This window comes from Emys orbicularis, chromosome 6, assembly GCF_028017835.1.
Source record: "Emys orbicularis isolate rEmyOrb1 chromosome 6, rEmyOrb1.hap1, whole genome shotgun sequence".
Lineage (NCBI taxonomy): Eukaryota > Metazoa > Chordata > Testudines > Emydidae > Emys > Emys orbicularis.
Window position 1 is genome coordinate 133533756 of NC_088688.1, and position 144179 is coordinate 133677934.

At 45.2% G+C, this 144179-nt stretch overlaps 1 protein-coding gene across 1 annotated transcript; it reads left to right on the plus strand.

Annotated features, from left to right (window-relative positions):
* The first annotated feature begins 25661 nt into the window (after positions 1 to 25661).
* Positions 25662 to 77652, plus strand: RAD23B (RAD23 homolog B, nucleotide excision repair protein). The gene is made up of 10 exons (XM_065405980.1): positions 25662 to 25740; positions 45986 to 46067; positions 48888 to 48967; positions 51038 to 51315; positions 53231 to 53286; positions 58368 to 58495; positions 62871 to 63000; positions 65708 to 65835; positions 67188 to 67382; positions 76329 to 77652. Exons 1-10 carry the CDS (start codon positions 25675 to 25677, stop codon positions 76440 to 76442), a joined length of 1257 nt encoding a protein of 418 aa, XP_065262052.1. The 5' UTR covers positions 25662 to 25674; the 3' UTR covers positions 76443 to 77652.
* Positions 77653 to 144179: the final 66527 nt, after the last annotated feature.

Sequence of the window (144179 nt, forward strand, 5' to 3'; positions counted from 1 at the left end):
AAAAGCTCAACTGAGATCCATGCCCCATCATACTAGGCACTATATAAACACATAGCAAGAGATAGTCCCGGCCCCAAGGAGTTTACAATCTAAACAGACAAGTCAGACAAAGGCTGTGTTGTTTAGTTTCCAAAGTGTGTCAAGAATTTGCCTTGTTAAGTACAGTGCCTCCCAAAAATGATTTATTTTCCCTACCCACTGTATGGCTTGAACTTATTTTTTGCTTGATAGCTAATGCATGACTCTGACCCAATAATATTGTTTCCTCTCAAAATTTAACTTGTTCAGAAATTGACACCTTTGGTGATTTCAAACTGCGTTTAGTCTCAGTCAAGGGATCAAAGTTGCTATACTTAAGAAAGTTAACATTCATATGTAACACTAACTACCATTTTTCCCCCCTCTGTTTTCTGTAATTGTATTTGATACACTTCAGGTGTGATCCTAACTGGAGGAAAGCCAAAAGCATTAGTAGCAAAATCAACTTGAAATGTTAAAGCTTTAAGAAGTGTATTTTATTTATTTATTTAAGACGTGTATTAAGAAGTCCTCTTCTCATCAGTGAGGAAGACAGAAGACAACTCTGTGATGTGGCAAGGCACCTCCTCCTCCACGGCAGGCTCAGCGCTTCCCCCTCTGGCGGTGGGGGCCCGCAGTAAATCAGCCCCATTCTGGATGGTGTTTATTCTCTCACTCAGGGTTTATTTCCCAATATTTTCCAGGTAGGTCTCGGGGCAGACCCAAGGAGTGCTCCTCCACCAAACAAAAAAAGAAACTAGTTCTCAACACAAAACAAAGGGGAATGCCTCTTCCTAACACCCACTCTGAGGGGTTGTGGCTTTGTTATTGGCTCCAAGATGCCAGTCCTTCCCCTGAACAGACAGTCAGTTAGGTAGGTAGGTAGGTAGGTAGGTAGCTTCCCCAGTAGGGAAGAGATCAGCCCTCCATCCTGGAGCAATCTTTCTTCCTGCTGCCACCAGCCCTGCAGCAGCTTGTCTCACCTCCTCCTCTCTCACCAGAGGAAGGGTTTTTAAAGTGTCATGCAGCACTTAATTGGACTCAGAAGTCCCTAGTTCACCTGAGGTAATCCCCTTTCATCTTCTAGGGAAAAGGGCTAATATCATTCTAGAACTAATCCACCTGCCTTTCACAACCCTCTTGTACCTGCCCAGCCTGTCACAGAGAATATAACTAACTCACATTGAGAGAAAGGAATTTTATTCATATTTGACACGGTATTTGGTGGCTAGCAGAGCGCTAATTTACACTGTAAGACACTGCTTGCATTTTAGCACTAGAATGGAAGGTCTAAGTGAATTGAAATTAAATATTCTGGGCATAACTCATAAAATTTTAGAGAATGTAATCCCACAATTAAATAATTGGATTAAAGAATGTAGTACACACCCTCTGGCCAAAATCCAAGGATTGTAGGGAAATCTCACAATAACTATAAAGGGTTATTGTCACCCTTCCCAGTTACTTGTGAGTAACAAACACTTATAAGCTTCACAGCGTGGTGAGAACCCAGCGTGCTCTCGGTATAGCCTTCTGACCCTGACTTGTGTGATCAGTTATAGTTTTCTAAACCTGACTTTTATAATCAAATTTAAGTTAGATTGAATATTATAACTGTTTTGTTTGTTTGGCTCCCCTATGGTTATTACCTGGCAATAAATAACTTTCATGGTTAAGCTGGTTGCTTCTCTCTCCCTCATGGGTGTTTTTTGGCTCCCTCATTCACTCTGCAGCAACTCTCCTCGTACCTAAGCTAAAGCTTCACTCTGCAGCGCCCAAAAATCCTGTGGAGTTTGCTCATCAGGTGGGTTACTAGCAGAACAATTGTAACGTGAAAGTGGGGATAGGGACATGCTGAACCTGGGGCATATGAGGGTGGCAGATTGAAATTGCTGCTTGACCCAGCCTGCTCAGGCGTACTCTATTCCGGTGTGGTGCCCATGGCATATGAGGGTGACAGCTTGGAGGTGCTGTTTGACCCAGCCTGCTGAGTCCAAGGGCCTATGAGGGTGACAGCTTGGAAGTGCTGCTTCATCCAGCCTACTAAATCCAGGGACATGTAAGGGGTCAGCTTGGCAGTGCTGATTAACCCGGTCCTTTCAGACGCGCTCTGTTAATGTGTGTGTGTGTTCGTCTAATTCTGGGGCTGGAAGAAACCAGCCCTGAGGAACCTGGGTCCTGCAGAATAGCTCCATTGGGAGGGAACTTGCAGAAGTAGAGCTCTGTATGAGAACACAAGTGACACAAGAAGTATATTGATAGAATTACAGAACCCCCACCCCCCACAGAAGAGTAACCCTAATAAATGAGCATACCCTAAAGTAACGGGCAAATCTGGTAACAGGGGCATGACGACAAAGCCCACAAATCGAGGGCTCCATCGGAATCAGACCACAATTCAGCAACAACCTTGCCTCTCGTACCATTCAGGCATAAAATCTGGACTCTGATGGTACCAATAAAGGATAACCATCGAGAGCATCACTACCAATGGTTTCAACTCTGTCTTGTTTGACTGTGGCACAGACTGTCACTGCTCTGGCCCCATTGGTTCAAGCAGACAGGATACCTCGCACTCTGGTAAGGGTTACTTGTAAGTTACCCTTCCCAATTACTTACTTTCGTAACTGGAGGTTCTTTGAAATGTGTGGTCCCTATCTGTTTTCCACTACCCACCCTCTTTCTCCTCTGCTTCAGATCATCTTTTGATTGGTGGTAGAGAAGGAAATGGAGACACGGTTCCACCCCACCCTTTATTTCTTCAGTTGGAGGCACAAGGAGAGTGAGGGTGCATGCATGAACCAATGGACTTTGCTTTCAAAGTTCTCCATCTCCGGTGCATGGAGCACATGCATATCCACAGTAAAATACAGATAGGGACCACACATTTTGAAGAACCTCCAGTTACAAAGAAAAGTAACTTCCTCTTCTCAGCCAAAGAATTTGTCTATTTCTGGATCCCAGAGAAGTTGTTAAAAAGAAAAGATTTTAAAAATTTTATTAAGATAATGTTTTTTTAAAAAGTGAACAGTACAGAGTTCAAGCATAGAAGTTTCTGGTTATCAGGGAATAACATACAGATTATCAAGGGGTGTGAAGTTCGGTTTAAAATCGGATGGCATAAGGAATACATAATCTGCAATATCCCCAATTGGGGGTAAAAGGTTGACTGGCTAAGATGAGATCCAGACTACCTTAAATGGAATGCAAACTATGTTAAGTTTAAGAGACATCCAGTATCCTGGCCCAGCTCGATAAAATTCTGTGTTACCAAGGACAAGTAAATTTGTCATTGCTAGAAGAGATTCCTTGCCACCTTAAAGTGGTGACAGCTTTTACTTTATTTTCCACTACATCCTATATTGCTCTGTGACAAGATGGTCGATATAGTATGGTGGGTCCTGCGCTTTTCTTGGGGGGGGGGCTAAAATACCACCCCTTACCCCTGCTCTTGGGGCACCGAGGGCCCCACTAGTGGCCCAGGAAGGTGGTAAGGGAGGGAAGCGAGGGAGGGGTCTGGGTTTGCTCCTCACTCTGAGTCCCAGCGCCTCTCAACCCCTGCAGGTTCTTACCCTCTTCTCCCTTGGGTGGGGTACCTTCAGTCCTTAAACGCTGCCCCTGCTGGGGCAGAGTCTCCCTTACTCCGGTTTTCTGTTCCTCCAAGTCTAACAGCACACCTCCAAGCTCCAGTCCTCTCTCCTTCCTCCTTCCCCCTGACTGCCTGAAGCAGGGGGTTTTATTAGGTTTCTAACAGGGCCTTAATTGATTACAGGTGCTCCAATTAACCTGTAGCAACCCTCCCTAGTCTACAGGGAACCATGCCTTAATTAACCTAGGGTTTATATACTTCCCTTGTACCACTTCCCACTGCTCCCTGGCCCTCCTGTATCACATATCCCCCTCCCCTGCTCAACGCCATGGGCTTGGGCTACTTGGGACGAAAGACAGTGTTGTCGTGATAGGCCGTCCGCGTTGCTGTGTTGGCTGCCGGCTCTATGCTGGATCCAGAAGTGAAAAGGTTGTAGGGACAGGAACCATCTAGTCACTCGTGCATTCCTCTCCTTATTTGTGTGCATCCATTGGAGCAGGGCATGGTCCGTCACAAGGGTGAACTGCCGCCCAAGTAGGTAGTACCGTAGATTCTCCATGGCCCATTTAATTGCTAGGCATTCCTTTTCTACTACGGCGTACCGTTGCTCCCTGGGCAGGAGCTTTCGGCTGAGGTAAAGGATCGGGTGCTCCTCATCTCCCACCATCTGTGAAAGGACGGTCCCAAGTCCTACCTCCGAGGCGTCTGTTTGTAGGATGAATTCCTTTGTGAAATCTGGGGCTATGAGCACTGGATGGCTGCAAAGGGCTGTCCTTAGGTCTGTGAAAGCTTCCTCTGCTTCCTCGGTCCACTTAACTATCTCCGGGCCCCGAGCTCTTATCAGGTTCGTCAGAGGCGCTGCCCTTGTGGCGAAGTGAGGGATGAACCGGCGATAGTATCCTACTATCCCTAAGAATGCTCTGACTTGTTTTTTTCGGATTGGGTGGGGCCATTTCTGTATTGCCTCCACTTTGTTCCACTGGGGCTTCACAGGCCCCTTCCGACTACATACCCGAGATATCTGGCCTCGGCTAGCCCTATTGCACATTTGGATGGGTTAGCGGTGAGGCCAGCCTGTCTAAGAGTATCTAGTACCGCTTCCACTTTCCCCTGGTGTGTCTTCCAGTCAGGACTATGGATTACCACGTCATCTAAATAGGCAGAAGCATACTTGGCATGGGGTCGAAGTAATCTGTCCATCAATCGTTGGAAAGTTGCGGGGGCCCCATGGAGCCCAAAAGGGAGGACGGTATATTGGAAGAGGCCGTCAGGTGTAGAGAAAGCAGTTTTTTCCTTGGCGTCCTCAGCCAGGATCTGCCAGTAGCCTTTTGCCAAGTCCAAGGTGGTCAAGTATCGGGCCTTGCCTAACTGATCCACCAGCTCATCAACACGTGGTATCAGGTAGGCATCGAATTGGGATACCTCATTTAACTTCCGAAAGTCATTACAAAACCTCAGGGTGCCATCAGGCTTGGGGACCAAGACAATAGGGCTGGACCACTGGCTGTGGGATTCCTCAATCACCCCAAGTTCCAGCATCTTCCTTACTTCTGCCCTAATTTCTTCTCTTTTTGCTTCCGGTATGCGATATGGTTTTATGGTCACCCTTGCTCTGGGACAGGTGACAATGTGGTGTTGGATCAGCGTTGTACGGCCTGGTTGTGTGGAGAACACATCTTGGTTCCGCTGGATCATTTCGATGACCTCTGTTCGTTGTTCTGAGGCTAATTCGGGGGATATCCTTACCTGCCCTTGTGGGCCATCTGCCTGGGGTGTGGCCGGCAGGATGGCCAGGCATGTCTCCCTATCGTGCCAGGGTTTCAGTAAGTTGACATGATAGATCTGCTCTGGCCTTCGGCGGTCTGGCTGCTTTACCTTATAATTCACCTCCAACAGCTTCCACGATCTCATAGGGTCCATGCCAACTGGCCAGGAGCTTACTTTCTGCTGTTGGTACCAGCACCAGCACCCGTTCTCCTGGTTAAAATTTCCGTGTTTTTGCCCGACAATTGTAGTAGGTTCATTGGGCCTCTTGTGCTTTCTCCAAATGCTCTCGTACTATGGGGGTCACTTGGGCTATTCGTTCTCTCATCTGGGCTACGTGTGCAATGACATTCTTCCCTGGGTTGGGTTGTTCCTCCCATTCCTCCTTCGCGATGTCTAATATGCCACGTGGGTGGCGTCCATACAGTAGCTCGAAGGGGGAGAAACCAGTAGAGGCTTGGGGAACTTCTCGTATTGCAAACATCAGATATAGTAGGAGGGTATCCCTATCTTTTCCGTCTTGGGCCACCACCTTTCGGATCATACACTTGAGAGTGTGGTTAAATCGCTCAACCAGACCATCTGTTTGGGGATGATAGACCGAGGTCCGCAAGGCTTGGATGCGGAGCAGGGTACATAAGTCTTTCATTACTCTCGACATGAAGAGAGTCCCTTGATCTGTCAGGATCTCCTTAGGGATGCCTACCCTAGCAAAAACCTGCACCAGTTCTTTTGCGATTGCCTTGGACGTGGGGTTCCTTAGAGGAATGGCTTCGGGGTACCGTGTAGCGTAGTCCAGGATGACAAGTATGCTTCGGTGGCCCCGGGCTGTTCTTTCTAGTGGGCCCACTAGATCCATTGCTATTCTTTCAAAAGGAACTTCAATTATGGGCAAGGGTACCAACGGGGCCCTTAACTGAGGTCGGGGACTATGTAGCTGGCACTCTGGGCAGGAGGTGCAATAGTGTTGGACTTCTGCCCGTACCCCCGGCCAGTAGAACCTTCTTAGGACTCTATCCAGGGTCTTGTCTGCTCCTAAATGTCCCCCAAACAGATGACTGTGAGCTAATTCTAATACAGCCCTTGTGTGCTTCCGTGGCACCAAGAGCTGTTCTACTACTTCCCCCCGTATTGGCACTACCCGGTACAACAGATCCTGCTTGATTATATAGTATGGCCCTGTGCCTTTGGTTTTCCCTTCTACTGGCACGCCATTTACCTCTACTACCTCCTCCCTCACGTTTGCATATAGTGGGTCATCGGCTTGGTCCTGCCCAAAACATTCGCGTGCGGGACCAATCTGGCCTGATTCTATTGACTTGGGTTCCCCTCCTTCTTTTGGGGTGCTTCTGCTCGTGCTGGGGGCCGTCTCTGGGTCTCCACGAGCCTTCCTCCCAACCAGGGCAGCTTTCTGGTTTGCTGCCAAGATCCTGGTTCCTAATCTTTTGTCTGCTCTCCTTTCCCGTCTGGATTTCCGGGACTTCCCAGGGGGTGAAAATAACTCTGGGGAAAACCCAGCAAAAATTGTGGTAGGATCATCCATGGGTACCTCACATTCTGCTCGGGGTTTACTTCCCTTCCCTAACTCAAGGGGGGGAGTAGGCTCTCGAACCCAGGAAAGTCCCTGCCAATTAAGACTGGGTAGGAGAGCTTGGGGACCACCCCTGCAGTCATCTTGGTAGTACTTCCCTAGATCTCAATCCATATTGGAATTGTGGGGTAGAAATTTACTGTGCCGTGGACACATGTCACTCCAGTGCTCTTGGCCCGGCTCAGTTGGTCTTGCCGCACTAATTTCCCTGAGACCAATATGACAGCACTCCCAGAGTCCACCAAAGCTATGGTCTGGATGCCATTCATCTTTACTGGCCTGGTATACACATGTTGGGCCGTCGCAACCCCCACCAGGATGATTAGGCCACATTGGTCCCCGGGATCCCCCAGATTACATTGCATGGGCTCTTCCCTGTTGGGGCACTGGGCTGCTATATGCCCCAACTCCCCACACTCATAACAGCGATATCTCATTCCGGAGGTTGCCCTCTGTCTTGGGCCCTCTGACTCGCTTCCCCAACCCTCTCCCCCCGGACCTCCAAGTCCCTTTGGGGCCTCAGGCCGCTCCTTGGTGCCTGTTCTCCCAGCTATGGCTTTCCTGGAGTTCTCGATGATCCGGGGCCTCAGGGTTGGGACTGGTTTCCTAAAACGCCGTGTTTCACCTCCCGGGGTTTCAAACAGTTCACAGGCTGCCAGTTGTCTCTCTACAAGGGTGACTAGTTCGTCATAGGTGGAGGGGTCATTCTGGCCTACCCAGGCTCGGAGGCCCGAGGGTAGTCCCCTCGTATAGTGGTCCAGTACCAGGAGCTCCAGCATTTTATCTGAGCTGAGAGCCTCCGGGCGTAACCACTTCTGGGCTAGGTGGATTAGGTCAAATAGTTGTGATTGCGGTGTCTTGTCTTCACAGTACTGCCATTCATGGAACCTCCGGGCTCTCAAGGCCGTTGTTACCCCTGCCCTGGTTAGGATCTCCGCCTTCAGTCGGGGGTAATCTGCTGCCTCCTCTGTGGTCATATCATAGTAGGCCTTCTGGGCCTCCCCGCACAAAAATGGGGCAAGGATCCCTGACCACTGGTCTCGGGGCCAGGCCTCCCTCAGAGCTGTCCTCTCAAAAGCCAGGAGGTACGCCTCCACATCATCCTCCCGGGTCATTTTCTGCAGACAGTAGCTGGCCCGTATGGTCCGTGTCCCATCATACCCGCGGCTCAGCTCCGTAAGGACCTTCACTTGGTTCACTAGTTCCTGCAGCATGGCCCGATCTTGGGTGGCCTGGGTCATCAGCAGGTGATTGGTCTCTTGCTGTAGCTGCATGGCCTCCTGTTGGGCAGCTGCCTGAACCCGGGTAGCCTCCTGCTGGGCGGCAGTGGCTTGCACCAGTGTTTTGACCAGATCCTCCATCTTGAGGCAGGGTGGTTGTGACCCACTCTGGATTATGTTCACGGCGCAGAGATCCCACTCCTGACACCACGTGTGACAAGATGGTCGATATAGTATGGTGGGTCCTGCGCTTTTCTTGGGAGGGGCTAAAATACCACCCCTTACCCCTGCTCTTGGGGCACCGAGGGCCCCACTAGTGGCCCAGGAAGGTGGTAAAGGAGGGAAGCGAGGGAGGGGTCTGGGTTTGCTCCTCACTCTGAGTCCCAGCCCCTCTCAACCCCTGCAGGTCCTTACCCTCTTCTCCCTTGGGTGGGGTACCTTCAGTCCTTAAATGCTGGGGGAGGGAATGTCCCTCCCCTGCTGGGGCATGGTCTCCCTTACTCCGGTTTTCTGTTCCTCCAAGTCTAACAGCACACCTCCAAGCTCCAGTCCTCTCTCCTTCCTCCATCCCCCTGACTGCCTGAAGCAGGGGGTTTTATTAGGTTTCTAACAGGGCCTTAATTGATTACAGGTGCTCCAATTAACCTGTAGCAACCCTCCCTAGTCTACAGGGAACCACGCCTTAATTAACCTAGGGTTTATATACTTCCCTTGTACCACTTCCCACTGCTCCCTGGCCCTCCTGTATCACAGCTCCTTCTTTTACTACAAATAAGAGACAACAGAATATTCAAGCATTACAACAAGATCTTGACACTGCCAGAATCCAAGCTGAAAAACAACAAGCAAACCTGATAAAAGTTGGTAGAACTGTAGAACAGTGGTTCTCAAAGTCGATCCGCCGCTTGTTCAGGGAAAGCCCCTGGTGGGCCAGGTCGGTTTGTTTGCCTGCTGAGTCCACAGGTTCGGCCGATCACGGCTCCCACTGGCCACGGTTCACTGCTCCAGGCCAATGGGCGCTGCAGGAAGCGGCGCAGGCCGAGGGATGTGCTGGCCGCCCTTCCTGCAGCCCCCATTGGCCTGGAGCAGCCAGTGGGAGCCGCGATCGGCTGAACCTGCGGATGCAGCAGGTAGGGTGACCAGACAGCAAGTGTGAAAAATTGGGATGGGGGTGGGGGGTAATAGCAGCCTATATATATAAAACCCCCCAAAATCAGGACTGTCCCTATAAAACCGGGACATCTGGTCACCCTAGCAGCAGGTAAAGAAACCAGCCTGGCCCGCCAGGGGCTTTCCCTGAACAAGTGGCAGACTGGTTTTGAGAACCACTGCTGTAGAAGACAATGTTGTTGTGTTGAACACTCAGTCTGAAATGACTGAAAGTGCTGGGCATGAATTTGCAGAACTTCTCAAGTGAACAAAACTAGAGAATAAATAAAAGCAGCTAACAACAATATACAGGAACTACAGAGAAAAAATAGATACCAAAAAATAGCTCCTCTTGCCTGAGGCCTGGTCTTTATTAGGAAATTAGGTTGTTATAACTGCATTGCTCAGGGGTGTGAAAAATCCACGCCCCTGAGCGACACAGTTAAACCAACCTAACCCCTGGTGTAGACCGCCTCTCGGGGAGGTGGAGTACCTACGCCTATGGGAGAAGCTTTCCCGTCAGCATAGGTAATGTCTTTCATGGAAACTGTACAGCAGCACAGCTGCAGTGTTTTAAGTGTAGACCAGGCCTGAGTCTCTATGGCAGTCCCACTCTGGGCTATGAAGGATGTTAGTGTGACGCTGTATGGAAATTGGGGACAGTTTAGGATATTATGAAAACCAATATTGTAAAATTGCAATGAGTTATGCCAAACGTGCCATGTAAAGTATTTGCAAAAATGTTGTAATTCGCCAGGTATGATAATCTCATTTATGTGTTTGTATCACCTTTGTATTGTAAGTTATATGTATGATATGTCTGTAGTTCCAAGTGTCTGGATGACACCCCCAGACAGATTGGCATTAGCACTGCCTTGCCTGCTTGATGGCCCATCAAGGGCCATCAGCTATACAACTGACCCATTGAGAGAAGGCAAGGGATTCACCTTATGACTCAGCAAGGCAGGGACATGCCTATGGACAGAACGCTAAGGCTTCCAGGCCATGTACTAGGCAGCTTGTGTTTGGAACAAAGAAAATCAAGCTGCATGGCAAAAGACTATAAAAGGCGTCTGCATCGACTCCATTTTGTCTTCATTCCTGCTTCTTACCTCTGGAGTAACCTTTCTACAAACAAAGCTCTGAACAAAGGACTGAATGACCCATCCAAGCTGTGGATGTGTTCCAGAGAGACTTTCAAGACAGCAAACTCACCAATACTGCTAGGAACCTGGTGGACTTTGAAGTCTTTGTATGTATGTGACTGTTTTACCATTTAACATCTCTCTTCTTGTTCTTTCTTTTTTATTTATAATAAACCTTTAGTTTTAGACACTAAAGGATTGGCTGGCAGCGTGGTATACTAACCTGGTAATGTGGCTGACCCTTTGGGGTCAGAATACTTTGTATATGTGAGCAGAATTTTTTAAATAACTTCTCACTGTACTGGACCTACATGCTGATTGGGAGTCAGAGAATTGGAATGCAATAATGGGGGCTGTGTGATTTCTTTTTTGCTTCTTGATAACACTGCTCTACAGCCAAAATGCTTCTGAAATAAATGTAGTCAAACTTTACTAATTCTGGGTCACTGAGAACGAAAATGATGCTTAAAATTGTTCATTGGCTCTAGTTTTCAAGATATGCTATTGGGTCAGTATATACGACCCTTGACTTGGGAATGGCGGAGGATAAGTGAGTTATAAAGGGAAGGGATCTCAATTTAAACCAGAAATGACTAAAATACATCTTTGACTGCATCTATGAATAAATCTATGACTGGGTTTGGACAGTACTTGCTTTTTAGGCAAAACAATGAATGATGCAATCTGAAGCTGGTATTGCATCATACATGATATGAATTGCATCATGTTATTCCTAGAAGTCATGGATGATGCAATCATAACGAAGCTTACATCACTCTGCTGAACAAATTGCCCTACGTCAGCTCTAGAAATCATACAGTGTCGTGCTCTCTTATTTGTCAGTGTTTGATTTTGCAAAGGGACACATTTCTGTTTAGCCAAAGTGAGCAGAGATGCCTCGTACTTGTGTGAACAGTGCAGATAACTTCTGCTATGTTTGTGGTGAAGTGACTTTTGCATCACAAAAGCGCAGTATAACCACTATGGTTAAGAAAGCCTATCACCTTTCTTTTGGCTGCAAAATTGGAGATCAGGACAAGAGGTGGGCCCCACACATATGCTGCAACACTTGTGCAACAAATCTTCGCCAGTGGTTGAACAGGAAAAGGAAATCTATGCCTTTTGCAGTGCCAATGATTTGGAGAGAGCCAACAGATCATACCAGCAATTGTTACTTCTGCATGGTGCCTCCAGTTGGGAAAGGTGTGTCAAAGAAGAAAAAGTGGACTGTGCATTATCCAAACATTCCATCAGCTATACGCCCAGTACCCCACGGAGAAGGACTGCTGGTTCCTGATGCACCAGAATCATTCTCACTTGAGTCAGACGAGGAAGAGGATGAAACTTCTGGTCCTGAAGCATCAATGTCACAGGACCCACATTTTCTCCCATCCTCCTCCTCTGAACCACACCTCATAACACAAGGTGAACTGAATGACCTTGTCAGGGATTTGGAACTACCCAAGAGTAAGGCAGAGCTGTTGGGCTCCAGACTACAGCAGTGAAATCTCCTGGCAGGTGATGTTAGGGTTTCCATGTTCTGTGACCGTCAAAAGGATCTTGTCCCATTCTTCTTCTTCATGGAAGGTGATCTTGTAGCCTGCAACAACATCGATGGTGTGATGGCAGCCCTCAACATCGTTCACGATCCAAATGAGTGGAGACTGTTCATTGATTCATCGAAGACGAGTCTTAAAGCTGTTTTACTGCATAATGGCAATGTTTTGCCATCAATTCCAGTTGGTCATGCAGTCCATATGAAGGAAACCTATGACAACATGAAACAACTTTTGAGGTGCATAAACTATGACCAACATCAGTGGCAGCTTTGTGGCGATTTGAAGGTTGTTGCTCTCTTGCTTGGTCTGCAGACTGGATACACAAAGTACTGCTGTTTTCTCTGCGAATGGGATAGTCGTGCAAGAGATTCCCACTCCATCAAGAAAGATTGGCCACTCCGACAGTCATTGGAGCCTGGGAGGAAAAGTGTTCAGCATCCACCACTTGTTGAATCAAGGAAGATTTTGTTACCACCCTTACACATCAAGCTGGGTCTGATGAAGAACTTTGTCAAGGCCATTGACAAAACACAAGCAGCTTTCAAGTACCTCCGTGGAAAATTTCCAAGGTTAAGTGACGCTAAAATAAAGGAAGGTGTCTTTGTTGGTCCTCAGATTCGTGAACTTCTTCGAGATGATGCATTTGACCATGCACTGCGTGGCAAGGAAAAGACGGCATGGAAAGCCTTCCAGTTAGTGGCAATAAATTTTCTCGGAAACAACAAGGCAGACAACTACAGGTTGTTGGTGGAAAACCTCCTCAAGGCATACAAAAGCCTTGGTTGCAACATGTCACTAAAGATACATTTTTTGCACTCTCATCTAGATTTTTTTGCCACCGAACTGCGGAGCAGTGAGCGACGAGCACGGCGAGCGATTTCACCAGGACATTGCAACAATGGAGAAACGCTATCAGGGCAAATGGAGCCCATCAATGCTTGCAGACTATTGCTGGACAGTGACAAGAGATGCTCCATTTAATGAATACAAGAGACAAGCCAAGAAGCGCCGAGTAGACACTGAATAGGACTAAACTATGTACATAATAGTTTTTTGCCTTTTGTTTCATAATAAATTTTATTTATATAACCCTTTTGCTGATTTTTAAAGTGTTACATAAACAGGACAGGTGAAATATTATCATGTAAAGCAACCATAAACACATGAAAAGACCTAGGTTTACAATTTATGATTAAAACTCTACTATCTACACAATATACATAGACATAAAATGTAAAAACTTAAATATCTTAGAAACAGTAGCCAATCAGTTGTTTTAATTGTCATATTTGAATTCAGCACATCAAAATACATAATAAATAGCACATTTTATCTCTGAAGCAGACGACTTCTCAAAAATTGTAGACCAGTGTAACCAGCATGGGGGATCAGAAGCACAGTTTGTTGGGGAGTTTAACTTCAATGTTACCCACCAGTCTTGGGAGTATCTGCTCTCCCTTTTGGAGCCTGCCCTGACTTTGGCATTTCCAGTGAGGGCTACCCCAGGCACCCCGGGTCACAGTTAGTTTCAGCCTGCCAGGGTGTACGGGTTTCCCCTTACACTTGGCGGGGTCAGGTAGTCCTGGTGATGCTCAGGGGGTCTGGAAACCCTTTCAAGTTCTTAAGTCTCTGAGGAGTAGGTAGGGGAACCCAAGCCTGCCCACTCCACTGGGTTCCAGCTCAGGACCCTTAAACCAGGCAGGCAGAACCAGGCCTGAACAACTCATCCTACTGTGCCCTGAGCTCCTTAATGCCTCCCTTGTTTCTGCAGGCTTCTCCAGCCTGTAGATCTGGTTGTCCCTTCTCTGTGTGCTGTCTCTTGGTGGCTTTAGTGTGCTCGCAGGAGTTTCCTTCTCCAGCCTGCTTGATCCTCTGGCAGCTGCCCCCGCCCCTCTGCTTCTCAGCTCTTTTATTCTCCCAGCTACTGTGAAGCTGCCAGTCAGCATTGGACAGCAATTCCTGCATTAACCCCTTGATTGTCAGGCCAGCATGTGGTATATACAACCCATGAAACTCCAAGATAAATGAAACTTCAAGAAAATAATTTACAAAATAATATGAAAAAGACAGTTATCACTGTTGTTAAATGTTTCAAAAAGAATTAACAGAAAACAGAACTGAAAGACATGATTATGTTAGTATTATACATTTGAATTGACAATGCCAAATAAGAATGAAAGAATTCCAGGGAAAACTGAATCTGCATGGAAAGCTTCACTTTTCTGAAGCTTAGCTGCCGCCTACTGAATGGGTAAAAAGTGCAAGGACACCTCACCTCCCTAACTGATGGATTTATCACCTCTACCCTGAAGTCGGGTCATTCCCAAAGTTTGTGATGTCCAATGAGATGGTGCCAAAATCAAGAAATTGATCCTTCTGGGGGATGGAACTCATCAATGCCACTCAATGGAAGACTGATGCATAGACGAAAACGCATGACCACAGGTTGAGTAGTACCACCTCGTCTAAAGATCAACAGCTCCTGAGTGTAGAGTCATCCTGGTGTGATCCAGAGGGCTTACCCCTTCAAAGAAGAAGTGATCATTCATTTGATTCTTCTCTCCCAAGAGGTAGTGATTTTCTTTAACTAGGAGTCCTTCCTTGAACACTGGGTCCAAAATCCCAACCATAAGCTCATCTTGGGAAAGAGGAAGCTTTCCTGAAGATTAGAGACCTCAACAAAGAAGAAACCACCATCACATGAGAAGAATTCAGTGACCACTGAGGTTAAGGGTGAGACCAACCTAATCTGTTTAAAGAGCACAGGGACTGGAAAATCAATATTTATCACTCAAAGATTCCACCAGGAATTTCTGTACATTGAAGGAAGACAGAAGAGTGAAAATACTGCTTTCCTAGATAATTGAAAGAATTGGAACTTAGTCTGGACTTATGGAACAAAGATCTATTGTGCTGGTAAGAATCAACTTTGGGAGATATACAAAACTGATAAACTTGACAACTTACATACTTGTTACTGAGAAATCCTGATTTCAAATAGTAGAAGGAAAGATCAATTTTGGAACAAGAGAGAAAGATGTTGCACTGAAATAGCATTAAGAGTTTGAAATCTTTCTCCTACAAATAATAATTAGACTGGGTTATAGGATTCACTTCTGAAACACTGAAAACAAGTTGCTTTGGTGCCTGATTTACTTGCCTGTTTCCAAACAGAGAACACTATAACCTTAATGTTTGCATTTTCAGTATGTTAAGGCTGATTTAACTATCACCCATCTTACAAAAATTATCTTTGCCACTGCCTACAAAAAAATACTGAGCTTGTAATTGTTGTGCTGTCTATGTATGTGCCTCTTCAAATTGTACTGATTTGTGTCATCATATCTTTGTGAGAGCTCATTGCTGATGGTTACCTCTTGTTCCATTGACCTACTAAAACTAACCTCTAAAAGTACCCATAAGGACTGCTGAGACTTACTGGCATTTTGATTCTTTTAGCTTCAGAGATTTGTTATATTAAGTTTAAATATAGAATTGTTATGCAATATAGTTCAGTTTCATTTTAATTTACATTTGATTATATGATACTATTTCTTTTAAGTATGGTTACTGATGTAAATGATGCTTGAGACTTAGCCTCCCTCAACTGAATAATATCCTTTCAATGCTATTAGTGTTCTGAGTCACCATTATTGTTGATTCTCATTGCTTGTTGAAGTGTATACTCCCATTATTCAAGTCCTTTAGACAGAGTTAATCAAACTTTGTCATCTTTTTAATTTTATCTTGTATGCTAGAATTTCCTATTTGATTTTTTAAGCATGACTTATGCCTTGCATCACTCCATTTATTTACCTTTCTTCTCATACTGTGTAACTCATTTGCACACTCTTTATTAGTTGAAGCTTTGTTTTGTTAGGTTTTTTATTGTCTTTGAGTACTTTAATAAACAATTGCTTTTATTTCAAAGTCAAGTTTGTTTTATTAAGTTTGGGACATGAATTATTGATAATTGTTATTTGAGACTGGTCCAGGGAGTGGATCCCACATTCTATCTATTGATGTTTTTTCCTGAACTAGTCGTATGAGAAACAATTAGTTAATAGTTCCATCTAATGGATTGCTGTTTCTCCCAGTTTTTAATTTTCATAATTTGGTTTGTTTTTCTTTCTGGTAAGTTTAAAATTAACTGGTAGTCAACATTTTGAAAGACACCTTTTCATCCCCACAGGTGGGGGAGAGAGGAAAGCTGGGGCACAAAGTGGTGAAGTAATTTAAGTTACTTAGCTTTTTAATGACTGAGCCAGGTCTATACTCTCAGTCTGATGCCCTATCCGCTGGATCTGCCTCCCAGACTGGTGGCTAGCTGCAGAAAGGAGAACAATCCATCAGTAGGCCAATGGACTTGCTGGCTGCCTGCTGCCTATGCTCATCATAGCCAGCCAGCTAAATTTATACAAACCCCTACTCAGTAGCAGAGCTGGGAAGAGAAGAGTCATGCAAGTTGGAAACAGGGGCCTGAGGTCTACACTACAAGTTAGGCAGATACAAGTTGCTTTGCATAGAGCTATTGTATGCAAGTGTCTACACTCAAATTTGACTCCGGCTGATGTAAGCAGGGCCAGCTCCAGGCACCAGCTGAGCAAGCAGGTGCTTGGGGTGGCCAAGGGGAAGGGGCGGCACATCGGGCTCTTTGGCGGCAATTCAGCAGAGGGTCCCTGTCCCTCTCGGAGGGAAGGACCCGCCGCCGAAGAAGAAAGCGGCGTGGTGGAGCTGCCGCCGATTGCGGTCGCGATCGCGGCTTTTTTTTTTTTTTTTTTCCGCTTGGGGCGGCAAAAACCCTGGAGCCAGCCCTGGATGTAAGAGGCCAGTTACAGTGATGCAGTAAAACCACCTGTCTTGTTTCAGTCAGGAAAAGCGTTTACATGAGGAGGAAAGCAGCTGGTGAGGAAAGGAGGCAGGGTGGGCGGTGTCAGGAAATGGAAATAGCAGATGGAGCTTGGCAGTTCCCTTGACTATGCTTTGCGGAGATCAGTTTGATTGTGAGTCATAATATAAGTTTTTGCAATTGCTCTCCAGTTGCATTGGCTATAGAATGGGGTAGGAACTTTGATGACACTCTATCACTTAGAAAGCTTGATGGTCACCAAGACCTAAAAGTTAGGATTGTTTTACATAAAGTACTTGAGTAACTAGAGTAGCTACACATATGATCAATCCCCTGATAAGTCCAGAGGAACCCCACACTCCAGCTGCCAGACTCCCATATTGTAGGAGAGCAGTGTATTCTAGCAGCTGTATTGGTGCACAACAAATGGTCTGTACAGACTACTAATAGTGTGACCAACCCCCCGGGCCTGACCGTATTGTTCTTCTTTATTCTACCGGCATTAAAAGCAAAAGGCTGAAAAGTGTGTGCTCCTAAATAGGGACACCTGGGGCCTAACTTTAAACACCAAGGTTTGAAAAGTTTGGTCTATGGATGGAACAGTGCAATTTGGGCCGATAATTGTTTAAATTAATTTTAACTGCCTTTTGATTAAATTAAAATCCTTCCTGATAATGACAATGATAGCTGTAATATGTTATTAATAAATCATATGATAATAAACTGTTCTAACTTTTTCATACTAGGCCAAATAAAGGGAGTTTTTCCCAAGTTAGTCCTGCAGGATTTGTCTCACAATTTTAGGATACTTATTAATATGACAGGCATGCTTGGAATCAATGTTCCAGATTAATCACAGCCAGTAGCTGAGGTAAGTTCCCTCTCAGATTTCCTTGTAGTGTAGTCAGCAGTACATTCCACAATTGCCTAGTCGAGGCCAGGATTTGGGAAGGCCCCTGATGGTGACACTATCAAATCACACAACTATAAATTGATCACACACACTCTGTGCTTTTGATGACCATCATGGTACTCAGTATTGCCATGGAGATGTTCAGATGTGTGGCCTGCTCTATAGCAACTTTGCTCATCTCCAGCTCCCAGTTGCTCCTGCCATTATTTCACAGGGACAAAGGCAAGATAGAAGCCCAGACAAAGCATAAATATTACACAGATGGGCAAACAGAGTCAGAATCCTGATGCATTGAAAAAAAATTGTGCCATGGAGATTCAGCTGATGATCACTATCCAAACTCAAAAACTATTTTTACCTCCTCCCCTCATAAATCACTTACACTTAAAAAGAAAGCCTCTGATTAAACGACCAAACTACTACTACAGAAACCAAAGATTTTCTAGATTTTTGTTTGTTTCACTTGTAGAATTTCTTGTCATATTTAATTCAATACACTGGCCCTCTTAAAAATAACTAATCTTTATGCATACAAAAACTTACAAAGATTAATCCCTGTGACCAATCAATACTCTCTAGTGGGCATGCATAATGAGAGGCTAAGCTTCCAGAACAGTCAGTCATGATCGTTACAAGCTTGGAAAATGATCTTCACTTTTAAATATTTGGGGAATCATGTAGTGTGCAGTGTGGTGTTCAGTTACAAACTTCCAGATGCCCTTTCTTGGCAAGCCTCACCTCCAGAAGTGGAAGGGACACTGATATGACTTGAGGAGAGACTTATGGCCAAATTATAAAAACAAGTAGAAACTAGTCCTTTGTATATTATAACTTGAGGTGCAGCCCCAATGCAAGGAGAAGGGAGTAAGCTGCACCACCCCAGTAGTAGCGCCAGAAGGAAGTGTGTCTCAAACACCCCTCAAGTCACAATTGCTCCCTTTATTCCTCCTTGCATAAACTGGACTAGACAAATTCACTTAGGCCCGAATTCAGAAAAACTCTTAAGCACATGCAACTTTCAGCGTGTGCTTATGTCCCATTAAATCGTGGGTGAAGTAATAGGACTAAAGCTAATCAGGCGCTTAAGTGCTTTGCTGACTCAGGGCCACAATGTAGTGACCACTTTGGGAATTATATAAATATATAAACCTTTTACGGGCCCAATTCCACTGTCTTTATTCAGACAAAATTCCCACTGAGTAGGCTACACAAGGTTCCAATCATGCCCCACACTGCAATGCGCAGCAAAGCAGAGACACTTAGGATAAGCCAGAGATAGCCAGACTGATTCATGGACAACCCGTGGCCCAGGGAGAACCTTTTGGTTGTATGGTGCTGACTAACCCTAGGGCTAACCATGATAAGCTAATATGTTCTTAGACTTCAGTGTCTGCATCTACACTAGGTGCTAACTGGTGTTTAAAAACAGGTTAAAGAAAATGTTAGTTGATGTGTTTTAAAACATCATTTGTTTTCCAAGTGTAGATAAATCTGCTGTCTGCTTTTGCTTTTCATCTCATCTCCCCTTCCACCTCACCAGCCAGCTCTCCACAGGCCACCAATGGTCTCTGAATCACAAGTTTGGGAACTTCTCCCATAGAATCTGGCCATAGCTGGTCACCTGAGAAATTCCCTGTCTCCTCTCCAGTGTATGTGGAAATTCTTAACTACAGTAAAGACATGATAGTTGCCTCTTTCACCAGCTGCTCCTGCCACATATCCTGGTATAGGGAGCGTGTCAGGGGCAGCACTAGTTTAAGTTAGAGGAGCCCCTAGGCTGCTCAGATTCATGCTCAGTTCAGGACCAGGGTTGGTGCAGATTGGTCCTACAGAATCAGGGACCTGGAACCACCTTCCCAAACCCTCCTGCATCACAGGGCATGTTGGTGCAGGAAAATATCTGCCCCTATAAATTAAAAAGGTTTGGACTGAGAAATGTTTGTTACATCTTGAAGAATACTGGTGGGTTTGACATCACTACTCACATGAGAAGTCCTGTGGAGTAAAGTCTCAGATGAGTAAAGTTAGGCATGTATATGTGTTAGCAGAATTGAGCCCTCAGGCACTGTAGCACTCACTAAGAATGCAGCTGTGGAAGGAAGGCCGGGTCTGATTCTGATCTCCTACTAGTTGGATTAACTATTGCAAATTTATTGACTACAGTAGAATTACTCTTGATTTGCACTTGCATGAGGTAGATCAGAATCAGGTCTGACAGCCTGTTGTAATCTGGGGGTGGAGACTTGACTGTGAATTTCCTCGCTTTTGGGTGTGACCATGCAAATACTTACACCCAAGTAACTTTACTTGTGTAAGTAGCACCATTGCCTTCAGTGGGATTATTCAAAGCTGGTAGATTTTTCATGATCAGGAGGAAATTTTATTTTGAAATGGCAGTTTTAATGTACATTAAAGATCAGGCCTGTCAACCTTGACAGCATTCCTTCAATAAAAATGAAAGAATACTTTTGTTGTTGAAAGATGAATAAAGCTGTGAATATTTAAAATTAGGCTAAGTATTGACAAATATAAACCATTTATACAGAAGTGATTTGTCTTTCAAACTGGAAATAAGTTACGAATTCACCTGTTCTGGAGCTGTGTTCGCAGCGGGTTTCACTGATTTTGCTGTAACACATTCCAGAAAGGTCCATTGCAATATTGTACTAATGGATGTAACAGCAACATAGAAATCAGAGCTTATAAGCAAGCACAGCACAGGTCACTTAATATTGACTCAGTGGAAAATGTCACCCCAATGGGAGGCGGGCAACCCCTGGGCCAAAACACATGGTACTAATTTGGTACAACTGATGCCCATTTAATATCAATTGTCAATTGAAAATCACTGTTGTCCAAACGTATTTAGGATCTTGCAACTAGCTCCATGTGAGTGTATCCATGTGCCCAGGGAAAGCCTCCATGGTCACAGAGGTCCACACATACAGATCTAATTTCAGGATTGGGTCCTTACTACTAGTCACTATTCCCTGAGGCTCAAGAGATTTTTCATCTTTTCAATTAACAGCACTGTATGGTTTTTGTTTCAGCTTGTTTTCCTTCAGCTCTGTAATTAATAATTTCACTTTGTAATAGTAAGGAAATGAAAACAAACACCTCTGTTTGGGTGATTTGATTTTAAGCTGAGGCTACGTCTTCACTACAGGGGGGGGTCGATTTAAGATACGCAAATTCAGCTACGCGAATAGCGTAGCTGAATTCGATGTATTGCAGCCGACTTACCCCGCTGTAGGGACGGTGGCAAAATCGACCTCTGCGGCTTCCCGTCGACGGCGCTTACTCCCACCTTCGCTGGTGGAGTAAGAGCGTCGATTCGGGGATCGATTGTCGCGTCCCGACGGGACGCGATAAATCGATCCCCGAGAGGTCGATTTCTACCCGCCGATTCAGGCGGGTAGTGTAGACCTAGCCTGAGGAATGTCAGATCAGCTACTGAAGAGTCTTGGATAATGGGGAAAAGACATGGGCGAATTGATGGTGACATTAAGTTGGACTGACTGCATCACTGTGATCAAATATTTAGAAAAGAAAGCTCAGGTCCTTTGAACAATAGATAATAATCACTGTGGCCATTTAGGTTTGCAATCTAGACCTTAACTTAACTGAAAGTAGTGAAATCTTAGGTTCAACTTTACTGCCAGTGAAGCAAACAGGAATTTTGCCATTGACTTTGAATGGAAGCAGTGTTGTGCCCTTAGAGAGTCAACAAAAAAAAAAAATGGTTACCAAAATGTATAGTTGTGAGCCTTGTTATGCTCACAAAGCAATAATTGTTCCAAATGTTGTAGAATGAAAAGAGAAGAAAATAAACAAACAGATTCCATAGCAGAAAATACTCTCTGCTGTCAAAGGACCAAATACAGTGGAAGCACCACAATTCTACTACCTGTAAGAACCGGGCTGCAGAAAGAGCATGCAGGTGGTGGTGGTGGTGGTATGGTGTGGTGGGGATGCCACATCTCCCACAGCCAACATCTGCAGTGACCTGCTTTATGGAAATGAAGAGGTTATGTATGGGCTGTAGGATTGCCAAGTGTGTGACCACTGCATTTCTGTCCTGCTCAGATCCGCTGGTTCCAAATTCTGCAATGGAGAAGCAGATGGTAGAGTTGCCCCAGGGCCTTGCCCTATACACTAGGGGAGGATTATGCTCTTTTTCATCCCCTATTGATTCCTCACTTAAAGCCCAAGTAACAGGCTTTGATAATTTTATCCTAAGAAATGAAATGTCTTTGGATTTGATAGAGACAAGGTGGGTGAGGTGATATCTTTTATTGGACCAACTTCTGTTGGGGAGAGAGACAAACTTTGGGGCTTACACAAATTTTCTTCAGGTCTGGGAAATTAGCTTTGGACTTGATTCTCATTTACACTGATGCCATTTTACACCACTCTGCCAAGGTAAAAGGGCCTTAAAGTGGGCATTGGTTTTATTTAAGCCATCTTTAAAGACCCTGTACGCTGGCAGAGAGGTGCAAAACAGCCTCAGCATAAATGAGGATCAGATCCTATATTTGGGAGGAGAAGTTTGCAATGTATAAATTGCAACCATACACAAATGATAAAAGGGATTGTTTATGTTTAACTGGTTCTATTTGATTTCAGTGGTAAAGGGTAGTGCAATTGATGGAAATTGAACTATTCACTACAAGACATCTACATTTGTACTGACCTATTAACTACAAAACATCTATATTTACATGTAGGAAGCAGCATTTAAGGAGGTTTGATTGCTTTAAATTCAAACACTGCTAAATGAAATGCTAAAGTACAATGAAAGGTTATAGCTACAAAACAAAAAATTAGATACAGTAGCACGCCGTAGTAGTAAAAGAAGGTAAATTAGGTTTTAACTTGTAAACAAACAACCAGTACAAAAACAACAAGTGATATTAGATGTGCTTGAACATCACTCTCTTTTTGAAGGACCCTGAATACAATGCAACCAAGTTATTCTCTGCTGTCAAGAATGCTGGATTCCTATTAGCAACAGTCAGAAGTTTCTTTGGCTGTCTGGTAAAAGTGAGTGCCAGAGCCCAAGGTGCAGTGGATGCAGACAGCAATGCCACACACACATTCATTCTCACTAGGAGGCTCCTCACTAGGACTGCAGAGAAATCCACCAATTTCTGATCCTCAGTGCTGCTTGGGAAACCTTGCAAAATTATCAGAGACATTCATCAGTTTAAGCACAAAATCGAATCCTCCAATTTACCATGCTAATGATGATAATGATCCAAATATTTTACTTGTTCATTACAAAGTTCTACTCACCCTGCATAAAGAAGGTGAACAGAACTTTGCAAGGCATCCTGGGATAAGAAGGATGAGGGATTTTGTTATTATTTAGTAATTGGAGCATTCATATATGTTGACATCTAAATGACATTAACATTGATATTTAATGGGGATTTTACATGTGTCTGTGTGTGAGAGAGACAAGGTGGGTGAGGTAATATATTTTATTGGAACAACTTCTGTTGGTGAGAGAGACAAGCTTTCAAGCTACTCAGAGCTCTTCTTCAGGTCTGAGAAAGGTACTTTGGGCTTGTCTTCACCTACAGCGGGGTAGCTGCTCCAGTGCAGCTGTGCCCCTGTATTGCTAGTTAATCCACCTCCCCAAGAGGCAGTAGCTATGTTGACAGGAGAAGCTCTCCCATCAACATAGCACTGTTTACATGGGAAGCGGGGGGATTAGGCTGGTATAAGGAGGTCGCTTTGGTGTGTGGATTTGTCACACCTCTGAGCAACATAGGTCTGTAGTGTAAACCTGGCCTTAGGGCTTGTCTACACTACACAGCTTTTAGCGACACGGTCGTGCAGTGTAGCCACTGTTTGTCCGCTTGCCTGCTGACAAAAAACTTCCACCCCCAACAAGCAAGCAGCGTTTGCATTGTCGGCAGGAGACTTGTTGCGTCAAAACTTTTGTCTTTCGGGGGGAAAGGCTAACACCTCTGAAAGACAAGTTTTGTCGTTCAATTGCCAGTGTAGACATAGCCTTAGAGCGTCACAGCTAAATACGAGATCCAACAGATAGACTGTGCGCTGACTAAGGGACCATTGAAGGTGAATTGGCCCGTTAACAAACCTGTAGTCATAGGATGAGAAAAGGGTGGGGGTTAATGGGTACAGAGAGAGAGACAGACATATTTAAGCTCCACTGAAGTATACTGAGACAGAGGATTGTTTTATGGGGGCATCATAAAAAGAGTATGGTAACACTTTTGCTAAAATATGGGGGACAGGTGCCCTCCATGTGTAATGCTCATCACAAACCCCCATGTGCTCATGCTCCTGTGTATTATACTGTACAACACTCTACAGTAGTAGCAGCCGGGCAGAGGACCCTGGATCCCAGCTCCTCCTCCAGTCTCAACTGCTCTTCATTCACACCCAATCCCAGAGAGCCCCGGAACTGCCGCTTCCCTCCTCAATCCTACCTCCTTCCAACAGCCCCTTCCCCCAATCCCAGTCCCCACAGTCCCAACCCAACCCTAACCCAGCCCCTCAACAGTCCCAACCCTAACCCAGCCCCCCTTCCCAGCAGTCCCAACCCTAACCCAGCCCCCTTTCCCCCAATCCCAGCCCCCCAACAGCCCCTTCCCCCAATCCCAGTCCCCACAGTCCCAACCCAACTCTAACCCAGCCCCTCAACAGTCCCAACCCTAACCCAGCCCCCCTTCCCAGCAGTCCCAACCCTAACCCAGCCCCCTTTCCCCCAATCCCAGCCCCCCAACAGCCCCTTCCCCCAATCCCAGTCCCCACAGTCCCAACCCAACCCTAACCCAGCCCCTCAACAGTCCCAACCCTAACCCAGCCCCCCTTCCCAGCAGTCCCAACCCTAACCCAGCCCCCTTTCCCCCAATCCCAGCCCCCCAACAGCCCCTTCCCCCAATCCCAGTCCCCACAGTCCCAACCCAACTCTAACCCAGCCCCTCAACAGTCCCAACCCTAACCCAGCCCCCCTTCCCAGCAGTCCCAACCCTAACCCAGCCCCCTTTCCCCCAATCCCAGCCCCCCAACAGCCCCTTCCCCCAATCCCAGTCCCCACAGTCCCAACCCAACCCTAACCCAGCCCCTCAACAGTCCCAACCCTAACCCAGCCCCCCTTCCCAGCAGTCCCAACCCTAACCCAGCCCCCTTTCCCCCAATCCCAGCCCCCCAACAGCCCCCTCCCCCAATCCCAGCCCCCCACAGTCCCAACCCAACCCTAATCCAGCCCCTCAACAGTCCCAACCCTAACCCAGCCCCCCTTCCCAGCAGTCCCAACCCTAACCCAGCCCCCTTTCCCCCAATCCCAGCCCCCCAACAGCCCCCTCCCCCAATCCCAGCCCCCCACAGTCCCAACCCAACCCTAATCCAGCCCCCTTTCCCCCAATCCCAGCCCCCCAACCGCCCCTTCGCCCATTCCCAGCCCCCAACAGTCCCACCCCCTAACCCTGCCCCCGAGCAGCCCCTTCCCCCAGGTAGACCCTGCCCTCCCCAACGCAATTTAACCCCGCCCCCTTCCAACCCAGCAGCTTCTCCCCCGCCAGCCGAATCCCTCCCCGCACATGCGCGGAGGCCGTCACCCGCCTTTCCCCTCCCGCGCCTGCGCACGGAGCGTCCCTGCCCCTCTCCCCTCCCCCTATCTTGTGCAGGGGGCTGCGGACGCGAGTCATGATGGCGGCGGCCAGGCTGTGAGCCGCGAGAGCCTTTCCCCCGCACGCGCGCCCCCGCCCCTCTCCCGACTCCCCCTCCCCTCCCACGCGCGCCGAGCGGAGTGAGCGGCCCCGGGGGCCGAGGCGGCGGGAGCGGGTCCGGGAGGCGCAGGCCGCGAGCGCGGGGCGGCCGAGCTCCGGGGCGGCGCCCTCGCCATGCAGATCACCCTGAAAACCCTGCAGCAGCAGACCTTCAAGATCGACATCGACCCCGAGGAGACGGTGCGCGGCGGGCCGGGGCGGGGAGGCGGCGGCCGCGCTCCCGGCGGGCGGGCGGGCGGAGAGTAGGCCCCTCACCGCGGGGGGTGGGGGGGGGGCAGGAGAGTAGGCCCCTTTGGGGAAGAGGTGGGAGGCTGCGGGGAATGGGGGGTGCGGGGGTGGCTAGCAGCTGCCCCAGTTGGTGAATAGGGGTGACCCTTTTTGCAGGGCGTGCGTGTCTGTGGGTGGCGTTAGGGTGCCTGTGTGGGGTGACTGGTGCGTCTCTGCTGGGTGAGGCCTGTGTGTGTCTGGTGGGGTTGGTGCCTGTGGGGAGACTTCATTGCCTGCCCTGGGGGGCGGGTTGTAGTGGCTGCACGTCTCTTCTGGGAAGTTTGTGTATGTGGGGGGGTGTTTTGAGGGTGGGGGTGGCTGTGCTGGGTGTGAATTGAGAGACCCTGCTTCCCGTAGCAGAAGCTTGTGTGTGTGGGGTGTGTGTGTGTGTGGGTGGTGGTGGTGGTGTGGGGGGGAATGATTCTAGTAGTTCCTTTAGAGTTTCAGTTGCAGTGGCTGCTCTGTAGTGGGGGTGCATGTGTGGGGGGGCTCTATTGACAGTCCCAGTGAGTGCTGGGGGACGGGTGCTACTGCAAAGTCCAGTGGCCCTGATGTAGGCGCATTGATATTAAGGGTGGGGGAAGAGTGTGTGTGTAACTAAAATGAGGGTTAGGTACTTAAACTCTCTCCAACCTTGGAAGTGCGCTACAGTGCCCTTTAAACTCAGAGAAGAGTGTGGGTGCAACCTCTTACAGCTAGTTTCCCCATGTTACACCCATACCTACTGCCATCTTCTAACACCCCACTGGGATTTCAGTGGATCTTCCCCAGGCCTTGCCCATTAGGGCTGGGTTATGAAACCATGGAAAGACCTCTGTGCCTCACTATTTCCCTAGGTCTGATTGTTTAAACACCCCTCCCTCCCCACGAAATTGAGTGTTGTGAAGGGTAGCTGCAGCTTGCTCACAGGAGTGCTTGGGTCTAGACAAGTTGGCTGAGAGAGATTGTGAATGTCTAATTGAAATCTACCCAGCGGAGTCCTTCACAGGCTTAAAACACTAGCCTTTATAATTAATCCCTACCCAGGGAGCCGCTTTCTCTCTTCTTATTTCCCTTCTCCCCTGCTCATCGTATTGAGTGAATTGGAGCAGTTCTGAGGTCCTAGGAAACCTCTGCAAAAGGAGAGGATTAGAGGGGGAGGCTTGCCAGCCACACAAGCTGTGCATGTGAGACTGCAAAAAGTATTGGCTAGGTTGGGGTGGGGAACCTTTTTTTCTATCGGGGCACTGACCCACATAAAAAATCAGTCGTGGGTCACTCAGCCCCGCAGGGGGGCGCAGAGACTCGGGGCTTCCCCTAGGCTCCGGGTTAGGGCCAGATATGAGGGTTTTAGGGTGTGGGACAGGGCTCCAGTCTGGGATGGGGGGTTGGGTGTGGGGGGGATGAGGGCTTCGACTGGCGGGTGCAGGTTCTGGGGTGGGGCTGGGGATGAGGGGTTTGGGGTGTAGGAGGGGGCTCTGGGCTGGGGCCAAGGGGTTTGCAGTGCGGGAGCAGGCTCAGGGCTGGGGCAGGGAGTTGGGGTGTGGGTTCCGGGAGGGAGTTCGGTTGTGGGAGGGGGCTCAGGGCTGGGGCAGCGGGTTGGGGTGCAGAGTGCGGGCTCCGGGAAGGTGTTAGGGTGTGGGAGGGGGTTCCGACCTAGGGCAGGGAGTTCGGGGTGTGGGCTCCAGCCAGGTGGCACTTACCTCAGATGGCTCCCAGTTGGTGGCACAGCAGGGCTAAGGCAGGCTCCATGCTGCTCCCAGAAGCGGCCGCCATGTCCGACCCTTAGACAGAGGCGCAGCCAGGTGGCTGTGTGTGCTGCCCGCAGGTGTCGCCCCTGCAGCTCCCATTGGCCATCGTTCCCGGCCAGTGGGAGCTCCGGAGCTGGCACTGGGGGCGGGGACAGCGTGCGGAGCTTCCGTGATGGCCCCTAGGAGCAGGGGCAGCGGGGACATGCTGGTAGCTTCTGGGAGCTGTGCAGAGCCCACCAGACTTTTAACGGCCTGGCAACCCCAGCTTCCGCCCCACAGTGGGGTGAGCTGGCGCTCGCGGCTCCAGCCCCATGGGATGGGGGGAGGCGCCGAGGCTCAGGGCTTCTGGCCCGTTGCGCAGAAAGTTGCCACACGCCAGTTAAAATGAAGCAGTGGACCGGATCCTGCCCATGTGCTGTAGGTTCCCCACCCCTGGGCTAGGTGTTGGAGGAGGGGGAAGTAGAATGGTTTCTCCAATTAACAAACATTGGATCGCTGCATAAGTATAACTGAGCAAAGAAATTGCTCCAGTAGATATGGGGCTTTGTATACACACAATGATTCAGTAGAATTATGGCTAAAAATATGACAAGATTTTTTGGGTATCTTATGTCAAATTATTTATCATGAAACCATGATATTGGTAACTCTTCAGCAATAGGGTTGGAGTATTAAAACTAGCAAATTCAGTAGAAACTTGTTGGAAAAAGTATGCCAAACATTAGAACAGTTGATGGTACAGTTGTAATGCCAACTTTATAAAAAACATGCTCATGAGGCCTGTGTTAAAAAAGCAAAATCACCAAATCCTTTAAAACAGCCTTGTTAATAATTTTGGTTTCAAAGCTGTTTTATTGGTTGGATGTTCCTTTTCAGTCTAATTTTGAAAATGGCCCTTTATAGCACTAAGTGTACTAGTGCCCAAACCAAATGTTAGACTTAAATCAAAATGTGTTAACTCCTGGGAGCTTTTGAAACATTACATTTAGTCAATTCACTGTTTCCATGTGCTCAATGCTAAAGGTAGGTTTGATTACTTGGAGCACTGCCCTGTACTGTGACATGGCCAAAATTATCTAGTTAAGATAGGCTCAGGAAACTTGTTTTAAACCTCCTACTATTCTAGCAATTTATGGCCACTTCTTTAACTTTCTTTATATAAGTCAAGCTTAAAAGAACAAACAAACAAAAACTGATGTTGAGTGCAAAGTAAGAAACACTACAGATTGTCATTAGAAGTATTCAACTATCAGAAGTCTGGAAAATATTTAAGTATACTTTCCACTGAGAACATGAAACAACACACTTAATTTACATTTTATATTAAAATAACCCCAAATTCAGTAACAATTTCAGCATTTTGCATAAAATACTGACTATCTCCCTTATAAAAGAACAGGCTCACATAACCAAATGATTGAGTGTTGTTGCTATAGTCCTGAGTTAGATGTTGGTGTTACTTTTTTTTTTTTTTTTTTTTTAAAGTACTAGCATGGTCTGAATCAGATAATGTTACTAAACCAAATAATCTTTTGGGTGGTTGAAACTTTACAAGTGGATTTATATGCAAGTTTGAGACTGAAAGACACATTGGTCCCATCAGTTTCTAATCTCTTCAGTACTTCAAAAGTTTTGCTAAAGACTGTTTAAAAGCAGTTAATGAAGTGGGAAGGCCACGGTGCTTAAAAGCACAATTCTGCCCTAACTGAAGTCAGTGGCAGTTTTGCCATTGAAATCAACAGGAGTGGCATCAAGCCCTAAACACTTGATTTTTGTGGCAGATAGAACTTGGCATTTGTTCAGTATTCAAGAATAAAATGAGTGATAAATGTAATTTTTCCAAAAATAATCTGCTTGAATTGTCTAAATTTTAGACTTGCCCTTAGTTTTAACAGATCACCTTGTGAGTAGATCTACACTACAAGCACTACAGTGGCACAGATCACCACTGTGTAGACACTTAGGCCTGGTCTACACTAACCCCCCAATTCGAACTAAGGTACGCAATTTCAGCTACGTGAATAACGTAGCTGAAGTCGACGTACCTTAGTTCGAATTTACCGCGGTCCAGACGCGGCAGGCAGGCTCCCCCGTCGACGCCGCGTACTCCTCGCGCCGAGCAGGATTACCGGAGTCGACGGCGAGCACTTCTGGGTTCGATTTATCGCGTCCAGACAAGACGCGATAAATCGAACCCAGAAGTTCGATTGCCTGCCGCCGAACCAGCGCGTAACTATAGACAAGCCCTTAGTGACAGAAGGTGTTAACTAGGTTGATCTAAATGTTAGGTTTAGGCCAAGCCTAAGGTTTGGGAGTATCCCTATTCATCCATTCATCTATCTTAACTTGTCATTAGCTCTTTCCTAAACATTGTCACCAGCTGCCAGTGCTATAGTATGTTTTACGCATGCTAGCGTGGAAGGGCATGCTTCTTGACTCAACAGCCAAGTTGTGGTGTTATGACATAAAAATAAATACTGCAGTTCTGCTACTTTCATTTCTTATGGTGTGCTAGAAAAGTCAAGCATTTTCTTTCCATTCCAATAAATCTTCAAAGGGAAAAGTTGGCAATTTTAAACCAAAAGGGACTATAATGTGGCATGCTGAAACTGAAGCTGTGCTGCTGAATAGAGCCTCTTATGCGACCGATCTAATGTAATGTCATTTTTTAAAGAAGACTTCAGAGGCTATCTTAGCAACTACAGGCTAAGAAGCCTAACTTCATTACTAGGTAAATTGGTTGAAACTGAGTAGAGAACAAAATTATCAGACACATAGATGAACATGATGCATTGGGGAAAAGTCAACATGGCTTTTGCAAAGGAAAATCATGCCTCACCAATCTATTAGAATTCTTTGAGGGTATCAACAAGCTTGTGGACAAAGGGTTATCTAGTGGATATAGTGTACCTGGACTTTCAGAAAGCCTTTGACAGGGTCCCACACCAAAAACTCTTAAGCAAAGTAAGCAGTCATGGGATAAGAGGGAAGGTCCAGTCATGGATCAGTAACAGATTAAAAAGATGGTAATCAAAAGGTAGGAATAAATGGTCAGTTTAAACAATGGAGAGAGTTAAATAGCGGAGTCCTCCAAAGAGCTGGACAGGGACCTGTGCTATTCAACAATAATCTTGAAAAGTGGGTAAACAGGTGGCAAATTTTGCAGCTGATACAAAATTACTCAAGATAGAGCCAAAGCTGACTGCAGAGAGTTAAAGGGATCTCACTAAACTGGGTGACTGGACGACAAAATGGCAGATGAAATTCAATGTAAAGTAGTGCATATTGGAAATCATCCCAACTATACATACAAAATGATAATATCTAAATTAGCTATTACCACTCAAGAAAGAGATCTTGAAGTCATCGTGGATAGTTCTCTGAAAACATCTGCTCAATGTGTAACGCCAGTCAAAAAAGATAAGGTTAGAAACCATTAGAAAAGGGATAGATAATAAGACAGAAAATATCTGCATGCTGTGTACAGTTCTGGTCGTCCCATCTCAGAAAATATATTAGAATTGGAAAAGGTACAGAGAAGGGCAATGAAGATTATTAAGAGCAGGCCTGCACAACTCGTAAAGCAGTGTGGGCCATATTACTCCAAAGAAAACAGCTGAGGGCCGAAAACCCCCCCCACCCCAGTGCTGCCCAGCCCCACGGAAACAGCCCCGAGGAAACAACCCCTCCTTCCCCAGCGCCGCCCCGCCGAAACAGCGGTATTGAACCTTGGTAATATGTTATAGCGGGCCCCTAAGGTAGTATAATTAAAGTAAAAGAAAAATGTCTTTTTGCTAGCAGTAGAATAAGATCTTCCCCCGACTTTGTAATCAATTGCCCTGTTGAATTAATGAGGTGTGAATGAGGAAGGCAGGCACCTCCAGACATCTGCAACCCTTGTAGAGGGGCTGGGAGCCAGACCAAGAACAATCAAACTTGTCAAGTGGTCTGACTAGAGAAGAGCAGACATACTGACGGCCTAGGGGGTTAGAAGCAAGCACCTTCCTTTGGGAACACCCTCTTTGCAGCATTGGGACAACCCCCAGCCCAGAGAAAAGCAGCAAAAAGAACCAATTTTTATGAGAGACAAGATCAGTAGAACAGGTCAGCCACTGGCTTGCTGCTCACCTCCTCATCCCCTCCCCCCAAGTATAAAGCCCCCCTGACACTGCCCGCCCACTCGCCTCCTCAGCTCCCCCTCCCCCGCTGCCGGCTCACCTGCTCCCCTCCCCCACTGCCCACCCGCTTGGCTCGCATCCCCCCGTTCCCTGCCGCCGGCTCACCTGCCCCCCCGCCACTGCCTGCCCGCTCAGCTCATCATTCTCCCCCCCCCATCCCCCCGGCTCGCCTACTCACCCCCGCTCGCCTTCTCAGCGCCCCCCCCCCCCCCGCCAGCTCACCTCCTGCCCTCTGCTGACCTCTTACCTTCTGCCGCTGCCCCCTGCCGCTGGCTCACCCTCACTGCCCACCTGCCAGCCAGCCGTTGGCTGGCCCCACCCCACCGCTTGCCTACTCACCCGCTGCGGGCCGTATGCTGTGCAGGCCTGATTAAGAGTATGGAACAGCTTCCATAAGAGGAAAGATTAAAAAGATTGGGACTCTTCATCTTAGAAAAGAGAGGACTAAGGAGGGAGATAAGAGGTCTATAAAATCACTAACTGTAGAAAAAGTGAATAAGAAAGTGTTATTGATCCCTTCATATAGCACAAGAACCAGGGGTCACCAATGAAATTAATATGCAACAGATTTAAAACAAATATAAGGAAGTACTACTTCACACAACACATAGACTGTGAAACTTGTGAAGGTCAAAATTATAGCTGGGTTAAAAAAAACTAGATGGGTTCATGGAGGATAGGTCTATCAATGGCTATTAGCCATAGGGATGCAAACCCCCTGTCCTGAGTGTTCCATAACCTGTGACTGCCAGAAGCTGGAGGACAGGGTATGGATCACTCCATAATTTCCCTCTTTTATTGATTTCCTCTGAAGCATCTGGCTCTGTCCACCGTCAGTGGAAGACGGGATACTGGGCTAGATGGACCATTGGTCTGACCCAGTGTGTCCGTTCTTATGTAAGTGGATCGTTACAACTAAGTCTGCAACATACCTTCTAGTTTCAATGACTTAATTTCATTTTCTAGTACCAGCAGGAACCACTAGGCCCAAAGTCACCTAACTTCTTTATTTTTAGGTAATATAAATTCATATGGGTTGGCAGACTAGTCATTAGTTTTAAGCCCTATGTTGTTTTGACTTTACTGCTTTGGGATTTAACTTCTCTTGAGAAACTAGCAGTAAGCTGGTGAGGGGAGGGAGGGAAGGGAAGGGGTTGAGTAAGGGCAGGTCTTCACTACAGGGGGAGGTCGATTTAAGATACGCAAATTCAGCTACACGAATAGCGTAGCTGAATTAGACGTATCGGAGCCGACTTACCCCGCTGTGAGGACGGTGGCAAAATCGACCTCCGCGGCTCCCAGTCGACGGCGCTTACTCCCACCTCCGCTGGTGGAGTAAGAGCGTCGATTCGGGGTTCGATTGTCGCGTCCCGACGAGACGCGATAATTCGATCCCCGGGAGATTGATTTCTACCCGCCGATTCAGGCGGGTAGTGTAGACCTAGCCAAAGATATTGGAGCTGAAGTTCCAATAAACAATTGAGGCCTTGGCTATCAAGGTAGGCTTTTTTTCATTACCTGCTTGGTTTTGTCAGTGTCCTGTTTGAGATCCTTCTTTCCTTTTTCTCTGTTGCTGCAATTTCCCCTCTGGCTGAGGAAGATTAGTGGTGGATACTCTGTCTACACTGAAGTCATGAGTGTGATTTGCAGCTAGTGTAGATATACTTGCACCAGCTTTAATCTTGGCAGCTCACTAAACGTATGGCAGTGAGGACCTGATGGCGCAGGCTTCACAAGCCTGCCTGACCCCTGGGTGCGTATTTGCACTGGTAGCCTGCGTTGCTGCACATCCTTCTGTAGTACCTGAAATGAGTATTTGGTCCTCAACTTTGAAGTGTTCCTATTAGACTACTGGACCAGCACCTCATCCTCTTAATTGTTGTTTCTTCCCCTTCAACAAGTGTGTGAGTGTGCTGTTGCAGAAGTGTGGTAGTTGGGCCAAGTAATCCACCATCTATGCAGCCTCTCTTACAACTAATGAAATTGTTGCATCCAAATTAGCTGTGGAGTAAAGGTAGTGATTGGTTGAGTTACCTACCTCTGATACCACAATGGTCTAGGACTCTTGGCATGGCATTATTCTAAACAAAAAACGTTTCCATCCTGCTTGTAGCTGTTTCCATCATTTAATACAGTATCAACAGACTTTCTAGGCTTCAGAGTGATAATCTTGGGATCTCATTATATAGAGACCATGGTGCAAAATTCTTGTGATATAGTCTCTAATTAATTGCTTGAAACTGTCTCTAAAAACTGTCATGAAGGTCTTGTTAACTCTCAACAATAAGGGTATGTCTACACTACAAGCACTACAGCAGCACAGCTGCAGCTACGCTGTTGTAATGCACATACTACAGGAACAGAAGGGATTTTTCTGTTGCTGTCCCCATCTTCCTCCCCCCCCAGGTAGCTACATTGATGGAAGAAAGTGCATATTTCTTGAGGACTCATTTAAATCTTGCTAGGTGAGGTAGGGGGTTGTGCCAGGAAAACGCCTACTGCACTAGTAGCTCATTTAACTGAAGTGTGAGGGTTAATGGATTTCAAGTGTGGGTTAGAAGGAGAAGTAGATGTTATGTACAGACAGGAGGAAAAAGTGCAAGATCAGCTTCCTTCAAACATCTCAAACTGTCAGGCCTAAAAATGGGCACAAGAATGAAAGTGCTGAACACTCTATAATGTGGAGTTGCTGTGTTTGCTCTCTTAGATTTCTGTCACCACTATTTCACATGTCAAACCTTCTCTCACAGCTTTACAGTAGCGAAAGAGAAGATCCCTTTGTTTAGAAGTAGATATGAATCTAAAATTAAACTTCCATAATTGTGAAGAACAGTTGAAAGGCATCCTTCCCTCTATACACCTATTTTTGTCCTTTGTGGCTTTCTCCACCCCAAATATGTGGTTCATTCACAAGTTACTTTTCCAGACATGCTAGCAGAAACACAAGAATGATCTGCCTATGAGGGGACTAATGTTCACATTGGTTGGAGGAAAAATGTTCTTATGAAGCTGTGCAGAATTCAAACCTGTCTATTTTCCTTTTCTAGGCAAGAAGATGTACTTACATGTCCTTCATCCCTGATGTTTTTTATCACTTGTCAGTTGCTATGTGGCATCTTGTTTCCCCTTTAAAGGCTAGTTACATTGCTCCTTTAACTGCTACTGCACAAATAGTTGGGGAAGCTGTGAAGTGTAAGGGCCTTACTTACAACATTCAAAAACCAGTCAGAGAACACTTCAACCTCCCTGGTCACTCGATTACAGACCTCAGTCACACTACTCCAACAAAAAAACCTCAAAAACAGACTCCAATGAGAAACTGCAGAATTGAAATTAATTTGCAAACTGGACACCATTAAATTAGGCTTGAATAAAGACTGGGAGTGGATGAGTAATTACACAAAGTAAAACCTATTTCCCCATGCTGTTTCCCCTCCCCCCCCCACTGTTACTCACACCTTGTCAACTGTTGGAAATGGGCCATCCTGATTATCACTAAAAAATGTTTTTTTCCCCTCCTGCTGATAATATCCCACCTTAACTGATTACTCTTGGTGTAGTTAGTATGGCAACACCCATTTTTTCATGTCCCCTGTGTGTATATATATCTTCCTACTGTATTTTCCACTACATGCATTGGATGAAGTGGGTTTTAGCTCACGAAAGTTTATGCTCAAATACATTTGTTAGTCTCTAAGGTGCCACAGGTACGCCTCATTCTTTTTACTTTGCTTCTTGATACTCAGTGGATGACTCTGCAAAAATAGTAACTTCAAAATTCTACACTGTCAGAATAAACATTTAGTAGTGTAATTTTTTGCTTCATAATTTGTCATGCTTTCCTCCAAATTAAGATCTGTGGGCAAGGTGAGACATCCTTTTGAGAAGTCAAACTTGTATTTTTCTGTAAAGCACATTTTGCTTTTATTTGGAAATTCTGTTTGCTTCCAGTCTTATAGCCACAGTTTGAGTTCTCAGGCTAGGGAAGGGTAAAATCCAGTTCTTTGGTTTTCTAATCCTCCTCAGTATTCTCTGGCATTTCTTAATATAAATATATTGTATTCCATAAGTCTTCATTAAGGGAATGTTAAGACTGCATGAAATGCCAGAATATGCTCACCACTAATTTTGTTCAGATACATTACAGTGTGGCCTTATAGGATTATTTATTATCTCTGAAGTACTGGGGACTCTCAGCTATTTTATAACCATACATGTTTACATCCTCTCTCGTAATTTTGTATGCCTACCCTAACTTCTTAAACTATGTGGATTTTTTTTTTAATTTTTGTATTATACTCCTTTCTATGATCACACCTTTCCTGGGATGAAGTTCAGAGCATGGGCAATTAACTATCAAGCTAACTTTACTACAGACTTTTGGGGGCTATGTGCTAACAAATAAAACAGAAATGTTCAATGAATATTTCTGTTCGTTATTTGGGAAAAAGTCCAGGTGATGTAGTTGTATCATATAATGACGCTTTCTATTCCAGTAGTAATTCATGAGGATGTTAAACAGCTGCTACTAAAGTTAGATATTTATAAATCAGCAGGTCCAGATAATTTGCATCCAAGAGTTTAGAAGAGCTGGCTGAGGAGCTTGCTGACCCATTACTGTTGATTTTGCTAAGGTGAAAATTTTGGGAATGTAGACCAGTGCTTTGAAAAATTTACCAGACCTACCTGTGAGAGGTCTAAACTGTCTACCCAGATACGCTCAAGGTCTAGCAGTGAGAAATCCAGTTGCATTTCTCTTTTCTTCTGTCCTGCTGTGCCAATCCCCCACAAACTTTCAGGTATTGGGAAGGCAAATAGAAACGTGACTCTATCTCGTGTATCAGCTTTTGGCTAGCAGGTGTCTGAAATCTCAAATCTACCCCTGCTTCTGCTGAAAGAAGAAATCTTACACTCACCTTAGTCTTGACTACTGGGCAAATAGACCTCTGTTCTACCCCCTTTCCTGGGTTCTGGGTTTGGTGTGTTTTTTTTTTTTTTTTTTTAGCCTTTTCTCTCTCAAATAACTTCAGTGCTTGCCTGTAATGCTCAGAGCTTTTTCCTGTCATCAGCAGAGTGAAGTTCCTGCCCATAGGGTTTTTGAAAATGAGAATTGAAACTTGTGTTAATTTCCCCTTGATATTGCTTGAGAAATCTATGGACAGCTGCCTCTCTGCATCTGAAGAAGTGGTTTTTTTATACACGAAAGCTTATGCCCAAATAAATCTGTTAGTCTTTAAGGTGCCACCAGACTCCTTGTTGTTTTTGTGGATACAGACTAACATGGCTACCCCTCTGATTCTCTGCAAACTGTGAGGGAAGAACTGCATTAGTTTAAATTTGGTACACCTGCAAAAGCATAGCTTCACAAACAGAAGTCTAGAAGCGTTTTAAAGAAAACGATTTGGGTTAGTCTTCCCTCCCCCACCCCCCATATGCTTATCAGGGACAGAATCCTATTTCCTACTGGCAAATGGACTTTAAAGTCCTGGTATTGTCTCAGTATTACTGGTATGAGAGCATGGCAGAAACATCAAAACTAGTGAACCAGGTTGGGTTAATAGAACTTTTGTTCTCTTTCTCACTAAATTGCCATGTCTCTAAATGCAACTGTTAAGGCAGTTTGCTATTCTGCTCCTGGTCCAGAGGTATTATATAAATTGAGGATAAATAAAACCTGGCGTCCCATGTAAAAGGCCTTACTGTAAAGTAGGCTAATGTCAACCAAGACGGTTTTTGATACTTCTACTAAAAGCTGGAGCTAGGTGTCCCCTTACCAGTGAAGTTGTCTTAGGTTGTCTTCACTAGAAATGCTGCAGCTGCTCCTCTGTAGTGCTTGTTACAGTGACGAGAGGGGTTCTTCCATTTTTGTACTTAACTCCCCTCCCCAAGAGGCAGTAGCATCAACCTAACACTGTCTACACTAGGGGAAAGGTTGGCTTAACTGTCTCTCTCAGGAGCATAGATTTTTCACACCTTTGAGCAATGTAGCTGGGTTGACTTAACTTTTTAGTGTAGACCTGGCCTTGCACTAATATACTGATTATTTTAGTGATCAGTGAGATGTTGGTCCATTGTCTTTTAGTATTCTTGGTGGAGGGGAATAAAACCTGTTATATTGGTCAGTTTACCACTTCAGGCTATCAGTCAGTTTGTTTCTTAATCTAGCAGCAATGGCATGGGCTGACTTTGAACACACACTATATAGCAATCATCACAGTGCAAATATCCCTTTCAAAGGCTAGACGGCAATGCTTGAGAACCAGAACGTGGACACTAGTCCACTAGTTTGTGTTCAAAGTGAAATACAAAAAAAAGTATAAAATGCTTTGGTTTAAATGTTTTGTGAGCAACCTATAGAACTTATAAGATGGGTAAGAACTTTGTATATGCTTTGAATCCACTGATACTGTACTTAACAATCCATTTGAACTGGAAGCTGCTGCTTCAGGCGTCGTCGTCTTAGCGTGTGCGCAACGTGCCTCAGGTAGTACGTGACCAGGATTCACCACCAAATTTGGTCTGCTGGTTGATCATTAGCTGGGCCGGGTACCGATGAGGAGTGTGCCATAAACGCTGATCCGTCCCTCCCCCCGCTGCAGTAACTGTGGATCAAATGGTGGTAGAAAAAACAAATGAAGTGAATATTCCCAGCATATGGAATTAAATAAAACCAGACATCCCTTTTAAATATTTAACATTTGTAATAACAAAAGTGATGATTACTTTAAAACCGTCTACCAGCCCCACTTAAGAGCTAGAGTCAGACAGGCCATTAACGTAATTTTTGTCCACACTGAGTATCTTGCACTGATTTAGTTGCAAAGTAAAAACTCAGTGTAATCAAAATCTTAGTTTGAATATAGATGGTTGCCTGGGACTCTCGCTGAACTTTGTAGCAGCACTGTAAAATGCAATTTTTAAATCAGTAGTTGACTTATTATTTACCAAGGATTCATCCTGGGAAGCTCTTGGATGTGTGCTAGGTATTTTTATTTGTGACAAGGAACATGACAGTTCCCACCAGACTAAAACTTTTTGCTTTTAAAAAGTCACAAGTGAGATTACAAAAAACAAGTAACCACTACTTCTGTGAGACCTGTGAACAATTTGAGGTCACTTTACTGCTGCATAGTCATCACCAAACCTCTGGGAATGGTGACAGTTCAGTTTAGTGGTAGTGCAGAAACAAACAGTGGGTTGGCTAGTAGGAAACTTATTTTAAGTTTCTAAAATGGTGTTCTAAATAGGGGAGAGCAAAAAATCTATTAAAGCATAGCTTGCAAACTTACATCTGCAAAGCAGTTTGTTACTCTGTACTGTCCCTCACTTATGACCTAAGTTCCCTGTAAGCTTTGCAGCTGTGCCGCAGACTATTTAGTGACACGCAGGTGCTCAGGGAACCCACCCGGGAAATGGCCGGGGGAGGGGTGCTTCTCCACCAGCCCCTGGGGCGGCCCTTCAGCCTCAACTATGCTGCAGCCCAGACCTGCTGTGGATGGGGCGCCCCTACCCCGATCTGGCCGGGATGCCGCGGCCCGGACCCAGCCGCTGCTGGGGCCTTATTGGAAATCCTGGGAGGTGGGTGGCCCAGCCCAGACGCGGCGACCCAGCCTGAACGCGGGCGGCCCTGCCCGGCCCTGTCGTGGGGTGCCCCTCCCCAAACCCAGCCCCGGCCCAGACCTGTCATGGCCGGGGTACCTCTCCCTGAACCAAGCCCTGGCTGGATCTGCAGGGGCCGGGGGAAGGCACCTATCCTTTGGCCCCAGCCCTGGAGCTGCCGCAGTGGGAGAGGCGCCTCTCCCTCCCAGCCCAGGTGCTGCTGCGGGGAGAGAGGGCCGGGGGAAGTCCTCTCTCTCTGCTGTAGCCTCGGAGCACCCTCCTACACCCCAAACCCCTCATCCTTGTCCCCACCCCAGAGCCCACACCCCCAAGCGGAGCCCTCTCACCTCTGCACCCCAATCCTCTGCCCCAGCCCTGAGCCCCCTCCCACACCCCAAACCCCTTGGCCCCAACCCCACCACATGAATTTTGTTTTGTGCACCGATATGAAGGTGATGTGTCACACATCACCTCCATATTGATGCACATAAATTAGAGGGAAAAATTAGAGGGAACACTGCTTATGACTTGCAAAAAGAAATCCCTGTAGGTTGAAAGGCTTCAGCTGAAAGCCGATGTTAAAAACAACAACAACAAAAAGTTTGAGGGGGGAAATCTGTTCATGCACTCCAGCTTTCTGCCTTTCACAACTCCAATTACTGCTGCACTTTCCTACAACTTGAATAGCAAACTGAACTTTGAAATTTGGTTTGTAAATAGTGCTCATTTGACATGTGCACACTCAGTTTACAATTTTTTTTAAATAAATAAGCATGCTTTGTATATAGGCATCTAAGATTTTTATTGGATCCTAATGATACAGTGCTCCCCCTCAAAAATCACAATGCCCATTTTCTCTGCCTAGACTGACAGTTAAGGCATTGCTGTTCTTAGGCATCCGCTGGGTGTAGTGTTTGTATGCTGATGCCTGTAAGTGTCTATTGAAACACAGCTGCCTGTAAACTGTCTCATCCCCAACATGAGGGAATTGTGAATCATGTGGATTTTTAGGGTCTTCAAAATCTTTGATTGGTCTGTGCAGTATAGGTTTTCATTTGAAAAGATACGAGTTCCTAGCCATCAAGTGTCAAGAGAGACATCACAAGCAAAAGATACCTGCCCCACTAGCTTTGTAGAAACTGTGTCCAGCCAAACAATACATAGAAAGGTATGAACTTGGCTCTACCACCTTCATTAATCTTACTGTCATCAGTACAGCCTATTGGGACTACTTAAATGCCAACTGCATTAAGCATGGGCAATTTCTCTTAAAAATAAACCAAACTTCATAATGCCATTTTTAAGGTTGCAGGGTGAAAGCCAGAATGCAAAAGGTAAAGCGGTAATGTGACCATTTTGCACAACCTGTGTATTATACGTTTAATTCTTAAGAAGAAAACAGGAATAAAAAGGACATGTTTACTGTGAGTTACTGTAGTGTTGCTTTAGGAACCTTAACTCTTGCATTTCCTGACTTTCTACTTAGCATTAACAGCATTTTTACCTTGTGTAAAACATTCAACTTCTATATCTTCAGAGCAACTAGGTGCAGATGATAAATGAGGATCCCTGAGGGTGTTGGAGGCTGTGGAGCTAATGGGGAGAATCCTTTGCTTACTCTATAGTGAAGTCACTAGACCATTAGAGCTGAGTTAAAATCAGCAATGCATTAAATATAAGAACTAGATTTGTTGCAAACTATTACAGTGGTAAGTGGGTGAGGCACTTCTTTCAAAAGCGTCAAAATCCAGGTTTTCAGGATGTTTAAATTTGCTGATTGGAAGAATTCCCATACTATTACTTCATCTCCAGTTGGGGACTTGAAGGATTCAAGGGCTATTACGTGCTATAGGTTCTACCTTAATCAGTGGTATGTGTGAGGGGCATCCCCTCAGTCTGCATGACTCTTCTGTCTAATCATAAGAGCTGTCAGCTGTGGAAGAGGCCAGTAGCTACCTTGCTACAGTCCCTCTAAACTTCCCTAGCTGAATGAAATCAGTTTGCTATGAAATAATTTGTGTAAGGCCTGCCCTTCACTTATAAGCTAGGTTGACATAGCTATTGCGTTCATGGATGTGAAAAAGTCACACCCCCAAAGCTGTAGCTATAGTAAGCTAACCCTCAGTATAGATGTGGCTAGGTTGACAGAAGAATTCTTCAGTTGACCTAGCTATCATTGCTCAGTGAGGTAAATTACCTATAGCGATGGAAAAGCCCCTTCCTTCGTTGTAGGAAGTGCCTACGCTGCGGTATTACAGTGGTATAGTTGTGCTGCTGTAGCAGCTGTAATGTAGACATGGCCTAAGTATTAAAAGGATGGAACTCTGAGCAGTGGAGAAACACTTCTTGGTCCTCAAGAGTTGATAGCTGTATTTGGCTGCTAGATTGGGTGGAGTCAAGCTTTGCTCTTTGAAAAGGGGTTATATAGAATGCTTACTCAGCAGGCTGGATATCTGCCTGGTTGGTGTGTGCTTTGAGAACAGTGGTCATAAGGTTATGGATGTTTCCTTAGTTGTCCTGCTGCCTCTTTAACATTGCTTGCTTTTCAAATGTACAAGTCAGTTTAAGTTTTCACTTCGTCCCCTAATCTGGTGGTACTGCTGAGCAACTGGTCTGTTTGTCTCATCTCTACTCAAAGATTTAACTTTGTAGCTCTTAGTGAAACTTGAGTTGCTTAATATTTCTGTGATCAAATGGCTTAATATAAAATTGAGTCATAAATAATTAAACCTGATTATAGAATCAATGGCAACCATGACACAGGTCTAGCATTACTCATAAGCCCTCTGCAGGTGAGGAGAGTCTTGGCTTGATAGTCCAAAAGACCAGGGGAGTTTACAGTTGCAGAAACTAATTATAGCTGGAATGTCTTAAGGAATTTACTTCTGTTTCCAGTAGAAGTCTGTTGGTTTCTGTACTGAATACATTTTGTGACAGATTACACCTGTACTGACTTGGTAACAGCAGAAAAACTTCTAATTCTGGTTATTTTTCTGAGAGAAACAACCACTTTAAACTTAAGTAAATGTGTTTCTTTAGGGTGTGATTGAGGTCCTTTAGGTTTATCGAAATAAGTGTGTATATTTTTAGAAATTGCTGTTTTAGAAACAACTTGAGTATTGCATAAAATGGTAATAAATTCAGCTGGTCAATAAAAATTCTCTTAATTTATGACTTAATTTGACCTTCAGTTACACCGATGCATCCACATTGACGTCAGTGGAGTTGCACAAGCATGATTGAGGATAAACTGGCCCACAGTGTCAGAAATTAATATATGCCTTGTTTTTAAACTGATGGACACCTATAGGCTTATCTACACAGGGATGTTCAGGAAGATTAATCTGAATTCGAAGGTGTGAATTTAAAGTGGATTTGTTAAAATGCATTAAATAGTTCAGAATTAGTGGCCTTAATTTGTCTTCAGAAGTAAATTCAGCAAAACCAAATTAAGGCCACTCTGATTCTGAATGAGGGTGTTCACATGGATTTAATGCAGTTTAACTAATCCACTTCAAATTCACACTTTTAGTTAATTTGGATGAACTTTTTCCTAGATGTCCCTGTGTAGACAAGTCCTAAGTTTGCTCTTTCAAACTATCTCACTGGGAGAGCTTGCTCCCAGTGACAGAGCAGCTATACTATGCACCTTACCAAACCATTGTAGACTTAGCCTTAGTCTCCCAAAGGAAGGGGACAAAATCTACAACATCCTTACAAAATGGGTGTTAAACATGTACGTGGAAGATGAAATAGCATGGTCAAAGGGCAGGGCAACTGAATGTGATGGCTGAGGGTACGTCTACACTTACTTCCTGGTTCGGCGGCAGGCAATCGATCTTCTGGAATCGATCCCGGAAGTGCTCACCGTCGATGCCGGTACTCCAGCTCGGCGAGAGGAGTACGCGGCATCGACGGGGGAGCCTGCCTGCCGCGTCTGGACCCACGGTAAGTTCGGACTAAGGTACTTCAAATTCAGCTACGTTATTAACGTAGCTGAATTTGCGTACCTTAGTCCGAAGTGGGGGGTTAGTGTGGACCAGGCCTGAGTTTGAGTGTGACCGCGATCAGCCAAGTTCTAATTAGTTCAGCTGCTAATGACAGCTTTTAGTCTAGAGTCCCTAAAACTTTTATCAAACTTGCTTACAGATCACATTTACAGGTTTGTTTATTGTGGTAACAAATGATACAGACTTAGGGTCTGACTAAACTGCCCATGTTACAGCACGGCTGCGGCAGCTCTGTGACGTGGCCAGTGTAGTCACGCTTTATGGCCGGGGGAGAGCTCTCCTGGCGATAAAAAAATAACCACCCTGAACAAGGAGTGGTAGCTTTATCTCCTGGCGATAAAGCGCTGTCTATACTGGCGCTTTTCAGCACTAAAACTTTTGTCGCACGGGGGGGGTGTTTTTTCACACCCCTGAATGACTAAAGTTTTAGCTCTGAAAGTGGCAGTGTAGAGACAGCCTAAGTTAACGTTTCAAAAACAAGGTTAATGTCTTTCAATCTCAAGAAGTAGTCTAGGAAGAATTTACATCTGAACAGTCATGGTTTTGTGGACTTCATGTAAAGCCTTTTTGGAGTAAACAGTAAATAATAAAATGTCAGTTTTATCCTAAGTAAATATAATGCAGCTTGCCAGCAAGTCAATAGTATTGCAGGAAAAATTCAGAGGGGAATAGAGTGCCCTTTATAAACAAAGAAAATCCTGTCCATGGTAAAGCCATGTAGAGGTCATGGAGTTGTAACAGATCCAAAGTCAAGAGCCTGGCTAGTTTTCCAATAGAAATACAACTGATTAGCTGGGAGGCTGATATGAGAGAGCTTCTGATAGGTCCCAGGGCAGCATGTCTAATGGGAATATCAGCACAGTCTTCTCCCCAGCAGCTGGAAAAAGAGGAAGGCGTGACTCCTCACGTGAGTTTCCCTTGGACAGTGGGCTCTCATTTCTAAGCCCTGTGGGGAGGGGCTGCTGGGAGAAAGTTAAAATACTGTAAGTGTGTAAAATGTATAATGTAGCAGAAAAAAGATGGAAGAAGCAAAGTTGGGGGGTAGGGGCTAGGGAACTGGAGAGGAGAGGCAGAAAGAACTACAAAACAAAGTGATGCCAGGAAAGATACAAGAAACATGTAAGGGCAAATGTTTGACAGATTTCACTAGTGTTAAGTGACATAACTTGACAGCTTTTTGTAATACCTAAGTTAAGAAATCTATCAGATATTGAATCGCAAGCATTTGAGTATATTTCGGCTTTGGGCTAGCCTTAGTAGTAAGCTGCATTTGAAAATTAAACAATATTGATCATGTAGCAGCTACATAGGGCACAAGTAGTATTGACTTAAATTGTGATATTAGGACACAAGGATCTTTTGCCTTGGTTAGTAAGCATAGTCCTCTGGGTTAGGCATGTTGTGCACTTTTCAACCCCAGTGTCTTTTTTTTTACTGACCCTGCACCAGCTTGTGTTGTATACTTTTGAAAGACAAGTATGGAAATCCTCTAGAAGCTAGCTAGGTTAGTTTGTGGATGCATGGGGGTGTGACTTTCAGATTGCCTGTTTGAAAGATGTCACGGTTCTTGTGAACTGTCAAGGGATAAATGCAACAAATGTAAAATGCTTCCGGGTACACTACATTTGAGTGTTTATATTTAACATTCTAAGTGCATTAGTATAAAAGCATTTATTTAATTATGTATTCTGAACAGTCATTAGTGATCCTTTTGCACATTACTACCAGAATATAGTCCCTCTGGATAGGAGTCATCTAACTTCAGCAGCAAAACTGGACAACTTGCCCCTCACAGTGGTCTACAGCGGTTCTCAAACTGTGGGTCAGGACCCCAAAGTGGGTTGCAATCCCGTTTTAATGGGATCGCCAGAGCTGGCATTAGACTTGCTGGGGCCCAGGGCCAAAGCCCAAGCCCGAACTCTACCACGCTGCGCCAAAGCCCAAGCCCCACTGCCCAGGGCAGTGGTGATCAGCTTACAGGTCCCCCAATTGGGGCTTAAGCCCACCATCCTGGGGCAGCAGGGCTTGGGTGGCTTTAGGCTTTGGTCCCTCCTCTTGGGGTCACGTAGTAATTTTTGTTGTCAGAATGGGGTCGCGGTGCAGTGAAGTTTGAGAACCTCTGCTCTAGCAGATCACTTAGTGACTGCAGTGATTAAAGACAGTGCAACTGAATTTATAGATAGTGAGATCATCATTCTATTGGGGGGGGGGGAATATTTATTTTTTTTAAATCTCTTGTCTACTCTGTGCTTGTCCCATGTATTCTGAGCAAGTGCTTTAGGGAAGGGCCACTAGGCGTGATACCTCATTTCTTTAATGAGCACTTTCTGCGTCAAATCTCATCTTCACTTTTCACTGAATTCTAGATCTATATTTCATAATTGTCAGGGGAGTGATTGTAATGTGACACTGGATTGTAACTCTAATTTGATTTAGTAGAAAATCCCTCAAACAATATTGCTCCAAGAGGAGGCTGGAAGGAAAGCTCTTTGGCAGTTTGACTTTTGTGACATAATGTTCCAAACCTGGGATTGAAATACACTTTGTCTATTTGTATCTGCTGTTCTGTTGAAACAAACACAGTGTTAGCGGGATTTGAAGTGTGAATCTACTTTCCTCTAACAAGAATTATGTGCTTTAGGTGAAGGCGCTGAAAGAGAAGATCGAATCAGAAAAGGGGAAAGATGCTTTTCCAGTAGCTGGCCAAAAACTAATTTATGCAGGTAACATCTTCTAAAGTAAAGATTACATCTGAAACTGACAAACTTTCTGCTTTTCATTGACCTCTTACTCCATATCCCCCTGTTCCAAGGATTAGGATTTTGTTTAGCCTTTAGAAGTACTAAAAAACAAAACAAGCTGTCTCATCAGCAGAAGGAGTTCTTGGTATTTTGGGGTCAGCTCTCAGTAGTAGTTTTCCAGGTGCATCACAAAAATCACCTAGAAACATACAGTATATACCAATGAGAAACTGGCCATGGAAGATAGACATTAGGGTTTAAAATCATATTCTTAATACTTGATGCCTGAATTGCTTGGTGAAATCCAGTGGCTATGTAACAAGCATCTAGTCTGACCTCTTGCATAATGGTCCCTTTTGGCTTTAAAATGTCTGAATCCACTCTCCTTCCTTCTCGTAGCTTCATTTCTGAGTTCAGAGGACACTTATCTCAAGGACCAAAATACTCTCTCAGATTCCTTCTTCTCCCAAAAAAGCCTTGTTGATATCCTTAACATATTGGAAGCAGCTGCCTTGACCTCTCCCCAACACAGCAAGGTGGGATTTCTGGAACTCAGAAAAATCTGTTTGTTCTCCTTCAGAGGCAAAAAAGTCCTTAAATTGGAGTTAAGGCTGAGTGCACATGTCAATAACTTAAGAGAAAAAACACATAGGGACACTTAGCATAAATAAAAAAGGAAATAGAAAATTAAGATTAAACTTGGAAACCCCACATTTGAGATAAGGGGAGAGACAGTAAAGGCAGCTGTTCTGGATTCTCTTCACATCTCTGGTCCTGGAGGGCTTAAGTCAGGCAGAACAATAACAAACAGTCAGGAAAGTCCCCAGGATAGTGAAATGGACTTGTCTTGCCTGATTTGTTCTTATTGACTTCAGTTCATAAAGATGGATTTCTAAATATATTAACTAGAAAACTTTTGTCATAAAATGTCTCATGCATGTATTTAAAATTGCATGCAATTCTGAAACTTCTGTTGGTTATGGGGCTGAAAAATCCTGACACAGCAGGGCACAGGATTTAACACAAGTAGCTGCACTTTTGAGATTCTCAAATGCTTATGTCTCTTTGGCAGCACTGTGCAAATTGTCTAATCCAAATAAAATTGTATAGGGATGATAGGGAATAAGATACAGAATTAAAGTCTGAACTAAGGAGTCAAGACTCATGTTTCCATAATCCACCATTATTGCTCAAAGATTTTTTTTTTTTAATTTAGAAGTAAGGTACTGGTGGTGTCATTGCATATGGCATAAAACCCTTTCTTAGGAAGGTGAGTGGGGAGGACCCGTTTTGGCATTCCGTGTGGGGTTTTTTTTTTTTTTTTAAAAGCACTGTGCTAGGCTTTGGTTCAACCTGGTGGAATTGTTGTGGTTTGCTTTAAAAAACAGTAAACTGCTCAAAGGTGAGGATAACTTCGTTGTAGTCTCGTATTTATATTACAGTAGTCCCTAGAGGCTTTAACAGAGTATTTTTGGGGATGTGGTGCAGAGTCCTGTGCATACAGATGGTGGTAGTTCCTTTCCCACACAGCTTACAAGATAATAAAGGATCCTCAGTGGGCAAATAGACCAATGCAAATGTTGGCCGTTCAGACACTGCATCCACGTTTCACCTTTGGTGTTCAAATGACCAAACCATTTAGGACTCAAGTCTACTTTCAACTCCCAGCTGGAGCCACGTGAGTGAGAGACTGTTCTATTCATATCCTCAGTGCCCAGACTGCGTACACCACAGGCCAAGGAAATCTCCTGTTAACTACAGCTGGGGCAGCATATTGTTTTTAAACCCCACTAATGTGGGGATGGGATCCGTTGTAAAGGTGCATATGTATGTTAGTCCCAACCCTTCCTCAAGACTTGCTGCCTCTGCAGGAAACCTGACGGTTAGAACGGAGACTATTGCTCGGTTTTATAGTAGGATAGTATTCTCTAACCTTATCTCACTTAATTTCTCAAAGACTAGAGTTCTATAGTGACGCTATAACTGAAACTACTTTTACAGGATATTTATGTAGTGTAATGAAGTTTTAAACCAAACTGGTATAAGTGAACTTCAGCAGAAGATGGTCATATATACTTAATAACAAAAGATGCTAATCAACAATGGTGGTGCAAATTAGAAAGGCACCACTGTTTTTTTTTTTTTTTTTGTCTTGTCTCTACTTTAATCTTTTTGCAAGACAGGATGAAAGAAAGGTTAAGCCTGTTTCACATAAAGCCAGTATTTGAGTCTCCTAAGTTTAAATTGGTAAAATTGCAGAGTCACAAGCTTGCCTCATGCAGATGCATTTATGCTGATCAGTTGCTGGCTCTGAAAGGCTAACAAAGTCACAATAAGGCAGTAGGGCTATAAAGCATGGAGGATATTGACATTTTTTTCTTTATCTTAAGCACTAGGCAAATTTAAATTATTTGATTGATATATTGAAGTATTTTTTCTAGTGTTTGAAAAGATCAACTTTGAGAAACGCTGAACAAAACCTTTTCCTTGAGATGACAATCCTATTTTCAAAATTATGGAACATATTTGACACTGTTGGTGTAGTGTTGAAAATGTTGTCAGAATAGTCAGAACTGGCTTCAAATAACTTGTGCTATAGAAGGGCACAGCAGGAAAATTTTATTTGGGAGCTCTGCAGAGAGAAGTTTAGGGGTAAAACATTCTTCTTTGGCTTATGCATATTCAAGTGCCTGCATATAGCTATTTTTTAGGTACTTGATACTGTTTGCACTAATGGAATATTAAGATGAGCTAACAAACTGTTAAATGACTTCTCAATAACTTTTATATTGAATTTGCTAGGTAAAATCCTTAATGATGATACTGCTCTTAAAGAATACAAAATCGATGAGAAGAACTTTGTGGTGGTTATGGTGACAAAAGTAAGTTGCAATTTTCTCATCAAAGTCGCATCCATTTTGTAAAGAGTTCTTACTGTGGTTCTCAGCATTACACATGTAAGTGCATACCTACAGAACCACTAAAGTCTATTTAAGTTATCTGAGAGTTATGTTATTCATGAAGTGTGTGTATAGGGGAGATTCAGAGTTGAAACTTTGTCCTTTATTCACTCCACTGTGCATAAAACTTGCAGCATGTAATAATGAACACCAATACTAGAATGCAAAAATCTCCAACAACATTTTGATGGCTCCTGGGTGATAAGTGGAGTTTGAATTTTACAGTCCACCCTTTCTTACAATCTCCCCATGTTTCATTCTACCTACTTGGGTTACATTCTTGTCCTCCTGTTCATGAGTTCATTCACTAAAGAAGGAAGACCAGTATTAAATCCTCAGGCTCAGAACTTCCAAAGTTTCTAGTGGCTGCCTTTCAGAACTCATGACTGTGGTCCATTGTGTCAACTTCAACAGTTTAAACTAGGAAAAAACATGATTTGTTCAAGGAAGTGGACCTGTGAATTTTGACAGCTGTGGCAAATTAGAGGGGGCCATATATGAGGACTTAATATTGAATGTAAATAAGTTTTACATGTTTCAAGTGGTGAGTGGTAGGAAAGAGAGAATTGTAGAAATCATCATGTTTGTAATAGCAAACCTGTCACATATTGCTAACTAATTTATATTAAAGACACTGCATGACTTCTGTGGACTTCGGTGGTAACTATATATCTAAAATGCTCTGCAGTATTTTGAAAATGGTGCTCTAGTACAGGGGTGGGCAAACTTTTTGGCCTGAGGCTGCATTGGGTTTCCAAAATAGTATGGAGGACCGGTTAGCGGAGGCTGTGCCTCCCCAAACAGGCAGGCGTGGTCTGGCCCCGCCCCCTATCCGGCCCCTCCTGCTTCTTGCCCCCTGACAGCCCCCCGGGAACTGCTGCCCCATCCAACCCCCCTGTCCCCTGACAGCCCCTGGAACCCCCACCCCTGACTGCCCCCCGTCACCCCATCCAACCCCTCCTCTCATTCCTGACTGCCCTGCCCCAACCAACCACCCCTTCTCCCTGACTGCCCCCTGGGGACCCGTGCCCCCATTCAACCCCCCCTGTTCCCCACCCTCTGACCGTCCCGACCCCTGTCCACACCCTTGCCCCCTGACCACCACTCCGAACTCCCCTGCCCTCTATCCAACCCCCCCCCCGCTCCCTGCCCCCTTACCACGCTGCCTGGAGCGCTGGTGGCGCTACAACTGTGCCACCCAGAGCACCAGGACAGGCAGCCGTGCCACCCGGCAGCACAGAGCACTGGGTCAGGTGGCGGAGCGAGTTGAGGCTGCGGGGGAGGGTGAACAGCAGGGGAGGCCAGCCTCCTGGGCCAGGAGCTCAGAGGCTGGGCAGGAGGGTCCTGCGGGCCGGATGTGGCCTGCAGGCTGTAGTTTGCCCACCTCTGCTCTAGTACCTAGGCATACTGGTAGTGGGTTAAGCTTAATATTAAGGATTTACTTCTAATCTTAACTCTTGGTACTTTACCTTCCAACAAAATAACAGTTACATGTCAAATTTTCATTTTATCAGCTTATTTCAAATTTGTGTGGTCACAACTTGCACTCTCTTCACTCGTCAAGAATCTGCTGATGATTATCTTAAAGAATTTCCACTATAAACATTGTTGCTTATATAATATTTAGGAAATGTACATCTTATAAAAACGAGTAGGCATTCTTTTAATGTGTTTGGATTTGAATGTACTTGGTTATGAAGCAAAACAGGAAGCTTCTAACATAGTACTGGATGTTGTAATTATGTATTAAATAAATACTTCAGTTCTGATTGCAAAATGATGGCCTTTAAAAATGTGTATCTTTAGATGCTTAAGACGTTGTAAATTTAGGTTTTTCAACTATACACCTTCATATTTTTTAAATGTCTTTTATAAAATCCACTAAATGGAGAGTTTGAGTTTGCAAGTTACTATCTGAAGCCTAACTGGTCCTTGCAGAGCATACTTAGAGCAGGAATGTGCTATCTTAATTCTATTTCATTGTTTTTGTAGCCCAAAGCAGCAGCTGCTCCAACACCATCACCAGCTACAACGCAGCAATCAAATGCTACCACTACTACTGTTAGTTCTACTACAACAGCTGCTGCAGCCCCTGCACCAACTCCTCTACCAGTCCCTGCTCCAGCCCCAGCCCCAGTCCCAGCCCCTACCCCTCCAACACCAGCTGCAGTGGCTTGTGAACCTGTACCTGTAAGTGCCACTAAAGAAGAGAAACCAGCAGAGAAGCCCGTTGAGGCAACAGCTGCTATCAGCCCAACATCAACTGACAGGTATGAATGGGCCACTTGGAAATTGTTGAAACCATTCCATGTGAAATTGGCCATTAGTCTTTCCTTTAGCTTTGATTTAAATTAAATCTGCCACTAAAGTGGGACATGGAGTGAAAAGATGGCTAATTATTTTTCTCCATTACAATAGTTTTTATATGGCTGTCTGGCCGGTGTGAAGCTTTGTAGAGTGCACTACCTTTTTTCAGGGAAAGGGGACGATCTTATGATTGAATCCCAGCCCTGTGGGTTTCAGAAATCTAGGTTCTATTTCTGGCTTTCTCACAGACATCTCTGACCTTGGATGTGTCACAGAATTACTGTGACTGTTTTCCCATCTAAGCTAAGTATACTTTCCTGTTTCCTGGGGTATTGTGATCCATAGTGAATTAATGTCTGTAAAGCCCTTCCGGACTTAAATGGATTGTCCTCCAGAAGCTCAAAACCATGTCTTGAAACGTCTTAGTTAGATGCACTAGACATGTTGTTAGTTAAGTTCTTATTCTGACTAGAATCTCACTTAGTTTCTGGAAAGAATAATTTTATAAGGAATCTATCGTACTCACCTTTGCTAAACAGATTCCAAAAGATTGTCTTATTCCATTTTATCACTATTAGAAAATATCCAGAATAAAAGCAATCCTTGACCCAGCTGCAAAGGTCTGTGGAAGTTGGGTGGGTTGTGACAAATTGCATTTGACGTTTGCGTCCTGGGGAGTTCAGAGGTTGAGAACCTCTTGTTTAGATCTTGTTTGCCCTTCCCTATTCATTTTGAAGATGGTAGTTAACAGATACCTCAAACACAGGAAATGGTCTGAAGAGAGAGAGTTCTTGGTTATTGAATGACTTCATATATGGACTGATATAAGTGAGTAAAATGTGGATACTCACTTATACAAGCACTTCTTAGTTAAATACACTTTTTGTCTTCTGGATTGTAAATATTAAAGTTCACTCAAGTGTGGGCTGGAGGGGCAGCAGGAGATTCAAAGATGTCACAGAAACTGGTGTGAGAGAAATGAAGAAGGCCACAAATAAAACTTCAGGCTGAATATGAAATAAGTCTTGGTGTAAATGCCCAACTCTGAATTAGGGATAGAAAGAGTGTGTAATGGAAATAGAATCTTCTTTTAAAAATCTTGCTTGATTGTGGCAGGAGGCTTTACCATAAACCCACTTGCTCAAGCTGTTTCTTAAATAACTGTCCTCTGGAGTATGGCTGTGGATTTCCCTGGCATTGACTAGTAAAAACAGATCCCTCACTCTGTAGCATTTCTAGCTCTGGTAAATCTTGTCAGTGTCAAATGATAGCGTGGTACTCTTTCCAGAACGTTTTTCTTTATATGTAGAAAAATTCACATCCATTTAAACAGTGTCTTCTGAATGGTTGCCTTTTTGGAAGTGGATTCAGACAAACTGTGGGAACAAAGGTCTTCAAATGTCGCAGGAATTTTAAAGGGAATGGATAAACTTTGATCAGTTGTCCTTCAAGGGGCGATACTGAGAGATTTTTAAAAAGTGCTCTGCATTGGCCTAATTCGGCTCCCGCTGAATTCAATGTCAGTTTTACTGTTGACTTCTGTGGGAGCAGTTAGGCAAACACTGAGCACTTACAAAAATCCCATCCAACCCTTACTTTTCTCCCAGCCCTAAAGGCAATATTTAGGTAAGCAGGTGTCAGCACTTGAATGGATAAGCAGTATTCCAAATGTAGATATTCTTGATAGGAGTCAGCAAGAGTAACAGTTAAAAACAGTAGCATTTACTTAGAGCACAGAAGTATGTAAATTCTGGCTTCATACCAGGTCTTAGACACCCTTAACTCCTTTAGGAAATAACATAGAGTTACAGATGCTGCTTCTGCTTACCAATTATGTGTTCCAAACTTGTGTATTTGAGATCTTGTTTTGTCTTGCAGTACATCAGGTGATACTTCTCGATCAAACCTTTTTGAGGATGCTACAAGTGCACTTGGTAAGTGTTTATCTAAACTTTAGCTTGCACTTAAGCCTTGTTTCACTGCAGCTGAAATAAATGGTGGGTTAACAGATAAGTTGTTTGCATTCTCTCCTCTACTGTACCTTTTTATCCTCAAGATTATAATCAAAGTGCTGTTCCCAAAGAACAGAAGTAAATGTGGTAAAATCAACCTCATGTAAACATTCTTCTCGCTTTAGTACAGAGGTGGTTTCAACTTGTATACAAAGATGTGTTGTATAAAGACTGGAAAACAAACTTATAACAGCCCTTCTGGTTTTTCCAGATTTCCCAGTGATTCAACTTGAAGTGGTTTGAATGGAATGCTGGGTTTGGTGTGTTTTGTTTTATGTTATGGCCAGTAAACACAACCAATGACTTGCACCCTCAGCCATTATGTTCACAATATTGAAACAACCGTTCCAACTTTGACAGTACTATTTAGCATGTGCACCCAGTGAATTTAGGGTCACTAATTTGAATGCAGTTCTGGTCACAAATGGTCTCTGCAGTAATTATCTCTAGATACAGTGCAGTGACCTGTGAAGTGAGTTGCTGGTCTTAATTTATAACACATGCAGTGCTTGTTATCCATAACTCATAAGACTCTTCACAGAGGTGAGTGGGCATAAACTCACATTTTTTTAAATGTGGAAACTGACTTAGAAAAGAAATGACTTGCCCAAGATCACACATCACATTAGCAGAGCTGGATCTATAACCCAGGTATCCTGACTCAGTCTGGTCTTTAACTTGGACTCTGTGCCATATTACATCCCAGAGAGGATTTTATGGAAGGACATTTTAGTGCCACAGTCTGTCCAGTAAAATGATTACTTTCTATGGAGAGGTCCTTCTCTCTCCACTTGAATAAACCTGCTGCTCTTCCCCCTTCATGTGCTACAAGGATGGATGGCACATCTGTCAGTGTTTCTCACTGTGTAAGTTAGCTGACTGTTTACTCCTTTTTCATTGGAGCAGTCCAGGTTTCACTGCAGGTTAGAATATCCACAACTGAATATGAATGAGGTACTGTTGGATTGTCAAAACAAAAAAGTGGATCCTAGAGTACCAGTCACAAGCCTGATTTAACACTACTTAGGAGTGACTAGAGAAATCAAATTTGAGTGCATGGATTGCTGTTGACTATAGATGCATAAATTACCAGTATTCAGATTTCTCCTTCATCTTAGTTGATGCGTACTGCAGTAGGCTAGAATAAATTGACCTTTATCTCTTTCAGATTTCCTTTAGTTTTCCCCATTCATCTAGTGTTCTAGTTTACACCTGGATAACACTGTTGGTCCCAAAAGGCACTTGAAAAAAGTGACCAGTTTAATGTGGTTAGGGACCAGAAGTGATAGTGCTCTTCACTTGCACTATGAAGCATGTTTTTGCGAGTCTTAGTTTGTGATTTGTAGTATGAGTAAATGATCCATGTGTCAGTAGAAAGAATTGCTGATCTTGTAAGTTAAGATCACCTCACCTAAGATGATTGTACTTGTACTGGTTTTCTGCCACTGTTTCTCAAAACACAAGTCTGTTACTTTACAAGTTTGTATTTTAAGAAGTTTCTTTCTGTAAACTTGGAAGGCCAAGGAGAGACAATGGTTAATCCCTTATTGCAAATGCACACGCAACTACAGTAACTTGTGCATGCACTTCTTTAAACCTGGGCCAAAGTTATTGACCCTGTGTTGACAGTGTTAGTCTAGGTGGTAGTCACTCAGAATTGAACTGATTTTTGTTAAGTATTGAATTGACATTACTAATGCCATGGGGAGTCCAACTCTATACTTGGTTTACGGGTACAGAGAAGGGCCACTAGGATGATCCGAGGAATGGAAAACCTTTCCTATGAAAGGAGACTTGAGGAGCTCGGTTTGTTTAGCCTAACCAAAAGAAGGCTGAGGGGGGATATGATTGCTCTCTTTAAATATATCAAAGGGATAAATACCAAGGAGGGAGAGGAATTATTTCAGCTCAGTACTAATGTGGACACGAGAACAAATGGATATAAACTGGCCGTGGGGAAGTTTAGGCTTGAAATTAGACGAAGGTTTCTAACCGTCAGGGGGTGAAATTTTGGAACAGCCTTCCGAGGGAAACGGTGGGGGCGAAAGACCTCTCTGACTTCAAGAGTAGGCTAGATAAGTTTATGGAGGGAATGGTTTGATGGGATAACGTGATTTTAGTCAATTAGGCATTAACGAGCCATCGCTGGTAAAATAAGGGTCCGGCTGTAGAATCTTGCCTGTATGCTCGGGGTTCTACTGATCGCCATATTTGGGGTCGGGAAGGAATTTTCCTCCAGGGTAGATTGGCAGAGGCCCTGGAGGTTTTTCGCCTTCCTCCGCAGCATAGGGCAGGGGTCGCAGGCTGGAGGATTCTCTGCGACTTAATTTAAAGACTTCAAGGGAAAGTGGGTGGGTCAGCTTTTGTGGCCTGCGTCATGCGGGAGGTCAGACTAGATGACCATATTGGTCCCTTCTGACCTTAAAGTCTATGAGGTTATTTTGGATAAGCCAGTGGCTTATGTATGTTATCTCCACTTACCCCCTAAATTCATTGTAGATAATAAAGAGCATGTCTACACAGCAGTGTAAGCCTAGGGTTGGTGGGATTCCAGTCAGCGGATGCATGTCAGGGAACCCTGGAATTGAGCATCTATGTTGCATTTTAACCCTAGGTTAAGAGTTTTCTGACCCATGCTCAAACCTGAGACTCTGGCATCCACACTGCTGTGCACAGATCTGAGTCAAAGAAACCCTATCCCAAAGTGTCTGGTGCGCCCCACGCCCCAGCTGTTGACACTCTAGTTCTAGGAACATGATGCACTGCATGGACACTCTACTGCCCACCTTGTTTCCTAACTGTGGTGGTGCTATTGATGGCACTCTAGTGCCCATAAGGGGCACGTGAGTACGTAATCTGAATAATTAGCTCCTTTGGTGACTGTTGCAGTAGAATGACTGCAGTTTGAGAAGGTTGATGCTGAGCTACCATCTAATCTGAGAATTGGGCTTTCCAGCTCTAGGCTGCGATAATTAGAACATCAGTCTCCAGGGCTGTCAAACTATTAGCATGAAATTTTGCAATTCTTAATTTTTAAAATGGGATGTTCAACCAAAACACCTTCATTGGCTTTTATTTTTGTCTGTTTTGAAGTTAGATGTAAAATATAGGTTTCAGAGGAAACACGCACAGAGCTCAGCCTAGCGGCTCCCGGCTGCCTGGATGTTGGGGGTCATCCCTTCCCCAGCCGCGCTGAGCTGGGAGCTCTGCTGCTCTTGCCCCTGCATGGCAGCTGCTTGGTCCCACTCTGCTCTCTGTCCTGCTCCCAGGCCACCCTTGAGGCTGCGTGTGTGGGGCGCCCAGGCTGTGTGCTCGGCGAGTGGGAGCCAGCCCCAAAACATGAGATTCTTTTCCATTGTTACTTAGTACTCCTAGCAGAGTACAATTAGCAAATTGGGAATAGGGGTAAGTAACAGGAAAACAAAACTGTTAGTTGCTGTAATTGCAATTATGAATGGTTTTTGCCACCTTGCTTAAGTGACCTGTCTATGTCACTGGTATCTAGAACAGTGATGTACAGCTCCATTGAGTCAGTTAGTACTGATCAGCTTTGCCACACTTAGCCCCTCACCACACCATGAAAGTTGTCAGGTTACATTTCAAGGTAGAATCAGCCCTTTACTTGACTTGTGTAACGTGCTCTTTTTTAAAGAAAGGAAGCAAAGCATTTAGAGTAAAATGACTGATTTTTTGCATTTAATAGTAATATGTCTGAATGTACTTTCTAGGCTCTTACACTGAATTTTTTCCTTTAAAAAATCCTTAAGTGTGCTACATATGATGAGGCAGGGCACGTGTGCACCTTTTCCCTTTACCTTAGTGTTGGGACCTCTGGAGCATCTTCAGATGTATCTGAGGATGGAGGCAACAGCCTAGTGTAGAAAGCCCTGCCTAGGAGGGCTGTACACCAAGCTGCTGCCTATGTTCTCTGTGATACCCCAAGAGCTCAATCAATTTTTAATGAAGTGAAGATTAATGGATAACTTGGTCAGTCTGTATGTACCTACATGGGAAACAGACATTTGATAAAGGGCACTAATCTTATCTCTGCTGTCTAATCTCTCAGGTAAAACAAGATCCAATGGCTGGAAGCTTGAAGCTAGACAAACTCAGACTAGAAACGAAGTGCAATATTTTAATAGGATACTTAACCACTGGAACAATTTACCAAGAATTGTGGTGGCTTCTCCATCTCTGCAATTTTTAAATCAAGATTAGATGTAGCCCATATCATACAGGAGGACAGATAAGATCAGACTGCCTTGTGAACTTAGAATCTATTAAGTTAGGAGGGTGTCAGTTGGTGCGGCCATAAATATGTAACACTCTCAAAATTTTGTTGGACCCAATTCACTATCCACTGACTGTTTAAAAACAAACAAACTTGCATCACTAAACAGTACTTCAAGCCTTCTGTTACTTTTCAGAACTTCCCTTCTCTGCCATCTTGGGTTGATCCATCCAACGCTTTATTGTGCGATCCAGGTGATCTTCACTGTCTCTCTTTACCATGCTGCAGTGGTGTAGAACTGTCAGTTGGTCCACACTTTCCATTGGTGACCATTCCAGCTGTTGTGTTAAGTCATTATTTGGCTTTCCAAAGCAATCTGGCACAGATTTCAGCTTAGTGGGATTAATTTCCAGCCTTGAACTGCAGGAAGCTTTTTCTAATTAAGCCAGGAACTGAATATTAGATAGCTGTGAAGATGCCCTTGACCTTAATGAAGAGTGGGGAAGAGGAATTATTAGTACAAGGAGTGTCACAAACACATTGAATCTTCCTTAGAAGCCTGCATTGTGCTCTGTCCCCAGGAACTCTTCCATCCTGTCGAGTCCTTAATATAAAACTTGAACATACTGAAAAATGAAATAGACAGAATTTGGCAAGTTTAGTTTGACTTTCCCTCACTTCCTCTCGAGTGAATGTCTCCGTTTTGGCATTTCTCAAAGTCTGCTTGCACCCTTTTACCGCATTTACAACTGTGCTATTTTTGCCCCTCTAGTGACAGGTCAGTCTTATGAGAATATGGTGACTGAGATCATGTCAATGGGCTATGAGCGAGAGCAAGTAATTGCAGCACTGAGAGCCAGCTTCAACAATCCTGACAGAGCAGTGGAGTACCTTCTAATGGTGAGCTATTTTTTCATCTTTTCACTTTCTCCCCATCTTTTGAGAAGAATTCATCTTTGAATGACTTGATAACCTGAAAAAGATACAAGTTGTAAGAGATGAGTAAAAGTCCACAAAGGAACAGCAGCTTTAAGCAGAGAGACTGGGAGGTTGAGAAATGGATTTTCAAGAGCCTACTGCCTTGAGGGCGATACTGGCGGCTAAATTTTGTGATTGCCATATTTTGTACTCATTTATTTGGCTGTATATGCAAGGTGTGTCTAAAAATTTTGAAGCTGACATGGTGTGGTTTAATTAGCTATGCCCTATCTCAATAGGATACTGCCTGTATCAATTAACTAAAAATGATTCTCCTATTGTGACCAATTGAGGATAATAGTCACTGTTTTTTGTATTGGCAGCTATAGTATCACAAAACAGACTAAGCCCTTAAAGCTGTTGGTTCATCCTTGGTACGAATCATGCTGTAGAACCTAGAGAGCATATCATGTATACATAATATTAACTTAGGGTCTGGACTTCAGTGTTTTTCTTTAAATAGTAGTTAAACTTGGAGAGGAGTTGAGTGATCAATCTGCTGAACAAGATACAACCTGTCCGTGGTAAAACTGGCTTTAAAAATGCAGTGCACTTCTATTTGCTTGAGAGGAAATGGAAAATGGCTACAAGTCCAAGTGACTCTTGTTATGTTACTTCATATGTTAAAATCTTCTTCATTCCATTTTTGTATTGGGTTGCGTTCAGTTCTGTTTCTCAGCCTGATAGTTTCCAGAGCTGCTCGTAACCTATGAAAATGGGTATGGAAGCTCAGTGGGGCAGATAGTTATTTAATGCAATATTTCCAGTGTCTCTAGTTTTGGCTACATTTGAGTTCATTTGAAACGGTCACTTTTTCTCCTGACATCAGTTTCCCTTTGCTATTCCCCATTCACGCTTAATGAACTTAATTTCTGGCTTATTTTGAAGTGGAGATATACAGATCATGTGTGAACGGGACTTCCTATAGACTGAGGAAGGAAAAAAACTGGTTTGAACTTCCTAGGAGGAAGCTTTTGAATTGGTAACTATTTTCTGTAGGCATCATTTATATGTAAATCCTTCAGGTTACTACTTAAAGTTTTAAGCCAGAGCTGCACTTGTTACTTATGACTCATTTTCAGCATAAATTGCATTTAACCGCTTATGAAAATGACTTCAAGCTTTAAACTGCAAGGACTAAACCTTGCACTACATAACAGATGTAAAGAGACCTCAGTCCTCCCCATTAATGTTATAGGTTTCACAATGTTGGTCTATAATAGAGAAATTTCTTTACATAGCTGTTTAGTAAGCCAGCAGTAAGAGAATTTTTTTAATGATGTGAACTTCCACGTAGTTCCTGTGTGTCTGGGATTGGGGCTTGATGAGGGGTAGCTGGCTAATCATAGAAATGTAGGGCTGCAAGGGACCTTGAGACGTCGTCATCTCCAGTGTTTCTTGACCTTTTTGATATCAGGGACCGGCTTGCTGCCTTCCTAAACTGTGTCAGGGAAATCTCAGGGACTGGTAAGGAGGTTGAGAGTCAAGTCATTGAGAAACACTAATCTAATCCAATCCCCCTCATCCTGTGCCACTGCTGAGGCAGAACCAACTAACTGTACCTAGACAGGTGTTTGTCTAATCTGTTTTTCAAAACCTCCAGTGATGGGGATTGCACAACCTCCCTCGGTAACCTATACCAATGCTTAACTAGCCTTATAGTTAAACATTTTCCCCAGTTTCCAACCTAAATCTACCTAGCTGCAGATTAAGCTGATTACTTGTTTGTCCTGCCTTAAGTCAATGGTGATCAACTGTTCTCCATATTCACTAATCAGGTCCCTCCTAAGTCATCTTTTCTCAAGACTAAACATGCCCAGTTTTATAATCTTTCTTTGTAGATCAGGTTTTCTAAACCTTTTACAATTTTTGTTGCTCTCCTCTGTGATCACTCCAATTTATCCACATTGTTCTTAAACGGTGGCACCCAAAATAGGACAGCTACTTCCTATGTTTCACATACAATGCTCCCGTTAATACACCCCAACATATTAGCCTTTTTTCCAACTACATCATATTGACTTATATTCAATTTGTGATCCACTGTAACCGCCAAATCCTTTTCTGCAGTACTACCACCTAGCCATTTATTCCTTATTTTGTGTTTGTGCATTTGATTTTTTTCCTTCCTAAGTGTAGTACTTTGCACTTGTCCTTATTGAATTTCATCTTGTTGATTTCAGACCAATTCTTCAGTTTGTCAAGGTAGTTTTGAATTTTAATCCTGTCCCCCAAAGTGCTTGCAACCCCTCCCAGCTTGGTGTCCGCCACAAACTTTATTAGCACACTCTCCACTCCATTGTCTGAGTCATTAATGAAAATGTTGAATAATACCAGACCCAGGATAGAACCCTGTTGGGACCCCACTAGATCTGTCTTTCCAGTTTGATGCCAAACCATTGCTCATTATTCTTCGGATTAGTTTTTCAACCGGTTGTAAACCCACTGTTAGGTAATTTAATCTAAATCACATTTCCCTAGATTGCTTATGAGAATATTTATGTCAAAAGCCTTACTAAAATCAAAATGTCAAGTCTCTTTCTCTCCCCCCAATCCAGTGGAACAGTAAGCCTGTCAAAGAACTAAATTAGGGTTGGTTTGGCATGATTTGTTCTTGATAAATTCATGTTGGCTATTACTTATTATCCTCTAGATGCTTACAAATTGTTTTAATTTGTTCCAGTATTTTTCCAGGTATCAGAGTTAGGCTGATGGGTCTATAATTCCCCAGGTCCTATGTTCCCATTTTAAAGCTAGGTACTGTATTTTCCCTTCTCCCTCTTGTACCACGTCAGTCTTCCATGAATTCTCAAAGACAATTGCCAATGGTTCCAAGATTGCTTCAGCAAGTTCCTTAAATACACTAGCATGAATTTCGTTAGGCCCTGCTGCCTTGAATACATTTAACTAACTTGAATGTTCTTTAACATGTTCTTTCCCTATTCTGGCTTGTGTTCCTTCTTCCTTGTTGTAAATATTAATTGTGGTAACAATTAACCCTTCTGGTCACAATTAACGCTTTTAGTGAAGCAAAAGGCATTAAACACCTCAGCCGCCTTGGTGTCATCAGTTATTAGCTCTCCTTCCCTGCTAAATAGTGGGCCTACACTTTGCATTAGAAGCAAGAGAGAGGTTTTATAGAACCTCTTCTTATTGCCTCTCTATCCCTTGCTAGTTGAAACTCATTTTGTGCCTTTTGCCTTTCGGATTTTGTCTCAACATGCTTGTGCTATTCTTTTGTACTCACCTGTAACAATTTGTCCATGTTTCCATTTTTTGTGGGATTCCTTTTTGATTTTTCAGGTTACTAAAGAACTCCTAATGCAGCCATATTGGCCTCTTACTGTTCTTCCTACTTTGCTTTGGATCAGAATAGTTTTCTGTTGAGCATTTAATGTTGTCTCTTTGAGAAACTGCCAGCTTTCCTCTCCCAAACCCTTAGATTTTCTTCCCATGGGACCCTACCTACCAGTTCTGGGTTTGTCTGCTTTTTTTAAAAGTCCATTGTCCTTATTCAGCTGTTCACTCCTTTCTTTCCTTAGTCATGAAATGGTCGATTTCATGATTCACTTTCAGCCAAATTGCCTTTCACTGTCAGATTCACAACCAATTCCTCTGTTAGTCAAAATCAAGTCTAAAATGGGTGCCCCATGGTTATTTCCTCCACCTTCTGAAACAAGATGTTATCCTCCAAGAAATGTTCCAAGAATTGCTCAACCCAAATAAGAATATTGAGGGGAGCAATTAAGGAAACTAGATCTGTACCTCTGACAGAGCCCATTGTAATACAGACTTGCTGTTTAAGGGTCCTACATCCTGGTCTACTTCTGAAGTATCGAGTGCTGTAGGCAAGAGTGCTCTTAACCATCAGCGGCTGGCAACAAGTGCAATCTTCCAATTTGGATGTGGCCCTTATGACAATTATGTATTGATTACCTCTATTAAAGTCATACAATGAAGCACTCATTGTGCAAAAAACATATTGGAACACTGCGCTACTCTGCATTAACTGTCAGTAAACTTCCTAGTGCAGTTCAAGATGTTGAGTTTTAACGGAGCACTAAATTGTTGAGACCTTTCTCCCTTTTCAGTTTACTCAATGCTATATTGAATGATTTGGAGCTGTTTGTAGGTTTGTTAGCAATAGTGTCTGCAAATTTGTAGTGTGTTAATTGGTTTATATTTGCAATGAAAGTATTGAGTCTTATTTCTAGGGCAAAACAAGTGCAGTGAAACCATTAACTTTGATCTCTACCCATGAAAATGCTGTTAATTGTAACATGATCCCTGGATTTAGGGTATCCCGGGAGATAGAGAGACTCAAGCTGCGGCTGATCCTCCTCAGGCAGCAAGCACTGGTGCTTCTCAATCTTCAGCAGTGGCAGCAGCGGCAGCAACCACAACTACGACTACTAGTTCTTCAGGCGGTAAGATGGTCTTGTGTTTATGGGTAGCTGTTAAGCAATCTCTCTGTACTAGATGTTTAAATAGTGTGTTTAAGTTTGTGAGGCTTTTCAAAGTGAGAGACAAAAGGGCAGTAGAACTTGCTTGGAGGAAACACTTGTGGGTGGCTAGATCTGTAATCTTGGGGCCATAGTTGTTCAAATTCCCAAATACCACTGTTGGTTTTATACCCACTCTGTGATCCAATATGTGTGGTTTTAAGTTCCTGAGATCACAGCTATGGACAACTTCGTATTTCCCCAACCTCACCTCTGGCTTCTTACTGTCTAGAATTAGAGTTGCAGCAGTACATCACTTCAAAACTTCCTCACTTGTAACCCCAGAGTATTAGGTTTAATTTATAAAGGTGTCCATTTTTGTATTGCCTACGGATAATAGGCAACCCTGCTTGTGGCCACCTGACATTTTTAAACTTACTATTAAGCTCTTTGGGGCTCTTTTGTTCTGTTTGTGTACAGCGCCTAGCACAGTGGGGACCTGGTCCATTGTGTACAGCGCCTAGCACAATGGGGACCTGGTCCATGACTAGGGCTCCTAGGCACTATTGTAATATAAATAAGAATCAGGGTTCTCAAACTCAAAATGTGGCAAATACTATTAAGTAGGTGATCCGTGAGAACCTCCCCTCTCTTGCAACCACAACAGTGGTACATGGAAAAGCAATGTTGACAAAATAAAATGGTGTAGTTCCTTTTTTTTAAAATGTAGTAAATGTCCTCTCAGTGCAACTCACTTTTCAATCTTCATCACTATGTTTTCCTTTTTATTGTCCCCTTTCCACCTGTTCTGCATATGTTACTTGATCCTTGGTTGCTTTGCTTCCAGTGATGTGCCTTTCTAGCTAGTGACTCCAGTTTGTCCTCCTGTGTAGTATCCGACCCTAATAGAAGCAGCTAGACTGGCTCCACTATTTCTGGCTTCCCCATGTCTCCAGCTGTTTTCAAAGAGGCCTGTAGAAGTAGCTGGAAAAAAAGCCAGCACTACATGTCCACCCAGCTCTTAATCAGCTGCCATGAAATTCTCTGTGGACCATCTAGATCAGTCTTTTGGGTAAGCCTTTGAGGGTGCATGGGAAGAGGACCTGTTCATGAATATCATCGTACCCCCCTCAAATATACTACCTCCCAGCAGCAGAAAGCTTTGGAGTTTTCTGCAGTGGACCCACCATTTCAGCTACTAAGTTCAGAGGACTCAAACTTGCCTTAACATAAGCATTTAACAAGTACCTCTCATGTTTATTAAATGCAAAGTGGTTGCTAAGTTACACTATGAAGTATAAAGCTTCAAACATTACTTTTCAAAGGAGTCCCTATAGTTTCTTCTGCATAGTTTTGAAAAGTTTGAGGTGTTGTTTGGAGACACTTAAGGGAGCGCACTTGCATCATTGGGAAGGTGGCAAAAGGAGTAACACTTGGAATTGGCACTCCCAAAATGAAATCTAGTGTGAGGAGGCGGAGAGTGTCAGCTCATTGCTATTGCTTGTCCTTCATACTTCAGTAAATGCTAAAAATAAACTAAATTGTCTGCTACATTTTTGTCATTGTAATGACAAGTTTGCTTTAAGTTCTGCCTTTTTTGTGTGTACCAGAATAAAACTACATCCATGCTGCATATTATAAAGGCTTTTGCTGCTGCTTTGCATTTTTATCTTTCAGATGTGGATATTTGGGAGGGAGTTATATGGTCTTGTCTTAGCTATATGGTTCACAGACACCAATTTTTTGACCTCCCCTCAGTTAGCAGAAACATCTGTTTTTCCAGTATGTTGAATCATCCTGCTCTTTATCTAAAAAGCAAAATAAAATGCTGTATGCTTGTTAAAATTAATTCTGCTATGAATTATACAGAATGGAAAACCACCCTTGGAATCTTACGTTCTCTTTAAAAGGTTAGATGTTAGTCTTTATTTGAGGTGATATATTCTCATTACTTTTCATGGGTGGTTGGAAAGTAACTTGCAGAAACAGTTCAATCTGTGAAGCGGGGCGGGGGGGCGGGGAAAGTCTCTTAAAAGCTGACTTTGTACCAGTAAATGCTGGTCCCAAAGAGGCTGAACATTTGTCTGCTTTTACTTGATCTCAGCAATTCAGCTGCAGTGGTCTTCAGATTAGCTCTCCAATCACCATCTCATTGGGGTTGGAAACACCTCTTGTAAAGCCACAAGATCCTTTGAACTCGTATATTTTGCTTTATCCCTTTGTATTACATTTTACTTTTTAAACTGTAACAGTGTGAAATGTTAGTCCCCAACACAGCCCCACCTTAGGCCTTAAGACATGTTCTAAATTCTTGTTGGTTGACATTTTCTTAAACTGAAGTTCTCTGTATAAAGCCACAGAACAGGAGCAGTGTGATTATTGGTGAAGCAAGCTTTGCTACCGTTTCACTGAACCACCTCCTCGCTAAGAGAGGGGCCACTTTTATGGATGAGACAGGTCCTGCTGCCAAGTCCACTCCTTCGTCTGAGCCTGTCCGTAATAAGGCCATTATGAATATTGTACACTTCAAAGACTTGAGTCACCTTGAAAGGAATTTCACATTACCCTCCAACTCTGAAACTTCAGCTAATCCAGTTTTTTCCTTCTAATATATATTGTTCTTCTCATTTACAGAAGCCACTCTAGTAACTTGCTTGCTTTTTTCTTAAATGTATAACTCTTTATATTGCAGGACATCCACTTGAATTTTTACGAAATCAACCTCAGTTCCAGCAGATGAGACAAATTATTCAGCAGAATCCTAATCTGCTGCCAGCATTGCTACAGCAGATAGGACGGGAAAACCCCCAGCTACTGCAGGTGACTTAAGCACCATGGGATAACGTGTCTAGATCAGGCAAGGGCACTTTAATGCATCAATACTAGCAATGTGCCCTCTTATTTTTGGGGTGTGTGAAACAATTTTATGCCTGGAAAGTACTGGGATGGAGGCTTTCCTTCTGCACCTCACCCAATTTGGCTACAAACCGAAGTACTAGATACTGTCTAAAAGTTCATAGAATCATAGAAGATTAGGGTTGGAAGAGACTTCAGGAGGTCATCTAGTCCAACCTCCTGCTCAAAGCAGGACCAACACCAACTAAATCATCCCAGCCAGGGCTTTGTCAAGCCGGGTCTTAAAAACCTCTAAGGACGGAGATTACACCATCTCCCTAGGTAACCCATTCCAGTGCTTCACCACCCTTCTAGTGAAATAGTGTTTCCTAATATCCAACCTAGACCTCCCTCACTGCAACTTAAGACCATTGCCCCTTGTTCTGTCATCTGCCACCACTGAGAACAGCCGAGCTCCAGTCTCTTTAGAACCCCCTTCAGGTAGTTGAAGGCTGCTATCAAATCCCCCCTCACTCTTCTCTTCTGCAGACTAAACAAGCCCAGTTCCCTCAGCCTCTCCTCGTAAGTCATGTGCCCCAGCCCCCTGATCATTTTCGTTGCCCTCCGCTGGACTGTCTCCAATTTGTCCCCATCCTTTTTGAAGTGGGGGGCCCAAAACTGGACGCAATACTCGAGATGTGGCCTCACCAGTGCCGAATAGAGGGGAATAATCACTTCCCTCGATCTGCTGGCAATGCTCCTACTAATACAGCCCAATATGCTGAGTCACTGTCCTTAAATCCTTAAGATATGCTTGCAAATTCTCCTAGTTTTCATTTTCTTTAAAAGTACCATCTCTCAAATTATAAGTATGGTGAGTGGGGTTGGAAGGAAGAAGTCAGAAGCTTTTTCAGAGAAGGGGAGCTATTGAGACTCAACTGAATTAGGATCAAATGTTAGAAATAGAAGGTAGGTATTCCTATAGTAATATCTGTGACAAGCTAAGCTTCCTCAGTAGTTGTCTTTTTGGCCAGTGAGAATAATGGTGAAACAGCCTTCGTTCCTGCACAGAATGCATGACAGCTTATTTCCTTTATACGGGATGCAGAGTTTGTAAGGGAGTACGGAGGTAGCTGCAACTTGACTCTGGTAACCATAATGGTTTCTCTTCTCAGTGGGAACCTGCCAAGCATTATTCTCAAAATTAACCAGGCTTCCGTAATATTTCTCTAGACCACAAAGTTCACTGCAACTAGAAACTTTTAGTTGCCGGTTGGCAGGACTGAACATGCTTTATTTCAGTGTATTGCTTCCTTTTGTTCTCCCATGCACCACAGCAAATCAGCCAACATCAGGAGCATTTTATTCAGATGTTAAATGAGCCAGTTCAAGAGTCTGGTGGCCAAGGAGGAGGAGGAGGTGGTGGTGGTGGTGGTGGTGGCGGCGGCGGCAGTGGAGGAGTAGCAGAAGCTGGAAGTGGTCAGATGAACTACATTCAAGTAACACCTCAGGAGAAAGAAGCTATAGAGAGGGTAAGCCGCCTTTTTTGGGTTTAAAATACTTTACATGCTCTCGCTATCTTTTTTTTTCTCCCAAGATTAGACATTGTGCAGGTTAAAACCTGCACTAAAGCTGTATGTGAAGTTGATATCTTACTGCTGTGAATCATCTTAATTTTCCAGTGTAAGATTTGCAAGCTGTTGTAGTCTTGGCCTGCTGTAAGGCCATCGCTTCCCAACCTTAAAAGGCTGTGCAGTTGCAATCACAACACTGCAGTTTGAAGTGGCCAAGGGTCCACTGTGCACATGCATAATTGAATGAGAAGAATAGAGCCCTATTCAGGAAGAGGATAAAACGAGTTCTTCTTTGAATGATCGCTCATATCGATTCCAGTTAGGTGTGCGCATGCCACATGCACAGTCGTCGGAAAGTTTTTTCCCCTAGCAGCACCCCTCAGGTCGGCTGTGGAGTCCCCTGGAGTGGCGCCTCCATAGCACTCTATATAGAGCCTGCTAACCCGGCACCTCCTCAGTTCCTTCTTACTGCCAGTGATGGTCGTTGGAACTCTGGCGTCTTGCTCAGCAAGCTCTCCACGTTTCCCTAGCTCTGTTTTACTTAGTGTTTGTTTTCCTTAGGTAGTTATTAGTGTAGTATTAATAGTTCGCTGTCGGGAGTGGGGGGGTTCTCCTTCAGCCCACCTGTGCTCTCGCTGGGGACTCAGGGCATGTCTATGTCCCAGGGGTTCAAACCCTTCAAGTCCTGCAACAAGCGTATGCTAATGGGCGACCCCCATGAAGATTGCTTGAAGCGGCTCGGGAAAATGCATCAGGCGGATAAGTGCAGGATTTGCAAAGGGTTTCGCCCAAGAACGAAGAAGGAGCAGGACTTTAGACTGAAGCAGCTCCTCATGGAGGCAGCACTTAGACTGCAACTAGCATTGGCGCGGCAGGACCCGGCACTGAGTGCATTGGTGCATAGTGCCCTGTCAGTGGCAGAGATGGCACCGTGGAAGGACTCCTGAAGAGACCCGCAGCACTGCCACTCTCCAGTGCGGAAACCGTCAGAGACAGCTTGGCATTGGTCCCATTACCCGGGTCAGAAGTGGCACCGGAAACAAGGAAGGAGTGGTTCCCTGACTTTGTGACCCAACCCCTCGGAACCGGCCAGTGGGGTGCGTCCCAGGGAGGGAGCCCCCAGTGCTGATAACTTTGGAGCCAGCACCATCGACTTCAGTCCTGCAAGAGGGGTCGTTGAGTCTGGTGCAGTTGGACTCACCGTGTCAGGTGGTGGAGGAAGTACAACTGCCTTCCACCCCAGACACATTTGAGGCCGCGAGAGACCTCATAGACATGACGGCACCGCAGTCCCCGGCCCTTCGCACCAAGCCCCCAATGCCACAGCGTGCAACACCGTCCTGCAGAAAGCCTGCAATGCTCCGCCCCTCAGCGCCGCCAGGGACAGGTGCCACTCGGAGTCCCGGCACTGCTCAGAGTCCTAATCCCCAAGGCAAAGGGGGGTCTCTGACCCATTCTAGACCTGCGAGGACTCAACGAATTCATGGTGAAGTTCAAGTTCCATATGGTCTCCCTGAGCACGATTACCCCTTCCCTGGATCCAGGAAACTGGTATGCCGCCCTCAACATGAAAGACATGTACTTTTACATAGCCATTCGCCCCGTGCACAGGCGATTTCTAAGGTTTGTTGTCAACCACAAACACTATCAGTTCATGGTCCTCCCATTCAGTCTGTCGACAGCCCCCTGAGCTTTCACCAACTGCATGTCAGTCGTAGCAGCCTTCCTTCTCAAGAGACAGGTGCAGGTATACCCCTACCTCGACTGGCTGCGCAGGGGGCACACCAGGGAGCAGGTGGAATCTCGGGCCTGGTTCGTCAGATCCACTTTCGAGAGACTGGACCTCCTCAACGTGAACAAGTCAACCTTGTCTCCGACCCAGAGAATAGAGTTCATCGGAGCAGTGCTGGACTTGGTGCAGACAAGAGCATTTCTGCCAGAGACACGATTCCAAGCCATGTCAAACATCGTTCAAGGCCTCGGGCGATTCCCGACTACTACGGCAAGTGGTTGCCTACATCTCCTCGGCCACATGGCAGCCTGCACTTAGGTGGTCCAGCGTGCGAGGCTGAGGCTCAGACCCCTGCAACCGTGGCTTGCATCGGCCTATCGCCCGGGACATGACAAGCTGGACTTAGTAGTGACGGTACCAGAGCACATACTCGAGTCCCTCCAGTGGTGCTTGACCCTCGGATGGTGTGCGAAGGAGTCCCCATCCACAGCCCACAGCCCTCCTTGTCCCTGGTAATGGACGTGTCAGCTCTGGGTTGGGGTGCACATTTGGGAGATCTACAAACGCAGGGCCTACGGTCTCAGGACGATCTCTCTCTTCATATCAACATCAAGGAGCTCAGGGCGGTACGCCTAGCATGCCAAACTTTTTGTGCCTGGCTGCAAGGCCAGTGCATGGCAATGAGGAAGAACCAACACCACTGCCATGTTTTACATCAACAAACAGGGTGGAACCCATTCCTCCTCCCTGTATCGAGAAGCCCTCAGGCTCTGAGAGTTCTGCATAGGATGCTTCCAGGTGAATGGAGTGGGCTATCTCCCAGGGACTCAGAACGACCTGGCAGACCATCTCAGCAGATCGTTCCGCAATCACGAGTGGTCCGTCCATCCGGATGTCATATACTCCATCTTCCAAAGGTGGGGGTTTCCCCAGGTCAACCTGTTTTCCACCCGCAGGAACAGGAAGTGCCCGATGTTCTGCTCCTTCCAGAATCACAGCCTGGGCTCGGTCACGGACGCGTTTCTGCTATCCTGGGGAGGCTGCCTGTCGTACGGCTTTTCCCCATTCCCTCTGGTGCACAAGAGGGGAGGTAATCCCGGTGGGTGGCCTCAGCATAGCCTCGACAACACTGATGCATCATGCTCTTGGAACTGTCAGTGGACGCCCCGATTGCGTTGCCACTCAACCCCAACCTGATCACTCAGGACCACAGTCGCCTGCTCCACCCAGACCTCAGGTCTCTCCATCTCACAGCTTGGAAGCTTCAAGGTTAAACCCCATGGAACTTCTGTGCTCGGAACCAGTAACAGAGGTCCTACTTGGCAGCAGGAAATCATCCACCAGGGCCACTTATCTAGCTAAGTGGAAAAGGTTCACCTGCTGGTGTGCCCAGCATCACACACCTCCAATCCAGGTGCCTATACCACTCATCCTAGAGTACCTCCTACACCTAAAACAACAAGGCCTGGCAGCGTCGTCCATTAAGGTACACCTCGCTGCTATTTCGGCCTTCCACCCAGGAGTATCTGGACACTCCATATTTGCCAACTCCATGGTGGGACGTATTCTCAAGGGCCTGGAACGCCTCCATCCCCAGATTAGATGGCCAGTTCCTGCGTGGGACTTGGTCTTCTCCCATCTAATGGGGCCCCCGTTTGAACTGGTGACGACTTGCTTCCTTCTCTATCTATCGTACAAGGTAGCTTTTCTGATCGCCATTACCTTAGCACAAAGGGTGTCTGAGTTGAATGCCCTCACCTCTGACCCACCTAGGGTGACCAGACAGCAAATGTGAAAAATCGGGACAGGGGGTGGGGGGTAATAGGAGCCTATATAAGAAAAAGACCCAAAAATCGGGACTGTCCCTATTAAATCAGGACATCTGGTCACCCTAGACCCACCTTACATGGTCTTCCACTAAGCCATTCAGAAAGTCAAACCAGTTGTTCGTAGCGGTGGCATCTGCACGTACTATGAGTTAGCCAAAATCCCAGCTCCAGCACTTACGGCACACACTACAAGGGCACAGGCCTCATCGGCGGTATTCCTGGTCCAAGTCCAAATCCAAGAAATCTGCAGGGCAGCGACTTGGTCCTCGGTGCATACGTTCACCTCTCATTATGCCATCGTCCAGCATGCTAGAGATGATGCAGCATTCGGCAGGGCAGTGTTCCAATCAGCAATTCCATAACTCTGACCCCACCGCCTAGGTAAGGCTTGGGAGTCACCTAATTGGAATCGATATGAGCAAGCACTTGAAGAAGAGAGAACGGTTACTCACCTTCTCATAACTGTTGTTCTCCGAGATGTGTTGCTCATATCCATCCCAAACCCACTCACCTTCCCCTCTGTCAGAGTAGCCGTCAAGAAGGAACTGAGGAGGTGCCGGGTTGGCAGGTCATATGTAGAGCGCTATGGAGGCACCACTCCAGGGGGCTCAACAGCTGACCTGACGGGTGCTGCTAGGGGAAAAAACTTTCCAACGACTGTGTACGCAGCGCGCGCGCACCTAATTGGAATGCATACGAGCAACACATCTCAAAGAACAACAGTTACAAGAAGGTGAGTAGCCATTCTTTTTTGCGAAAGCTTCAGATACCAATGCCGGAAATGTAATAGTGGCTTTGGTGATGTGCAGGGGGAGTGCTTTTTTGTACTGTAAAATTGATTCCTAAAGTATTCAGACTGGCTCTTAATTTTCATAGGAAGTAGACGAAAGTCACTGCTTAACCCAGTTATTTGACTATTTGAGTTTTGGCTCTGTAGGTTGCTAAAAATACTAGTAAACATCTAAATAAACTTGCAGATCTGCAAGCCCTGGAAACCTAATGCAGTGAATGCATTAAATTCCATTTGCTGCTCAGTAAAGGTGACATAGATACACGTGCAGTAATGTGGAACAAAATGAAACTTGAACAGTTGTGACGAAAATGTGTAGAATAGACTGCGGTTGCATTATTTTGCTAACTAGAAGCGTAGCTGTGGAATTTTGCAGTAGTTACTAGATTGGAGCATTAAAGTGTAAAATGCACAACAATTTTTACCTCTACCTATCAGCACTAAGGAAATAGTTAAGTATCTAAATCTGGATTTGTATGTCAAGGGGGTGCTTCCATGCAGTTCTTTTAAAACGCAGTTTTTTCTATAAATAGCTGTAAAGGAATAATTCCTAGGGCTGTCAAGCGATTAAAACAATTAATTGCGTGATTAAAAAAATTAATAGATACCATTTATTTAAATATTTTGGATGTTTTCTACATTTTCAAATATACTGATTTCAGTTACAACACAGAATACAAAGTGTATGGTGTTCACTTTATATTTTTGACTACAAATATTTGCACCGTAAAAAACAAAAGAAATAGTATTTTTCAATTCACCTACTACAAGTACTGTAGTGCAGTCTCTTTATCATGAAAGTTGAACTTGCAAATCATCATAGAATCGTAGAATATCAGGGCTGGAAGGGACCTCAGGAGGTCATCTAGTCCAGCTCCCTGCTCAAAGCAGGACCAATCCCCAACTAAATCATCCCAGCCAGGGCTTTGCCAAACCTGACCTTCTAAGGAAGGAGATTCCACCACCTCCCTAGGTAACCCATTCCAGTGCTTCACAACCCTCCTAGTGAAAAAGTTTTTCCTAATATCCAACCTAAACCTCCCCCGCTGCAACTTGAGACCGTTACTCCTTGTTCTGTCATCTGCTACCACTGAGAACAGTCTAGATCCAGCCTCTTTGGGACCCCTTTTGAGGTAGTTGAAAGTAGCTATCAAATCCCCCCCTCATTCTTCTCTTCTGCAGACTAAACAATCCCAGTTCCCTCAGCCTCTCCTCATAAGTCATGTGCTCCAGCCCCCTTATCATTTTTGTTGCCCTCCACTGGACTCTTTCCAATTTTTCCACACCTTTCTTGTAGTGTGGGGCCCAAAACTGGACACAGTACTCAAGATGATGCCTCACCAATGTCGAATAGAGGGGAATGATCACGTCCCTTGATCTGCAGGCAATGCCCCTACTTACACAGCCCAAAATGCCGTTAGCCTTCTTGGCAACAAGGGCACACTGTCGACTCATATCCAGCTTCTCTTCCACAGTAACCCCTAGGTCCTTTTCTGCAGTACTGCTACGTAGCCATTCAGTCCCTAGTCTGTAGCATGGGATTCTTCCATCCAAAGTGCAGGACTCTGTACTTGTCCTTGTTGAACCTCATCAGATTTCTTTTGGCCCAATCCTCTAATTTGTCTAGGTCCCTCTGTATCCTATCCCTACCCTCCAGCATATCTACCACGCCTCTCAGTTTAGTGTCATCTACAAACTTGCTGAGGGTGCAGTCCACGCCATTCTCCAGATCATTAATGAAGATATTGAACAAAACCGGCCCCAGGACCGACCCTTGGGGCACACCGCTTGATACCGGCTGCCAACTAGACATGGAGCCATTGATCACTACCCATTGAGCCCGACGATCTAGCCAGTTTTCTATCTACCTTATAGTCCAATAATACATAATTATTATACAATAATAGAATTATGTACTATAAAAACCTGCATTCAAAAATGAAACAATGTAAAACTTGAGCCTACAAGTCCTTGTTCAGCCAAATGCTCAGACAAACAAGTTTGTTTATGTTTGCAGAAGATAATGCTGCCTGCTTCTTGTTTACAATGTCCCTTGAAAGTGAGAACAGGCATTTGCATGGCACTGTTGTAGTCAACGTCACAAGATATTTACATGCCAGGTGCGCTAAAGATTCATATGTCCCTTGATGCTTCAACCACTATTCCAGAGGACATACCGATCTAAAGCAGTGCGGACCGGCGCATGTTCACTTTTATCATCTGAGTCGGATGCCACCAGCAGAAGGTTAATTTTCTTTTTTGGTGGTTCGGGTTCTGAAGTTTCTGCATCAGTGTGGTGCTCTTTTAAGACTTCTGAAATCTGTTCCACGCCTCGTCCCTCTCAGATTTTGGAAGACACTTCAAATTCTTAAATTTTAGGTCGAGTGCTGTAGCTCTCTTTAGAAATTTCATATTGGTATCTTTGCATTTGGTCAAATTTGCAGTGAAAGTGTTCTTAAAACGAACAACGTGCTGGGTCATCATTCGAGACTACTATAACATGAAATATATAGCAGAATGTGGGTAAAACAGAGCAGGAGACATACAATTCTCCCCCAAGAAGTTCAGTCACAAATGTAATTAACACATTATTTTTTTAATGAGCGTCATCAGCATGGAAGCATGTCCTCTGGAATGGTGGCTGAAGCATGACGGAGCATACGAATGTTTAGAATATCTGGCACGCAAATAACTTGCAACGCCGGCTACAAAAGTGCCATGCGAACACCTGTTCTCACTTTCAGGTGACATTGTAATTAAGAAGTGGGCAGCATTATCTTCTGCAAATGTAAACAAACTTGTTTCTCTGAGCGATTGGCTGAACAAGAAGTAGGACTGAGTGGACTTGTAGGCTCTAAAGTTTTCCACGGTTTTGTTTTAGTGCAGTTATGTAACAAAAAAACCCTACATTTGTAAGTTACACTTTCATGATAGAGATTGCACTACAGGTATGAGGTGAATTGAAAAATACTATTTCTTTTGTTTATCATTTTTACAGTGCAAATATAAAAATAAGATAAAGTGATCACTGTACACTTTGTGTTCTGCATTGTAATTGAAATCGATATATTTGAAAATGAGAAAAATCCAAAAATATTTAATGAATTTCAATTGGTATTCTATTGTTTAAGTGCGATTAATCGCGATTAATTTTTTTGAGTTAATCGCGTGAATTAACTGCGATTAATTGACAGCCCTAATAATTATCTGAAAAATTGTGGAAACCCTTGTATATTTCATTGAAATTTTGAATTCTTCCAATGGCGCTCCCTGATTCTGCAGCAACTTTTGGAATAACCATTAAAAAGGGGTTGGTCAGACAAGGTTGGTAAAGGAAAATTGGTATTCACTAAAATAGCTTATTTTCCTCATGCACCCTGCACAGTATGACTCTTCATCTAGTGTTGCCTCAACCTACTGTTTTCTCTATTTAAATTCATTTTTATGCGGTAAAGGATTAACTCTTTATGAGGTTTTGAAGCTATTTTAGAGTGTAACATTTTTCCCTGTCAGATGCTCAGCACACTCGAGAGCTCAAATGCCTTATGTGGTGTTACCACTGACATGTGCTCTATAGAGGTACACTGTGATAAGTCTCTAGATTTAATTACAGGTTTCAGAGTAGCAGCCGTGTTAGTCTGTATCCGCAAAAAGAACAGGAGTACTTGTGGCACCTTAGAGACTAACACATTTATTTGAGCATAAGCTTTCGTGGGCTACAGTTGCAGTTGCATCCGAAGAAGTGGGCTGTAGCCCACGAAAGCTTATGCTCAAATAAATTTGTTAGTCTCCAAGGTGCCACAAATATTCCTGTTAGATTTAATTAGGGATTGTTATCCTCCCCTGGTTAAGAGCACCCAGTGTCTCAGACTAAGAATTTAGAATATGTGCAGAAAATTTTGTGACGGAAAACACAAATTCCTTAACCTGACTGACTTTTATAGCTAGCTTAAAATGAAGACATAAACAGAAGTGTGAAGTGGATAAATCCAGCACTCACTCTTCTCTATCCAAACCTAATCAATTAATCAGAGGTTAACGGTCTTCACAGCAGCAATTGCATTTGCCTGCTCGCTCAGTTAAAATCAAACACTCTTTTTGCTATAGTCAGGTTCCCCAGTGTCCTTGCATTCTAGACCCTCTTTGCTACAATCTGTACTTGTTGCTAAAGGCACTGAACTCTCCTACTATTCATATTTCAGATGTGCTTTGTGTTGAATGAATTTTAGCTACAGCAGTGCAGCATTCAGCTGTTATTTCCTGGTGCCTGTTCTCTAACTTATTACAGCCGTGAAAGCATAGTGATGTGACTTACTGTACTCAGTCAGACTGACATAACCACTTTTTAAATGAGAACTTAATTTGAGGTTACCACAAGAAATCAATTCAATTCAAAATCTCTAGTAAATAAGGAATGGGAAGAGAAGCCTAACTGTGGTCACAACGTTTATTTGAACAAATGACTTAAATGGTGAAATCCTAATATAGTAAACATTCAAGGAGTTTTAATCTACTTAACCGTAGTGGTTTCTAAATGCATCTCTCTTCTTTAGTTAAAGGCATTAGGATTTCCTGAAGGACTTGTGATACAAGCATATTTTGCTTGTGAGAAGAATGAAAACTTGGCTGCCAACTTCCTTCTACAACAGAACTTTGATGAAGATTGAAAGGGAGAGACTTTTTTATCTCACAGTTCACACCAGTGCATTACACTAACTTTGTTCACTGGATTGTTTGGGGGTATTTGGGCTCATATCCACAATACTTGGTGTATGGTATGGGGGGAGGGAGAAGAAACATAGGAAACAAAGCAAGGATAAATGAAGCATGTCTGCTTTAAATTGGCAGATGCAGCAAATCACACAGTGTAAAATACTATACAACCAAAAATCAGCTTCTGCAGGTATTTAGTTCCTTCTATAAACTGTAGGTTAACTTTTTTCTAGGTTTTCACTTTTACTGTACTAGTTCCAGAAACTTAGTGTAATGCCCTGCTTCATGTTTCTTTTTACTTGACATTGGTATTGGAAAATAGCTTTTGCTACCTAGAATCTACAATCTGTATTTCATGGCAACACTGGATAATGGCTTTGTGAAATCTAAAAGAATTGAGCAACTGTAAACATACATGCCAAAATATAGGGGGTTATTTTGCTGCTTCAGATGTATTAAATTTAGTGCAAGAAGCCCATGATTTCATGTTAAATGCTGGATTTAAGAAAAAATGCCTTCAAATGAAAACTCATTACTGTTATGTTAAAATTTGTTGATCATTGAATTAGACTCCCTTCTAACATGATCTGAGAAGCTGTACACATACAGGCAAACTTATTTTCCTGTTTACGTCTTTTCTTTTCGGGGGGAAAATGATAGATATCTACTTACTGTTTACTTCAATGTTACGTTGCAGTAAAGGTTTTAAAAACAACTGTTGCATGTTTGGTTTTGATGTATCCCTTTTTGTGAATTGAGCACTTTTTGGTCAGCAAAAAAAAATGTAAACTTCACTTCTCTCCATCATAGTGAAATATTATTTATTAACAAGTCAGATTCCACTGTACTTCCTGTTTTATTGAAGTTGTTTCACCAGTACAGCTGGAAGTATTTCAAAACCAGGTATCTAATGTTTGTAACACCTTTGCTTTATTTTTTTTTCATCTTCTGTGAGAACGTAGGACCACTCTAAGGCTATTGGCATTGTATTGCTCTTGAAAGGATTGTAATGTTTCAGGAACTTCTCTTCAGGAAGGACATTGTGTCTATAAATTGCTGTGTGGGGGAATTCAGAACCTGAGAATTAGGCGAACAATCAAGTTATTGCATCCCAAAACATTATGCACACCTACTTTTCCTTCGATTAAAAGTAAGCTCTAATTGTAGAGTTCTGAGTCTTATTTCTTGGTGCCCCGTTGTCAGTTATTTTGAGTGCTGAGCGGCTAATTCAGTGAGCTTTCCTCTTAAGTACAGTTTGGCTTGGCAGAGACAACTTTAACTCTGCTGCAGTGCTGAGGAGGAAAATGAATTTTACTTTCTCCAAAATTCTCTTGTACAACACTTCCTGAACATGGGCTGAAGATAAGTCATCACTTTTTGGCCATAAAGCAATTACATGTTAACTCTCTAAACTATGTGTTTAACCTTTGATCTCTTCATCTTTATTCATCTCTATCTTTAATGGTACGATTCTGACCAGATGAGGGATGTTATACATGGAATATGTAGTCAGTATGCTGACTGATCTTATTGTTCACCGTCTACAATGAGTCATGTACCTTGGAAAAGGGGATGAGGTGGGGGAGAGTAAAACAAACAGCTCCGAGGCTGGGATTTCATCTTTGCATGGACTAGCTACACTGTACTAAAACTTTCAGTGCCTAGAATAATGAGCTTCAGGGTGCCCTGTGGTTTAACTAAACAGAGCTCTCTGCTCCGCTGTAGCCTTCAAGTATTTTGAGGGTCTTCGGTTTTCTGATGTGTTTCTTATTCATTCAACTTTCATTGCAACTCCTTAGTGTCTTTCATGGTTACATAATACCCATGAGTGCTAACACTGCAACAATATGGCAGTGGTATCATGGGCAGCTGTATAGACCAGTAAATAGTTCCAGACTGAACTTTAACCTTTGCAGATTTACAAATTTAACTTCAGGACTTCAGAAAACAAAAAATAAAAACAGATACACTTCAATACACTTCAGATAATTTAAGCATAAGCATCAGTACCATAAGCAGGGTTTCATAAAAAGTTAGTCAAGATTAGCCCCTTTTACCTGTAGAACATTATCCTCTTGAAAATAAGCGGCCCTGCTAGATCTAGTGAATATAGACTGGTAATACTATGCACCTGAACTAGTGCTGGAAAAATGAGTACAACTTCGACCATGGATGCAGGCTGAGACAAATCCCAGCCACTCCTTAGCCACCGCTGGACAGGCACATCTCGTACAAGTCAAGTTTTTAAGTAGGTAGCAATATGACCTAAACAAGTCGCCCTCATATTATCTCCTGTTTTCCTTCAAGTAAAGGTCCTAGGGCCAGGCACTGTTCATGTGGATAACTGCTGTTCGCGCATTGATAGGTGTGCGGGACTTCTCCCATGAAAAAGCTTCACTCAGTCTCAGCTCTGCTATTTATGGTTTAAGATGTCCCTAGTCCTCTCTGCTTCTCTTTTCAAATAGCAGGGGTGATTATTCTTGTCCCAATCGCAGATCCTCTCATGGGCCTAACTGTAGCTGAAGAGTTTAGAGCAGGGGTGGCCAAACTGTGGCTTGTGTGATGCTGCGCCCCCCGCCCCCTGCTTCTTTGCCCACCGGGGTGGGGTGGGCTAGAGGCTTCTGACAGATGGCTGGTGCCTGCTGCGGGGGGGGGGGCACAATGTAAAGGTTTGCGCCCCCTCCCCCCCGCTTGAGTGTCACCCTCAGCAGCCCCTCCCTGCAGCTCCCCGGTGTTAGCTCTGCATGGAGAGGCAGTGGCAAACAGTTGAGAGCTGCAGGGCGGGGCCTCTGCTTTAGCTCCCTGGGTGGAGGCAGCAGCAAAAGCAGGGGCTCCTGCAGCTCCCAGCTGTTTGCTGCTGCCTCCACCCAGGGCACAGCTCATCAGTTCCAGCAGCTGCTGTGCAGGGAGGGGGCCTTGCAGCAGCATGTAACCAAGCTGGGCCAGCAAACCCTGGCAAAAATCGGGGGATGTGACCCCACGTGTCCCTCTCACCCAGCCTCTGGTTTCTACCCAGCAGGGAGGAGGGCATTGGGGCTTCAGCTCTGTGGGACAGGAGGTGCCTGGCAGCTGCACCATGCTTCTCGAACTTCTGAAGTTTGTTGACTCAGTGTCAGTAAGTTTGGCCACCCCTGGTTTAGAGTGACCTGGTCTCCCCCTCCCCCTTTTGCGGGGTTAGGTAGGCAAGTGTGTGGCCAGTGTCACTCCTGAAGCTTAGTCAGATGATGTGACTAAGAGCTTTGAAATGAAATCGTCCATTTGGAAAATGAAAAGTTGGATTGTTATGAAACAAAATAATGGAAAATGCCTTTGAACTTATTAAACTATCCAAACAACTATTTTTTTTCATTAGCCCTAGTCATAATCCCTGAGAGGACATCTGTACAAATGGTTACTGAACTAAGCTGCTACAACCTTGGTCAGGCTCTGTTGCTCATACTCGAAGACTGTAAATAGCAGACAAATAAGAGGACTTGCTAAGGGGGAGAGTGGTTACTAAAGGTGGATTGCAGAGATGCTGGAATACTGAGTGCAAAAAAAAATGGGTCCTATTCCACATCACCCTATTGATGCCCATTTGGCAAGATGCGTGGAAGTGGCCAGTGGAAGAAAAGTTTGAATGGGTAGTAAGGTGCTACCTTTGTAATCGCTGTGTGAGTTTAGTGCTGTTAGCTAGTTTCTGATTTGTCCAGTTACTGTACTGCATGCATACGAGTCTTTTCTTAGTACTGTACTAGCTCAGTCAGGAATAGGAATGTTCAGTCTGACAAGAACCTTGAGCTTGTACTATAGATAAAATATTAGGCTCGCTCTGAACAGCTTCCCCCTCCTCTGAAATAAGAAATGAACACTGGTTGGGCAAGAGATTAAAACATGAATAATAAGCAATTTAATGCTTCCTTTAACTTAAAATGCACTTTAGTAAAACTGGTATCTGGGAACTCTATTGTCCACAAATTTTGTTAGGATCAATCTTCATGCAGATCACTCAATCTTGAGTGGGTTTAGTTGTCAATTTAATAAATAGTACCATCTAAAGTCATGTTATTGCTGTTCACCTCCTATCCCTCTACATGCTCCCAGACACATTTTCAATACAGAATAACAATCAAATGTTGTTGGTACTAGGAAATCCAGTAGCAAGTGGTGATGTTCAGGGCTTTGTGTTTCCTGCACCGCCGCCCATGCAGCAATGCTTAGAAGTAGACCATAAAAAACTTTAAGCCTCTAACTTAAAGGTAATAATGTGTGAGCAAATCCTCAGTGCCCTTATGTAGGAGCATCTTTGGAATTCCTATTGTCTGAGATAACCAGGATCTCAGACATGATACATGAGGGATAGTCATGTACCAAGTAAGTCTTTCAGCCAAAGGGTGAGGTGATTTGTTGTGGCCTCCTAGTTGATGGATTCATTGCTGTTTGTTCATTCATTTGAGTTTTAAAGACCGCAGCCTTGGATAAGAAAACAGGTGAATTAATCTATAGTTCATACATATGAGAATTTTTAGAGCTAGTCATCACTTTTCAAGTTCAGATTTTTTTTCAATAAAAAAACTTTGAATGGAAATCCCCTGAAAACTTTGTTGTTGTTCCCCCGCGCTGTAGTGTTCCGATGTATTGCAGTATGCAGTACCACCAACTGCCAGAGAGTTACTGCTACACTGGGCTGTCGTTAGAGGGCTTCAGCTCATGCAGCGGAGGGATGAAGCCATGAGAACAGTGTTCTGGGGAGCTATTTCAGAGCACATGCTCGCTGCTCCTTCTGCTCCTGTTTTTCTAGACCCAGCGGGAAGTAAGAATCTTGCAAAAGTTGAATTATTCTAATTGTCTTGAGTTTTCTACTGTGTGACCATTTGAAAAGGAACGCTAAAGGGGGGGTTCTAGGCTGGGGTTGGGTGTTTGGTAAGAAGAGTACTCAGTCTGGAGGGTTGAGGAGTGGAGGGGGAAGTCGGATGGGAGCGATATGCAGAGTGTTGGATGGCAGAGGTTTCTGAGCTGAGGGGGTTGGTTCTGAGCGGTAAAGAGATTAAGTAGGAAGAGGGGCCTGGGGCATTAGTGATGTGAAAGGAAGGGTCTCTGAGGAGTTAGGGGTTTGGGGGAGCTCAGGGGGCCCAAGGAGTTGCTAAGTCAGCCAAGGGACAGGTCAGTTTGGCAAGCTTGAGTACAGGGGCGAATGGAGTCAACTAATGAATGAGCGTGTGGGTGAAATGTCGTATCTGCGTGAGGAGAGGTGGCAAGGAGAGAACAGTGAAGGGGTCACAGAAGGATAAAAACCATATGTTACTATATACAGACACACTCTTCGGAGGTCTACTCAATATAATTCCGCCTTGACTGCCAGCGTGACCCTGCTTGGAGAAAAGGAAGCTGACAGGTAAAACTCTTTCTCTTTCATTGTGTGAATGTAGTGGTCAGACATTTTTTAACTTGCTGCACTTCCATCCACGCATGTCTTTTTAGCTGCCTTTTCGGCTTCTTTACAATTCCCCCCTTTCCTATTTGAGCTGATTGGAGAGGGAGCACCTAGCTAAACAGCACATTTTGTGGGCATGCTATTGCTTGTTTTGTTTGTACCTATGGCTAATTTAAAGTAATTAAATTCCCCCCTTGACAACTCCTAGGCTCCTGGGTACTATCGAGGGACTGATCATGTGGAGTTCATTTTGACAGTTCATTCTGTTGGGATTATGGGATACTGGCAAATCTTTAATTCATGACCTGTTGGCACTTGTCTTAAATTCTAAATAATTGTGACCTTCACAAGGATGCAAACAAGGGGGATGGGAGATTCATTGGCTACTAGTTGAGTGGACATGAGCCCATCTTTTCTCACCTTGTTTGGGAAAAGCAGTTTCCTGATGCAAGGGGGATGCACAAACCAAGGCCGAGTTTGGGTGCTTCCGCGTGGCGCACAGCTCTAGCCTCAGAGGAGGCTGCTTGCCTGCCGTGCAGAGTGCGGATGCTGTCTAGGAGAACAGAGGATCTTTGGAAAGGAGTAGGGCAGGATGAGCAACATCTTGTGGGCAGGATCAAATATGGTAAGACTAGGTGCATCATCGTCAAGTGGGGGGGGGCAGGGGAGGGGTTACTGCCATCCTCTGTGTATTTCAATTTAAAATGAAGGAAATTAAAGATGCAAGTTAATTTGTGTCGGGTTGATTTTTTTTTTTTTAAGTTGCAGCTTGAAGTTGCTCAGGGTTTGGAATATTTCACGTGTCCTAGGGTAAATAGATTAGTAGGAAGAGTGCAGGTGAGGTGGTCAGAGTTGGATGATAAATTGCAGAATCATACACCATACTTATTTGTCACACGGCAATTACCTCAACATGTGTGGGGTGTGGGTGTACATAAATTTTGAAAGCATCTGAGTTGGACTTGCATCCTTATTGTTTATTAAAAGTTACATATGTTTGCAGTTGGCTGTATTGAGCAAATAGTCTGAATGCAATTTTAGTATGTAATTCTATGGACTGTTTTGTGGTGTAATGTTATTCCAAATATGAATAAATCTAAGTACAAATAAAACCCCACATGGGATTTCCTGGGGGACAGCCTGGAACTGGGAATGCAGCATTTCACATCTGGGTGAAAGAGAGATTATTTCATTTCCAGCTTGAGCAAAGGAAATCTGAATGTTATTCAACAGATCTGAACAGGCTAAATATTACTACAATTCTAATTAACTTCCATTCACATGAGAAGTGGTGATAAGTGACGTTCGCATGGCTTGATTTTTGGAATATATTTGTCACTATGTTGTTATAGGCAGAGCTGGTAGCACCACCTATATAGTTTTGCCTGACACTTCCCTTTATGAGATTCTTGTTTTCAGTTGCTTATAACTTTGCAGATTTAAACCATTGGCCTTTGGCTGAATTTTTGAGGAAATTTTCTGCTAAACCAGTTTGGCCATTTCAGAATGAGATTAGGGAAAAATCCATTTTTCCAAGTTAATTTTTTTAATAACCGTTTTGTTGAGAGACTCTAGCACATCCACGGTTTTGAACAAGGGCTTGACAAATGTGGGGAGTAGGGCTCACCCTGGTGGCTGGAATATGACTTTTTTGCTGTTCCCCTGAAAAACTGCCCAAGTTTGGCCAAGTTATAAGCCTCTGAAAATCTCTACACATGCCCACAAGAGAGTGGGGTAGCTACGTTCGCTGAAGATTCCATCTGCTCTGACCATGCTCCTTCCCCTCATGGCTCCTAGAACTGACAAGACTGCACATGCACCATCCCCGACAAAGCATGCTCCATCCGGGGCTGCAGGGGCTGAATGGGATTTTCCCTGCAGGTATTGCTCCCCACAGTCAGCAGCACGGAAGAGGAGGAGAAAACAACCTGATTGAAATGCAGAGGAGAAAACAGCTGGACAGGCAGAGGGGTTGATTGGGGCAAGGAGGTTTGGGGGAGAAGACTAGAGCTGGAAGCCATGGAGATGTTGGGTGAGGAGTTAGGGACTGGGACTTGGGGAGGATGGGGGACCTGAGATTGCACAGGCAGTCCAGGGAGCAAGGAGAGACTGGGGCTGAGAGCCAAGGGGAGAGACTGGGACTTGACCAAGAAACCTGGGAGGGAGACTGGGACTGGGATGGCGAGCTGGGGGTTGGGAGATGGTAGTATAGAGCTAGGGAGGAGAGACAGGACTGGCACAAGGGCAGGCTGGAGTGGGTAGGGCAGAAGGGGCCAGGCTTGGGAGGAGGCTACAGGGATGGAAAGCTCTGTGGTCACGAGTGTACACTCCACTTCAGAACCTGGACTGAACCCAGGCTGCCTCTATCACACCATTCCTCAGCTGTCAGCAAATATCTGTGACCCCCACTTGCAAAGTGAGTGTCTCATTCTCCTCTAGGGGCTGGCCCATACAGAGGGGACAACCTACTGTTGCTATCAGTTAACTCCCTTCGCTCAAATGGGAGAGTCTGTCTGGGAGAGCTAAAGGCTGAAAGCTCGCTGATGAGCCACGTGGGGGCCAATGTGACTCCACATGATGGAATCTGTTTGTTTGCAGTGGAAAAACATGATTCTGTAATTAAACACTGTACTAATGTGTATGCACAGGGGGGGCTGAATTAATGTTGCACAGACATTAAGATTGGCATTTCCTAACTGTTGAGTGCTTGAGTTTGCAACCTTATGGCTCTATTGACATAGTGTGTTGTGTGTAATTTATGTAGAGGGCCATCCTCACTTTTCATATATCTTGATTTTGCCAGGGAACGAGACTGACTAGTATGCACTAAAGCTCTGTGCTAAGTATCACCTTGCTCTTCTAGTAGGCATGCAGAAAATAATGAAAGTATTCAACTCCGATTGAATATAGAAAGACCCCTCCCTCCAGGTGATGTCTGTTCAAATTGGATTGAGTCCCGATTGTAGAATAATGTACGGAAATAATGTAAGGAAAGGTAGCAGAATCAGGCCCCAAACGATTTAGCAATTCTTCCACAGCACAGCAAGCTGTTCTACTGTAAGGATCTGGAAGAACTTGGACAACCTACTGAAGTGTGAATGTGATACTATTCAGAACTGTTCTAAAATGATCTCCATTCTTAACCTAAGACCTGAACAGTTTCCCCACTCCCTCCATGCATTTTCCACAGCCTCATCTTCCCTGATCTCCCCTTAACATAAGCAGCATATTTAATAGAAAGCATATACACTTCTACCTCGATGTAACGCTGTCCTCGGGAGCCAGAAAATCTTACCGTGTTATAGGTGAAACCGCGTTATATCGAACTTGCTTTGATCCACCAGAGTGCGCACCCCCCCCCCCCCCCGAGCACTGCTTTACCGTGTTCTATCCGAATTTGTGTTATATCGGGTCACGTTATATCGGGATAGAGGTGTACATTTTTCCTTTGAAAAATGTTTTGGACAGAAAGGTCCTCTTTTCCTTATATATATATATATATATATATATATATATATATGTGTGTGTGTAAAAATTCTCTTTTCTCAATGAAATTTTTGGTTCCTTCTTTCTCTGCATTTTTCACTGACAAAATGGGAAAAAAGAGGAAAAGGGGAGGAAAAGGGAGTTGGGGAAAGAAAAGAAGAGCAGGAATGTGAAAATAAAATCAGGTAAGTGAAAAATTGTTCATTTTCTAAACCTGTGGAATGAAATTGCCTAAAGTGTTTACTATTTTTGACCGGCTACGCCTTGTAATGGTCTTTTCCTCCCTGTTGGGCCTGGATCAATGTATGTAGATAATTTTTCCCCTTAAGATGTGACACAAATTTCAGCAGAGTAGCTCTGGGTTTGCCAGTTGAGCCCCTCTATGGAGTCTTATGAAGACGGAAGGAGTCACAGAACAGGATTGCTGTAGACTATAACTAGGGCAGGTTGAACATTTTCTGTCAATACTTGTTGACAGAAATTTGGGTTTTTGACTAAAATTGTTCATGGAATGTGTCTGCTTTCCAGGAAAAATTGCCTGAAAACATTTCAATTCAGATACTCTGCTGTGGTGTCTCATGCTCCCCTCTCCTCTAGTGGCCAGGGTCCCCCCAGCCAGATTTTATTTCCCAGGATACTCTGTAGCCATGGGTCTCCCATGATGCACTCCTTCCCCTCAGGAAGAGAGGAGGCCATGGTGCATCATGGGACATGTGGTACAACCAGGGAGCTCGGCCTATTGAGCAGCCTGGGATCATGAGGCACCTATACTACAAGTCCTCTGAAGCACTGCAGCAACATTTCTGAATCAAAATATTTCCATGTTTGTTTTTTATGCTGAAAAGTCAGAATGTTCAGGGGGAAATAAGGAATTCTGAGCAGCTCTACTTGTAACAGTGACCCTGTTGAGGCTGTTAAGTCTAGAGCCTAAAGCAATCTTTGACTGCATCCCTCCTTCAACACATAGAACCTGATCACAACCTGCCCCCCTTCACATCCTTTCCCTAGTTCCTTATGGCCTGACTTTGAGATGCTGATCTCCCACAGCTCTTGCTGCCTTCACTCAGAAATACAGGTGCTTCACACCTTTGAAAAGCAGGCCACTAGCCCAGGGGTCTCAAACTCAAATGACCATGTGGGCCACATGAGGACTAGTACATTGGCCCGAGGGCCCCATTTACTGACACCTCCCCCGCGCCGCCCTCGGCCCTGCCCCCACTCCACCCCTTCCATGAGGCCCCGCCCCTGCCCCGCCTCTTCCCACCCCTTCCCTGCCCCCATTCCCACCCCTTCCCTGAAATCCCCACCCCAACGCTGCCCCCTCCCTGCCCCCAGGGGTGTGGCGGGGGCTCAGGGCAGGGAGTTGGGGTGCAGGAGGGGTATGGGGTGCGGCAGGGGGTTGGGGTGCAGGAGGGGTGCGGCAGGGGGCTCAGGGCAGGGGGTTCGGCTCCAGGAGGGGTTCGGGGGGTGGGCTCCAGCCTGACGCGCACGGGGGGCAGGGCAGGTTCCCTGCCCTGCCCCACCCCCTCACTGCTCCGGGAAGTGGCTGGAATCTGGGGAAGGAGGGGCGCAGGGGTGTGTGTGGCTGTTGCTTCAGGCACCGCCCCCAGCAGCTCCTATTGGTCGCGGTTCCCCATTTGCGGCCAATGGGAGCTGCTGGGGGCGGTGCCTGAAGCAACAGCCACACACACCCCTGCGCCCCTCCTTCCCCAGGTTCCGTCGGCTTCCCGGAGCGGCGCGGGGGCAGGGCAGGTAGGCAGGGAGCCAGTGTGCGTCGGGCCGGAGCCGCTCTAGGTAAACGCTGGGGGAGGGCGGGGGGGCCGTGAGGAGCTCGCGGGCCGCAGAAAATAACCCTGCGGGCCGCATGCGGCCCCCGGGCCGCGTGTTTGAGACCCCTGCACTAGCCCATAACTCGTGAGAGAGTGTATGGAGATGATGGATACTTTAGGGTTGTTAGCAGGCAGAAAGCCAAAGTCTGTCTTCAACCAGATGAGAAGCGTGATTGTTGTTTGGTAAAGTTCTATAACATTTAACTAGTGTGTCCTGCCCCTTTAAACATATGCTGAATTGCATTCTTTTCAACACCATTAAAGCACTTGGCAATTAATCTTTGTTAAATGGAAAATGACAGTATGGAAAGGAATTTCATTTGGAAGCTTCTAAGAGAGTTATTAAAGAAACAAAACATTAACTGACAATCTCCTATTAATTAAGAACAGCCTGGGAAAAAAATCCAAATGTTGGAACCAAACACAAAGGCAAAAGAAACTATAAACAGCAATTAAACAGTGAAACATGCCTCTCCAATGTGTCTCGGTTCAAAGGACCTCACTCATTTGAGTCCCAAAATTACCTACCACCCACACAAATGTGGGGTCCATGCTAAATTGCATTAACAGAGAGCTACCAATGCATTAGCTCCTTTCCTAGCTCTTATAGCACTTTTCATCAGTCAATCTCAAAGGCCCAGATGCTCAAAGGTACTTATCATTGAGATCTTGAGGATCTGGGCCCAAGCACTTTACAAAGAAGGTCGGTGTATTATCTCTATTTAACAGATTTTGGGGAAACGGGCACGGGGCAAGAAGTGACTTGCTTAAGGTCACTCAGCGAGCCAGTTGCAGAAGCAGGGATTGAAACTAGGTCTTTGGAGGCCCGATACGGCTTTTTCACGTACGTAATTGCTGTAAAAAGAACGAGGAGTACTTGTGGCACCTTAGAGACTAATACATTTATTTGAGCATAAGCTTTCATGGGCTAAAACCCACTTCATAAGATGCATGCAGTGGAAAATACAGTAGGAAGATATATATACACAGAGGACATGAAAAATGGGTGTTGCCATACTAACTATAACGAGAGTAATCAGTTAATTATCAGCAGGAGAAAAAAAACGTTTGTAGTGATAATCAGGATGGCCCATTTCCAACATTTGCTGTAGTTGCTCCATGGATGTAATGTGCTCATGAATGAGTGGGGAGGTGCCCATGAGACAATCTCTCGGTTAAGTTGTACCTTAAGAAAAAGTCTGAGATCCCCTGTTGTGTAAGAATAAATGGTTTGATTTATATCAGTTTATCTTATTAGCTCATTTCAAAATACTTTTCCGTGCTATAGTAGTGGACCCAAACACTACAGCTTACTCGAATATTAGGACAGTGTCCCTGACCATTATTTTAGGGTGCTACTGGGTTTACTTAAGGCTCTAGCAAGAAACACCCGCCTCCCCTCCTGTGGGAATACTTGATATAGTGATCATTCATTCCTAAGGGCTAGATTGTGCCCTGGTGTGTCACAGTTCTAATACCTTCCCAGCGCTGCTCCTGGGGCAGCTGGGCTATGCCCCAGCTCAGACTCAGGCTCGAGCTTTATGGCCCAGTCTTGTTCTAAAAGAATAAGGGGGAGATTTTCAAAGTCCCAAATCACAGTTAGGGGGCCCAGCTCCCATTGCTTTCAATGGGAATTGGACACCTACCTGCCATTTATGCCTTTGCAATTCTCCCCCGAATCATGCCTTATCCTGAGTCGACGTAGCTGGGGTCTGTCACACATCCCTGTATAGGGATATCAAGAATATCCAGAGTTGTTCTTACTTTATTTATTTTTTATTCTTTGTATTACCATAGTACCTAGTCACGGACCAGCAATCGATTGTGCTCGGCACTGCACAAACCCAGGACGAGAAGCTAGTCTCTGCCCTGAGAGCTCACAACCTAGGTAATGATAACAATGGTTATGGAAAGGGCGTAGTTAGAGAGTTATTGGAGCTCAGGCAGATTATCCCACAACTGGCTACTGGGTGGTTCTTATGCCTTCCTCTGAAGCATCTGGTGGTGACAAATGCTGTAGACAGGATACTGGAGTAGGTGGACCTGGTAGCCTCTTTCTTACTGAATTGATAAGATTGCAAGTATTAGCTGAAATAAAATGTCAAGGTGTAGAAATAGCTGGGTGCTATGATTTAAAAACAAACATAAATCACCAACCCTCTGACTGAGAACTGAATCTATTTCCATCGCTTACTGTTTGTTAGTATTTCAACAATTAACTGATCCCCACAAGCTGACCTGCTCAGACCTATCTTGCTGCCAGGTAGGCATTAATGAGACATGCTGTATTTGGCAATGTGTACCTGAGAGAGCTCCCAGCTTGCCATCCAAATCATTTTAAAAGCTGTACATTTTAAATGTATTTTTTTAAAGTGTTTGCTAAAGTGATCCAGTGCCTTCCAAGAGAAAGCATGGAAAGACCTGGGTAGTGTAATTACATTTTTCGTTTTTCCAGATCTTACATTAACTTTTCCAGAGCTTTTCTTAGCACACTATAAAATCTCTTCCAATATTCTTCACAATGGAATGCTGGATGCTGCAAGAGTTCCAGACCCTCTTGATTTTTTCCAGATTCTCCTCAGAACATGAGAAAAATGAACACAGAAAGGCAAAAAGACTTTGGAGATTCCGCTGCTCAGGGTGCACGTAGTTTCCTGCTTAGTGCAAACACTTGAGACAGTGGAGCCAGCTTCTCATTTCCATTAGGATCCCTTTACACCACTGTGGGCATGCAAAGAGTCCTGATCCTGCACATGTTTATGGCACCTTTGTTTTCTGAGTGATGTAAAGGGGCCTTAGTGTAAATGAGACTTAGAGTGGATTGCAGCCACTCGTTTTCCTTTCATGACAGGCCATTGAAAGAGCCCGGCCCAGCCCTCAACTGGTGTAAATGGTCAGAACTCCACTGATTTCGTACCCGCTGAGGCTCTAGCTCTGAAACCTTCACTTGAATTTTGTGGCATCAGATCAGCATGGAGAATTACAAACCGAACATTAAAGCATCTACTTGGGTAAATACAAGGCATTAGAGGCCTGATTTTAAAAATTAGGCATGCACATTATGTGGATAATTTGCACATGGAATTACAGTGATTGCACATGCAAATGGGGGTAATTATGCATGCAAATGGGCCAGTTAAATATGTAAGTGGTCATTTGTCTCTGCAGTTAATTGCTTTGTGTATGTAATTATGATAACTGCATGTTCAAATTAGGGCCTTGATCCTATCAACACTTATGCATGTGCTTAACTTTGTGTGTGTGAGTAACCCTCCTGACTTCAAAGGGGTTACTCACCTATGCAACATGAAGCAGGAGCCTGTGTGCTGGATTGGAGTCGTAGCCTGTAATTCCAGGGGCCTACTTTTAAAACAGGCCTTAATTCACTAGGAATGACCTGCATGTTCCAAGTGTAAAATTGCATCATCTGCTAATAAACATCCTTTTTTTTTCAGTTTATAATAGACTTTCGTATGGGGCATTTCCTGGGGATTAATGAATGCTTGGAGTTAATAGTTTTTGGCTGCATCTTCAGGACAATATGTCCTTCCAGCCAGTCATAAGTCATAGATATTTGAGCTGGAAAAGACATTGAGTTCATCCAGGCTATCTTTCTGCTAGTGTAGGATTGTTCTCTATAGTATGTTGCCTAGCACTTTGTATAGTCTCCATTTAAAAGTCCCAAGCAGGGCCGGCTCCAGGCACCAGCTTAACAAGCAGGTGCTTGGGGCGGCCAAGGGAGAGGGGCGGCACGTGCGGCAATTCGGGGGTGGCAGGTCCCTCACTCCCTCTAGGAGCGAAGGACCTGCCGCTGAACTGCCGCCCCGATCGCGGCTTCCCCCCCCCCCCCCCAATTGCTGCCGCCAGTTGCTATTGCGATCGCGGCTTTTTTTTTTTTTTTGCTTGGGGCGGCAGAAATGCTGGAGCCGGCCCTGGTCCCAAGTAATTTAATTGCTTCTTCAAGGGCTTGCCCGTGTCCATTCCAAAGCAGGTGTGCGCTCACCCTGGACACCGCCGCTGGAAAGTTTTCCCCTCAGTGGTATCCGTTGGGTCAGCTCTGGTGCCCCCTGGAGCAGCGCGCTCATAGTGCTGGCATGAAGGTTTCCGACGACCTGCAGCCCCCTTTTTATTGCCTGTGACACTCGCTAGAACTTCTGTTGGTCCTTGTGTTTTCTGCAAGTGCTCCTCTCAATGGACTTTGATTCTTTAATTGTACATCATTATCTTCATTTGTAGTAGTGAAGTTTTAGTTAAATGAGTTAGATTAGCGAACCCCACTCAGCGGGGTTGTCTCTCCTGGCACCGGGACATGCCTCGGTCTGTGGGCTTTAAGCCTTGTGCTTCATGCCACTAGCCTATGCCTGTCAGTGACCCCCATTCCAGCTCCTTTAAGTGCCTGGGGGAAGCTCACATGCAGGAGCGCTGCAAAATCTGCTGTCCAGTCCAGTGCTGAGGGCGAGGAGTAGTGCCCCCTGCCTGTGCAGCATCCTCTTCCTCCCGTCCAGATGAGGTGGTGGTGGGAATGGACACAGTACCCGCCCAGGACGATTATGGGGCACATCAGGAGAACCTCAAAAGAGTATCTCAAATCCTGGGGATCCGGAGGTAAAGGAGTCCTCCCACGTCCTGATGGATATGCTGCTGCAGGGCCCTTCGAGTGGCTTTGCCCTTAAATGAGGCTATTATGGACCCCATCAAGGCCTTATGGCAGACCCCAGTGTCCCTTCAGCCAACAAAAGGATGGAGAAAAAGTACTTTGTTCAAGGTAAAGGGTTTGAATTCCTGTACAACCATCCACCACTGGGCTCATTGGTAGTATCAGCAGCCAAAGAATGGGAGCAACAGGGTCAGCATGGTCCAGCCTCCAAAGCCAAGCCTCCAAAAAGTAGACTTTTTTGGCAGAAATGTCTATTCAACTGGTAGCCTCTAGCTCAGGAGCGCAAATCAGCAAGCACTCTCGAGCTGCTAGGATTTTAATTCCTGGGACACTGTGGTAAAATGTAAAGAATTATTGCCACAGGAATCCAGATGCGGATTTGCAGCCCCTGTAGAGGAGGGAAAATCTGTGGTCAGGCCTCCCTGCTGGCAGCCTTGGAAGCGGTGGACTCTGCTGCCCAATCCGTGGCCTCAGCAGTGGCAATGCGGAGAAGCTCCTGATGTCAATCCTCATGCCTACCCCACAAGGTGCAGCAGACATTGCAGGGCCTCCCTTTCGAGGGTACAGTGCTCTTTTCAGAGCAGACTCCGAACTGCACAGTCTGAAGGACTCGAGAGCCACCCTGAAGTCCCTAGGCCTGCATACACAGACTCCCTCTAGGAAACACTTCAAGCCCCAACCAGCTACTTGTTTCTTCCTGGCACCTGCCCAGCAAGACTGTAGTAAAAGGAGGAACAGGGGCTACAGGAGAAGACCTCTGCCCCAATCCACATCTGTGTCCATGCCTGCCCCCCAGACACTTGGCAGGGTCTGAGCAGGGCTTTTGTTGGGACACTCGGGGACAGATTACCTCAGATCGCTGGGTGCTACGCACAATAGCACTGGGATACACCCTTCAGTTCAGTTGTTCCCCACCTTCCCATAGCCCCTCCTCATCCCTCTTCAGGGACCCTTCTCACGAGCAACTGCCAGCCCAAGAGGTGCAGTCGCTCCTAAGGGTGGGAGCAGAGGAGGAGATTCCACAGGAGTTAAGGGGTCAGGGGTTCTACTCCCATTATTTCCTAACCCCGAAAGCCAGTGGCGGTCTCAGACCGATTCTGGACCTGCGAAACCTCAACAGATTCATGAAGAAGCTGAAATTCTGCATGGTCTCCATGGCCTCCATCATCACCTCCCTGGATCCAGGGGACTTGCATGCTGCCCTCGATTTGAAGGACGCTTACTTTCGTATTTCAATCTTTCAGAGATGCAGAAGGTTCCTCCGATTCATTGTGAACCACGAGTACTACCAATTCGCAGTGCTCCCGTTTGGCCCGTCAGCATCCCCTTGGGTGTTCACAAAATGCACGGCAGTTGTTGCAGCTTTCCTGAGGGTACAAGGGGTTCAGGTCTACCTTACCTTGATGACTGGCTGATCAGCGGTCGGACCAAGGCCCAGGTGCAGTCTGATATAAATTTAATACCGTCAACTTTCCAGGACATGGGTCTGCTAATAAATGTGCAGAAGTCTACCCTCTCCTTGGTTTAAAGGATAGAATTCACCGGGGCAATCCTCGACTCAGTCCAAGCCAGAGCCTTCCTCCGGGAAGCTCGGTTCCAAGCAATAGGGATGCTTATAGAGAGCCTCAGAAATTACCAATCACCCCAGCGAGAAACTGCCTAAAGCTCCTCGGCCCCCTACAACCACCCACATTGTGCAGTGTGCGAGACTATGGCTCAGATCTCTTCAGGTGTGGCTGGAGTCTGTATACGCACCGGGCCAACACCATTTAGATACGGTCATCACACTTCCCCCCATGAGTGATCTCCTCCCTTCTTTGGTGGTTGGACCCACTGCTGGTGTGTGCAGGAGTCCCATTTTTTCAAGACCCCAACCATCAGTGTCTTTCATCACAGACGCTTCTGCCATGGGCTGGGGAGCTCACTTGGGGTCTCTCAGAACTCAGGGCCTTTGGTCTCCAGAAGGTCTCTTGCTACACATCAACATCAAGGAGGTCAGGGTGGTTCACCTGGCTGTTCCAACCCCACGTGGCGGGCAAGTGCATGTCAGCGATGTTCTGTAACAGGCAGGGTGGAGTGCGCTGGAGGTACCTGGAGTGTCAGGAAGTACTTGTCTTGTGGGAATTCTACAAAGCCTACTCAATCCACCTCAAAGGCTCCTATCTCCTGGGGTCACAGAACAAGCTAGCGGATCATCTCAGCAGATCCTTCTGCATCCACCACAAGTGGTCCATCCTTCCAGATATCGTGAAAGGCATTTTCCAGAAGTGGGGGACTCCCCAGGTAGATCTGTTCGCGATGAAGCACAACAGGAAGTGTCTCCTGTTCTGCTTCTTCCTGGGTCATAGCCCGAGATCGCTCGCAGACACCTTTCTCCTACCTTGGATGGGCCATCTTTTCTATGCAACACATCTTGAAGAACAATTGTGACAGGTTAGTAACCGTTTTTTACCTTTTCGGTTCTTAGATTCTACAGCCATCAGCTCTGTAGAAAACCATAAGATAGATGAGGCTTCTGTGACTTCCCATGGGAGACTCAGACACAAATTAATACGTTTCATTGTAAGGATGTTTTTTTCTTCAGTCTATAATTTCCCATTGTTAGTATTCATTCTATTATAGTTAATACTGTGGATTGTGGATGTGGTATACCTAGACTTTAGTAAGGCATTTGATACGGTCTCGCATGATATTCTTATCGACAAACTAGGCAAATACAATTTAGATGGGGCTACTATAAGGTGGGTGCATAACTGGCTGGATAACCGTACTCAGTTGTTATGAATGGTTCCCAATCCTGCTGGAAAGGCATAACGAGTGGGGTTCCGCAGGGGTCTGTTTTGGGACCGGCTCTGTTCAATATCTTCATTAACGACTTAGATATTGGCATAGAAAGTACGCTTATTAAGTTTGCGGATGATACCAAACTGGGAGGGATTGCAACTGCTTTGGAGGACAGGGTCATAATTCAAAATGATCTGGACAAATTGGAGAAATGGTCTGAGTTAAACAGGATGAAGTTTAACAAAGACAAATGCAAAGTGCTCCACTTAGGAAGAAAAAATCAGTTTCACACATACAGAATGGGAAGAGACTGTCTAGGAAGGAGTACGGCAGAAAGGGATCTAGGGGTTATAGTGGACCACAAGCTAAATATGAGTCAACAGTGTGATGCTGTTGCAAAAAAAGCAAACATGATTCTGGGATGTATTAACAGGTGTGTTGTGAGCAAGACACGAGAAGTCATTCTTCCGCTCTACTCTGCAATGGTTAGGCCTCAGCTGGAGTATTGTGTCCAGTTCTGGGCACCGCATTTCAAGAAAGATGTGGAGAAATTGGAAAGGGTCCAGAGAAGAGCAACAAGAATGATTAAAGGTCTTGAAAACATGACCTATGAAGGAAGGCTGAAAGAATTGGGTTTGTTTAGTTTGGAAAAGAGAAGACTGAGAGGGGACATGATAGCAGTTTTCAGGTATCTAAAAGGGTGTCATAAGGAGGAGGGAGAAAACTTGTTCACCTTAGCCTCTGAGGATAGAACAAGAAGCAATGGGCTTAAACTGCAGCAAGGGAGGTCTAGGTTGGACATTAGGAAAAAGTTCCTAACTGTCAGGGTGGTTAAACACTGGAATAAATTGCCTAGGGAGGTTGTGGAATCTCCATCTCTGGAGATATTTAAGAGTAGGTTAGATAAATGTCTGTCAGGGATGGTCTAGACAGTATTTGGTCCTGCCATGCGGGCAGGGGACTGGACTCGATGACCTCTCAAGGTCCCTTCCAGTCCTAGAATCTATGAATCTATGAATACACCACCACCCCCTGCCACACACAGACACATACACACATTTACCACCCTAAATAATCCCTCTTTATTCTTGGTGCTGACACTCATAGACTTTAAGGTCAGAAGGGACCAATATGGTCATCTAGTCTGACCTCCCGCATGATGCAGGCCACAAAAGCTGACCCACCCACTTTCCCTTGAAGTCTTTAAATTAAGTCGCAGAGAATCCTCCAGCCTGCGACCCCTGCCCTATGCTGCGGAGGAAGGCGAAAAACCTCCAGGGCCTCTGCCAATCTACCCTGGAGGAAAATTCCTTCCCGACCCCAAATATGGCGATCAGTAGAACCCCGAGCATACAGGCAAGATTATACAGCCCTCCCAATATGTTCATGGATTTACGTCTGCCTCATTTGTTGCTTAGCCAGACTAAACATCTGAGCTCCTGGCTTGATCCAACTCCCAGTAAAGTCAACGGGACTCTTTCCATTGACTTTAGTGAAAGTTGGATCAGCCTCTTAGTCTTTTGCTTCTTAGGCTGTGCCTACACTTACAGTGCATGTAGCATGTATACGCTGCACCTCTCCCCCCTCAGCACAAGTATAAATGTGTAGATGGTGAGGCACTACATAGGTGAGTAAAGGCGTGAATGAACCCTTAGGGGTCTCTCTACACTACTCAGCAGTGCCTCCCCGGTTAACAGTGTAGTGTCCTGCCTTCCTCCTGCTGGAGCTCCCTACTGCCAGAGCCTTTCCTCACCGCCTGCCTCCGGCCAGAGCTTCTCACTGCTATGTGTAGCTACACTCTACAATGTGGATGCAGCGTGTAGCTGCATCTTTAGGTACCTAAATCCCTGTACAAATCTGGCCCTGAGTGAGTAAATCCAGGAATTATTTTGGGGAAGTTCTGTGGCTTGTGTTATTCAGGAAGTCAGACTAGATGATCACATTGGTCCCTTCTGGCCTTAAAAATCTTTGAAATCCCAGACCAGTGCCCTAGCCCCATGACATTCTTGTTCTCTAAACTGGATGTTTTTTCTGGTTGTGCAGTTTCCAGAATTGAATGCAATATTCCAGGAGGACCACTGCTTGACTGCTCCATGATGTGATACCTTTATGTATACAACTAGGGCTGGCCTTAGCTATCTGGGATGAGTTGGCAAATCATTTTTTCCCCACCTCCTAGCCAATTGCTTTTCAACATTGTCACACAACAATGCTCAGGGCTGGTTTAGGGATTTAGGAAGGGGTTAGAGACAGTTATTCCACATAAAGCCCAAACTTAACTGGCTTGTTTTGTTCTCACTTCCTCTTTCTGCCACGCTTGGCTGCAGCCTCAGATGGTGGGGCTGAGGGAAGCTTTTCCCTCCAGTAAGTTCTTTGGATGTGACAGTGGAAGAGTCTGTTTGTTTGGTGAATGGTGCATGGGCTGGTAGATCCTGTGGCACTGTCTGCTGAGTTTGAGCCTTTTTCCTGTGATGGGTTGGAGACAAAGGCACCTGTGAGGAAGCTGACTTGGGAACGCTACTGGGGATGGATTTGGGGGCAAGGGACAGGGAAGAGAAGTACATATTCAAAAGGAAAAAGAATTTCCTTTTCCCCCTGCAGCTGCCAGAGCAGACATGGGCAAATTACGGCTCGTGGGCGACATCCGGCCCAGCCCCTGAGCTCCCGGCCCCCCCCCCTTCTCTCCCCCTCCCCCCCCCCCCCCCCCCGCAGCCACACGGCCGTGCGGGCCACACTCTGGCCCACTGCTCCCACTGGGCGATGTGGGGAGCACAGCTGGCTCTGGCCAGGTGTCGCAGCTGCGAGCTCCTGCTGCTGGTAAGGGGGCGGGAAGCAGGGGGTTCTGGGGGGCAGTCAGGGAGGAGGGGGCGGTTGGATGGGGCGGAGGTTCTGGGGGGGCAGTCGGGATGGGGAACAGGGAGGGTTGGGAGTGGGAGTCCCAGAGGGCCTGTCAAGGGGCGGGGATGTGGATAAGGGACAGGGAGCAGGGGGGGTTAGATAAGGGGGTGGGATCACAGGGGGCAGTTAGGGGTGGGGGGTCCCGGGAGGGGGTGGTCAGGGGACAAGGAGCAGAGGGTGGTTGGAAAAGGGGTGGGAGTCCCGGGCGGGCTGTCAGAGGGTGTGTGTGTGTGGATAGGAGTCGGGACAGGGAGCAGGGGGGTTGGATAGGGAGCGGGGGTCCCGGGAGGGGGCAGTCAGGGGACAAGGAGCAGGGGGGGTTGGATGGGTTGGGGATTCTGAGGGGGAAAGTCAGGGGGTGGGAAGTGGGAGGGGGCGGATAGGGGGTGAGAGCCAGGCTGTTTGGGGAGGCACAGCCTTCCCTACTCGGCCCTCTATACAGTTGTGCAACCCCGATGTGGCCCTCGGGCCAAAAAGTTTGCCCAGCCCTGTGCCAGAGGGAGCCCCTGGCGTGGAGGGCATGGAGCTAGGCCCCCTCACACTGGGAAATGCTTTGCAGGGCCTGTCTCCCAGTTCAAGCTTAGCATGGGGCCTTGAGGAGGGGCAGGACCACTGTGGTGCTTTGCAACAGTTGGGCTGTATCAGTAAGGTAGGGGGAAAGCGCAGGTCAGCAGCCAGCCCTGTGGTACTACTGGGCTCTCCTCTGTTGCAGGGGCTCCAGTCACTTTAAGGGACTCCCCTCAGGGCAGGATTTGACCAAAAGGAGAAGTGGCCCCAAAGAGGCATTTTTTAGAATCCAAAATGGGGTCTTTTGATTCTTTTGCCCCTGAGGATCCCAGCAGCACAAAGGGACGACCCAGTGCTGAGGAGGGAGCACAAAGGGCTGTCATGAGTGAGCAGCTGAGGAACAGTGGCAATAAGGAAGGCCCTGAGGTGTCTGTTTCCCAGGGCGGGTGCAAAGATGTTTCGCGCCCTAGGCGAAACTTCCACCTTGCGCCCTCCCCCCTCCCTGAGCCCTGCGGCAGCTCCCCGCCCCCGCTGCCCTGAGGCGCCCCCCCGAGGCAGCTCCCCACCTCCCCTTCCGCCCTGAGGCGACCCTCCCGCGGCAGCTCCCCCCCCCCCCCCGGCCCAGGGAGCCATGTGGCAGCTCCCCACCCCAGCTCACCTCTGCTCCACGCCCTCCCCGAGCCCTGCGGCAGCTCCCCACCCCCCCGGGGAGCCGTGTGGCAGCTCCCCACCACAGCTCACCTCTGCTCCGCCTCCTCCCCGAGCACGCCGTCGGTGCTCCACTTCATAGAATCATAGAATATCAGGGTTGGAAGGGACCTCAGGAGGTCATCTAGTCCAACCCCCTGCTCAAAGCAGGACCAATTCCCAACTAAATCATCCCAGGGGAGGGCTGCCTGCAGCAAGTAAGGGGGGGGGGGGCGCACGCAGGGGAACTTCCCGCCCCAGCTCACCTCTGCTCCGCCTCCTCCCCTGAGCATGCCGCCCCGCTCTGCTTCTCTCCCTCCCAGGCTGTTTGGCGCCGCAATCAGCTGTTTGGCGCCGCAAGCCTGGGAGGGAGAGAAGCAGAGCGGGGCGGCATGCTCAGGGGAGGAGGCGGAGCAGAGGTGAGCTGGGGCGGGGAGTTCCCCTGCGTGCGGCCCCCCCCCCCTTACTTGCTGCAGGCAGCCCTCCCCGCACCCCTCTGCCCCAGCTCCCTCCGCCTAAATCCGGCCGCCCCTGAAGAAAATGCCGCCCCCCCAAATCCTAGCGCCCTAGGCGACCGCCTAGGTCGCCTAATAGATTGCACCAGCCCTGCTGTTTCCAGCCAAGGGTCTCCTGAGGGGCCGCCTGGGAAGAAACCCTAGTAGCCGTCGCAGCTGGTCAGGATCCGGCTGCTGGGAAGTGTTCCCACAATGGCAGCATTGCCTTAGGGTGCCTCAGCAGAGAGATGGGATTCAACTGCACGGCCCAGGGGACATGAACAAATGTCCCACTGCACTAGGGGTTATGTTGTTGCTACTCTTCTGTTAAAATCTTTAGGATTCTCTCCTGCACAGCTGTGATGCACCTGCCAGGCAGCAGGGGGTTTGGTGTCAGCTTTCATGGTGTAGTGGAATTTTTCTGGCTGTGGTTGGGATTTAGGAAGGGGACTAGGGATTGGGGAGCAGCCATTTCTGTATTCCAACCGGCTATTTCCTTCCGCAATGAAAACATACCCGAAGTGGATGTTCTGTGTTGAGTTTCACGCTATGCTAAAGTGTCGCAGCCTCCAGTTAAAGTTTGTGATCCATTTAGCGTTTGGAATGGTGACTTCAAAGGCACCAGTGAACTCTTCCAGGTAAATAATACGGTGTAACATCTCCCCAATATATTGTATTTAGGTTCTGAGTGGGGATATTGTAGGTAGCCTGGCCAGCCACACACTTGTTTTATCTGTGACTCTAGAACATTTTACTGTGCGCTGTGGTGTGAGGAAGTGCATGTGTTGCGGCTCTAATGCTCACAAGCCTGAGGACTGCAGGGACTTCATTGGCACAACATGTGTGGGGAAAGTGGACATGTTTATTATAGGCAGTGGCACAATAGGGAAAGACATCATTCCCTTTCTCCAGCAGACAGCCAGTGGGTCGGGTAATACCAAGCAGCCATGCAAGGATTGATGGAAGCCACATTTTGAGTGGTAGGGCCTGTAGCAGGGTGGTTACCCTGCTCCTGCCCGGAAGGGCTTAAAACAGCCCTGGGAGAGGGCTGTTACAGGGGGAAGCAGCTACTAGGCTGATTGGGGAAGCAGCTGCAGCTGGGCCATGCCCCAATCAGGCATAAGCTGGCCCTATATAGGAGGCTGGGAGCCAGGAGCTCAGCAGTCTCTCTCTAGCTGTAGAGGGAGACGGACCTGGCTGCAGGGACCTGAGCGGAGCAGGGCTGGGGAAAGGCAGAGGAGCTGGGGAAGCTCCAGCCTGGAAAGCCCCAGGCTGCGGCCTAGCAGAAGGCCAATGAGTACTGGGGGTTGCAGAGGGCAGCCCACGGGTAGACAGAGGCAGCAGGTCCAAACCCTCCTTGCCAGTGATGAGTGGCTTATACTGCAGTCTGCCCCAGGGAATGGGGGCTAGTTGGTGACTGGCAGTAGCCCATGACTGTGGCAAGGCGGGGATTAGAGGGTTGGGGGTTCCCCGGAGAGGGGAGGCCCTGAGAGAAAGGGGTTCTTGCCAGGGGGCAGCACCCCAGATAATGGGGCACCAGGTCCGGGAGGGACATGGGGCCAAGCGGTAGCTGGACACCGGCTTGCAGAGGGCGCTCCAACGGCTGGAGAGCTAATTCCAGGAGACGACCAGCAGGAGGCGCCGCAGGGGTGAGTCGCGCCTGCTTACATGGCCTCTCTCCTTCTGAGGGAAGGACAGACCTTGGCCTTAACTGATACAGGATTGGGAAGGTGTCGGGGGGAGGGAGTGAGAACCAATGAGAGTGAGGATGATGCAGATAGGGACATGATCTCTGGTAATGTGGGGGAGACTATCGGAGATGGGGAGGAGAGAAACTGGGGAAGGAACATCTGCAAGCACACTTAGTTATGCAGGAATCCCAATCATCAGCTTGGAATTGGCAGGCTGGGTTATGGCAGACCCTATCATTGGGGAGCAGGTTTTGGTGTGCTTAACTCCAGGAAGAGAAATGTTTCTCGAGATTGGACAGGGGAAGAGAGGAGCCAAGAAGCCTGCTGGGGTTATAATAACTGAGGGTAGAGTAACTGTCCGAACCACACAGCATTTTCACAGATCAAATGGATAACAGGTTTTCCATGTTAGGGGCTGTTGCAGACAAGGGAGAGCAGAGAGAGAGGACCCTTTGGATGGTTACAAGCACGTTCTTTGGGGGAAAGGGGCACACGGGTTAGCGGGCTGGAACAATTTCAGAAAGACCTCTGAGAGTCAGGATTGAGAGCTGAGGACTCAGGTGGCCCCCAGTTGTGAGTAATGAACCAGTCAACAAAGAAAAAGTGGCTAGAGAGAAGGATAAGTCAAGCAGTTTAGTAGCAGCGACAAAGCAGTTAACTAGATGGTGTTCACTAGTACCTGTGTGGGCTTGAGTCTTTGTCTAGAAGGTTCTACAAATCGCAACGTGGAACTTGCATTCCATCCTGAGCATGTGCTGGAGACAGAGGATCTCTCAGTTTAAGGCGGGATTTGGATCTAGCGGGAATCCAGGAAACAAGACTAGGTTCTAGGCGTGACATTGAGGGACTGGCAGAGGGGGCCAATCTTTTTGGTCCACCAGGCCTGATGTTTATGGTGGTATAGGGGCTACGGTTTTATACTTGTGTGGTATCAGTGTGGAGGGTGGCAGAACTGCAGTCAGGAAGGGGTTTGTTGGTTGATGTCTGTTATTTGGCTGTGAGGTGTTTTGTCACCATCTATGGCTCAAAGCCTCAAGAAGCCAAGAAAAGATTTATTTATTTATTTATTTATTTATTTATTATGGAGGTTGCTCCTTTTTTATTGCAGTTGTTTTTTATCGGGGATTTTAATTGTGTAGTTGAGGGATGACAGAGCAAAGAAACCTCAATGGTTATGAGCTGATGAAACTTACAAGCAGTGTGTGATGCTGTTGGATTAAAAGATGTTTTTGGCCATACTGATGTAAGGAAGGAGGGGATGTTTGCAGTTTTGTTTTTGGAGGGGAATTGGATAGCTGTTTGGACAGGGTGTGTATGAAAGCTACGCCAGTGATTGGCCGATATATGGAGTGCTGCCTGCAGTTTTCTGACCATTGCTTGGTCTAAGTTTAGCTTGGGGAGTATGGAACAGTGACCTTTGGCTGCGGTTATTGGAAATTAAATACTCGGTCACTTAATAATGCAGTAGCAATTAGAAAGTTTAAAGGCATGTTTATGGCATGAGAAACACTTCTGGAGTTTTATGAGTCCCAGATGGAATGGAGGGAACCGAAAAAGAGGAGTTTGGTGACTGCTTTATGTACCTTTTCAGGATGTCTGTATACATCTGATTTAAAAGCGTTCTGTAGCATTGCAGAGCTGTTTGAGAGAGCTTTACAGTTGACTGCAAACTGGGGAACATAGAGAAATAAGGGTCTTAGAGGATTTTAAGAAGCAAATGGTTCAGAACCAAAAGTGAAAGCTGGAAACAGCTACTTTTGCAATGGACTTTAGGACAAAAGGTGGGACAGCTACCTCTGATATATTTGCAAGATGTAAGGAAAAGACACTGCAGTGGGATTACGGGATCCTAGCACAGGCCTGGTCCACAGGGACCTTGCTGGTATGTTGAGGATAGTTCAGGAATATTATAGTGAGTGCTTTAAGGGACAAATCATTCTTCCTTTCCAGCAGCAGCTGCAATTTTTGGGTAGTACTGCAGGTTTTCCAGCACAGACAGGACTTGCTTGAGATGAGGTCAATAGAGGAGATGGAGGTTTGTGCAACGATCTTAACACTGAAGGAGGGAACTTCCTTGGGGGCAGGTGGCTTGACAGCAGCATTTTATTAGAGGTTGGTAGATCCTGTCTCTGTGGGGCTCTCATGTTCTTTCAATGATGCTTTGACTAGTGGGGGATTTGTAAGATATCAGGAGTTGGAGATTAATTGCCCTTTGGAACACAGATTACAAATTTGGCTTCAATTTTAGCCATGAGATTGGAGAAAATAACAGGGAAATGATTGCGTCCCAGTGAATCTAATGCACTTAAAGGACAGACATGTTGTGTTGTTTGCAGGAAATATTTGCAATGGGGTAAATCGGGAGGGTTATGTTGTGGCATTGGGTCAGGCCAAAACTTTTGATAGAATGAACCTGTCTTTCTTATGGTTGTTCTGTCTCAGTATGGTATTTCTCCACAGTTTATTAGCTGGCTGCAGCGTTTGTACGTTCATTCCGTATGCATTCCTCTAATAAATGAGTGGAGAGGAGAGGCGATACAGATACATTCTGGGGTAAGACCAGGTTTTCTCTGGAGTCCATTGCTGTATTGTTTTTCTTTGGACACTTCACTGTGGTCAGTGTAGGGTAACACAGATTAAAGGAGAGAGGAATTTCACGTTGTCAGTGAAGATTTTCACCCAGGCATGTGATATCTGGGCTGCACAGAAGATAGGGACGTATTTGTTTAATTATTCAGCTGCAGCCAGAGCCGTGATTAACATGAAGAAGCTCAAGGCTTTGTGGGTGGGCCCTTGGGGGCGCTCTTTTGCTCTTCCAGAAGAGTTGCGGATTCCTTAAGCACCAGAGGGTGCTTAAGGAATATTTTTCAGAACATCATTTAGCAGTACTGAATTGCTCAGAAGATTGTCTCATTGGGGCATTGCTATACTGTTGAAATCACAGAGTTTCCTTCAAGTACAGAGGTATACGGTGGTGAGTATTTCATGGTAAACTGTATGTCGGAGGCAACCTGTAAAGGAAGCATATAGTAGATAAAGGCTGTTCCCAGGAAACCTGCTCCGAATCAGAGGAGACTATGAAACACTTTTTTTTACTCTTATTACTGTTACGTGGCGAGACTTATGGACAATTGGCTTTTGGCCTTTTGCAGACACCAGAGGACTCATCATCTGCCTCCCTAAGGAAGGACAAACATTTGCCATTTATTTTTATTATTTTTTGAGACTTTGGCAGTTGTTAACGCAGTGGTTTTATACTACCTATGGCAGAGCCACTGCATGGCCTAGTTCCAGCACAGAACAAGAAACCTGAAACTCTAGTTGATGCTATTTGTGCAGTTATTGGTTGCTGGCAATGGTGGAGAAAAAACGAATGAATTTGGCAGAATGGGGTGCAACACAGGGGCCTAAGATACTGTATTGGCCTTCTAGTTTTCAGGATAGAGTCTGGGGTGGGAGGGTTCGAATGACTTCCTTTTGTACCCGGGATTCAGTCTCATTGTGACTGTAATTTCTAGGTTTTGTTTTGAAGCTTTTATTTCAATAAACACAGAGAAAATCACTGAAAATTTTGCATTAGAGGTTTTTTTGTTGGAGGGGGGCTTTTTAATTTATTTTTTTATTTCCCTAGGCCTGATGTGAATTTTCCAGTAGCTCAGACCCTGCTACAAAGATCTTAATTATGCTGAACAGTTGTAAGCGGTGGAAACTATCAGGTGCTGAGAGAAAACACCTGTTACTTGGGGATTGGAGTCTGAATCTCAAATGTACAGCGAATGACACAGTACTTCTTCACATGCTGTCTGTTTGAAAATCCTGTCATGATTAGAAAATGTTTGTAAATGCCTTGCAGACCCAAATACTCTTATGCCAGGATATCCCTTCTGTTGCAAATGTCCTCGAATCAACTACTAAAGCTAGTCCCGCTGTTAATCCAGCCGCACAGCGGGAGATTCCAACAAAGGGGATTCATTCAGCTACACCATCAGCTGTTCCTTAAGCATGTTCCTTGGTTGGTCCACTTCTAAAAAAAGGAGGAACTCCCTTTCACAGGATCATCATTTAAATATTCCACAGCTCGGAAGTGCTCCGCTCTGGCTCCTGGGGATGGCTGGCAGGGTAGTGTGGGTAATTTTAGGGTACAGTTGAAGAATCAGCACATAATTATGAAGAATTGCAGGGGTTCTCACCGTTGTGTTACAATTTGTGCTACCTAGACACTATAGATGCCACCAGGTTTTAAACCAGCCTTGGAAATGCAGACTTCGTATGCATATGGTAAAAATGTTGATTACTATTAGTTATTTTCTGCTTCTTCTCAGAGAATAGTATTCACTTTTTCCTTCTAGAATGGAATAAAAATAGTTAAATGTCACTCATCCCCTACTATTAACATTATATAAAGTACCATGCACAGAATAAGACAAACTGCAGAGGGAAGATTATGCATAATATAATATAACGCTGTATACAGAGTTCCTTACTAGTAATATTTCCAGCAGACAAGGATACATTGGGAAACAGACACATAGTCCCAAGTAATTCAAGTACTTAGTCTGGAAGCTATTTGGGGCAGGAGCTCTCTCTTTGTTTTGTGTTTGTACAGTGCCTAGCACAAGGCGGTCCTGGTCCCCGACTGGGATTTCTAGGTGCTACAATAATAAATAATATTATTTAAGGGAACAAGTTGGTGGAGAAGTTCAAGTCCTAGATCCCAATTCAGTTATACTGGTATAATTCTGGAGAAACGTCTATGACTTCTAATCTTCAGCTGAGATCAGAACCTAGCCTTTAGTTTAAGATGCTTTATACCACACTGCACCAAGCTCTTCTCTCACTAATGTTGGTGCTCTCCCATTGACTTCAATGGAGTTACCTCAGTGTATCTGAAAGGAGAACGTGGACCAGTGTCACAGATCTGATCCCAATATAGCATTCGACTGTTGAATCATTCATAGATGGGTCGATTCAAGGTCAGAAGAGACTGTTCTGTTCGTGGATGAGTCCCTGACTCATGTATGCTGCTTCTTCTGTGATTGTCTTTGTTCTGCTTCTCTCTGGTGTAGATAATCTTTGAGGTGGGGCTACTCACATTGAAGTCTCAATGGGCGCTTTACCATTGTCTTGAGTGGGAGCAGAGTTAGGCCAATACTGAGTGCTTTGCGAAATCCCAGCCTTAAAACCCAGCTAAACCCTTGGCAATGTCAAAATCGTGAGAATAATCACAATTTTGAAGAAATTATCAATTGATTCTTATTAGTCGCTGCTGCAAATAAGAGCTGCCTTATTCAGGGGCTCACTCGTCTTTGAAACCATTGGCCTACGGTAATTGGTGCCTTAGAAATATCTATGATCAACAATAACATATTAAACTTCTCACATATCAGAAAATGGGTTAAAATATGTGGGGCCTCTTCTCAGTACGCACAATTGAAATAGGTGAAACCATAACCTGAACCAATGTTTCCAACCTCCATTGAAACAAGTTCTGCTATCTAGAAAAAATCTAGAGAGTGAGCTCTTTGGAGCAGGGACTCTAAGTTGTTCTGTTTGTACAGCACCAATGGGGTCCATGACTGGGCTTGTGTGTGTTACCTCAGTATAAATACTACTACTACGGCATACAGTCACTCTCCATCTCCGGGAAGCAGTTGGTGTAATTTACGTTCAAGGATTACACCGAAAGTTGGTTATTCAGTATACACTCCATACCTTTACTCACTCTGTGACAGCAGCGTTGGAAATATGCCAGGGCTGAGACGGGAGTGGTCCTGCTAGGTGTTCAAACTCCCACTGACTTACCTGAGACTGTGGTGTAAAGCGCAGACATCAGAAGGGATATCTCACTTAGGATGCTTACCATGTAAGATGATTTTTATGATGGAAATATTCTTATTCTAGGGGGAGACTAGTTTCTTCTCAATTACACCACTGTAAGTATGGATACACTCATGTGACTGAAAGTAAGAATCTGCTCTCATGCATAAAAGCACAGATCAGCAACATTTTCTATAGTTAGGAAAGAAATGAGGAATTAGGAGACCTGAGTGCTTTCTGTTCTCAAGCCTGTTACTAACTTGCTGTTTGAAACTGTTTCTGAAGTGACAGTTATGATAGGGTGGTAATATAGGACTATCTCCATCAAGTCTCTGGCACCTCACCTCTCTCAGACCATAGCTGTCGGAACGTGGTGCACACAGGAATTGTCAGACTAGGGCAGAGCAGGGGTCTGTATTGTCCCACATCCTGCCTCCAACAGAGGACAGTACCAGTTGCTTCAGAAGAAGATACAAGAACCCCTGTAGTAGGCAGTGATTGGATAACCTGCTCCCAGGGAAAATGTCTGATTCCTTGATGCATAAGGGTTTATAACCCTTCCAAAACTCATAATATTTTTGAATTCTTACTATTATAACTCTGGATGTGCTCAGTATCCAGCTATATAAAGTCTGACTTTTTTTTAAAACCCTGCTAAGCTCTTGGCCTTAATGATGCAGTATGTAAGGGGTCCATTATGGCCTCTGTATTGTTATCTGATACATTAGCTTGAGATTTGCTTCTCTGTCAGTTTGTTCTCTCACACTCAAAATATTGTGCCTTTGCTTTGGTACAACACCTTCACCTATTAATTTGCAATGTTCAAAGCACCATTTCACGCACTCAAGCAATAAATCAGATTTGGAAACAATATGGGGGCATTTCTACTGTGTTCTGCAAATGTTTGCTAAAGCTAGAAACTGGGGGTGTTATCTGAAGAAGGTCTGGCAGGTTAGTCTCAGGGATGGTAGCTTGAATCTTGCTTCTGTGACAATCCAAAAGCTGGAAGGCAATTAAATATTGCATCTTTCACATGCTGTCTGTAAATCTAACACCAGCTTATCTCAGTTCCCAAAATAAAACGCATTACTGTTAATCTGAATGTTCTTGCGTCTCTAAATAGAGACATTAGAATCAGGTCAGCTAGATGCAGTCACTGCACCCAGAATTAGCACATTGCTACAATTATTATTTCTATGATAGCAGCATCTAGAGGCTCAGCCAAGATTAGAGCACTGTGCTAGGTGCTGTACAAACACACAGTGAGCGAGAGTCTCAGCCTCTAAGAGCTTACAATGTAAACACACAAGGCAGGCAAAGGGTGGGAGAAAGGAAGTTTGGTGGTTCCCATTATGCAGATGGGGAATTGAGGCCCAGAGAGATTGTGACTTGCCCTAGGTCACACAGGAAACCTGTGGCAAAGTCAGGAAACGAACTCTCATCTCCTGAATGCTCAACCATGCGACCATTCTAACCTTTTTAAAGTTATTGCTGGTTTTATTTAGCATATCTTTTCAGGCATGTTTCAGAATGGGCTTTGGTTAAGGAACCCCAGCAAACAAGCTTCTTTTTTGTTTTGATTGCAGCTACCCTCCCCCAGCCGTGAGAGAAGGCAAGTATTTTAGTTCAGCAGTGTGCTGCTGCTGGCTGTGATGCCCATCTTTCCTTGATCAGTGGTAGCAAGCCGAATGAGTAAGGAAGGAGCGCAATGCTAGTCTGCTGCAATAAGCTGCTTTCCACAATGGCCTAACAAGCCATCTTGTGCACATTGCCATTATTACTGGCCATCACAAATGCTGCTGAGCAGGAAAATGTTTGGTCACAAGCACTGTGGCTGTTAATCATCCAGACAACGTGCTGAGCGGTCAGATTGCTCAACACCTAATAAGCTCAAAGCCCATAAAGTCACCCTTTAAAAAAAAGTGACTGTTAGTAGTGCAGTGCAGCTAGAGAACCCCGTCACGATCAGGGCCTGAGGACTGCTCATACCCATAGTCAGAGACAGTCCCTGCCCCAAAGAGCTTGCAATCTAAGTAGAGATGACACACAAAGGGTGGAAGAGAAAACCGAGGTTAAGTGTCTTGTATCAGGGCACACAGAAGATCAGTGGCAGAGCTGGGATAAACTGCCTGATTATTCAGCTCACAGCTGAACAGAGACTTGTAATCCTTTGCTCGTCAATTCAAGTCAGCTAATTGGCTTGACATATTAGCTCTGCAATTCCTCTAATGCCCAAGTACACCAATAGCGAGCTCTGCATGCTGCTACAAGGACTGGGGCTGACCCCTTTCCCACCCCAGCTCCCCACACCACTGCCAGGAGCTGGGGCTGGCCCCTAACCCCCCCAAGCTCCATTCTACCTGCTGCCTGACACCTCGCGTCGCCACCCCCCTACACACGTTCCTCCACACCCTGCTAGGGGGGTGCACCGGACTTTTTTGCTAAACTGGGCATTTGTTCATTTGCTCTTGCAGAGCAAACGGGCTAAATTCCTGTTTTTGTCAAAAAAGTCGGGATGGCCGGGACAGAGCTAAAAAGGTAACTGTCCCGGCCAAACCGGGACGTATGGTCACCCTATCTCCAGGCAAGTGGGCCCTGAGGGAGCCAGGGACAGGCGCAGACCCTGTCAGGGTCTGACAGGCGCAGACCCTGGCCTGGCAGATCGCGCCACTCCCGAGAGGCCGGAGTGATTCCCCGCCCTGGTATTGGACCAGCCCCGGCCATGCTGCCAGCTCAGCCTGGCAGACGCAGTCACCTCCCATCAGGGCTGGGGAGTGTGGCCAGGGGGCAGGGTGTGAGGGAGTGGGTCTCAGGAGGTGTGTGTGGGGGCTGCTGGCCAGTAGGGGGTCTCTTGGGGGAGGGCTCTGTGTTAGGATGCTGGGCAGTGGGGGGGGCTGAGTGGGGTGCTGTGTAGTTGTGGTGGTGGGCTGTGGGGAAGTGCATTGGGCAGTAGTGGTGGGGCTGTGTGGGGGGTGCTGGGCAGGGGTTGGGGGGTGCAGGCTGCTATGCATTTGTGGTGGAGGGTCTGTGTGGGGGGCTGCTGGCCACAGCAGTTCCGGGGGACGCTGGGCATAGGGAGTCAGGGGGTGTTGGGGGGGGGGGGGGGCTGTGTGGCACGGCATTGGCCCACCCCCGAGGGGAAGGGGCACGCTGGCAGCACAGGGCTGTGTGGGCCAGGTGCATCTGGCAACATCTGGTTTGTATACAGTGCCCTTGCACTGGGCTGGGTGGAGCGGGGCCAGCACAGCCGTGCTATGCCCCAATACCCTGGCTGGCCCCATGCTCTGGGGACTGACCTCCTAACACCATGCTCCTTGGCCCCCAGGGGGGCCCACAAAAGGTTAACCCGGCCCTGTCTGCTGCCAATGTGAAGTTAAGCTAGACTAGGGATTGCTAAGCAGAAGGGAAAGCTGCTTATTTCATGGTGTGGCGGTTGCAAGCAAATGAGAAGTGCTGGTGCAGTGAAGAGCAAAAACGATGTCAACGAGCCAAATTCCCTGTTGGTGCAAATACCTGAAACTCCATTGACGTTAGTGGAGCTGTGCACATTTACCCCTGCAGATAGTTTGGCCCCAAAAGGTCAAACCATGTGCCACTGACCACATCTAGAAAACTCAATAACCATCTTCCTGGGTTTGATTTAATTTGAGGGGCAAAGGGACGTCAGCTCTACTTAAATATTTTTTTCTTTCCATTATGTTATTGCTGAGAGTTCACCCCAAATAAATTCTTCTGGGGCTAGTAATGTTTTTAAACACTTGCTTTGTAGCACAGAGCTGCCAAAGGATAACTTAAAACACGTCCTACCTTTCCATCTAACATTGGGTGCCTCGGCTGGATTGCAGCGGTTTTATGTGCTGTGAGTAAGCCGAGTGTAACGATTTCCAACACCTGAGACCTGCATGAGCGCATAGACCGGCCTGGGGCCTGGACGTTCAGCGTCTCCTGTTTGTGTCCGCCAAGGAAATGCAGCGTAAGTGGTGCCAGGTAGGTATAGAAGCTGTAGTATCTGTATACAGTCTATGCTAGGCCATAGATTTAGCATTCGGGGTGGGGGGGCTTATGTACAATGAACATGTTATAGCTTCATAGATTTTAAGGCCGGAGGAACCATTAGATCCTCTAGTCTGACCTTCTGTCTATCACAAAAGTTTCCCTGGTACTGAGCCCAGTAACTTGTGTTTGACTAAAGCATCTCTTCCTGAAAGGCATCTAGTCTTGATTTGAAGACCTCAAGGGATGGAGAATCCACAACTTCCCTTAGTAGTTTGTTTCAATGGTTAATCACCCTCCACATTAAAAATGTGTGCCTTATTTCTAATCTGAACATGTCTGATGTTAGCTGTCAGCCATGCGTGCTTGTTATGCTTTGAAAAGCCCTTTAGTACCCTGTATTTTATCCTCCTTAAAGAATTTTTAAGGGGAGTAAGTGTGATTGAATTGTTACAGCAGGGGGCTAGGAGGCACTGAATTTACAATTGCTACAAGGAAATACACCCTCTCCCTCCCACACTACATAATTAACCTGTGGGACTCACTGCCACAAGATATCATTGAGGCCAAGAATTTAGTAAGATTCATATATGCACTGGCCATTCATGTAGATAACAAGACATCCACAGTTACATTAGATTTGATTATAAAAAAAGACCCCCAAACCCCATGGAAATATGTCAGGGATGTAAACTTTCATGCTTTGTAGTACAAGCCAGACTGATTGATGGGGGTTAGGAAGAAGCTGCCTCTATGAATAGGTTATTTCATAACTCCCCATGTGAGGTGCAAACCAGTGCGGGAGAGAAGATACTGGTCCAGGTGGGCCTTTGGGCTGATCTATGATTCTTCAGTCCTTTTCCCCAGTGTAGTCTGTGCCTTTGTCTCCCATCTGTAAAACTGGTCACAGTAATACATGCCCACATGCTAGGGGTGTTGGGACATTAACTAATGTTTATAACACGCTTTGCTAGCTGTTTATGAAAGGTGCTGTGTAAAACAACCTATCATCAAACCAATAAGAATGTGAAGCTCTTTATACGTCTGTCCTAAGTGACCATTGTGACACTTGAGGCTACATCTTGTAACTTCATTCAGACACACTTGGCCTGATTCTCTTCTTCCTTATACCAGTTTTTAACCAGTATAACTCCACTGAATTCAATGGAACTACTCCTCTTTTGCACCAGTGTGAATGGAGAATCAAGCCCTTTCACTGCAACATCACCATGATGTCACGGAGCCGCAGTTTGACAACGAGAGCATCCCTCCAGTCTTGTTTCATAAATTGAAGGGGAGGCTAGGTTTTGCTAATTGACGTGATTGCTGCTGCTGTCACCTCCAGGGCCGGCTCCAGGCACCAGCCGAGCAAGCTCGTGCTTGGGGCGGCAGATTCTAAGGGGCGGCATTCCGCCCAATCCTTCTTTTTTTTTTTTTTTTTTGTTGCTTCGCCGCTTCGGCCGCACCGCAGGTTTTTTTCTTTTTTCGTTTTGGTTCGCCGCTCCGGCCGCCCTATAGGGGGCGGTGGCGCGGAGGAGGGGAGCGCCCTGCTGGGAGCGGGTTGCGTGCTCCGTCTGCCCCAGCCAGTGCCAGGTCTGTAGCAAGCCTGGCGGGGCAGCGCGTGTCCTTCCCTCCCCGCTGACTGGAGCGGCGTGGAGCCCTCCCGGCAGGCAGCACGGCGGTCAGGGCCACGTGGCGAGCGCCCCGCTGAAGGAAGCCCTGGCCGCCCCCCTTCTCTCTCTCCCCCCGCTCCCTCCCCCTGCACCCGCACTCCGGCCGCCCTGAACGGGTTTTTTTTGCTCGGCTGCTCCAGCTGCCCCGCAGGTGGGTTTTTTTTTTTTTTTTTTTTTTTTGCTTGGGGCTGCAAAAAAGCCAGAGCCGGCCCTGGTCACCTCAGCATTGTTCTGCACTGTGATGCACTGAGCAACGGCCTCCCTGCTCCATACTTAGCACTAGGAACATGTTTTCTTGCAAAGTCCCATCACAGTGCATTAAATAAATCAAGGCATCTTTCCAGTGTTGGTAGGAAGCATATGGAGGACTTTCCATGCCCTAGTGAAAGGATGTCTTGTAGCTATAGTTTGTCCTTAGCAGGAGAAGCAGGGTGGTGGTTTTAGGATTAAGCCATTAGCTTGAGATACAGGAGATCTGCGCGTGATTGCCAGCCTGGCCAAAGGTTTTTCTGTTGGACCTTGAGCAAGTCACAGACAGTGGGATTTTCTAAAGCACTTGCCACTGAAATCACGGGAGCCATTGGCTTCTTTTGGATAAGAGTTAGGCCTTTTAAACAGCTCCCTTAATCTCCCTGGGCCTCAAGTCCCCAGCTGTAAAACGGGGCTGACCATACTTTGTTTCTCCTTCCTGTTCTGTGACTGATCTATTGAGGCCCCAATTCAGAAAAGCATCCCTACTCAGGACACCACTTAAGCACGTGCTGAGCTTTAGGTGTGTGCGTAAGTCCCATTGAAATCCATTGACCTTAAGCAGACACATAAGTAAAGCCTGTGTAGGGCTTCTGTTTTGGGGGTGTATTAATTTGGGGGGACTTGTTTTTGAGTTTTATGTAGATGTCCAAAATCTGGGGTTCTTTCGGTGCTTTCGCTTTGTACACACTGTCATAAAGAATGTATATTACATACATTACTCATTACAGTAGTGTATACAGTAATGAGTAATCTCTTTGTGATGTGCCCTTTAACGTAGTACTGGTTAAACCAACATTAGTTAAAGTGCACGTGGGAACCTTTTGTGTGCACCAGCAGGGATTACACAGACCAGTTAACGCGCAGCACATTAGAACTCACCCCCCCGCATCAATGCACTGTGTAGACAAGCTAATACACACAAGTAACCATTTCTGGTGTTTTTCCAGTATTTGTTTAATAAACACCATTTTTTTTAATTGGGGGTGTTTTATTGGTAAACTCCAAGCTCTAAGCGTGTACTTGAGTGCTGGCCTGAAGATGGATGATATATGTATGTATGTAAGTGCTCGTCTGAATTTGACCCTTAGTGTCCAGGGCAGGAACTGTCTCTTGCTGTATGTATGTACAGCACCGAGCACAATGGGACCCTGAGCTTGGTTGAGGCTTCTAATGGCGATGATAATACAAATAGGAAATAACAACACTCCTGCATTTTGGGAACGATGGCTCCAGAAAAGCACTGTGGCAAATACAACACTGTGGCATGGTTCCTGCAGAGAAGTTGAAATATTTAACCAGAGCTATGAAGTTAAATGAAAATTCTTCTGTCAGAAAATGTCAGATATCTCTCCCCCACCCCCACTCCCTTTAGTTTTGTTTTCAGGCCAGCTCAGCTATAAAGTTAATGCAAGGCCTGGATGAGAAGTGAGGCTGGACAAACCCCTCCCACAAAAATCGTATGGATTGAGGCTCTGAAGAAGGAATTGTCCATGAGGATTTTCTCACAGAGTTCGTTCCTCCAGAAGGTGGGGTGTGTTCCCTGACCTCATGAACAGGCTGTGGGCTCTGCCCTCACAAATCCCATGTGTTTCCAGAGATTTCTGGGAAGCCAAGGCTAGATGGAGGCCCTGTGCCTCTGCAGTGCCTTTGCCCTTTGTGTTCCCCTCAGTCCGGGACAGCCTATCTCCTCCTGGCAGCAGCAGCTCCTGGAATTGGCTGGGAGAAGTGATCTCAGTGGAAAAAATAATAAAGGCCCCGGCCTGTTCTCCCTGGGGACAGAGGAGAACAAGATGCATCCTCCTTCCTCCCATTGGCCCTTCAAGTCCCCTCTACCCATGTGGCCCCTGGATCTGCAGAGCATCCGCCACGGAGCTTGGAGAGGGTTTTCTTCCAAGTGCGGATCTAGGAGTGGGAGGGGAATGGAACCCACCCTGAGGACCTCAGGATTTTGACCCAATGTATTAAAAAAAAAAAAAAAAAAAAAAAAAAACCAGTAGTAAAGCATACAATTAATGCAGTGGCTTTCAACCTGCGGCCCAATCAGCACACAGCTGCGGCCCATGTGACATTCTCAGGGCTATGCAGGTAGTATTGGATGCGGCCAACAATGGTAAATAGTTTGAGAACCACTGAAAAAGGGAAGAAGGAGGATCCGGGGAACTACAGGCCAGTCAGCCTCACCTCAGTTCCTGGAAAAATCATGGAGCAGATCCTCAAGGAATCAATTCTGAAGCACTTAGAGGAGAGGAAAGTGATCAGGAACAGTCAGCATGGATTCACCAAGGGCAAGTCATGCCTGACTAACCTAATTGCCTTTCATGATGAGATAACTGGCTCTGTGGATGAGGGGAAAGCAGTGGACATGTTATTCCTTGACTTTAGCAAAGCTTTTGATACGGTCTCCCACAGTATTCTTGCTGGCAACTTAAAGAAGTATGGGTTGGATGAATGGACTATAAGGTGGATAGATCGCTGGCTAGATCGTCGGGATCAACGGGTAGTGATCAATGGCTCCATGTCTAGTTGGCAGCCGGTTTCAAGCGGAGTGCCCCAAGAGTCGGTCCTGGGGCCGGTTTTGTTCAATATCTTCATTAATGATCTGGACGATGGCGTGGACTGCACTCTCAGCAAGTTTGCAGATGACACTAAACTGGGAGGAGTGGTAGATACACTGGAGGGTAGGGATAGGATACAGAGGGACCTAGACAAATTAGAGGATTGGGCCAAAAGAAACCTGATGAGGTTCAACAAGGACAAGTGCAGAGTCCTGCACTTAGGACGGAAGAATCCCATGCACTGCTACAGACTAGGGACCGAGTGGCTAGGCAGCAGTTCTGCAGAAAAAGACCTATGGTTACGGTGGACGAGAAGCTGGATATGAGTCAACAGTGTGCCCTTGTTGCCAAGAAGGCTAACAGCATTTTGGGCTATATAAGTAGGGGCATTGCCAGCAGATTGAGGGACGTGATCGTTCCCCTCTATTCGACATTGGTGAGGCCTCATCTGGAGTACTGTGTCCAGTTTTGGGCCCCACACTACAAGAAGGATGTGGAAAAATTGGAAAGAGTCCAGCGGAGGGAAACAAAAATGATTAGGTGGCTGGAGCACATGATTTATGAGGAGAGGCTGAGGGAACTGGGATTGTTTAGTCTGCAGAAGAGAAGAATGAGGGGGGATTTGATAGCAGCTTTCAACTACCTGAAGGGGGGGTTCCAAAGAGGCTGGATCTAGACTGTTCTCAGTGGTACCAGATGACAGAACAAGGAGTAATGGTCTCAAGTTGCAGTGGGGGAGGTTTAGGTTGGATATTAGGAAAAACTTTTTCACTAGGAGGGTGGTGAAGCACTGGAATGGGTTCCCTAGGGAGGTGGTAGAATCTCCTTCCTTAGAGGTTTTTAAGGTCAGGCTTGACAAAGCCCTGGCTGGGATGATTTAGTTGGGGATTGTTCCTGCTTTGAGCTGGGGGTTGGACTAGATGACCTCCTGAGGTCCCCTCCAACCCTGATATTCTATGATTCTATGAATTAATCGTTCCTCTCCTCAAGCTGCCCTATTCAGACATGGATCAGAGGCAAAGTGGGGTCTGATTACTAAATAGATTAAAGCAATTAATATAATTTCAATACCGTTTATTTACATATGTTTAAAATTCTGTGCACAGTGATTTATACATGCTACTACTTAATCAGTATGTGAATTAGAATAGAATAGAGACAAAGATAGCAAGTTTGCACCGCTCAGTATTTACCATTTGTTATTTCTCTGTGTTTATTTATATCCATGCATACACACACATTTTGTGTCTGCATGCATATTATCCTCCACCTCATGCTGGTTAAATAACAGTCTGTCAGCCACTACATTATTATGATAATAATAGGAGACCAAGCTTCTATGAATGTATGCAGTATTTAATGATGAAGCAGTTTTTCACATTCAGACATGCTAATTACCAAGTTCAGCTAAGTGCTACAAGACACCTGATCTGTGTGTTTGCCATATATTAAATACCATATTGAGATCTGTTATGCCTCAGCTGCCCACTCTAAATGGACCCAGGGGGAGGGGTTTGGAGCCAAATCAAATATGGATCCTGTCTGATTTTAAAATGAGGCATTCTGGTTTATAGGTGATCCCTGAAGGCAGTTTGGCTCCACTTTAGATCCAAATGCTGAATTAAAATCTTGAAAAGTACATGGAAACAAATACAAAAGGATAATGGCTGAAGCAAAGCCATTTATAAATGCAAAGGCATATTACTAGAGCATGTTTTGCTTGATTTCTCTAGCTATAGGAAGTCAGCATGGTCTAGAGAATAAGGTACTGGACTGGGATCAGGTGAGCAGGCTTCTGTTCCCAGCTCTGCAACAGACCTGCCACGTGACCTCAGGCACATCACTTCACCTCTGTTTCTCCTCCCACCCTTTGTCTGTCTTGTCTATTTAATTTGTAAGCTGTTTGAGGCAGGGGCTTTGTATCTGTGCCTAGCACAGTGGAACCCCAATGTAAATTGAGGCTTGCAGGTGCTACTGTAATTATTATAACTGTGCCACATGAGTCTCCCTGGATATAACAATAATGCACCAATTCTGTACACCAAACAGTATGTAACTACAATAGTGTCCAGACAGTGAATTTACCCACTGGTAACACTGAACTTTCTGTGACCATGCAGGTTGACCTGTATGCCCATTTTGTGTATACTTTTGTTTGCCTACTTTCTTACAGCACAAATAGCAGGACAGGGGAGGGAACTGCAAAGCTTTCAGTCCTGAGCTCAGACCACAAACAAGCAAGATGTTTAATACTGAAGCAATAAAGGGGCTTCCTTTTGGAGCTGAATGACTTTACAACAGCACAGTTGAAAATATTCAGAGACTTGCTAAGGTCCAGATTTGTGACACAGTGTGTGACAGTGTGATGTTGCATTCCATATGCTTTATAAAAATATGTTTATAAGTGTGACTATGATGTAACTGGAATATGCTTTATGCAAAAGGTCTCCTATAAGGTATCAATACAAAGCTTATGATCTACTGAGTGAGGTCATCCCATTTGTATGTATGTATCATACTTGTATCTAAAACTAGAAATATGAAGTATTACTCTGAGGTCCTATTGTAATTATACAACGTGTGGGCCATTAATGGTGGTTTAGAATCTTGATGGCTCCCATTGACTAGGACAATTGACATAGATGTCTGTTTACCTGCAAGCCTCCACTGCATATGTCTCAGCCAGCCTTGGAAGAATGGAGACTAGGGGTCTCACAGGACATGTGACCATGTCACATGATACTGGAATCCATCTTAAACATTGCTTTTCCATTTAGAAGGGGTGGGAACCCAGAGGGAGGCAAAGGATTCCCGCCTTGTGCCAAAGCTATAAAAGGGGGTGGAACAGAACAAAGGGGTCACAGTCATGTGGAATCCCCTGCTTTTCACCTAAGATGCCTGCTGGAACTAACAAGGTCTGTACCAGGGGAAAGGATTGGGCCCAGACTTGGAAGGAGTCTAGTCTGTGAAAGAAGCTTATTGGAACATCTCTGAGGGTGAGATTTACCTGTAATCAGTTTCTTAATGTATTAGGCTTAGACTTGCGTGTTTTGTTTTATTTTGCTTGGTAATTGACTTTGTTCTGTCTGTTATTACTTGGAACCCCTTAAATCCTACTCTTTATACTTAATAAAATCACTTTTGTTTATTAATTAACCCAGAGTAAGTGATTAATACCGGGGGAGCAAACAGCTGTGCATATCTATCAGTGTTATAGAGGATGGACAATTTATGAGTTTACCCTGTATAAGCTTTATACAGAGTAAAACGGATTTATTTGGGGTTTGGATCCCATTGGAAACTGGGTGTCTGGGTGCTGGAGACAGAAGTACTTGCTAAGCTGTTTTCAGTTAAGTCTGCAGCATTGGGGGCGTGGTTCAGACCTGGGTCTGCGTTGCAGCAGGCTAGCGGTTCTGGCTCAACAAGGCAGGGTTCTGGAGTCCCAAGCTGGCAGGGAAAATGGGCTCAGAGGTAGTCTCAGCACATCAGGTGACAGTCCCAAGGGGGTTTCTGTGACCCAACCCGTCACACAGACCCCAAGTGAAGGACACCCGAAGGTCTCTCATGCAGGGACTGTCACAGATGCACAGGCTCTGCGCTATGCCCCAGCTTTTAAAGAGTCCCATGGAGGTACCCCTTCAACACACCAGACCTGCCAAAGGATTTCACTTGTCCCCAAGGATAGGCCACACAATCTCAATGCCTCCCAAGCGTCAGCATTCCTGCTTCTCACCATGAGCTCTTCCTGGTGAGTCCCAGTCCCACTGAGATTGACTCCTAGTCAAAGGTTTTCACCCTCTCCAGAGATCAATGCACCTTAGCAAGTATTTGCAGTGACACCAGCCAGTTTCCTCAAATCAGAGCAGGATTTCTGAGTCAATTGGAATACAGTTCCAGGAAGGCCTTATGTTAACAGAGAGAAGCAAAGTTAAGACATAGTCCCTACTGGCCAATGCCTGGACTCCCATAAGCCAAGCCACTGTGGGAACCAGCTTCGTTTTCTGGCTCTGTCCCTTTGTCAGTCTCAGGTGAAAGCTTCCTGTTCTCTGTGAGCTCAGCTCTTAACACAGACATCTGCCAGCCACCTTTTGGTCCTGCAGAGCCTTGCTGAGTTCACATGCTCTGCCTGCTGGAGCGTCCCACGGTTAGGTTTCAGAGGGGTAGCCGTGTTAGTGTGTATCAGCAAAAAGAACGAGGAGTCCTTGCGGCACCTTAAAGACTAACATTTATTTGAGCATAAGCTTTCGTGGGCTAAAACCCACTTCATCAGATGCATGCAGTGGAAAATACAGTAGGAAGATATATATACACAGAGGACATGAAAAAATGGGGATTGCCACACCAACTCTAACAAGACTAATTAGTTAAGGTGGGCTATTATCAGCAGGAGAAAAAAAACTTTTGTAGTGATAATCAGGATGGCCCATTTCAAACAGTTGACAAAAAGGTGTGAGTAACGGTAGGGGAAAAATTAGTATGGGGAAATGTTTTTACTTTGTGTAATGACCCATCCACTCCCAGTCTTTATTCAAGCCTAATTTAGTGGTGTCCAGTTTGCAAATTAATTCCAGTTTTGCAGTTTCTCGTTGGAGTCTGTTTTTGAAGTTTTTTTTGTTGAAGAATTGCCACTTTGAGGTCTGTAATTGAGTGTCCAGGGAGGTTGAAGTATTCTCCAACTGGTTTTTGAATGTTGTAATTCTTGATGTCTGGTTTGTGTCCCCATTGGCTTTCTGGATCCGCCACTGAGATGGGTTGGTTCTAGCTAATCCTGAACAACCCATTGATACAGAAAAGTCCCATTTTTGTCTCACAGGGAGGTTAAAATGCTGTGGTATTTCCACCTCCCACCCCCCTGTGTAAACAGCCCTTCTTCTAGCCTCTATTGACAGCAAAAATAAAGAATCATTATTCAGTAAAAACAGGGACACCAAGTTTGTGTGGAGCAGTGGGCACTTTGGCCCAGAAGCCCAAAGGTCTTTAGCTGCCTAGCTCCCATTGATTTCAATGGGAACGATGCGCTTATACACCTCTCAGGGTCTGGGCTTTTGGGACTCAAGCGAGTGACATCCTTTCAGTGAGCGACAGGGGAGAGGCACAATCTGAACTGCAGGGCCCATTTCAGACCCACTCAGCTGAGCCATGCAAATGTCCTCTCTGCTTCTTAAGCAGAGCACAGGTGTGACCTGTCCAGCCCTTGACACCCCCCCTCAGAACTGTTTTTTAATGGACTGCATTTGTTTCAGTATTGGAGGCCATATGGTACAAACAATGCCCCATTAAACATCCATTGACTGGCTTTCATCAGCCTGTGTCGAGCTGCAGCAGTTGTTTAATGTCAGTTTCTGTGTGTGACCAAAGGTTTACGATGTGCATTAAAATATGTTACATACAGCACAAGAGAAAAATTTCATCATAAATTTGGGGGAAATAAAAGCTAATGATACCTTTAGTCAGGGCAGTAACGCTGTGCTTTGTTCTCAGTTTGGCTGCAGTCTAGAGAGACTGAATTCTCTTTCAACTTTAAGTGGAGTGTGCTGCACATTTGCAAGAGGAAAATTTATTTTATTTAAAAAAGCGTGTGGAAGGCAGATTTTACAGTACAGTCCTGGGTTATTCTGTGTATGAATGTGTGAGTGAGAAAAGAGAGAAGGGAGGACTAAGAACACCTGCTCCCATTTCTCTTTGGGCAGGGGGTGGGAGGACTAGGTGGATATTCAGTCCAGGTGTACTCTAGTAATTAGGTGCTGCATGCTTGCTTGCTGTCAACCCAGAGCATGTGTGTAGGGAATGGGCAGACCTTAGGCTCCAGCCTGTACTTGCTGGTCCACACAGGTGTTATGAGCAGTCCATCCCATTTTCCAAGGAGGCCTCCCTCTTGCTTAGTTCAAAGTTCTGCTTGGATCCTAGTCCTGGTTCTGGAGACCCTGTGGTCATGTGCAAGCACCTGTAAATAGACGTGGCCCCATTCGGTGTGACTCTGGCCTGGGCAAGCACCATGGAGTTAGGCCAGGGGACAAACCGCTTAATTGAACGGAATCCTTTTTAAAATCTGCAAGGCCTGTAAACTAGAGGCATCTAGATGACTAAAGTAGTGGAATGACCCATATTGTGGAAGAAAAAGCAGAGTAATTTAATGATGGGGAACACCAGCTCCCCCTCATCTCATAACTATTGCAATAGGGCTCAGAAACAGCTAGTATGTACTCTCCCAGAACCATTCTGAAGCTACCATCTTATTATTGGCTTTCATTTAAAAAGAAAAAATATATCACTAGTTGTTACTGGTGTGAAGAAAATCTCCGCAATCTGAATGAGTGTAACTTGATGCAGAGATGAGAACAGTAGCTCAGAACAATAGCTCAGAGAGTGCTAACTGCCCCATTCATCTGAGTGAGGGGCCAAGGCAGATGCCCAATGACGTACACATTAATTATTTCATCCTTCCTGTAAGAAAAGAGAGGGTGGCGCTCAGATCTGCACAGATCACTATGAGCAATGCCTCAGTTTGGTGCCACAGGGTAGCAACATGTGGGAGCTACCACTATTTATATTTTTCCCCCAGTCAAGAAGGAGCCAAACCCAAGGAGCGCAAAAGCCCCAGGGCATATTCAAAGCCCAGTGAGGGGGAGCCTAGTGCAACATGTGCATATTTTGAATATCTGCACAATCTACTGTGAGCAGCAGATCATTTTGGAAACTCAAGTGGGCCAAGCTACGGGAAAAGTAGCACTACTTTCCTCCAGTCCCCCCCCAACACCTGTATTGCAGTGTACTTCAGGTTAAGTGACTCTTGATAGGCGTATCAGAGCTGATTCTCCTTTCAATCTTAACATATCACGTTCGATGACTTTGGCATCAGTGTTATCAATGGCTGATGATTGCTGCGTATCCCTGTTCCACCTGAATTCTTTTCTCCTAAGATCCAACAGCATTGTCCTCCAGGACTCCCTAGCACAGCATTATTTGGCTCTGATGGTACCTTGGGGACAGATATGTTACCCATCCCAGGTCTATTAGTGAGTCTTCTATTGTTTATTTAATACCTTTTTAAGAACCTTCCTTAGTTTGTACCTTAATAGGTGCTCAGATATAATTTAATACCTTTTTAAAACCATCACGGACCATTATGATCATCTAATCTGATCTCCTGCATAACACTAAGATGACGGGTGCAGTATAAAAACTTGGATAAATAAATAGTGTTCTTATTTAGCTGCCAGGAAAGGAAGGAAAATCAGAACTGGGATTTATTTTTACTGCATCGACACTAAGGCCCTGATCCTCAAAGGTGTTTAGGCTTCTATATTCTACTGAAATCAGTGGAAGTTAGGAGCCTAAATACATTTGAAGATCTGGGTCTAAGTGAATGTCCAGATAGCCCAAGGATTATGTTATTTGACTGACCAGAACAATAACATAATCATGGAAGTCTTCTCCAGCTTTAATTTCTGTGATTTCAATGAATATGAGAATCTGGTATTTTCCCCTCCTCAGTTTTATTGATTAAATGATGTTTACTATGTGCCTGAATATAATTCCCTCTGTCACATTAGTCATTGATCCACATGAAATAATAGCAAAAATCACAGTTAGCTTAGCTTTATCAACAGAATCCTTATTCCTCTAGGGGGCACTGCAGTACAGATTTTAAAGTAATAGAAATAAATGAGTCACTCTATTTACTACCACATCAGTTCCAGCCTTTTTCTGTGTTAACATAGTTAGGCTGGAAAGACAAAGACATTTGGCACATTGCACCAATACATGTTCTTTTTTGCCCTACAGACATTAAATCCCAGAAGGTTGAGAGAGGCAATAGTTGTGGGGTGGGGAAAGGAAAAAAGGTTCATTGCAGATGCCAGAGGTGGGTGCTAATCTGGGCACGACCAGCATAGCTTTATCAATACAATTTGGCATATGCCTGCTGGGGCAACTGGCAGTAAATACTCAGCTGTCGTTTTTGAGATACACTGATTGAAAAAAGTAGGAAATCTAATTCTGCTTCCACCTCAACCAACTTTCATTTAAGTATGAAATGATTTTTTGCTGTTGGACAAAAATTGTTTTTCTGTTAATGTTTGTATAAACAAATCACTGCTCACACAGATGCCACACACAAAAACATGGTGGGACGCCCCTTCAACAATGACTAGTGGTTTTGGGTGGCCCAGTTTTTGGGTGCTAGTGTTGATACACCTGAAAGGGGGTCCAATTTTCAGAAAGGACTGTTGTATACCTTTGAAAATCAGGTCCTTTTAAAGTATCTCAAGTTGAACATCAAGTACTGAGGCTCCTCAAATCATTAGTCACTTTTGAAAATCTTGGTCTTTGATAAGTTGAAATTTGATTTCTAATATGCAAAGATGTTCATTAATATTTTGTTACTATTTTCCCAGCAGTAGAAATGCTTCAATAAATGGATAACTTAATAACAGTTTGTCAATTTGATAAAAGAAAAAAAAATCACACACACAAGGAAAAAAGTTTGTTAGCTTTTGTTAGATACACTGGAAATGACACATACTACCAACAGCATGTTGGCAAGCTAATACATTGATCCAATATGAAAATAAGCATGATGTTGGCATATCCAGATCCTCAAAGATATTTAAATGCCGAGCTCCCACTGAAATCAATAGGGGATAGACACCTAAATACATTTTAGGATGTGGCCCACAGTAGCGTAGCCAGGTTTTGTAACTAAGGAGAACACAGGGGTGGTGATGAGTCACCGGCAGCCATTTTTCACTGAAAAATAAGCTTAAAAACGCATCATGCTTAGACCTAAAGGCCACCAGGAGGGCGCCACCTCTGCCCCCCATTGGCTTTGCTATTGCTGGACCATAAAGTGTCCATTAAAGAAATAGATTCAGCGGGAGACAACAGTTAGAGCTAATCATATTCAAGAAGCAAAGAATTAGAAATTATATCACGGTCAGAGCCATTTCAATTATCACCAGTGAGATCTGCCTGCCAAGAGGCTTAAACAGAGACAGATAAACTGGTTCCAAAAACATGTGAAACTACCGCACCCAAACTTTTTGCCCATTCCTAGAACTGATCTCAAATTACATGTTTTCAAAGGCTCTGAAATGTTTGTTTTTTATTTATATTTGGATAGTGCTTAGAGGCACCAACTGAGATCCGGGCCTCCATTGTACACTGTACAAACAGTCTTTTCCCTGAAGAGCTTACGCTCTAAGTAGGCAGGGGCCTACTTTTTCAAATGTACTGAGCTCCCAGGAATTCCCCTTTATGTTTATGGGAGTTGATGGTCCTCCGCGTTTCTGGAAACCAGGCCGCTGATTTCAGTGGTTCAAGATGGATCTTTTAGGCAACCAGTGTGAGCTCCTAACTCTCTCTCCATCCCATTTATACTGTCTCTTATGTTAAAGGGAGGCTAAAAGCCCTGCATCCAGCCAGGCAAGGATTCCCTAGGCACAGACATGGCAGAAGACAGCCATACGGCTGCCTCCTGAGACCCCCCTTACAGGTCCCAGCATTGGGACATTCTGGGGGGTCTGGCAGCAGTGCACCCATAGGGCAGCCTAGGGAGGCTGCTGTAGTTTAGACAGGCCCCTGGAGCTATCTAAGTTTTATGCTGAGGGCCTCTCCAGTCCCCACAACAGCCCAGGGTTGTGAAGGTGTAAGGATGGCTTATGCCAGGTTAGCCCCTCCTTCCCCTGGGCTGCTAATTCTGTGTTCTGCCTCTTCGAGATGCAGCACAGTATCTCACGCCATGCTGGCTTGTGTCTAGACTGGACCTGGGATATTAGTGCAAACCATTCTTTGAAAGTGAATTTCAGTTCACATGTAGCTGTGATCCTTTTGTGTATGTTGTACATGAATATTTGAGTTTTCATGTTCTACTAGCACAAATACTTATAAAAAATGTTTTTTTTCCACTAGCATGCTGTGAAATATTAGCCTGTGAAATTTCAAACTGCGCAACTAACAAAAACCCGTGTAAATGTCAATTTGCAATTTTTCAGATTTTACACTCAGATATGCAATTCAGCCGCTGCACTGTTCTTGGTTAGTTACATAAGCTATCCAATCAGGAAACAGAAGCAGTACTATGTGATGAACATAACTAACCAATACATCGTATATTTCAAATTTAGATTCTTTGCAATTCACAAAGGAGCTCCAGACCAAGACTATTTCAGTGAAGAAATTCACAAATAATTTGAATTCATCAATACATATGAGAATTTGGCAGACATTTCTGGACATTTCATCAACAGAAAAAGAGGTAAATTTGTTAAATGATTAGTTTCAAATTATTCTCCCGGCTCCAGTCTTGGCCTGAAGTTATTTTACCGCAGCTATTTATACTGTACGCATTGCTACTTACAATTCACTTTGCTGGATATCATCATGTAAGTGAAACCAATTTGTTCAAATTGCCTAGAAAACCAACATCCAGTCAAACATCCAAAATCTATGAACTGCTGACATCTCACTTGCCTTTCTAGTAAACAGTCACATCATGGAGGCTTGCTTTACTGAATTGGCTACTTGCTTTCTACCTCCCCTGTGGGCATTTTCACTTCCTCCTCAGAAAAGCTAAACAAACTGCTTAGATTGAATATTTAATGATGAAAGGAGAAAACCTACTACAGAGAATACGGGTCCTTGTTATGGTTATGGTTTTCTTAGTACTGAGCAGTAACTGAATGCCTATAGTTTTAATGCTGACTGTAAGGGCTGGTTGACACTAGGAACTTACACTGGTATAGCCACTTGTCCCAGGGGTGTGAAAAATCCACACTCCTGAGAGACGTTACTATACCAGCATAGACAGTGCTAGGTTGATGGAAGAATTCTTCTGTTGACCGAGCTCCTGCCACGCAGGGCGCCCCCCTTCCATCAGGGTCTATATACCGAGGGCATGTCTACATATACAGTGCTGCAGCACATCTGGTGAGGGCGCTCTAGGCCCTTCGGAGAGAGCTCTCCCTCCCATCCGCAGAATAAAACCACCTCCGTGAGCAGCGGGGGGGAGAGGGGTGTGGCGGGAGGGGGCAGGGCAAAAAAAAAAGAAAAGAAAAAACACCCCCCCCCCCCCTTCCTCCACAAGCGCTGGAGGGAGGCCCGGGAGACGCAGGGGAAGCGCCGGGCTGGGGTGAGTGAGAGTCCGGCCTGGCCCCGAGCGCAGGCAGGACTCAGTCGGGCGGTAGGGAGAGTAGGGGGCGGCCCGCGGGGCCAGGCAGAGGCTGTTCTCCTCCCTGGGCAGTGGGACTCGGGAGCAGCCGCTGCTGCAGCTCCCACTGCCGCGGGGGGAGGAAGCGGCCGATGGCCAAGCTTGGCGGCTGCGGCTCTGGCGCCCCCGAACCCCCCGAGCCTGGGCCTGCTGCGGGGACCCAGCAGTCGCGTCTGGGCTGCTGCCCAGCTGGTGCAATCCCGCGGTGGCCCCGGAGTGGGGGCAGCAGGCCCCAGCCCCCCCGTCCCGCTCGGGTCCCGCAGGGGAATGAACGGGGCTGCCGATGCCTCCGCCCCGGGGCCGCCGCAGGATAGCACTAGCTGGGCAGCAGCCCAGACGCGACTGGCCAGGGGCTGGGCGCAGCGTGCGCGCTGCTGGGTCCCCGCAGCAGGCCCGGGTTCGGGGGGTTCGGGGGCGCCAGAGCCGCAGCCACAGCCGCCGAGCTTGGCCATCGGCCGCTTCCTCCCCCCACGGCAGTGGGAGCTGCAGCAGCGGCTGCTCCCGAGTCCCGCTGCCTGGGGGGGAGAACAGCCTCCGCCTGGCCCCGCGGGCTGCCCCCCTCCTCTCCCTACCGCCTGACTGAGTCCTGCCTGCACTCGGGGCCAGGCCGGACTCTCACTCACCCTGGCCCCGCGCTTCCCCTGTGTCTCCCGGGCCTCCCTCCACAAGCGCCGGAGGGAGGAGGAATGGTGAGCCTGGGGAAGAGGCGGGGATTCGGGGAGGGAGCCAATGGGGGAAGGAGGAAGCGGAGTCGGGGCGGGGGAGGGGGGCGCGAGCACTTCCGGACTCTGGAGTATTTGCTTGTTTGTCCAGTGTCCCGACCTAACATTGGTCGGGACGCGGGACAAACAAGGAAATATCGGGACAGTCCCGATAAAATCGGGACGTCTGGTCACCCTAGTGGCAGCTCACCACACCCCCCTCCACCCTGAGGCACCCCCCCCGCGGCAGCTCCCCCCCAGCCCGGGGAGCCGTGCGGCAGATCCCCACCACAGCTCACCTCTGCTCCGCCTCCTCCCGGAGCACGCCGTCGCTGCTCCACTTCTCCCCCCTCCCAGGCTTGCGGCGCCAATCAGCTGTTTGGTGCCACAAGCCTGGGAGGGAGAGAAGCAGAGCGGGGCGGCGTGCTCATGGGAGGAGGCGGAGCAGAGGTGAGCTGGGGCGGGGAGTTCCCCTGCGTGCCGCCCCCCCCACTTGCTGCAGGCGGCCCTCCCCGCGCCCCCCTGCCCCAGCTCCCTCCGCCTAAATGCCGACAACGACCAGGGCGGCTGAAGATCTGGCCGCCCCCGAAGAAAATGCTGCCCCCCAAATGCTAGCGCCCGTCGCCTAATAGGTTGCACCGGCCCTGAGTGAGAATCAGGCCCTATTATCAATCACTTCAAACAATTCTCAAAAACTTGAAAGACAATTTAAAAAAAAAAGAAAAGAAAAACAGAGTGACAATTTCTGCTTGTGACAGCTGGAAAGTAACTGATCAAGTTAGTAAACAAAACTGAGACAGAGCATTACAGACTTCTTGTTGAGTTGAAAAACAAGAGCAGAATGAGAACAATCAAGACCTTGAAATTTCGAAACATGCTTTTGTACAACGTGTGTAACTCCAAGATATCTGTGTAAATGCCAAGGTCTAGCCTCCATACTTCCTATTTGATAGAGATCCCCCCCTTCAGTTATCAGTATGCTTCCTTGTTTGTACTTGTCAAGGGTTGCAGAAACATACAAATGTTGTGTTAAGCAAATATGATGTCTCTTTGCCAACAGGAATATCCTGTTTAGGGGAGCTTTCTTTTACAAGGTGCCAACTATATAAATACTCTGTTGCCATATCAGGAGATTCTACAGATAATCAAAAGCTATTTCTAGCAATACCACATTTTAATACCAAAAGGGATTCCTGGTTTTTAAAGACACTTAGGGGGGCAAATTTTCTAAACCTGCTTCTGATTTTTGTATTCACCCTATTAATGGCAGGGGCAAATTATTTCTTATCATAGAAGCATAAAATCATAGAATATCAGGGTTGGAAGGGACCTCAGGAGGTCATCTAGTCCAACCCCCTGCTCAAAGCAGGACCTAATCCCAACTAAATCATCCCAGCCAGGGTTTTGTCAAGCCTGACCTTAAAAACCTCTAAGGAAGGAGATTCCACCACCTCCCTAGGTAACCCATTCCAGTGCTTCACCACCCTCCTAGTGAAAAACTTTTCCTAATATCCAATCTAAACCTCCCCCACTGCAACTTGAGACCATTACTTGTTCTGTCATCTGGTACCACTGAGAACAGTCTAGATCCAGCCTCTTTGGAACCCCCTTTCAGGTAGTTGAAAGCAGCTATCAAATCCCCCCTCATTCTTCTCTTCTGCAGACTAAACAATCCCAGTTCCCTCAGCCTCTCCTCATAAATCATGTGCTCCAGCTCCCTAATCATTTTTGTTGCCCTCCGCTGGACTCTTTCCAATTTTCCCACATCCTTCTTGTAGTGTGGGGCCCAAAACTGGACACAGTACTCCAGATGAGGCCTCACCAATGTCGAATAGAGGGGAACGATCACGTCCCTCGATCTGCTGGCAATGCCCCTACTTATACAGCCCAAAATGCCGTTAGCCTTCTTGGCAACAAGGGCACACTGTTGACTCATATCCAGCTTCTCGTCCACTGTAACCGTAGGTCTTTTTCTGCAGAACTGCTGCCTAGCCACTCGGTCCCTAGTCTGTAGCAGTGCATGGGATTCTTCCGTCCTAAGTGCAGGACTCTGCACTTGTCCTTGTTGAACCTCATCAGGTTTCTTTTGGCCCAATCCTCTAATTTGTCTAGGTCCCTCTGTATCCTATCCCTACCCTCCAGCGTATCTACCACTCCTCCCAGTTTAGTGTCATCTGCAAACTTGCTGAGAGTGCAGTCCACGCCATCGTCCAGATCATTAATGAAGATATTGAACAAAACTGGCCCCAGGACTGACCCTTGGGGCACTCCGCTTGAAACCGGCTGCCAACTAGACATGGAGCCATTGATCACTACCCGTTGATCCCGACGATCTAGCCAGCTTTCTATCCACCGTATAGTCCATTCATCCAGCCCATACTTCTTTAACTTGCTGGCAAGAATATTGTGGGAGCACTATCTGTGAAGCATTGACAATATTCGATTTTCCAAAGGCAAACAGCATTTGTGTGCCACAAAAACGGGACACCTTGCAAGTGCAAATGGATGCAATGTCAAAATGAGCGGCTGCATTGAGATTTCTGAGAATCCGGACTTCTCTTTATAAACATGGGTTGGTTTTACAGGAAAACCGTTCAACTCATTCCCTAGTAAAAGCCATCTGGCCCTTACACACAGTCCCTATGTGAACGTGCTAACTGTCTAAATAGGCATGTCAGGCACAGGGTGGGAGAAAGGCAGTATTATTGTGCCCAGTTTACAGATAGGGAACTGAGACTCAGAGAGATTATGATTTGGATTCAGCAAGGTGCTTATACACATTTAACTGTTGAAGAACATTACCAGTCCCACTGAAATCAGTGGATGAAATCCTGGCCTCACTGAAGTCAGGTGGCAGGTGAGAGGGCTAGGAAGGCCTCAGCCCCTACAAATCTATCAGCCCTGCTTACCAATTGCTCTCTCCCCTGCGCATGTCCACGGGTGCCAGGTGAGGCTGTGGTAAGCTCCCCCAAGTAGTGAGAGCCGATGGGCTGGACAGAGAGTTGGGCCCAGGCCAACCCCATGGGGCAGTTGCCATGGCGGCCCAGGATGAGTGCTGGTCTGGTTGGGGTCATGCTGCAGGCCAGACCCAGCACAGTGGCTGAAAAAAAGGAGCCACTGCTACTCAGGGTGACGGCCAGGCAGGCTCGCCTCCCCTCTGCCCCAGGCTGGATAGAGCCGGACCCAGCCCTGCCCACCTGCCTTCTCCTTGAGCTCCGGGTGACAGGCTATCTCCTGAGCCATGCAGTCTTTAGCCTCTCTGCTCAGAATGCCATTGAGTGCCTTTGAAATGCCCCTTCATTGCTGGGGTTGAGCTGCAGAGCTTTGGAATAAACCTGTAAATATTTGTATAAGGCCTGGACATTTGCCCAGTAGGAAGGGAACTGAGACCACCAAACTCATCACACAAGACTCCATAGGACAGTGGCAGGGGCTCTAACAATGCCATAGAGCGATTTGGCAGCCACCCGATAAGGCCACTATGTCGTGAGGCACTCAGGCTCCACCCTGTAACCCTGTCCCTGCACTCTGACCCCACCATCCTTTTGGAGTGTTGGTGGGAAGGGCCCCCTCCCCCTCTCCCTCCCATGAGGCTGAGACAGTGGCATGGAGCTCCTTGTCCTCCCAGGAACGGTAGTAGGGGCTCCACTCCCCTCAAGAGCAGAAAGGGCTCCCTTTCTCCTGCAGAGATGCAACAGTGGGGGACCCCAGTACATACCCTAGTCGGTCCAGGGCAGGTTCACTCTCCAACACCCCCACACAGCAAACAATATTTTCACCCGCCACCTGTGCATGGGCCAGGATTTCACCCACCGTGACTACTCATGTACTTTGCTGAAGAGGAGTAAAAACCACCACCAAGTTCACTCGCAGCAAGCAGGAGGCTCTGAGGCTTCTTCCTCCTTGTCTCTCTGGAGTTTGCTGTGCCTTACAACCATTGATTTAAACTAAACTTAAAATAGTAATCAAGCCGTCCTTGGTTAAGCGGAAAGGTCCCCTGCAAGGGAGTCTCCCGCTGCCCAAAGTTCCTGCCTGGCCAGTTATTTTGTGTGCTTAAGAAAGCAAATTGTTGTTCATGTGCAGAGAGATGTGCAGGGCAAGCAGGGAGTACATTGCACGCTGGCTGTTAGTCCTCATGGGGGCACTACAAAACAATTCATCACCGGCTTGGCAAGCAGCGCTTCGCCTTTTAGATTGTAGCTGCTTAGCTCTTTAGTATAAACACATGGCTTAAGTCCCCTTTACACTAGGGTCACTTTTTATTGCTCTCTCGGCCTGAGACCTTAAAGTGCAGGTTACACCCACTTTTTAAGTTCCCTTACACTGCCTCAGGTTTGGTCTGCAACTAAAACTTAGGTCGACCTAGCTACATTGCTCAGGGCTGTGGAAAATTTTGCGCTGCTCAGCAAGGTGGATAAACGACATCAATGGGGGGGAAAAAACCCCTTCTGTTCATGCAGCGAGCATCAGACCGCAGTGCTACAGTGGCGCGGCTGCAGTGCCAGAGCTGTCATGTTGTAGCCGCTGTAGTGTTGGCATCTGCTTAGAGTCAGGTTCAGTATCTTTCAGATTGTGCTAATCAGTTGGGTCCCTCCTTTTCAGGGTTCTGCCATTAGCGGAATCGTCAACGCGATTGTGAATAGATTTCCATGAGGGCAAATATGTTAGATCATGCATGGATGGTAATCAATTTAAGTTAATAAAACCTGTGCTACCAAAGAGCATTCAAACACCCTGCTGACAAATATTGGTTGATATTCCTTCTAAACACAGGCAGATGTGAACACACAGGGCTCTCTACTCTGTTAATGTTTATTAAAGAGATTTGATGCAGTTCTATTTAAAATGGACCAGCAAATGGTACCTAACAATAATACCTTTTTGCACATTCAACCAGCAATATTGAATATTATTTTCCTTATGTAAATACTGGTGTAAAGAGGAGGGGCAAACCCCCACAAAAACAGCATTCTCAGCAGTCAGTTACTATTGGGGTAGTTCATGCTTATAAATCAACATGCTGCTTTTCACACCCAGCTGGATGGCAGCATGTTTTGTTTGTGAGTTTAGCCCAGTGATACTCAGACCTCAGCGGTTCAGGAGCCATATTAGCGATCAACATTCCCCGAAGGAGCCACAGTCGTGTGAATTCATTGTTTCATTTACTACAGTACTCTATATTCACAGTTAAACTGTATGACGGGGAACTAGAATTCTCACAGCAAAATGACTGACCAAGTATTATTATTTTATCAATTACAACTGGTTAATAACATAGTAACAGCATCCTGATTGGTTAATAACTTAGATTGGTTAATAATAAATCACTCGGTGTTTTAATATCACGTGCTGCAAAGAGACGCAGGAGACACACTGAAGAGCCACTTGGGGCTTGCGAGCCTCGGACTGAATATCACTGGTATGTTGAACCTTATCCGAAGCCAGTGGGAGTGGTGTGCTTGTCAGCCCCGTTCAGCAAGATAGCTAAATACGTGAGCACTCCCGCTGGCTTCATGAAGATTTGCATGAGCAAGTCTTTGGTCACACAGATGCATGCGAAAAAAGGGTCCTGATTTTCCAATGTGATTAATGATTTTGGCTGCATCAATATTTGGGTGCCCAGCTTAAGACACTTTAAAAGGGGCCTGATTTTCAGAGGATGGGCAGGTGGGTTCTGAAAATCAGGTCCTTATAAGGCAGGTCAAGCTGGGTGCCTGCACATCACAAAAAGCCTTAGCATTGCTATCTGCAAGCATTGATATGGCAGTATTTCTTCTTTCTCCAGTGCAAATAACAGACCACCACTGAAAAAGAAGAGGTCTGATTTGCCTCAGCATATAGGAGCATAAAACACTTTAGTATTGGTTTAAATTCACCCTGGGCGCGACACTGCTCACCACTAAAATGGTGCATAGGTCCTTGACAAGCCATCTGCACTAGGGTGAATTTCACCCAAGAGTCTGTCTCTCATTCAGAAAATTTAGATCTGTTTTGTCTATGTATGACCACAGGCCACAAGGGGTTGCCATACACCAGTTGCCTGTCTCTGAGAGTGAGCGGCTGCAGGATTGGACCCCTTCACTGATGCAAACCAAACTGGATATGCCGCAGAAAAGCCCAGTGGAACAATCTTAAAGTGAAGTTGGGTGGAATTTTCAAAAACACGACAGTGATTTAGGAGCACAAGTCCTATTGCCTTTTGGAGTGGAATTGTGCTTCTTAATCATTAGGTGCTTCTGAAAATCCCATCCATCATCTTTTTTTTACAGAACAGCTTCACACCGAGCAGACATTCATTATAAGCCTGATCCTGCATGATGGCTGTCAATGGGAGTTTTGCAATGGATTTCAGTGAGAGCAGGCTCTAGCACAAGAAGCTTGCAAAATTGTATATTGAACATGGACCGAAACACCTGAGGCTTCTCCGTCTACTTCACCGTACATGGAGTTTCACAAGGTCAATGGGGGTAAAAATCAGCGAGGGCTGAGCAATAAGAAGATGTAATGAATAGCCCATTTCATTTCAAAGAGCTTCACAAAGGAGATGGGGAGCATTCACTTCATTTTACAGATGGCAAACCAGCACCGCGAGGTGAGGTGACTCACCCAGGGTCATGCAGCTGGCCCACAGAATGCCACTGAGCTCACAGCATCAGTATCAGTTAAATCACATTTATGGGCCCTTGTTAACCGCTTAGGGCTCAATCCCACTGCCCCTGAAAACAGAGGGGCAAAACTCCCACTGATTTCAATGAAGTCAGGATTTCGCCAGGAGAGTTTTGCTTTCGAATTGAATGGGAGCAGGAGCAGGCTCCTATATTGGGTTTAAGTGACAAGTCAGCATACGGGGCGGGGACATGAGGTTAGAACCAACCACATGCAAACATAGAACCCACGCCAAGGTTCTGCTCACGTTTGTGGGCTTCAGGGGGAGTTTCGCCTGACTAAGCAGTTCAAGATTACATGCTCATCATGGTCCCTGGTGGCTTTAAAGTCTATGAGATTAGAACCGTAAATAGCTACAGCACATATGGTGTCACACAGCCCACCAGAATACAGAATTACCCATTTAAAAATAGCCATGGATCTACCGTAGGGTCCTTGCACTTCACTGTTTGTGAACTGTTCAGTGTGTGCAAGTAGCAGCATGCAGAAGTAGGGAGAGCAATGCAGGCTGAGGAACTATTCATGGCATAAAACTCAGGGCCAAATCCTACAACCACTGAAGTCAATTGCAAAACTCCCATTGACCTCAATAACAGCAGAATAGGGCCACCAATCATGGGGGAGGGGAGGGAGTGTGTGGGTTGGAAATACTAACTAGCCTAAAAATATTTTCTTTCTCAACTTAACGTGAAATGAATTGTGGTGTCATGATACAGCGCAAGAAAGAGACACCAGTAAATAGTTAATTGCAGGGTGCAAATTCCTTCCAAAAGGAGTGCTTGATTTTTTTCCCTGCCAAGAACGTATGTATTTTACATAGATTTAATTACATGATATGAGAAAGGAGAGGAGAATTGCCCAGACGCTATGGTGATGAGTGCCATAGAAATGCCTGTATATAAATAAATACACAGAGCAAAACCAGACATTTTAAATGGCATATGAAAAGCAGTAATAACTGCAGCCTGGAGTTTTCTTCAGTGTCTGTCATCTTAGAGACACACAAAAGCTCAGCACAGCCTTGTCTGCACTGGGCTTTGAACCAATGGTGGAGTGCGGTGTTGTCAACCTCACATTTCACAAATCATACATCACCCCTCCCCGCCCCCCGCCCAATAATGAGATTGGCTTAACATTAATACATTTTCACATAGGCGCTGACTTTCTAATGTGCCAGGGGTGCGCCCCCCCACTCTGCCCCAGGCCCGGCCCCACTCCACCCCTTCCTCCCAGCCCCCCACCCTGCCTCTTCCCACCTCTGCTCTGCCCACTCCCCCTGAGCGTGCCCTGCCCTTGCTCCTCCCCCTTCTCCCCCAGCACCTCCTGCATGCCGTGAAACAGCTGATCCACGGCAGGCGGGAGACGCTGGGAGGGACGGGGAGGCGCTGATCGGCGGGGCCGCCGGCCGACAGGAGGCGCTGGGGGAAGGGGGAGGTGCTGATAGGGAGGCTGTCAGTGGGTTCTCAGCACCCATTGTTTTTTTCCATGGGTGCTCCAGGGCTGGAGCACCCATGGAGTCGGCACCTATGCATTTTCATCCTTTCTATCAGCCCTTTGGTATCTGAGCCATTAGATGCACTTGCTAAATGTTTTCAAGCTTCTTGTTATGATCATGGAGGCTAGAAAAGTATTTTTATAGTACATGAAAGCTGAGAATTGGCATCAAATGATGTGACTCCAAGTGCTGGGGCTTTAAGAAAACACTAACTGTCATGAGACTCCTGATAAAATTGTGAGTTGGTCAACCGTGCAAAGCAGTAGTGCAAATGTGATTTACACCACTGCATTGTATCACCGTTTCACACTGTGCTGCACCTCTGTAAACTACACCTAATTAGGGATTTGCATGGTGCAGCTATACCAGAGGCTGAAACCCCAGTATAGCCAGGGCCAGATTAGGGCGTTCTTATTGGTGCAAACCAGTGTGGTTTACCCCAGGATAAACATCTTGATTAGTCTAGACACACTGAATGGGTGTAAGAGAGGGTGTTTCTGTGTAATTTAGCCTGGCATACTGATGTAGTTACACCTGTGCAAATTTCCTTAACGTAGGCAAGCCCTTAGTTATGGTAAATACTTTGGGATGAATCTTACCTCTCTATACTGCAAGGAACAGCACTAAACAAATGCGTGTTTAGTGTATGACTTCAAGTCAGCCAATAGCCATGTATAGTCAGCATATTGCAGAAAAAAAGGCTGGAATGGAAACAAAGAAGCAAATACACTGAAAGATTCTATAATCTGATTTCACTCAGACCTACTTATTTTTTGATTTATTTATTAAGAGGGATTAAAATCAGAACAACTGTCACTGTGTTATTTCTCTCTAACATTTTTAATCAACTTCGACCGTGTACAGCCTTTGCTAAAGACGTCTTCCCAGCTTTTTCAATCCCTGTCTTTGAAAAAGTTCATGTTAAAGTCAACAGAATGCACCCACGGTCACTGATATCTCACTAAAGTTGAATGTGCTGTTTCAAATTACTCTTACAAGTTACTGTGTTGGATAATTGTTCATCATTACTCCTGTCCTGGAAAAGGAAGACGGCAGCCCTCATGTAACGTCATTGTGTTCACCCTTGTAGACTTGACTTTTTAATGCCATTTGTTTAGTTCACAAAGCCAAACAATGCACAAAACAGTAAATCATTAAAGTCTCTTTCTTGTCTTAGAGCAAATTTATCTATCAAGTTATATAATTCAGACCTCCAACAAACAGATTCCCCCCCCCTCCTGTTTATGCTGCTATTCTCCTCAAGGAGTTGCATCCTTGGACAGTCACTATTTATTTTTAATAACTAACTATAGCAGAAAATTAAATGTAAACTCTGGCATCTTGTGTTTAGTAAAGGGTAAAATGCTGGGGAAAGCCCACCACAGAAAATGTCAGCTGTTCCTAGTGTTCTGAATAATTCTCCCTGACCTCCATCTTATCATACTCCTGTCACCTGCCCCTGCTCCCGCCTCTGCCCCCAGGTACACACAGCTTCCAAATTTGGATCCTGAAGATTCAGAACTTAGTTTTTTCAAAACTCAATCTATTTTAGTGATGGTTTGGATTTGCTCCACATGGTTAATTTGCTCAGTCCCAAACCAGCATAACCTCTGAACCCATTTCAGAAAGGGGATTTACCTGGGACTACCATAATATAGTTTTCTAATTAAGTAATCAAATAGCCAGTTAAATACTCATTAATCACGCCTTAAAAAGTTTATTTGGTCAAGTAGAATTAATTTTAGTGTCCACTGCAAATTCACATTGGTTTATCTCTTGCTATTCAAAAACTGCAAGACATCAGGAAGAAAAGTGTTTTGGGACAGTGATCAAAAGGAATAGGGGGTAACTAATCTTGGAAAGACTGGTTTTAAATTGGTAAATGTTCCTATTGTCAATTTCCATTTCCACCTAAAAATAAATTAAAGCAAATGTCCATCCTTAATAATTAAAATTTAGAGAGGGACTGTTTCTTTTGTAAAAATATCTATTACTTGAGCAATTATAAGGATCCGTGTGTGTGTGTGTGTGTGTGTGTGTGTGTGTGTGTGAAAATTAATGGTTCTAGTCAAGAATTCAGTATTCTACTGTGCCTGATGTACCTAAGTAAAGAGATATTAGGATTATGCAATATGATTTTCAAACACTTTTATCTATGAATCCTTTATTAATCTCAATATGTACAGTCATAGAATTTTAAATAAATAGCAATTAGTATCAGCCTTACAAAATGTCTTCTAAACATTCATATTATGCCAAATCCTGCTGGCCTTATTCATGAGAGCAGGACAGGACAGCCACATCAGTAAAAACTGGGACACCCACATCAGTAAAAACGACATACATATGTACAAACTTTTGAGATTTGGACTCTATCTATCTAAAGCAACTTAAAAAAATCAGAGTTCAATCCTTCTAATCCTAGGTTTAAAACAGAAAAAAAAATCATGAATGGTCTAGAGAAGATAGATTGGGGACTTCTATTCCCTCATAACACAATAAACACAGTTTCTATGAAACTGAAAGATGACAAATTCAAAATCTGATTTTTTTTATAAACATAGCACAAAATTAGCTTGTGGAACTCATTGCCACAAGATATCTCTGGAGCCAGGATATTAGCAGGGTTTCAAAGGAGATCAAATATTTATTGGACAAAAGTACTATCCAGAGTTATAATAGTAAACATTATAAAATAAACAAGAGTTTTGGAAGGGATATACATCCTCAAACTTGAGAGCCTAAGTGAACCTCCAATTATTGGGGAGTTGGGAGGAAACTTTCCCTAGGGGGAGATTACCTGATAACTACCTATTACTGCCTGGTTAGCTATAAGCTTGATCCAACAGCCAATAAAATCAACTGGAGTCTTGCACCTTCCTCTGAAGCATCTCATAGTTGCCACTATCAAAGGCACAATACTGGACTACATGGACTAGTGGGCTGATCTCTATTCCTATGTTCCCAAACAAAAGAGTTAAAAGGACGTCTAATTGTCTGAACCATAACAACCAATTAAACAGTTTCTTTGAATACAAAGCTTCTTTAGTAGGTTTTACATTACCTACCTGGGAGCTTTGTCAAAGCAAATGTTAGTAAAAACTGTTTACCAAAGGAAAGGTAGTTAAATATCTTGTGCAGATGACAGCATTGTTATAGCAATCAATAAGGAAATACATGTGTGGAAAGGCAGCTGTAAATACCCGGGCATGAACAATGACTGAGGATAACATTTTTGCTATCTAGATGAGCAAACTTTTTCACATTCCACTTTTAAAAAAGATATTTCTTTGCAGATTCTTCCAGCTATTCTTTACTGCGCAGTGGAAACCTGCTATTAAAATATACAAATGCAGGAATTTAGATGGGCTGCTTAAGCTCAGTTCACTCCAGTGCAGGAAAATATGGGATTTTTTTTTTTTTTTACTTTTGGTCGCTAGTGAGATTACTGACTCAATATGTTTGGCATAAAACCGGGACAGTTTAGAAACAAAACTCTGTTAGACTCCCTTAATCAATGCAAACATTCAGCACAGTAGTTTAGCAATTTATTAACATACAATATCAATTATACCAGACTATGAATATAAAGGTGATGAACTATATAAGCCTTGATGAGGTCATGGTTTTTTATACGATCCAAATTGAGAACCAGACATCAAACCAGAGAGATCTGCTAATCCCCTCACAAAGACCCAGATTGCAAATCAGATTCCCATGTCAGGGTGGCTTTGACTAACAAAGTCTACAATCTGGGGCTTATTGGGGCAACCCCCCTCCTAAGTATTTCTACAAGCTCCAACACTGGAGGTAAAATCCTAGACCCATTTACGTCAACAGCAAAACTCACTTTGACATTAGGATTTTGCCCTGGGTAGCTGTGGGTCTGATCTGAAGGCCAGGGAAGTCAATGGGAGTAATTTCAATGAGCTATAGATCAGGTTTGTATTAGGACCTACTCATGACAATGGCAAAACTCCTGTTGTCTGCACTGGGTGCAGGATCAGCCATTAAGTGATACATAATGAATTTCAAGTAGATAACAGGTTTTGGTGGTACAAAGTTAAATATCAGACCATCTACCCCATCAGTAGCAAATTGTTGCAAGGGAGGTTTGCTTTGAAGAACTGCCTGATACCTGTTACTATAATTGTTTAAAGATATTTAATCAGCCAATAAGGAGAAGCTGCATCATTTTTGTTGAATAAGGCTGAAACCTTAATAGCACAGAACTTGAATTACAAGATTGAGCAAGCCACGGCTTGTACCACACAAACAAGCCTACTGTACCCAAAACAAAATTATGCAAAAATATTTCGAGTTGCAGATAGATAGTTGTATTGATAAGACATTTATAATCCCTTTCTGAATCTGATACAAGTTCCTAGGTGAAATGAGCTTGGCATTTTCACTTTAATTGATTAGTAACCATTCATATTGCCAAACTTCACTGCATAGATTCACTTAAAAATTCCAGTCTCTACTATGGAGAAAGTCAGAGGAGGGGTGCTTGGACAATTTGTATAGTGGGGGTGCTGAGAGCCATTGAACCAAACTGTAAACCCTGTAGATGATGGAAACTTCTCCAAGCCAGGGGGTGCAGCAGCAGCACCCCTAGTTGCAGCACCTATGAGTCAGAGCTTCAAAAATGAGGGCAGCATCACCTTAGGAAATCTAACTCATGTGGGAGACACCTGCTGTGATCAGCTGCTAGTATCATTAGCCTTCTGGATCACTTACAACACTCACACTCCAAACATAGAGGAGATGCTAGTAAAAAAAGACTTTCTTTTTCCTTTGCAACAGTAAGCATGGTTCATACATAGGGTTTCTGTTATGAGGGTTCATATGCAAGCCTCTAAGGGTGCAATGCAGCCTAGAAGACGCTTATCTGAAGTATAGTGAGAACAAAAGCAGTGGAACCACCACCACGGGCATGCATGCCCCAGAGAGTACCTCCACAGCTGGTCTCTAGGGCCGTGCCTATAATAAACTTCGCAGCTATAATTTGCCACCAGAGCTAATGACAATGGAAGCTCAAGTCACCCCAGGGCACTGCAGAGGGGGAAATGTTCCCAAATGCAGCCAATCCGTGCAGGTTCCCTGAGTTAAGGGTCAGGCTTCTGTCATTCAGTTTTGGGGGAGTTTCACATCCCCGAGGCTGTGCTCATTGTCTCAGAACGATGCTCGTAGTGCTTAGACTTTCCAGTCTTCTGTAGCAGAACATTCCAGCATGACAAGTTATGATTTTATAATGCACTCAAGGTCCCCAGTTATGCAAAAACAACTGAATTTATGCATAACAAGAAGGAGCAGCAAGGCACCTAACAAATACAGTTGAGTTATTTGACTATTTTAGCCTCTTTATTTGAAATGCCTGATAAATGCATAAAAACCAAAGTACATGTTCTTGATCCATTGCTGCCAATGGAAGTTTTGTCCCTGACCCCAGTGGAAGCAGGAGGGGCCCAAGGTCTAGGATACATTTATAGAACTACATGGTAAACGTATTCAACAGAGCATTAAATCACTACGGGTGATTATCTACACTTCCTCTGACCTCACCTTCTTAAAGCGAAGGGGAAGAGATTCCCTGATCTACAGCAGCTTAATTGAAATCAATGTGTGTCTCAGAGTTGACTTCAGTGGAAGCAGGATTTGGTCCCCAAGGGAGTAGTAAATCCACTAAAAGAGAAACTCTTATTAAAGTAAAAATGTCTGATAGGGAAGAGATGGAAGCATTTGCATGAGATTACAAGTAATGAAATAATTGGAAGTAGACAAGTTTCCACTCTAAACTCCACAACAGACAGAAACAAAGGAGTAATGAGCAATAATCCCATCTATTGCCTTGAGTATATTTGTATGCAAATGACACTTCTGAAAACCTGGCACCTTGAAGACAGACGTGTGTCATCTTGTAAACGGCTCATCTTTGCACACCAAGCATGCTTACAGGGGACGTTTAGGGCTATGGTGGAGAAGGGTTGATAGTGGCTGTAGTTTGTATTTGACTCTGCACAGCCTTTTCCAACGTGGGGGCTTTCTCTAGGCATCTGCAAAAGTGGCCATGAGTGAATGGCAGCTATTGGGTACTCAGTTCCCTTTGGCAATGAGGCCATTTTTAAGATGTCTTCTTTTAAGGTGCCTAAACACATAAGTATCCCAGGCTGTAAACATTAGTATATGTACATCGCTTTACTACCCCTTCCAGATGAGGTAAACTGAATATGATTTTTCAAGGTACACCTCTATCCCGATAGCACGCTGGCCTCGGGAGCCAAAAAATCTTACCGCATTATAGGTGAAACCGCCTTATATCAAACTTGCTTTGATCTGCCGGAGTGCGCAGCCCCGCCCCTCCGGAGCACTGCTTTACCGTGTTATATCCGAATTCATGTTATATCAGTTTGCGTTATATTGAGGTAGAGGTGTACTGTATAACAACATTGTTTGGTGTTTTTTGCATACCCTTTATAGGAGGCATTTATTATCGTCTATATTGTGCCTCCAGCTGCCTTTGTATTCTCGCAGCTAAATGCGCCTCCAGGAGGCAAGACATAATGGAACAGGTGGCTAGCTCAGCATGCTATTTTTAGCTATACCTGCCTATCAAAGTACAACTGGTAGAATTGCTTGTTTCAGTATTTCCCAAGAGCTCTCCTAAGGAACAAGGATTAGAGACATGGGCTTTGCCCTCGCCCGTGAAGAATTGTAGGCTGGCCCTGTCTCCATCAGTATATGCAGTATCATTTGGGAGCTGTTTAAAAGTATTTTTAAAAATACTTTACTGAGCTGCTTCCATCTGTATTTAGCTTTTGAATGAAAGTCAGAATATAAGCGAGAGGCAGCCTATGGTAGGAAACAATTTTGGATGGGGGAGGGAGAGAACAAATCCCTGTTTTCAGAACATTGTTTGAGCAACTATAAAGTTCAGGCCTGTGAAATCAAAGGAAAAATAAAGTTCACTTTAATAACCATGTGTCTCCAAATGTTCGGGCATCTTTATTATTTTTTATAAAGTGCTTAGACATTGTCATGACAGTGCTCTTGAAGCTCAAAACAGGTATAAGATTTACCCAATGATCGTGTTTTTCTAGAGCTAGATTTTAATAGACTGAATGAGGATATACTTGATTCTGAAGATGAACAGGGTCTCTGATTCACAGTCAAGTTATCTGTACATACATGTTATCTACAGAGTTGCAAATATGCATTTCCCAATGTAGCCGAAGCATAGCACAAACACAGGAAAGCTTGGCAGGTTCACACAACGTGTCAAACTGTTGTCCACTTTTGACATTTGATAATCCCTCCATGGCAGCATCAATAGTTGAGGCAATGCAACATAAAAAGGTCAAAAACAATTACTACTTTAAATATTTTAAACTTTAAAAATCCTGCTGATCAAAAGTGACTCCTAACTTTATCAAATAGACAAAGCTAAAATTATTTGCAAATCATAAAGGATACTCTCTCTCCCCCCCTTCACTCCCCGTTACCTGTACGCCAAACAAGTCAAGGCACCTTTCAACTGAACAAGAATGCATATAATCAGTAAGGCATGGACTTCATCACAAAGAAAGAACACGTCAAAATGTGAAATCCAATGGCATTCTTGAGACAGATTTGGAGAAAAAAAAATCAAGTAGATATTACCACTTGTTTTGACAAAACTGCAAAATATAAACCGACCTTATCAGTAATACTTGTTTTCCATGTTCTACTTTATTCATTCTGATATATATGTATAGGCAAAATACCTAGATGACATTTTTAAACCAGTGCAAGACAATTTGTTTCTTCTTTTTACAATAAGTCCCAGTTTTGGGCCTGATCTTGCTAACACTGATCACAAGTCAGTCTATGTATTTATACCACATCGACCACAAAGGGGGCCTTGAGCCATCATGGGCCCTTACATGCTACTGCAATAAAAATAACTACCTTATTCATGTAACTAGTTCCATTTACTTCAATAAAATGAGAAAGGTACAAGGGTATGTTGAAGTGTTTTCAGGATCAAGCACTTTAGTTGTAACCACTGACTTTGTAGATCCTGAAGATTTGTTCAATATTAATACCTAGCATTCACAGCTTGTTGAATTCAGTGCAGAAGAATCAATATGGCTTAACTGAGCTTCTTGTTAGTAACTTGGGCCATGCACACCTGTATTCCCTGAACACTCAAAATTCTCATGTCATGGGGAATTTTCAGTGCACATGAAGTTATACTACTGCGTGTAATGCCAAGCAATTACATACACAATGCCCCAAGTTTATTACTAGCATATAGTTGATTTTTTCAAGGTATTACTCTAATTTCTCAGCAGTATGAAAAGATAAACAGTGTAAACATAACAGCTTATGTATGTGACTTTACAGCAACAGAAGCGGAAAACGCAAACTGTAAAAATTTCAGATCGGGTAGTCATATGGGTGTTGCACTCAAGACACACAAACACTAAGTTGGCTCAGTACAAAACCATGGAAAGACTTCCAGTTTCTGAGGATTAAGGGTTTTTTATTTTAATGCTCTTAAGTCTCAGACAGACATTTTAGTTGGTTACACTCTAACCATGAGTAATTCAAAAGTCCTTAGTTTAAAACTGAGAAGTATGCTTCTCTGGTGCAGAGAAGAGAGGTGAGCAAGGACTCACTATTCAGAACAACCAGTTTTCAGTGCATTTTTCCTAAAGAGAAAGCTTTATAGCAGTACCGGAAATGTATGAGCCTAAGCTTGTGGTCTTTGCCCGATGAGCTTTGTCTGAGTAAAGGACTGCGGTATTGAGCCATTCATGAGTATTTAAAAGCAAGGTTTCTTTAGACACAAACGCATAGAAGAAAAAAGTGGAAAATCCATTCAGATAAAATATTATAGGTTTAT

Excerpts from the sequence above, each read along its gene's own strand:
- RAD23B (XM_065405980.1), top strand. The coding sequence starts at position 25,675 with ATGCAGATCACCCTGAAAACCCTGCAGCAGCAGACCTTCAAGATCGAC. Across the intron at positions 25,741-45,985 it reads ACATCGACCCCGAGGAGACG|GTGAAGGCGCTGAAAGAGAA; the intron begins GTGCGCGGCGGG and ends TATGTGCTTTAG. Across the intron at positions 53,287-58,367 it reads GGATGCTACAAGTGCACTTG|TGACAGGTCAGTCTTATGAG; the intron begins GTAAGTGTTTAT and ends TTGCCCCTCTAG.